The sequence below is a fragment of the Dipodomys merriami genome, unplaced genomic scaffold, assembly GCF_024711535.1.
Source record: "Dipodomys merriami isolate MVZ:Mamm:240054 unplaced genomic scaffold, mDipMer1.0.p SCAF_21, whole genome shotgun sequence".
NCBI lineage: Eukaryota > Metazoa > Chordata > Mammalia > Rodentia > Heteromyidae > Dipodomys > Dipodomys merriami.
In genome coordinates this window covers 2,314,449-2,457,267 of record NW_027203493.1, presented here as the reverse complement: position 1 = coordinate 2,457,267, position 142,819 = coordinate 2,314,449, and the positions used below count along the sequence as shown (strand labels likewise).

Sequence of the window (142,819 nt, the reverse complement as noted above, 5' to 3'; positions counted from 1 at the left end):
TCCATGCCTGTGTATAGAGATGCAAGTGCTACTAGATATCTCTCCCCTCCAACCCCTGCTTCCTTTTTCAACATCAGCCTGGTAGAGAGTTAGGCATCATTGCCTTCAGCCAGGTGTAGGTATAGACCAAATGTCTATGCAGGTCAGACCACCTAGAACAACGAATGCATGCCACATTGGCCTTTTTCTGTTCAGTTACCTTGTCTTGAAGTATATTCAGTCTACTCAGCATCAAAAGAATGAGCTTTAATCTAGAGAAAGCTTCAATACTTGCTTCTGAGATTCTATTGGAAGTATAATTCTTGTACACAAAACTAACAAGGTAAGGATCACTAGTAGTTGTATCACTGATAATACCCATAAGCTATGCTGCACAAACTAAAAGATCCTTACCTAATATCAGAATGAGTCTGGGAAAGTAGCCAAAACTTTCAAGTCTCTTTTTGAAATATTTTTATCTTCAAGTAGCCGTACAAACAAGTTTCCATCCAACAAAGCAGTTTTTGAATCAAGTTGGTCTTGATCAATAACCTCTTTCAACAACTTTACCCATCCCCTCCAAACCTATCTCTTCACTCCATTTTCTTAAATTTTGTAGGATATACATTGAATTTTTTACTGCATTCTCCCCTCTTCTTTTCATTCATTTTCCCCCTTCCCTTACCTTCCCTAACCCTTTCAAGTACCCTTTTCCTGGTGTTCATTCGTTGAACTATAATTTTTGACTTTTTAGGAAATTACACTTTTTGACTTTTTAACATGAATAATTAGAAAGGATTTAAACTTTCAGATATTAATAAGTATCATAAACATTGATAATTTATTGTTGTATAATAAGAGACATGCTTTAAAAAAGCAGGAGACATTTCAGAAATAAATTTAAGTATTGGCAATAACAAAATTTACATATGATAAAAGTAGTATTTCAAGTTAATAGGGAAAAGACAGACATTTCAATAAGTGATCTGTGTGACCATATTCACTTTGGACAAAAGAATTAGCAGGATATATATATATATATATATGCATATATATATATATATATATATATATATATATATAATTGGAATGTAAAAGGTATTTCTGAAGCATAACACCAAAACAGAGTATAAGATAAAAATATTAAAAAATAAAATAATTTAAACCTTGGTTCTGACAGAACAAAACTCCAGTTAAAACAAACCGGAACACAATTATAAAACTAGTAAAAATAGTAACAAGTCATTTTGAAAGGACAATGTAGTAATGACTTTGAAGTACAAAACATCTTACAAATAAACCACTAGGAATACAAAATGGTTATAACTTCTGGAGGAAATTTTTCTCTGCTTTATCTTTTTTTTTTTTTTTTTTTTGGTCCAGTCGTGGGGCCTGACCTCTGGGCCTGGGCGCTGTCCCTCAGCTCCTCAGCTCAAGGCTAGCACTCTACCACTTGAGCCACAGCGCCACTTCCGGCTTTTTTTTTCTGCTTATGTGGTGCTGAGGAATCGAACCCAGGGCCTCCTGCATGCAAGGCTAGCGCTCTACCACTGAGCCACCTTCCCAGCCCTTCTCTGCTTTTTCTATCTCCCACCTTGTTCTTATTCTCTCTCATCTTCCATTGCTTACACACACATATATCACAATATCATATTTTCTATGTCAAACATTAAATGTAATAGGTGATTTATTTTCTTCATATTTACCTGTGTGTCTCAATTTTCTACAGATCCCATATTTGCAATAATAAAATAATAAAATTATATATATATATATAAATCGTTAATGCTAGTATGTGAATTGATCAAGGAGACAAATGAGAGGGAGGAAGAGAGAAAGGGGGAAAGAGAGAAAAGTAAAGTATAACATTTCCTACATTTACTTACTTTATTTCTCATTTGCCCCATGTATAAATAGAAACAAAGACATTTACACCTTATAGCATTGTTTCAGGGACTAATTTACCGAAAGGGCTTAAATGAGTAGGAGCTTGATAAATGTTATAAACTGTCTTTCCAATCATCTCTTGTCACTGCAAAACTGAGGAATGGTGAGCTGGCAGTGAATTGTTAAGGTGCTCTTGATAAAAATTATTTCCTATATTAAATACCCTCAAGACTCAGGACTATTGTAATCAATCACCATACCCATCTCCATCTTTTATTGTGCTGTTGCCCCATCCTGATGAATTGCCTATTCCTGCTGCCACATCATGTCCCTGGAGCAGAGAATGCAGTCTCCTCACTGTGATGGGCTAGAGGCAAGTTTTCACTAAACAATATGGAGCAAGCCAGGCACTGGTGGCTCACGCCCATAATCCTAGCTACGCAGGAGGCTGAGATCTGAGGACCATGGTTCAAAGCCAGCCCAGGCAGGAAAGTCCGTGAGACTCTTCAGTTAATCACCAGAAAACCAGAAGTGGTACTGTGGTTCAAGTGGTAGAGCACTAGCCTTGAGCTGAAGAGCTCAAGGACAGCGCCCAGGCTCAGAGTTCAAGCCCTATAACCAGCCAAAATAAAAACCTGATCTGGAGCATATGTGCATGAACATGTACCTCATTCAAACACTAACTATATGCTAAGTGCATTCGCAAATAGCTTTGGGTGTGAAGCCAAGAATAAAATACTGCCATTAGGCTTTTATGAGTTTGAAAATCTTTCTCTTTACTCTTTTAATGTGTGTGCCTGTACTAGGATGCTTGAATTCAGGGCCTAGATATTATCCCTTCGCTTTTTATTCTAGACTGGCTTTCTACCACTTGAGTCATAGCTTCATTTCTGGCTTCTTTTCTTTTCTTTTCTTTTCTGGTGGTTAACTGGAGATGAGAGTCTCCCAGATTTATCTGAACTGTGATCCTCGGATTTCAGCCTCCTGAGTTAGCTGGGGTTCATGTCTATGAGTTAGATTTAATAAAAAGTAATTTGAAATTACAAACCCACAAACAACATACCCAAACTCCACTACCATTTGTGAGTTCAGTGAAAATAAGCTCATCAGCTGCACTAAATTTCATCACTATTTTATTACTGTTGAAACCCACAGCCATATTTAAGTATACTCTGATATTTGGCTTTCCAGCAATATAACCAGGAGCAGCAGATTATTTTTAATTGATGAAAAAAATCCTGAAACTATATCTTCTTTCAATTTGGTAAGCTCGAGGAAGAGGCGATAAATTTGATCAAAGCACATTATATGAATGTATGCTAGTACCACAATGAAACCCATGTGTAGGTTAATTTATGCTAATAAAATGTTAATTTTAAAGGAGGTATTATATGAGCTTGTTACTCCTATTAGCTTTATATTATCAGTGAAAATACTAACTTTGCTAGGTTAATCTCCTTAAAGTCACACAACCCCCAAGGGCCAGATCCAGAATTCAATGCAAACAAGTGTGATTTCAACATTCATCATTTTTTTTTGTTTTTTTTTTTTGTTTTTTGGGTCCAGTCATGGGGCCTGAACTCTGGGCCTGGGCGCTGTCCCTCAGCTCTTCAGCTCAAGGCTAGCACTCTACCACTTGAGCCACAGCGCCACTTCCGGCTTTTTATTTTCTGCTTATGTGGTGCTGAGGAATCGAACCCAGGGCCTCATGCATGCAAGGCAAGCACTCTACCACTGAGCCACCTTCCTAACCCCTCATCATTGTTTTTTAATGTATATTAATTGTTACCTTTAAGTAGTTGTACGAGGAGGTTATAACTGAGCATGTCCATTTATATGTACAAGGCATATTGATTACAGTCACTCCTTCTATCATTTCCACCCTCCCACCTACACCTTACCTCACCAGTATCAAGTTCCCTAGTTCCAATTCAAATATGTACATTTAGTCTTACAACTGTATTTTCCCACGATTCCTCTTTCCATCCAGCCCCTCCCTACAGTCAAGACAATTTCAATTTCCCGATGTTTAGTTTGTTAACCTGTTATTTGTTTAATGGGTTTAGAGCATATAATCCTGCTCTTGCCTATAGCGTATGCTTTCATCGATTCGATCATTAGATGAATGACCCTTTATGCACTTACATCTATGTTATGTTTTAGGTCTCAGATCTATATATGAGAGAAAAACATGTGTCCTTTGTTTTTCTGAGTCTGGTTTGCTTCATTCAATAAACCCTCTTCCAGATCCATTCAGCTCCCTACAAATGACCTAATAATATTCTTCCTGATGGATAAATAAAATTCCACTGTCTATCTGTACTGGATCTACTTGAAGAGTGAAGGGCACCTGGGCTGTTTCTGTAAAGGAGCTATTGTGAATAATCCTGCAATAAACACGGGTATGCAGGTGCCCTTGCTGTATCCTGGCTTACTTTTATCACTACCCATAATATCCCTCAAAGCATAACTTTGTCCTGAAAACATAAAAGCATTCATGGTTTCATCTACGTAAGTTGTAGCCATGAAAACTGACATTTAAACTATGCTCAGTGTCCTTCACCCTGTCTCAAGACATATCACTCCTGGGCAAATAAAGAATCTGACATCAAGGATTAAAGAAGCCAGGCTTTCATAGCTCTCTACCTAGCCACGAAAGGACTGCACATACTCTCCTATTGACTCTTCTTCAGCCTTCTTACAGATCATAAAGTCTGCCCGATATTATACTTTCTGAAGTAAACTTTTTTTTTGGGGGGGGGTCCGGTCGTGGGACCTGAACTCTGGGCCTGGGCACTGCCCCTCAGCTCTTCAGCTCAAGGCTAGCACTCTACTACTTGAGCCACAGCGCGACTTCCGGCTTTTTTTTTCTTTTTGCTTATGTGGTGCTGAGGAATCGAACCCAGGGCCTCAGGCATGCAAGGCAAACGCTCTACCACTGAGCCACCTTCCCAGCCCTTTGAGGTAAATTGTGGCCTCTTTCATCACCGTTTTTAGGGCTTCTTTGATCTCTGTATTCCTCAGACTGTAGGGGGGGGGTTAACCTGGGGATGAGGATGGTGGGTATAGATCACGGATAGCACTTTGTCCCGCCTTTTGGAGTGTCTAGCGCTGTGGTACATGTACTAAGAGAGGACTGTGCCCTAGAAGAGTGTCAGTCACAGTTGCCAGGTGAGAGGCACAGGAGTTTTGTTTGTTTGTTTGTCTTTGTTGTTTTGGGTTTGTTTGTTTGTGTTTTGTCGGTTGTGGATCTTGAACTCTGGGCCTGGGCGCTGTCCCTCAGCTCTTCAGCACAAGGCAAGTACTCTACCACTTGAGCCACAGCATCACTTCCAGTTTTCTGGTGATTTATTGGAGATAAGAGTTTCATGGACTTTCCTGCCCGTGCAGGCTTTGAACCCCAATCCTCAGATCTCAGCCTCCTGAGTAGCTAGGATTACAGGCGTGAGCCACCAGTGCCCGGCTGAGGCACAGGTTATCCAGAGGATAACCAGAAAAGAACCAAAGCCCAGGAAGACAGCTCCCAGGAAAAGAATCAGTCTGCTGATGAAAGGATCAGAGCAAGACAAGGAAATAGTCTGAGACTTGTCCCAGAAGAAATGCTGAATGACATGTGATCCACAGTAGTGGAGATAAAAGCAAGGAATGGTTTGAACTAAGCTACTGAGGAAACCACACCCAGAGACCCCAGCCACCATCTTCTGACAGAGACTGGGAGCCACAATGGCCAAGTACTGTAGATGGCTACCAATGGCAACGTATCTGTCATAGGCCAAGCAGCCAAGAGGCAGTACTGAAACATACCCATTCAAGCCAATACAAAATACTAGGTGGCACAGGCAATGAAGGAAATTGTTTAGTCGATATTTAAGAGATCATAAAGCATCCTTAGGCCGGTGGGGGGAAGAATAACAGATGTCTACGAATGATAGAAAACTGAGAAAAAGAATACATAGATGTTTTTAAGTGTGAGTCCATTCTGATGAGGATGATGAGACCCAGCGTCACAAGGTAAATCCACCTGGAGACCAGAAAGAGGATGAGCTGCAGGTGCTTTTCATCTGAGAGTCCCCAGAGGACAAACATGGCCACAGAGGTGTCGTTTGCATCTCCTGCTGTCATCTTCTGAGCAAGAGATTAGAGAAGCAAATGATACGACTTCCCAAAAGATCATAAATATGAATCTTCCTTCTGTTTTTCAGCCATGCAGGTGATGGCGTCGAGTTCATTTCGTGCTTTCCACTCATCAGCTCTAATAAAACCTTTCTCTTGAATAAATACTATTATTCTTCATTCCGGGACAAATAGGGATGCAATTCACCAGCTTGAAGTAGGCAGGAAGTTAAGGACTGGAGAAGACACTTGTATATTCTTTTTAAGAATTTCTCTAGAATGACAGCTTATCTCAGAGACCTTGTTGTGCGAATGGACAGGACAGTGATGACATAATTAAATATGCGGTCAATAATGAGACCACCCTATCACTGGATATAGAAACTCAGGAATGAACAAGCAACGTGGCTGGCTGCTCTCAAAGGAAGAGACAAACAGGATGGTAATGTGGTCTCTTGGAGAAAGAAGAAATGATCAGGGATGCAAATGGTTTACAAAAGCTGCAGATGTAAACGAAGAAAGGGGAAATCACAGCTTTTAAATGGCGAGCATTGCAAAATGAGTTCCTGCATCCAGATGCCTCGGAGAGACAAATCACCAAAAGAAACTCTGCAGAGAACTGTGGTAAAACAGTGACTTTGTGGTTGATCTTAGAGGCATATTTTAATTGTCACATTGCTTTCCTTGCTCACTAGATTTTACCATTTCAAATTAAGTCTTGCTTTTAGTAACCTCTTATTTAGAAGGAAGGCCTAATTTTTCCTTTTTTTACCCCAGACAAAACTTATCTTGGGGTAAAGTTTGGCTTGGGCTCAGCTTTTTCTCATACTGTTCTCCATCTAATATACTCCCCCATGCCCACTTCCTGTATGCTAAAGTACATTGAAACCATCTCTATATTTAGATGATTCTTCCACAGACTTGCTTCTCCCGCCTAAATAAATAATATAGTTCCCCTAATGGTATGTGTCAGTGGCCACATCTGTAATCTTAGTTACTTAGGAAGCTAAAATATGATAATTAAGGTTCAAAGGCAGGCTGGACAGGAAAGTCTGTCTTATCTACAAATAATCACCAAAAAAAAACAAAAGCTAGAAGTAGAGCTGTGGCTTAAGTGGTAGAGCACTTAATTTTTAGGTAAGAAAATATACCATTTGTTTGGTTTAGGTAGTGATAAATCATTACATAATCATAATAACACCTCTTGGAAATTTACTCAACAGAGTTACAATTATCAGTGTCTATACACAGTAATTTACAATAAATTTACTATTATTATTTATTATATTTCTATTTTACAATTAGGCATTGAGACTTTTCTAAGGACACAAGTGTGTGTGTGTGTGTGTGTGTGTGTGTGTGTGTGTGTGTGTGTGTGTAGCCAGTAGCAGGGTTTGAGCAAGGCTTGCTTGCTCACTTGGCAGGTGTTTTGCCACTTGAGCTGTGTCTCCAGCCTAGCTTTTAACTGGTTATTATGGACTTGGAGTATCATGGAGTTTTAGTGTCTGGGATGGCTTCAAACCACATTCCAGCTCTCAGCCTTCTGAATAACTAGAATTTACAGGTACAAGCCACTGGTGCCTGTCTCAGGTACATACTATTTAATTACTTACTAGTTATTTATGGCTGCCTAAAAAAGACCATAGTCAAATACATTTATTTCTATTCTTTACTGCCAATTCAAAGATACATACCATGTTTCAAGAGAATGTCAAGAATCGTTACTGTCTTCAGCTCTTTGTCTAAGTTCTCATCTAGGATTTATCCAACTGGATAAAAATAACATTTCATACTAAATTGAAGTGAGCTGACCCCCTGGACAAAGTCACAGATGCTGACCAGTATCTTAAAAGCTGGAGTTTATTGGCTTAATCAGATGGGACTAACTCAATTCAGGAGCGAGCAGCCTCAACCTCAAATAGCTCAGGGTTTATAAAGGCAAAAAATGCATTCTTTTAGAGCAGATGCAAGCAAGCTGGTGTACAGAAGCAGAACTTAGCAGTTATTTTGCAAACACGTAAATCACAAACGTTCCTGAAACAATGAAAACCATAAATACCCCTGTAACAATTTCTTGACCTAAAGCAACGGGCAGTTCCTGGTTTCGGGGCCAGGTGATTTGATTTTTTGAAACTAGTCATTACAGTAGAAGGGGGCAGCCAGGGGCAAATGGGCCAGTTACACCACAAGGGGCAAGGGTAAATAGACCTGGTCCTTTCCTCAGAACTAGTTGTTTCAGTTCAATCCTGCCTTGCAAGTTTGGCCCTATTCTTAAAAAACAATAATGTTGATCTGTTTCTAATTTCACATTTTATATTCTTTTGGGGGAGGGCATCACTAAATGGAGGTGTTCTCTTTTGCTCTCTAAGAACCCTTGGATATTGTTTAAAAGTTGGCACTGCTGGCCTGAGAGACAATTCTTTGGTTTTATTTAAATAACTGCAGGGACTAATTTTTTGCATAGTTAATTGAATTCCACAAGGTGGTTGTCCCATCTGTTTCATTGTTAATGCTCAATGCAGAATTCCTGAGTTCATAGCTCTAAAGAGCATTAGCACACCCCATTAGTAACAGTGGCTGGCTTATAGCCATGATTCTACAACCTGGGAATATCTTCTCTCTGGTCCCCATTTCCTCCAAAGAAAATATTTGAGAATCTCAGAATAGGGAAAGGAATCATGTTTGAAAAAAGAGTTGCCTTCTTCAGGTTATTATGAGCTACCGTGTCAAAAGAATGACCATCTTCAATGCCCGACTAACATTTTTCAATGGTTCCCCTCCTACAGATGCAAACTCTATTTGGATGTTCTATGTTGTTTTTTGTTAAAATTGTGAAGTTTCCTATTAAACAGAGCATTTGAGATCTTAGTCCGGAGCTGGAGGCACACCTCAAGTGGTAGAGTGTTTGCCTAGCAAGAGTGAGACTCTGAGTTCAATCCCCAGTACCACAAAAAAGAAATAATAATAATATAATAAAAGAAAACTTCAGCCTATGCTATGCTATTTATTCTAGAAGTGAGTAATGAACACATCATTTTCAATTGCCAATAGAGGAACTGGTTCACGAAGAGAAGAAAAAGCTTAGTCCATACCAAAGTATCAGTAGATCAACTCATCTGAAACCACATGCATGTCTACACAACGCGTTGCTTCCCTGAAGACACAGCTTGGATTCAGAAACATGAAAGTCCCTTTCCATAACTTTCCTTATGGCATTTTTAATCTCCTTATTCCTAAGACTGTAGATGACAGGATTCATCATAGGGATCACCACCGCATAGAAAATGGACACCACCTTGTCCCGGTTCAAGGAGTAGCTGGAACGAGGCCGCATGTACATGAAGAGACCAGAGCCATAGAAGAGGGTCACAGTAGTCAGATGAGAGGCACAGGTGCTGAAGGCCTTGGTCCTACCTTCAGCTGAGCTGATCTTCAGGACAGCAGCCACAATGTAACCATAAGAGATGAGGATGATAAGCACAGACACCACCCCATCGATACAACCCAGAATGAAGCACAACACCTGACTAGTGAAGGTGTCCGAACAGGACAAAGCCAAGATTGGAGGAAGATCGCAAAAGAAGTGGTTGATCACGTTGGGCCCACAGAAGTCATTCTGATAGATGGAGCAGGTTTCAACCAGAGAACTAAGGAATCCGCCCACATAGGCACCTGCCACCATCCTTAAACAAAGAGTGTGGGAAATGAGGGCAGTGTAGAGCAGCGGGTTGCAGATTGCAGCATACCGGTCGTAAGCCATGGCTGCCAAGAGAAAGCATTCAGTCAGCCCCATGCCACAGAACACAAAGTACTGCATGGCGCAGCCAAGCAAGGAAATGGTTGTCTGCTCTGTGATGATGACAGAGAGCATCTTGGGGGTGGTGGAGGAGACATAGCAAATGTCTATGAAGGACAAGTTTCTGAGGAAGAAGTACATGGGAGTGTGAAGGTGGGGGTCCATCCTGATCAAAGCGATGAGGGTCAGGTTCCAAATTAGGGTTAGGAGGTAGATCCCCAGAAATAATGCAAATAGGAAAACCTTCATTTGGGGATTATCTGTAAAACCCAGCAAGATAAACTTGGTCACAGAAGTGTTGTTCCTTCCTATAGCCACTACAGCCATAGACTTGCGTCCTGCATAAGAGAGAGAGAGACAGACAGACAGAGACAGAGACAGAGACAGAGACAGCGACAGAGAAAGTAATCCTGTGGCCAGAGAGATTGTGTGTTTATTAGTCCAACAAGGGAAACTTCCTGGAAGATCCTACAGACAGTGAGCCTCCAGTTACAATTCCAATTAATTTCTAGCAAAATCTTCTCAGAACAAATCATCAGAAATAATCCATTGGAACTATTTAAAGTTAGTGTGTTCTATATACCTTGTTCACCAAAAGAGTTTCTGTGTACTAGAATAGAAAGTGGGAGCTGAATAATTGGGTTTTTGGTTTTTGACTCCTTTCCTCATTGCCAGTGGCCGTGGAAAAGCTCCTTCGCCCTCCCAGAACTTCGCTTTATCAAGCGTAAAATGGAATGATGAAATCAGATGAATTCCATGCTCCCTTTCCAACTTTAAACATAGAAGCCAAGTTAAAGTGACAACAAACTTCGAAAGGCTAACAGAAATTATTTCCTGGCCAAAAAAATCTAGGAGGAAAAAGGGTTTGTTAAATATTTAATGACAGTAACTACTGACAGTCAACTTTGATGTCATCAGACCAGATCAGATTACTGTTCTGAAAACTTTTAGCCGTGGTGATTATGAAAGATAGGCTGAGCACTAGTGGCTCACGCCTGTAATCCTAGCAACTCAGGAAGCTGAAGATGGTGGTTCAAAGCCAGCATGGGCAGGAAAGTCTGTGAAACTCTTATCTCCAATTAACCATGAAAAAGTTGGAAGTAGAGCTGTGGCTCAGGTGGTAGAACACTAACCTTGAGCACAAAATCTGAGGAACAGTGCCCAGACCCAGAACTTAAGCCCCAAGACTGGCACACAAAATAAGTAAGAAAGACAGCCTATTGTCCCTGATGTCAAACCGGGAATAACAAGAACTACCTCTCAGTATATCCGTCAATGACACCCACCAAAAAAGGAAATGAGCTCAGCGTTTCTTATTGTAATGCCTACAATGTCTGGTATCCAATGAGGTATCCAATAAATATTTATTGAAGCAGTTAATTTTTTTCACTCCTCCTCAGAGTTCAGCAGTATTTGGCTTATGAGTTGTTACATTGGGCCTATCCCTACTATAATAGGCACATAATAATTACAAACTGCAATCATAATATAATGACACGCAGAATATACTACTATAATCAAGAATACATATTTAGCATGCTTTTTATATCAGGTACTGTTCTAACCAGTTGATTTATACACTCTCTCTTCAACAGATAAAAAGGGTAATAGACCAAAACCTGAGAGCTGTCATTTTCTGTGTGAATGAGTTGGGAGGGAAAGAGTTAGACTTACAATTATTTTAGACAAAAGGGTCCTGAGATTGTTTTTTGTGCTACAAGAGGAAAATATTGGTTGCTTTGCTCCTATAGTATCTTCTACAAACCTCATTTTATCTTCACTTCCCACTTGGCTTGTGCTTGGCCTCCAGTTCCACTGATATATTTTATTCCTGTGCATGCATATACATTGGCCTTATGTATAAAGTCATGCCTGCTTCTGGGATGGCTGATCTATTGTTACCAAGTCTCCCAAATGACCTATGGGAGCTCATTATTGTAATAGGCTGAGGTAGCCAGCCAAAAAGGCCACACTCCAACACGCACTCTAAATCATTACAGCTAAACTTGTCTGAGCACTAATTATTCTCTTGGGTGACAGGGAAATAGCCTAACTATCCCTACCAGAGTCCTTTTTTTTTCAGTCCCCTACCTCATTCATTCCCTTCTGAGTCTTCCCTGATCTGGGTCCAAGAACACTTCTATTTTTTTTAAAAGTTACAAAGGTGAGGTAGAGAGGGGTCACAGTTACATGAGTCAGGTAAAGAGTCATTTCTTTTTGGACAGTGTCACTCAAAAACACTTCTTTTTGCAATAAAATGCAACCTTCTATTTTAAAAGCCCTTTAGTGGAAGTACCCTCTCACAGAGAGAGAGAGAAAGAGAGAGAGAGAGAGAGAGAGAGAGAGAGAGAGAGAGAGCGCAAGACATAAAGAACCCAAACTAATAAACCTCATAATCTGTTTAGCTCAAATATTTCTGATTTATAGTTTACATCGTGTGTGTGTGTGTGTGTGTGTGTGTGTGTGTGTGTGTGTGTGTGCATGTGTGTGTGTGTGTCCCAGTATTGGGGCTTGAACTCAGGGTCTCATGCTCTTGGTTGGCTTTTTTGCTTAAGTTTGGGCTCAACTAGTTGACCCACAGCTCAACTTCTGGCTTTTGGTGGTTAAGTGGAGATAAGAGTCTCATTGACTTTTCTGCCCAGGCTTGTTTCGGACTCAGTTTTCAGTCTCCTGAATAATTAAAGGAGTGAACCAGTAGGGCCCAACTATAGTTTCCTCCTTTATATAGGTCTGAGAATAGAGCTCAAACTTGGTACCTGATGTTTTCCTTCATTCGCTAGCTCTCTACTAACTGAACCATGCCTCCAACCCCAATAGTTCGCTCTTTATTTTTAGGATTTTCTTTTTTTTTTTCTTTTGGTGGGTCGTGGGGCTTGAACTCTGGGCTTGGGCGCTGTCCCTGCGCTCTTCAGCTCAAGGCAAATGCTCTACCGCTTGAGCCACAGTGCTACTTCCGGTTTTCTAGTGGTTTATTGGAGATAAGAGTCTCACGGACTTTCCTTGCCGGGGCTGGCTTTGAACTGTGATCCTCAGATCTCAGCCTCCTAAGTAGCTAGGATTATAGACATGAGCTTACGGCACCCTGCATTTCTTAGGATTTTCTAAGTTACTTTGCTTATAGTTATTATGACCATAATCAGAATTGGTGTCACAGATAAAATCCATAGTTACCCTTGCTTATTATCTTTTTCTAGGACAATATATAGAATTCAATCACCAAGTTTACTGTGTGAATTTCCCAGGTCTTAATTAAGTATCAGAATTCATTCAGAGTTGGTTGGCCTCATTCAGCCTCAAGATCTCTTCGATTACTTTATTTCTTACCTGATATAAGTTTATAGTTGATTTGGGGAATTATTGACCTCTTTGTTTGCAGTGATTTCAGTCACTAAATTTCCCTAAATTAACTCTGTTATCTTGTAGCAAGAATCTCAGTTAACTGTATTCCTTCATAGAGAAGATATTTTTTCATGTATGCCCTTTTTCTTTACAGACTGGGGATTGCTAACTTAATTTCCTTGAAACATAGTAACTCTTTTTCTATATGTGAGAAAGACAAACACTGATTTAAAGCACCAGACTTTTAGAGCATCTGGAATTCTTGGACAGCGCCCAGGCCCAGAGTTCAGGCCTCATGACCAGACCCAAAAAAATTTTTAAAAAGAATATTTTTTGCAATACTACTTTTATTCACTTTGTATTATATTTAAGTAGTTGAACAAAGGAGTTGCCATATAAGAAAGCAGTTTATTAATACAGTATATCTTGATCAATGTTGCCCCTTTATAAGAAATCTGAAATGATAAGAGTTCCCTCCTATTAAATCTACCCAGATAACTATAAACTCTTCATACTTTTACCTTAAAGAATAAAGTCTGACATTAAAGGGATCCGCATAGGGAAGGAAGAAGTTAAACTATCTCTTTTCACAGATGGCATGGTACTATACCTCCATGATCCCAAAAACTCCATCCCCAGACTCAGAACTTATAAACCACTTCGGCAAAGTAGCAGGATACAAAATTAACCCACAAAAATCAGCCGCCTTCTGTATACCAACAATGTACAAGCAGAAAGGGAAATAAATGAAACAACCCCAAAAAATAAAATATTTAGGAATTAACCTAACCAAAGATGTAAAAGAACTATTTAATGAAAACTATAAAAACTGAAAGAAAGAAAATACAGAAGACTCCAGGAAATGGAAAGACCTTCCATGCTCTAGGATAGGCAGACTTAATATAGTGAAAATGGCAATAGTGCCAAAATTAATATACAAATTCAATGCAATTCCTATTAAAATCCCAATGACATACATCACTGAAATACAGAAAACAGTCCAAAATTACATATGGAACAACAAAGGACTTAGAATAGCCAAAACAATTCTCGGTAAAAAAGACAACTTGGGAGGGATCTCGATGCCGGACTTCAAACTCTACCATAGAGCCATAATAACAAAGACAGCATGGTACTGGCACAAAAACAGACCCAAAGACCAGTGGAATAGAATAGGAGATCCAGAAATAAAACCACATGCCTATAGTCAGCTGATATTTGACAAAGGAACCAAAGACGTCCAGTGGAAGAAGCACAGCCTCTTCAACCGCTGGTGCTGGGAAAACTGAGTGGCCACATGCAGAAAACTAAAAGTGGACCCCAGCCTATCACCATGCACCAACATCAACTCAAAATGGATTAAAGACCTTAACATCAAACCTGAAACTCTGAAACTACTGCAGGACAGAGTAGGAGAGACACTTGAACTTATAGGCACAGGCAGGAACTTCCTGAACAGAGTTCCAGAGTCACAACAAATTGGAGAAAGACTAGACAAATGGGACTACCTTAAAATAAAAAGCTTCTGCACAGCTAAATACATAGCAACCAAGCTTCTAGCTTGTCTTTCTAAGACAACCAACTAACTGCGAAAAAATATTTACCAGCAATATATCAGACAAGGGGTTAATATCCAGTATATACAGGGAACTCAAGAAACTAATCCCTCCCAAACCCAACAAACCAATTACTAAATGGGCAAGGGAAGGAAAGAGAGACTTCACAGAAGAAGAGATAAAAATGACAAAGAGGGGCTGGGAAGGTGGCTCAGTGGTAGAGCGTTTGCCTTGCATGCATGAGGCCCTGGGTTTGATTCCTCAGCACCACATAAGCAAAAAGAAAAAAGCCAGAAGTGGCGCTGTGGCTCAAGGTGTAGAGTGGTAGCCTTGAGCTGAAGAGCTGAGGGACAGCGCCCAGGCCCAGAGTTCAGGCCCCACGACCAGACACACACACACACACAAAAAAAAATAACAAAGAAACACAGGAAATGTTCACCATACCTGGTTGTAAAGGAAACGCACATAAAGACAACCCTGAGATAGCACCTTACCCCAGTCAGAATGGCCCACATCCTAAAGTCAGTCAACAACAAATGCTGTAGGGGATGTGGAGAAAGAGGAACCCTATTACACTGCTGGTGGGAATGTACACTTATACAACCACTTTGGAAAGCAGTCTGGAGGGTCCTCAAAAAGCTAAAGATTGACCTCCCCTATGACCCAGCCATACCACTCCTAGGCATCTTTCCTGAACAACAGGAACCAATATACAAGGACACCTGCACCTCCATGTTCACTGCAGCACTGTTCACAATAGCTAGGATATGGAAACAACCCAGATGCCCCAGCACAGATGAATTGATCCAAAAATTGTGGTATCTATACACAATGGAATATTATGCAGCTATTAGGAAGGACAAAACAATGACATTTGCAGGGAAATGGATGGAGCTAGAAGATATCATGTTGAGTGAGGTAAGCCAAGAGCAAAGAGACAAATGGCACATGGTCTCCCTGATAAGTGAATGTTAAATCTAAAACGTAAGGCGATACAACAAAGTTAACAAGACTTAAGAAACAAAGAACCTCCACTCGTCTGGTCGAATCACTACTAAATACCCCATGCTTCTGATCACATATATGGCATATATGTGCATACCAGGGGGAAACTAAGAGGAGGACACAGAACTAGAGGGAATCAGGGGTACAATGGGACCCATCAGCTGCACTGGACATTGATCAAAACAAACTAAGCTACACAATGGCAGCGATGGGAGGGAAGGAATGAGTGGGAAAGAGGGAACAGCTGTCACTATGCAAAAGGAGAAGAATGTACATATCACCTGATGTGGAAGAAATAACTGTATTGTCAAAGCCCATAGAATTCATAAACTTTATAGACTAAGATAGACAATTTGCCCTATGAAAATTAGAATGTGTTTGTGACTTTAACTAAGCATCACTATCCCATAATACTGTGAAATTATGCTTAATCACAATAAAGAACTTGAAAAAAATAAAGTCTGATTAAACAGGACACCAAAAAGTATCAAAGCAGGGTTGGGAATGGTAGTGCACGCCTGTGGTCTCCAATACCTGGAAGGCAGAAACAGAAGAATTACAAGCTCAAAGCCAGCTTGGGTTCTATTAATAAGACCCTCTTTCATAGAATAAAAGATAAAAAGTAACAAAGCATGTCAGACACCAGTGGCTCAAGCCCATAATCCTAGCTACTCAGGAGGCTGATATCTGAGAATCGAGGTTCAAAGCCAGCCCAGGCAAGAAAGTCTGTGAGACTCCTATCTCTAATAAACTACTCAGAAAACCAGAAGTAGCACTGTGGCTCAAGTGGTAGAGTGCTCGCCTTGAGCTGAAGAGCTGCGGGACAGTGCCCAGGCCCAGAGTTCAAGCCCCACAACTGACAAAAATAAAAATAAAAATAGATAAAATGTAGCAAAGCAAATCTGCAATATGACAGTGTAAGTATGCTTCACATTACTTAAATGTGACTTTAAAAATGTATAAAATAGCTGGGTGCTGGTAGCTCACACCTGTAATCCTAGCTACTCAGGAAACTGAGATCTAGGATCGTGGTTCAAAGCCAGCCCAGGCAGGAAAATCTGTGAGACTCTTATCTCCAATTAACTACCCGAGGAAGTGGCACTGTGACTCAAGTGGTAGAGCACTTGCCTTGAGCTGAAGAGCTCCAGAAAAATGTATAAAATGGTGTTGTCCTGTGTGTGTGTGTGTGTGTGTGTGTGTGTGTGTGTGTGTGTATGTCAGTCCTGGGTCTTGAACTCAGGCTTGGGTTCTGTCCCAGAGCTCTTTTGCTCAAGGCTAGCACACTACCACTTGAATCATAGCACCACTTCTGGCTTTTCTGACATAAGAGTCTCACTAGCTTTCTTTCCCCAGCTAGCTTCAAACCATGATCCTCAGATCTCAGCCACTGGAGCAGTTAGGATAACAGGCATGAGCCAACCGCGAAATGGCACTATTGTTCAGGTGTGAATTTGTGTGGTTAAAGGGTACCAGAAGAGCAAGATAATATATTGGATCGACTGGGATATATGTGCAGGAATGTCACAATCAAAAATCCCCTTCGGTACAACTAATGCATGCTAATAAAAAGTTATTTTTAAAACATATGTGAATTGGAAAAGAATTTTTTCAAGGGTAATAGATTGGAATCCAGCAACTTGTGGAAGATCTGCCCCTGTCCAGTGTGGTGGGTACCAGCCTCTACCCTCAGCCCTCAGCTGGGGCCCAAATAGAACAAAACCAGGGGGAAGTAAGTCTCCCTTTCCTCTGCAACTGGGCAGCCTTCTACTATCTTTGGGTATCATAACTCCAGGTTCTCTATGTTTACACTCCAGGAATTGCATTAGGGGGTCTCCTGGGTTTGGGGCCTTCACACCAGACTGTGCCACCATTTTCCCAGTTGTGAGGGCCTTCAGCCTTCAGCTTCCCTGGTTCTCCAGAATCTGGATGGCTTTTGTGGGTCTAGCCAGTCTCCATGATCACATGAGACAGTTCCCCCTAAATACCACCTCTCTTCCATCTGTGTATCTACACAGACATCCTGTTGATGCAGTCTGTCTAAAGAACTCTGATGAATAAATATGGTGAATTTCATTTCATGTCATATTTTATTTTTTATTGTAAAGGTGATGTACAGAGGGGATTACAGTTACATAGGTCAGGTGATATGTATATTTCTTTTTGAATAGTGTCACCTCTTCCCTCATTTTCTCCCAGGTTTTTTCCTCTGGCCTCCCTATCTCCCAGGTTCATTTCCAGCATAGGGTCTAATGAGTATCACTGCTGCTGCATTTGTTGATCCTTTGTCCCACCATTTTTGTGCTCCCCCTTACCCTCCCAAAATAGATAAACTTGCATACAAGACAAAAGACACAGAAATCAAAAACAGCAACAGAAGAAAGATAACCGAAAAATCCCTGTTTCCATTTCTTGGAGTTCATTTAGATAAACACCATTTTATATGATCATATGCCTATAGCTATTGAGCCTTTGTGATCCTCTCCTAAGAATATCCTCCTTTGGTGTCACTGCGTGAATGTTAAGAGTCTTGTTTGATTTATCATCTCCAAGTATAATTTTTTGTCTTTCACTTGTGTTTTCTTGTAGATTTATAGGCATATTCTAATTACTACAACTGAGGGAAACCATGCAACCTGTTTCTTTGGGTCTGGCTTACCTCACTTAATATAATTTTTCCACGTTTTTCCATTTCTTAATGAATGGCACAATCTCATTCTTTCTCAGGAAGAATAGAATTCCATTGTGTATACATACTACCTTTTCTTGATCCATTCAATCAATCCATATCTGGGTTGATTCTTTATCTTGCCTATGGTAAACAATACTGAAATGAACATAATTGTGCTAGTGACTTTAGTGTGGCCTGGTTTGTGGCAAATTGGATAAATGCCCAAGAGTAAGATTGCTGGGTCATAGGGAATCTCTATGTTTAATATTTTGTGGAAACTTCATACTGCTTTCCAGAGTGGTTGAACAAGTTTACATTCCCACTAACAGTGTAGTAGTATTCCCTTTTGGAAACATCACTACCAGCATCTATTATTGTTAGGTTTTCTTGATAATGGCCATTCTAACTGGATTGAGGTGGCATCTCAATGTTTTTTGATTTGGATTTATTTTGTGGCCAGATATGTTGAACATCTCTTCATGTGTCTATTGCCATTGTTACTTCTTCTAAGAAGTCTCTCTTTAAGTCTTTAGTCCATTTATTAATAGGGTTGTTTCTTTGTCATATGTTTTTTATCACAGAAAAAAAGAAAAAGAAAAATCAAAGCAAATGAGCACTAAGCTTAGATTTTTTTTCTCTGGGCTTTGCTTCAAAGGAATTCAAATAATCTCATTAAAATGACTAGACTAAAACCTTAAATGAACATAAAAGCAAATAATATTTTATACTCTTTTTTTTCTTTTGTTGGTCTTGATTCAGGGCCAAGGCGCTGTCCCTGAACTTTTTTCCCCCTGAGCTTTTTTGTAAAAGGCTAGCACTCTACCACAGCTGTACTTCTGGTTGTCTGGTGGTTAATTAGAAATAAAGACTATCACATTCTTTCCTGCCCAGGCTGGCTATGAACTGCAAATCTTTAGATCTCAGCCTCCTGAGTAGCTAGGATTATAGGAGTGAGCCACAGCACCTGACATATTTTGTACTCTTAAGAAGTAAAGAATCCCAATGAGGTAAATTTTGGAATCCATCTCAAAGCATGAACAGGGCTGAGCATGGGGGAGAGTCTCAATAAGTTTTCATCTGTTCCACATACTTCAAGATAAACAGGTTGCATGAAGGAATGGAAGAAGGTTGGTAAATTTATATTCACATGCTGGTAGTCTTGGCCATGCTTAAACAGACTGCTCACCCTGCTCTTAGATTCTACTCTCACGAGCTGCTTCCTCAAGTGTTGCCAAAAGATACCTTGATTAGCCTCCGGAGGTTGAAAGACCTGGCCGTGGAGATGGAAGCATTAATAATGGTTTGTGTTCTAGACAACCCCGGAGAGCAATTAACTACAAAGCCCTGAAGTTTAGAAAATGCATGCTTTCCTCTTTCATAAGCACCCTCTAGGGCCAATGTAAGAAAACATTTCCAAGGAGGGGAAAGAAAGGACCCTCCCCTAAGTGTACTTCCAACACCTTTTGAAAAACCTTCAAAACGGACCCCAAATGTAGATACAAGTGGACACCAGTCTTACAGCCCCTCTCCTCCCTTTGTACCTCCTTCCCTCCATTCCCTCCATCACTCTATCCACAAACACACCTTCTCTGCACCAAGTAGTCATTTTGACCCTTGAATAAACAGGCTGAAGTAACATCTCAAAGCCATTAACGCTATGGACCCAGGATGCAGCGACTGTAATCTGTTTAAACTCTTACCAAAGTAGGACAGCTCACAAAAGGCATCACATCAGTGAAGACAGAAGAGGAAGAAGGTAAGTGCCATCTCTACGTCTTGTTTTTATCATCATGCCAAGATTAATCTCGCTGGTGACGTACCTTCCTCCTGCAACCGGATGTAGAGGGCCAAGGACTGTTTGGTCTCCTTATACCTTTCAATTATATCTGCCTTTCCTTCAACATCAGCCCAATCCGGGTGGGGTTTTTTGGGAGGGTGCTTTTTGAAGAACGACTCTACTTATAGAGCAGCTTCACGTTCATAGCAACACTGAGCAGAAGCTAGAGAGATTTACCATATACCCCCTGAATATCCTCTCCACCATCAGCATCCTGGAACACGGTACTGAACCTACTTTGCTGAACCTGCTTTGCTAGAGCAGTACCACCAAAGTGTATGGCTTACGGTAGGTTCTCTCTTGGCACTGGGCATTGTACAGGTTCAAGCAAATAAAAAATGATATTTTCCCACCACTATGGTATTATACAGAAAGGTTTCAATCCTGGGTCCTCTGCCTTTATTCCCCCTCAGTTTGGGCAATCATTGCTCTTTTTATGTCTTTAGTGTTGTCATTTTCAGACTATTTTGGAATTGTATACTAATCTAGTTTTTTTTTTTACAGAAGGAAACATTTCTTTCCCCTGGTAATAAATGTTAAACATTCCTTGACATCTTCCCATGGACCAAAAACTCCTCTTTTTTTTCAGGAATATATTTTTCAGAATGCCCGCCATATAGCTTTTAGTTTTGAAGTGTTCATGATCAGCGTTTGTGTTTTTAAGTAGAATGTGTCACTGTTGAACTAACAGATTTTAGGTTTTTGCAAAATCTTCTGAAACTCTCTATATGTGAGCCTTTTTTAATCCAGTTCAAAAGTGAAATTCAATATAACAGAAATTCAAGATTCACACTAAATTCTGGTTTTTTACTTCTGATAATTCTGTGTTCTTGATTTATTGGTTGAATACTTCAATAGTTTTCCCCTTTGCATTGTTTCACTAATAACTAAATATTTAGAGACTGGACACTTCTCTATAGTTATCTCTTAAAGGAATCATATTAGTAAGAAAACTCATGTTTTCTCTAATAAGTAATTGATCATTAAAGACTCAAAAATATGAACTGACATATTAACTTTATCAATGTGTTATCAATGCATCAGAATTCTGTGAAAGGCAAACCCAGCATGTTATTGAAGACTAAGGTAAAACAGACATAAAAATATTCTCTTTTTTTTTTTTTGTCAGTCGTGGGGCTTGAACTCTGGGCCTCTCCCTAAGCTCTTCAGCTCAAGGTGAGCACTCTATATCACTTGAGCCACAGCAACACTTTTGGTTTTCTGGTGCTTAATTGGAGCTAAGAGTTTCACAGACTTTCCTGCCTGGCTTGCTTTGAACTGTGATCCTCAGATCTCAGCCTCTTGAGTAGCTAGGATTACAGGCGTGAACCACCAGTGCCCAGAGAAAAGTCTTCTTAAAAGCTAAATTCATTCTAAAGATGGACATTTTCTCATCATGATCACCTGACATTAAAGACATTAAAGACATTAAAGACATTAAAGAGCCTGATTTTAGAATTACAGCCCAATTTTGGTCTGCTGTACTGTCCTTTGATGAGCTCCGAAAATATATGTGACCCTTTGCAACCAGGAAAAGAACTAAAAGAATAAAATTCCTAAAGGAATGTCTATGCCATTAACCATAGCCCCCAGCTATTAGTTAGTGTCTGAAGAATGATTTGGGAGGTCTGTACTCTAGATAGATTTCATATTCCATATTTTCTAAACCTTGAAAAGATATTTAACCTCCCAAGCCCTCTTCTTTTTTTTTAAATTTGATAGATGCTTTGAATTTTACCATCTGAATCTCAATTGTTGGATAAAAGTCTTGCCTCCTTTTAAATTAGCTCCTCTCCTTGAGAGGGAATCCCACAGTTTCAGCAATCACTTGTGTTTGAGTAAAAGAAAGGACCTGGAAGAGCAAGAGAAACAGAGACCACACCCATCATTCATTCCATGTGCTATAAGCAGGAAAATGGGAGTTGGACCACATGGTATTTCTAGGCTCAGACCATGGAGCTGTTTTCCTGGATAGGGTACCTGCAACTTTCCCAGGACTGTGCTGCAGGCTGCCATCATCTCTGAAATTCTGAGATGCTGGGGATAGTGACCCAACTCCAGTGGGTCCACTGGGCACTGCTTTGCTAGAGCTTCTCTGTAGCAGCTCTGCTCCCATGGCAGATTTCTGCCTGAACTCCTAGACAGTTCAGTCCAGCATTTGCATTCTGCACACACTTGCAAATAGCCCCTGTGAGCATCATCAAGCTAACTGACTGTGTCCTCCAGAGCTATGGCCCGAGCTTCAACAAAGGCCACTTGAGCTATGGCTGGAGTGGCCAATGATCACTGCACTCAAATGCATGGGAGCAGAATCTCAAAGTAGTCTATTCAGTGAAAATGGGCCCTCCTTCCACCAGCCTTGAGTCTGTTCTGCTCACCTGGAGCTCTGAATCTGTGGTGACAAACACTCCCCCACTCTTACCCCAGTTTCTGTAGGGTTTGGGGGGACTTTTTCCCATGATCTTGATGATGAGCAACTTGTTGCTTTGTTTTCAAGTTTACAATATGAACTTTATTTTTTCATTCTTCACATGTCTGGCCTGCTAATTATCCAAATTACCCAAATTTTAGTATTCCACTTTTTTTAGGTTTTTTCCATTTTTTTTCTCAAGCAGATTTATTTTTTATAGCTTTTGATTTCAAGTTCTAAACAAACAAATAAAAAAAGGAATTCAGGGTTCAGTGCTTATCATCTAGTAAATGCTTCTTTTTTCCCTCAGAAGAGATACTTGTGGAGAAATATTTAATTTTGTTAATGTTCTCCTATGAAATTTCCAGTGCATATCATCAAAGGATTTTTTTAGTGGCAGTCTTAAGTGAATTTAACTTCTTCTCAATACTATGTCTGCTTCCTTTTTAATGATAAATCTTGTTTTCAGAACTCCTCAGCACAATCAATGAAAAGAAACCATTACCCTCCATGCAGCCTCTTCTATATTGCACCTAGAAATTCCTGACAGACATACAAGCCCAGACCTCTTCAGTTCCACCATCCTTAAAACCCCAGCACACAGACCCAACTCAGCTATGGTCTTTGCAACTGTATTGTGAAGAAGACCTTGACTCCTATTGCAAATAAGATATTCTTCATTTCCACCTGAGACTCTATCTGAATGACTTCTGCTGCCCATATTTCTAACTACATTCAGTTCCTGATCCCTTGAATAACTTCTCTACCACTTGAGCCAAGTGTTTTAGTGGGTACTTCGAAGAAGGAGTTAGTAAACTTTGCTGGCTAGGAGTCTCTGAGCTATCATCCTCTGAATCTCAGCCTTCTGAGTACTAACGTTACAGGCATGAGCCACCAGTGCCCAACTCACAGGTAATTCCTAGGATGTTTCAGAGTTTCTCTACTCTTCCAGTGAGCTGTGGAGACATGAGTTGATACTGAAATGTCTGAATCTCTCAGCTATAATCTGCTGCTCAAATATTCAAGGCCATGACTGTAATTGCTGAGAGACAGAGAAGAGAGGTAACAGGAAAGGGAGAGGGGAAGGAAAAGGAAAGGAGGAGGGAGGAGAGAATCCTCTGCCTTCTCTCTCATGCACTTGTAATATGGTTTTTTGTTGTTGTTTTTTTTAATGTTTGCTTTTGTCCTTCCTTTTTTGGTACTGGGGATCAAACCCAGGACATGGCACTTGCTAGGCAAGCACATTGACGCTGAGCTATGTCCCAGCATTGTAATGTGGATTGTCATTATCAACCCAGGTCTGTCTGTGGCCCTTGTGATCCATGGGAAACCTGTCTTTGTATAAGGCCTGGAATAGCTCATCAGTGACCGTGTTCATCTTCCTGGGATTTGCAGATCATCCAGAACTCCAAGCTGGACTCTTTGTGACTTTCCTGGGCATCTATCTTGTAACGCTGGCCTGGAACGTGGCTCTCATCTTTCTGATCAGAGGTGACACCCGTCTGCACACACCGATGTACTTCTTCCTCAGCAACTTAGCCTTCATTGACATCTGTTACTCTTCTTGCGTGGCTCCTAAGATGCTTATTGACTTCTTCCGAGAGAGGAAGACTATATCATTCCTAGGCTGCGCTGCCCAGTTTTTTTTCTTTGTTGGCATGGGTCTGACTGAGTGCATCCTCCTGACAGCCATGGCCTATGACCGCTATGCAGCCATCTCTAGCCCCCTTCTGTATACAGCCATCATGTCCCAGGATGTCTGTGTGCAGATGGTAGCTGGGGCATATGTCTGTGGCTTCCTGAGCTCCCTGATACAGGCCATCTCCATATTTCGACTCCACTTCTGTGGACCAAATGTCATCAACCACTTTTTCTGTGACCTCCCTCCAGTCTTGGCACTTTCTTGCTCCAACACCTTCTTTAGTCAAGTGGTGAATTTCCTCGTGGTGGTCATTGTTGGGGGAACATCATTTCTCATCCTCCTGGTCTCCTACAGCTACATAGTGTCCGCTGTCCTGAAGATCCACTCTGTGGAAGGTCGGTGGAAAGCCTTCAGCACATGTGCCTCGCACCTGATGGTAGTGACCCTGTTGTTTGGGACCGCCCTTTTCATGTACCTGCGACCCAGTTCCAGTTACTCATTCAGCAGGGACAAGGTGGTGTCTGTGTTCTATTCTCTGGTAATTCCCATGCTGAACCCTCTCATCTACAGTTTAAGGAACAAGGAAATCAAGGAGGCCCTGTGGAAAGCGATGGAGAAGAAGAAAGTGTTTTTCTAAGTGAGGTTGCGGAAATACATTGTCCACATTGCTGGAGATGCACATGTTCTACATCATCTCCACCTATGTCTTAGAGAAAGAAGACATGCAATGTTCAGGGTGGAGAATGGACGCTCCGCCCACCCAAGGCCATGTCAGTCATGTTCACTGTCCCACTGGGTCCATCCACCACATATGTCCAAAAAGAGAAAGGAATTCCTTCATTGAAAATAACCTCCTTCAAATAGCCAAGGTATGAAAACAGCCCAGAAGCCCTACAGTAGACCAATGGATCCAAAAGATGTGGTACACACACACAATGGGATTTTGCTTGTGTATTAGAAAGAATGATTGTATTATTTGCAGGGAAATGGATGGACCTGGAACAAATCATGTTAAGTGAGGTAAGCCAAGATCAAAGAGACAAATGGCATGTGTTTTCTCTCATACGTGGAAACTAGATCTGAAATAGAACTGGACATGAGAACATATACATTCTTAGGCATTCATACACCAAATAAGGATACAAGTAGGAGAGGAACCCCAAGGCATACAATGTTATTTATCAAAACAAATTCCAGGAAATGGAAACACAGGTTATTTATATTGTTGTTAGTGGTGATGGTGTGCTTTTTTTGTCTTTTCTGCTTTTTGAGTGGGGTCTAAAGAGGGCACAGAAAAGGAAGAATGAAGGATGAACAAATGAAATCATGGTAGTCAGTATACACTATGTGGAAAATGAACTATGCAACTTGTGGACAGGGTCAGGAGGGAGGGACTGAGGGAAAGCAAAGGAAGGGGTGACATTGTCTAAAAGAGAAATGCATGCCTTACCTGAACTGTGAAATCATAACACCTTGATAATAACAATAAAATGATGCTTAAAAATTAAAAAATAGCCTCCTTCGACCAAGAGCAAACATCTCATGTCTGTGATCCTAACTATTCAGGAGGCTGAGATCTGAGAATTTCAAGTTGAAGCCAGAATGGGCACACACATCCAAGACTCTTATCTCCAATTAACTAGCAAACATTGAGTTCAAGCTCTAGAACCAACACAAAAAGAAAGAAAAGACCCATTATGACCAGCTGTGTATAGTGGAGGTAAATTATCGCCATAAGATAGTAGCTACAACCTCTGTCTCAGCTATGCAAAGGGCCTAGCAAATTTAAATGCAATGGCACCACACCAATACTCTTCTCTTTCCAGTCTCAGCCACCTGTCCATCCATATCTCCTTGACTTTAACCATACTATCTCTTCACATCCCAAACTGCTCCTTACTGTATTCTGTCTGGACCTATTTCTTCTGTAAAATCCTTGTTCATGTGAATGGACTTACACTTGCAATCCCACATGGGGTATATTTCATTTGCATCATCTCAGAGAGACATATCCAAAGCTCTGACCCTCTGGTGGTCACTTATGAAAGGTTGGGGACACTTTACAGTGGATATGTCCATCACACCTATCTCTGCTGATGAACCCTTGTCATTTCTTTGTGGTTCTGGTCACTCTCAACATACTTTTCCATGAATGAAGTTCTATCGGGGGGTGCAGAGCTTTGATGTGATTTCATTGCTCATACAAGAAAAATATTTCCTCGGAACCTAGAAAAGTATAAAGAATGAATAAAGAGAAGGAGATATCTGTGATTCAGGAATCCTGGATTTTTTTGTGTGTCTTAAATTTATTCCCATCCAAAGCTTGAAATTTTAGGATTCACACGTGGTCATTCTGCAGTCACCACAGGGGATTGGATCCAGGATGGAAATACCCAAAATCTATAGGTGCTCAAGTCCCTTATATAAAATGGCATAATATCTGTATACAACGTGCACAATTCCTCTCATATACTTTAAGTCATCTCTAGATTACCTATCATACCTAATACAATATGAAGACCATATAAATATATTGTATTGGTTAGGGAATAGTGACATACATGTTCAGTAAGAACACCATTTTTTCAGAATATTTTTAATCCATGATTGGTTGAATACACATATGTGTAATATATGAATACTGTATATAAACAGAGAGAAAGAGTCTATTTTTGAGTGCTTACTATGCGTTAAGCCTTGAGTCATACAGCCAGGGAGCAAAATTTGACTTCACAATTCAAGCAATATGGCTTCTAAGGTTAAACTCTGCAACAATTACATTCTCTCCCAGCAGGGTCCATGATTAGGCTGATGGTAGATGCTTTGTGGTGGTAGCCAAATATACTATCCAAGGAAAGTATTAAAGGACTTTTCTTCCTGTCTCCTCCTCTCCATCCACAATGCTTCACTCTTCCATCCACCTATAACCCATCTACCAAGTCTTTGCCCACATTCAGCAGCCAGAGTTAGGACTAAAACTAAAGAACCATGGTTATTAAGGTCAGATGAGTTTTAAACTGAAGCAATGAAGTGAGTAAAGTGTAAGGAAATTAGAATCTGTGTATTAAGAGATACTTTTCACAGGTGTAAGCAAATGTGCCAAAAATGTACAGGTACTTTAATATAACAAGGAAATTTTGAGAAAAAATATGGGAAAGAGACATTATCTCATCTGCACTATTATTTGGTTATTTCAGTTATTTCATGAGTTTATTCAGGTATTATTGGGTTAAGCTCATGAGTTCAGGAGTCAGACAGACTACACTGAAATCCACATTTCTCTTACCCATCTGATATCTGAAATTCGACATATCTAATACAGTAATAATCAGTATTGAGGACAATGCCCAAAAGTAAGCCAGGCACTGGGTGGCTCCCACCTGTAATCCTAACTACTCAAGTTGCTGAGAACTGACATGGTTTGAAGCCAGCCCAGGCAAAAAAAAAAAGTCTGTGAGACTCTTATCTCCAATAAACTACTCAGAAAACCCCAGAAGTGGGCTGTGGCTCAAGTGGTAGAGTGCTAGCCTTGAGCCAAAGACACTGAGGTGCCCAGGCACTGAGTTCAAGCCCCAGAACTGGCAATCAAAAAAAAAGTGATTATCAGCAAAGAAACAGAACATTTATTCAGAACTAAGTTATCCTGCCTAATTTTTCTTCCTACCCTGACTAATGCTGTAAGTCAGGTCTACCTTCCTAGAAGGAAAGAGCACAAAACCAGAAATATCATTTTAGTCTAAGTATTAATCTAGAAATAGGAGGCTAGATGATGCTCCACACCTATGCTGGGATCTGCCATCCTCATTCACCAGCAAGTCCTGATCTGAAGCTCCATCCATGACCCCAAGGTCTCCAGGCCAGGGGGGCCCCAAATCTCCCCAGTATCTCCAAGCCTCAGTTTAGGCCTCTATATCATGAAATGATCACAGCCAATACCCATGTCATTCAGAATTATTATGATTGTCCTAGGAAGTGGTCATACACAATGCTTGCAGAATTATTCAGAACTATTATGAATTATTATGATCTAAGAAGAAAAGACATTCTTGGAAAACTCTTAGAGAAAAAAATGAAAGTCTGTGAGTGTCCATGATTCTTATTACCACATGCCATTTTTCCCAAGGAAGAATTCCAGGTGCCCTGGATAGAATGAAGTTCTTAGGCCATTCACTCTTCAGTCTTGAACTCACTGTACTTATAGTTCCATGTGATATAATCCATGTCTGGTTTTTGTGCCAGACAGTTCACTCCATAAAGGTAGGGATTAAATTTCCTGTTCCTTTTATACAGAGGAATCATGAGATAGATAGACACATGCATACATACATACATATACACATAGATGCATATGATCAAATAGGTATATATACATAAACATAGATTGATTTGATTGTTATATCCTTTTGAAAGAAATCAGTTACGTGACCCAATCTGGCCACTGTCACACTTGTCATATGAAATTGATGTTTGAATAGTGATTAAAAATTGAATTATAGGTGAACTCTGCATAAAATTCGAGGTGAACCAAGGTAAGTAAATGGCCTTTGGGGATTCCTCGGGCTTTCCTGTTCATTCTCAACACCTCTCCATTAAATGCCTTACCATAATAAATAAGCATGTGTGTGTGTGAGCATGCGCACGTGCACATTACAGACAGAGAGAATGTACATATACACATTGCTTAGTGACTTTTTAATAACTCCCATTGCATCTGCAACTGCCCCACTGAAATTTACATTTCCTGTGCTTATTATAATAGACTTCTAATTTAGCATCCATAAGATGGGGTTTGTGTTCAGGTAGAGAAAGAACCCTGAAGATGGAGAAACTGGCATACTTGCCTTTTTAATGCAAAGCTGGGTGAAGGCATCCTGAAGACACAATCACATTTGCATGTAAGTCTAAATGTTGATGATTTTAGTCATGTTCAATCTTACGTTCCCATTTGCTATGTAAGATTAGCTCATATTGAACTAGTTACTAAGCTATCCTGCCTCTGATATAAAATACTGAGCTCGATAAGACACATTTAAATTAAAAGATGGTTTTACATTAAAATTTAAACATCTCCTGAATACAATATATACAAAAATAATGAGCAGGGAGATTAAAAGCTAGCTGAGAGCTGGGAGGGAAACACAAAGATAAAATGATATGAGCATTTTGATGATGTTATTATCCTGCTCTGACGTTTATGGGCTGGGGATGTAGCTCAGCAGAAGAACATTTCTGGCATGTGTAAGGCCCTCAGTTTGAAGTCCTGCACTGCAAAAAAATAAAATGCTCTTTACACGTTGACAATGAACATTCATATACATTAAACATTTAAGTCAGGGACTGGTGCTGTCTCTGAGCATGTGCGCATACACACACATACACACACACACACACACACACATATAGTTTTACAGTTTGGGGCTTTTTTTTCTCCTAATGTTCCCTAGCACTGTTTTTCCTGGGGTATTGTCTTGATATAGAAGGGATATTCACTCAACACTAGACAGGAAAATCTGTTTATCCTAGTGTTTTTTAACAATTGAAGTGAGTCTATTAACCATATTCTGTTCTTTCTTGAATCTGTTTCTTGATGAGAAATCATACTGCCTTTTAAATTATGATGTTCCTCATGTTCATACCTGTCCCTGGAACATAGAGGAAAAACCTAGATGCATCAAAGGCAAGGATAGTGTAAACAAAGTTATCAATGACCCACTAGAGTCCCTTAAACTTTGTCTCAAAATAACCAGCTGTCATTCAGGGTATCTGTTCTTGGTATAAGAAAACATTTGCTCTAACTTTAGTTTTGTTTTGTTTTGTTTTGTTTTTGTCGGTCGTGGGGCTTGAACTCTGGGCCTGGGCACTGTCCTTTAGCTCTTCAGCTCAAGGCGAGCGCTCTACACTTGAGCTACAGCACCACTTCCAGTTTTCTGGTGGTTTACTGGAGATAGGAGTCTCACAGTCTCTCCTGCCCAGGCTGGCTTTGAACCGCGATCCTCAGATCTCAGCCTCCTGAGTAGCTAGGATTACAGGCGTGAGCCCCCAGCGCCCGGCTAACTTTAGTATTTTTAAATTGGATGTTTTGAGTCTTTAAAGCTTAAATTCTGTGGGTCTGTTTTAATCACAGGATGACCTTCATCATTGTTTCCATTCTGTGATTTTTGCATTCTTATTTGCATCTATTAATTAGATAGAATTAAAGTTCACGATGACATTTTAAACCTATATGTAATAAATTCTATTTCTTGTATATAATTGAGAAATGCATTTCTTTGATTATAACTTAATGGAAAACCTAATAAACTGCCATGACAAAAGTCCAAATTAAATCATTAATTGATTTATACAGCAAGATGAATGACTAAGAAATGTAGAATGAGATTGGAATGGAGTAAAAGAAAGCAAGCTCTTGTCCAAATATTCATTCATCTGTTCAAAAAAATATTTAATAAATGATATGTGTCGGGTAGAGGCTACAGATTCAAGAGTAGCAAAAGAAAATCCTGCTTTCAGGGCATTTACACTTTAAAGGGAAAAGTAGAAATAGATACATAATAATAAGCAGTGAAAAAAGTTATGGTAGACTATCACAGGCAAAGCCCTGTTCTCCCCAGGTCATGGGAAAAGATCATGAAGTTCATGGTGGTTAAATTTCTCAGAATTACAGTTAAAGTTCAAAAACTGGTGAAGCTGATTTCAAAGGTTGTGCTCTTTTGACCAAGCTGACTCTGGATTTGACACTGCCACCTTGAGGTTACAGGAAGAAACACCACCAACTTAGGAAACTGGAGAGACTAGTGTGTAACTTTATAGACCCACCCTCTCTTGCCTTCAGAGAGCGTTTCTTCCCTCTCCACCCATCTATTCTGGTTACCATAGTCCCGTTCTCTGCTCATCTCTCCAAGCCTGCTGTGTTTTCCTGGCTAATACTTCCTTCTCCTCCAAACTTCATGAACAATGCTATCTTTCACCTGCCTGATTCCCAGGTACCCATGAAAAAATGGTGTCTCCCTTAGGACCCAAGGTGTTATCTTCACATTCCATACAAGATTAAGGATATTACAGCCACAAAAGACACATGCAAAGAAACAACATGTGAACAAGAAACTGTGAACATGGCTATGTGTAAGTAGGACATGGCAAATTCTCCTTTGGAGTGTAGGGAAGGCATAGACTTCATTGCCTAAGACAAACCTTATCCATGTCCCAGGGGAGTTTCTCCCCGTACTTGAGTCTTGGATGAATATTTCTTTTGAGGTTTCATACAGGAAGAATGGAATAGATCTTGGCGTCGACGGAGTCATCAACTGAATGCTTTTCCTTATAGATATACTTGATGACAAGGAAATAGCACAGTTTCAAATGAGTTATACTACAGTGCTTTCTGCTATTTGTGGTGGCAGGAAAAATGAAATAATATAAGTAAAACACCACCAGACTACCTGTCATAGGTAATACATTACTGTAGGATTTCTGCTGAATTGCATAACTTAAGTATAAGCAAATAGAAGATTGTAAAATTTATGACTAAAAAAATAAAAAGTAGCAATTTACTTGTCCATAAGAATGAAATTATTTTAATTGCAGAAACCTCAGAAACTAGAAGTGGCGCTGTGGCTCAAGTGGTAGAGTGCTTGCCTTGAGCTGAAGAGCTGAGGGACAGCACCCAGGCCGAGTTCAAGCCCCATGACCGACCAAAAAAAGAAGAAAAAGAAAAAAAAGGAAACCTCAGAAACTTAGGAAGCTCATAGGATTTTTATTTCAGAAAACTCCTATATATTAAGCTATAAAATACACATCATTTTTGACAGAACCAGAAGTTAAAAAGGAAACATCAAGGAATCGAATATTTAGGAATCATAGAGCCTGGCTTATTTCAGGGAAAGTGCATGTGTAGCTGGGAACCACTTTAGATAAGAATCAGAAGGATCATGATGCAAAGCCAGCCTAATTTAGCACAATTTAGTGACAACCTATATCAAGAAAAAAAAGCTGGACAGGGTACATGCCTATAGTCCCAGAATCACCTAATAATCTAAACTAATCAAATAATGAATTAATCAAATAATTAATTAGTATAATCTGTTGAATGAAGAAGTTAACTCCTTCAGGGCAGAAGAGAAACCATAGTTAAATGGCCACAAAGTCTATCATCTCTCTCTAGACAAAGACCCAGGAATTGCATGGTTTTCTTCTGTAAGCCCAGACTACTTAGGTTAGAAAAGAAAACCCAGCCGGGCACTGGTGGCTCACGCCTGTAATCCTAGCTACTCAGGAGGCTGAGATCTGAGGATCATGGTTCAAAGCCAGCCTGGGCAGGAAAGTCTATGAGACTCTTGTCTCCAATAAACCACTAGAAAAACTGGAAGTGGTGCTATGGCTCAAGCGGTAGAGCACTCACCTTGAGCTGAAGAGCGCAGGGACAGCGCCCAAGCCCAGAGTTCAAACCCCATGACCCATCAAAAACAAAAAAAAAGAAAAAAGAAAAGAAAAAACAAAACCCATCAGAATAAAACATTTCCAACCACCATGGGAAGACCCTGGCTCCATTTGTCTAAGTAGCCTTAGCTCCCAGACAGTTCAGAAAGTGACTTATCTATCCTACTATAACAACAGTTGATAAATGATCTGGCCACCTCATGACCGATGCTGCTAGCCCTAACATATCTTCTTCTCCCAAAGGTGACGTGGGACAAGGCCAGACCCATCATGAGCCAGACCAACCACACTACTGTGAAAGAATTTGTCTTCTTGGCCCTGACACACTTCCGAGAGCTGGAGTTCTTCCTGTTTGTGCTCTTCCTCTCAGTGTACGTGACAACCCTGCTGGGAAATGTCCTGATCGTGGTCACCATCACCTCGGAATCCCGCCTGCACACGCCCATGTACTTCCTCCTGAGGAACAAATCAATCCTGGACATTGTGTTTTCCTCCATCACCGTCCCCAAGTTCCTGGTGGATCTTGTATCAGAGAAGAAGACCATCTCCTACAATGGCTGCATGGCACAGATATTTTTCTTCCACTTTGCTGGTGGGGCAGATATTTTTTTCCTCTCCATCATGGCCTGTGATAGATACCTGGCAATCGCCAGACCCCTGCATTACATGACCATCATGAGGAAAGAAGTGTGGCTGGCCTTGGTGGTGGCTTCCTGGGTAGGCGGTGGTTTGCATTCCATTGTCCAGATATTTCTACTGCTTCCACTCCCCTTCTGCGGCCCCAACACCCTGGATGCCTTCTACTGTGATGTGCCCCAGGTGGTGAAGCTGGCCTGCACCGAAACCTTCGAGTTAGAGCTTCTCCTGATCTCCAACAACGGGCTGGTGACGCTGCTGTGGTTCCTCCTCCTCCTGGGCTCCTACACTGTCATTCTGGTGATGCTGCGATCCCATTCTGGGGAAGGTCGGAAAAAAGCCCTCTCCACCTGTACCTCCCACATCCTGGTGGTGACTCTCCACTTCATGCCTTGTGTTTACATCTACTGTCGGCCCTTCACCACGCTGCCCATGGACACGGCCGTGTCCATCAATAACACAGTGGTCACTCCCATGCTGAACCCCATGATCTACACCCTGAGGAACCAGGAGATGAAGTCAGCCATGAGGAGACTGCACAGGAGAAGACTCGGGCTCTCTGAGAGCAGGAAGAGAGGGTGAGACACCCAATGGAGATTGGAAGGCTGAGGCCAATTGCGTTTTTCTCTGACTGCTGGCCTGGTAAGAGACCTTCGGCTCTTTTCCTTCATTTCACTGCATATCTTGTATGATTCGCCATTCAATTCTCTTAGAGGGAAGATGTGAGCAAGAAATGAACAATGCTAAGCTCTCTGGCTGATGGAGTAAGAAGTGAGATCCAAAGATAAGATTGAGACCAATCGACTAACTAGTACTTTAAGGTCATCTATTGCTCTTACCCCCATAATGAACCTACTTTTACCACTTCTACTACACAAATAGCACTAGCAGAAGGGAGGGTAAGAGAAGATGATGGAGAGGTTGATGTGATTGTACATGTGTGGAAATGTCACAGTGAAATCCCACCTGCTTGTATAGCTAATGTCTGGGGTTTGGGGGCTTAAAAAATAGCATTGGCTACTTGAAAGGTTGTATGAGAATGAAGTATGATCCATATTTTGAGGCTGACAGAGATGGAGGTTAATTATGCATTAATTGTGCATTCAGCCATTGTCACCCACTCTCTCTCTCTATTCCTAAATATGCATATAGATAGGCTAGAGACATAGCTGTTTCATAATGCTCTCTCTAGTGATATAATTTACAATTATTAAAATCTCTTGCTCATTTTATATTTTGAGTGTAGTATCTTATATGGTTTTTTTGTCAATTACTGAAAAGAAAATGAATATTTTTAAATCATGTTCAGATATATGCATGGACAAATATGTTCAAAAGCCAATTATTTCTTGTCCTCAGGTCCATTCTGCTGATTTGCTCATGGAAATTAATTTTGAAGTTAATTGTCTAGTTTGGGGATATATTTGCATGAAATCCACAGTGACAATTTCTTTGGGGTAAACCTTTTTACTCCAGGACTTTTATAACTAAGGGAGGACTATAATTTTTGTCTATGTGAGGACAATCCAAGCCATCATAATTCAAAGCAAAAGCTACCTTCAAAGAGGTTCCACTGTAATATTTCTGTAGATGCAAATGATGTACTATGATCCCATTCTCCCTGCTCCCAGGGAAGAATTTCAACAATTAAATGTGTAGCAACAATGAATCGCCCTTGTTCTTTCATGCTTGCCTCAATTTTCACCTTAATTATTATCAGCCACTTGAGATAGAGATAGAGATCATAAAGATATTTCTGGAAATGACACAAAGAATGAATTAAAGGAATATGGACTAAACAAAAAAAGAACCATTGGGCACCAGTAGCTCATGCCTGTAATCTTAGCTACTCAGAAGGCTGAGATCTGAGGATCACAGTTCAAAGCCAGCTCAGGCAGGAAAGTCCATGAGACTCTTATCTCCAATAAACCACCAAAAAACTGGAAATGGTGCTGTGGCTCAAGTGGTAGAGCATTAGCCTTGAACTGAAGAGCTGAGGGACAGTGCCCAGGCCCAGAGTTCAAGTCCCACAATGGAAGAAAGAAAGGAAGAAAGCAAGCAAGCAAGCAAGAAAGGAAGGAAGGAAGGAAGGAAGGAAGAAAGGAAGGAAGGAAAGAAGGCAGGCAGGAAGGAAGGAAGGAGAGAAAGAAAGAGAGAGAGAGAGAAACTCTAAGGAATAATATAAGGAAAGACAATACAGATTTCCATGAAGATGAAGAAGGAACAAACTGAGAAAAGTGAAGAACATAGAATATTCTAGACAGCTAACCTTGCACAGGTTCTTTGCAAAGTGGATAGGTCTGTGCAAGTCTTTTGGATGAAATGCACTTCCTGTCAGTACTGTGGAAGTGACTGGCCTCACAGATTGAATGAACTAGGGAAACAAAAGAATCAGCCACAATTTGTCTACATAAAACTTATCAAATCTCTCTATATCACCGGTCCCCTCTCCACCCCAATACATTAGCAGAAGTCCCCCAAAAAAGTACTAATGAATAGTCAACATAAAATTGAGCTGAAGTTGGAATTATTATGTAATAGAGTATATTTTCCTTAATTGCTCCCAATTAAGGAGAAGGAAAGAATATTGATAGGGCCAATATCTAATTCTGTAGAGATTATAGAGACTAACCCAAAAGGAAGACTTCAGAATCCAGTACACAGTGTCTTCAGATGAATAAATCACAACTAAGAAATATAAGAAAACTAGGAAATTCGTAACCTACAAATAATATCAATATTACAATAATGAACTAGAATGACAGACCTCAAAGATAGGCTGATGAGAAGAAATGGGGAGAAAGGCATTCTGTTGTGCTGTTTGGTGGTAAAGTAGTGCAAGCAGTATGGAAATCAAAAAAAAACTAAATAAAGAACTGCCCTCTGACCCAGATATACCACGCTGAAAAAATATGATAGGTAAATAAGATAGGTAGGTAGATAGATAGATAAATAGATAGATAGATAGACAGACAGATAGATAGACAGACAAATAGATAAATATGGAATTTTATGCAGCCATCAGGAAAAATAAAATTAGCCATTTACAGGGAAAAATATATTGAGCAAAGTAATAAAGTAATCCAGACCCAGAAAGACAAAAGGCACTTTTCCTCTGATAAGTGGATATTAAACCAACAACTTCCCATGTAAACATACACAAAGGCATGTGTGTATATATATGCATATATATAGTATGTGTATATATACACATACATATATACATATATATTGGGTTTTGCTATGTAGTTTTGATTTGCATGTCCCGAACAGCTAAGGAAGCTGGCCATTTCTTCATGTATTTATGCAATCCATACTTCTTCTTTGGGGAACTGTTTTAATTAATTTGCCCATTTATTGATTGGACTGTGTTTTTTTACATTTATTATTGAGCTATTTATAAATTCTGAAAGTTAATTCCTTGTCAGGCGAATATCTGCCAGAGCTCCCATGCTAGAAGTTGTTTCGTCAATCTGTCACCTTTGATGCAAAGAAGCCTTTTAATTTGATGCAACCCTATTTGTCAGTACTTGCTCTGATTTCCTGAGCTATTGGAGTCCTAGGAAGACAGTTGTTGCCTATGCCTATGTTTACAAGTATTTCCCCAATGTCCTCCTGTAGTGATTCAAGTTTTAGATCTTACCTTAAGGTCTTTGATCTGTTTTGCCCCTGTCACACAGGATAAGAGGCAAGGATTTAATGTCAGTTTAAAATTTAGATATCCAGTTTTCTCAGCATCATTTTGTTGGAGATGCTGTCTTTTCCCAACAAACAGACAAGGGATGCTAGGGAAAAAACAAAGGAGGGGGTAACAATGCTCGATAGGAAATGTACTCATTACCTTACTCATGAAACTGTAACCCCTCTGTACAGTATCTTTACAATAAAAATAAATATTAACAAATAAGAAACAGACAGACATATGATTCAAAGAATCAAATAGAAAAATGAAATTGAATTATAGAATAGAAAGCATAAGGTGGAATAATACCAGTAAAGAGCTTACATAACTAGAACCATCTGATTTTTTTTGTCAGTTATAGGGCTTGAACGCAGGGCCCAGGTACAAGGCTAGCACTCTACCATCTTGAGCCACAACTCCACTTCCAGTTTTTGAGTGATTAATTGGAGATAAGTCTCACAGGGACTTTTCTTCCTGGGCTGGTTTTGAACCATGATCCTCAGATCTCAGCCTCCTGAGTAGCTAGGATTACAAACATTAGCCACCAGTTTCCAGCCTGCCATCTGATCTTTGTCACCGTTTTTTCTAGTACCTACTTACAGTGGTACCATTGCTGTTTCCTGTACTTTCTGGGCACATCTCTGAGTTGTAAACTAAGATTTATACCTCAACAGAAACAGTTCGTTTTAACAAATTTGGAATCTAGGATCTACCATTATAAATGGGAAAAGCACTACCATAATAAACACACCATATAAATAGCATGAATAAGTAAAAGCTCAAGGTGACACATTAGGTGAAGTAGTTCACTTTATTGCAGCATTCAAGCAAACGGATGAATAGTCAGAAGCAGTTTCATAGATTTCTGTTACTTTAGAAAGCCCTGCTCTTGGAGAATAAAAATAAATGTCAGCTGGGCACTGGTGGCTCACGCCTGTAATCCAAGCTACTTAGGAGGCTGAGATCTGAGGATCGCGGTTCAAAGCCAGCCTGGGCAGGAAAGACTGTGAGACTCCTATCTCCAATAAACCACCAGAAAATTGGAAGTGGCGCTATAGCTCAAGTAGTAGAGCGTGCACCTTGACCTGAAGAGCTGAGGGACAGCGCTCAGGCCCAGAGTTCAAGCCCCACGACTGACAAAAAAAAAAAAAAAAAAAAAAAAAAAGTCTTCATTTCTTCTGCCTATTTCTTTTTTCTTCTTTCTGTTTTGCCTTTTTTGAGATGATTGCTTACTATGTTTTCCAAGCCTGTCTTGGACTCATGAGCTCAAGAAGTCATCCTGCATTGGGCACCTGAGTAGCAGGGACTATCAGTGTGTCTTACTGCACACAGCTCTTCTCCAGAACATACCCTTATTTGAAGAACAGAAGTCAGCGAGAGGAAATATACACTCACTGAGCATTTCAATTTAAAAAGTTTTAGTAGTATTTACAATATTGCACTTGTGTCAGGGGCTATGAATAGGATAACAAATAAAACACGATTCTTCTCAAGAATGCAGGAGAAAAGGAAAACTTAAACAAGGCCCAAAGTACTTGTTAGATCTAAGCACAGAGGAGTGCTAATGGAAGATACTAGAAGGGTGGCCAAGAGGCCTGGATTTCACAGGAAACTCAGGGAAAGATCTTCTTACTCAAGGTGACAAAGTTCATACCGTGGGGTCCATGTCCCACCAAAGCAATCCTAACCCAAGGCCAAGTTCACAACCAACAGAGTCGGGGATTGAGCTTCACTGTCCTCAGGGGACAGTTATTTAATTTACTCATATTGTGGAATCAGAAGAGGAACTTAATTTGTGTGTGATTCTTTCATGAAAGATAAATTATTAAAGACACTACAGAGTCTAAAGTTTAAATGATGTTATGTTTCTAATAAAACCTAGTACCCTTTCTCTTCACTGTGCAGCAATGTAGCAGGATTTCTATTCAGTTTCTTTCATTTCCCTTTTAGGCTAGAATGCAAAAGTAATGTAAATTGCTCCCTCAAATAACTCTAGTTCCTTTCTTTACTCTCCGACATAACACTTAGCTTTTCACTTTGATAACATGCTGATTTCATGACATTAAAGTCCTGTGTATTTTATTAGAAGCAGATCAAACCATTGCAAATCAGTTACGACTTACTTAACGGTTACTAAATGTGCAAATCTTTCCAAAGGTGGCAATAAAAGGGAGCTACTGAGCTCTTCCATCAGAAGGTCCAAGTCTTCTCCTGAGCCTCTTCATGGCTGATTTCATCTCCTGGTTCCTTAGAGTGTAGATCAAGGGATTCAGCAGAGGGGAGATGACAGTGAAGGTGACAGAGATGGCCTTGTCGGTGGGGAGGGCGGTGAAGGGCCGGGCATACACATAGATGCAGGGCACAAAATGCAGGGTCACCACGGTGATGTGGGAGGTGCAGGTAGAGATGGCTTTCCTCCTCCCCTCTCCTGAGTGAGACCTAAACATCGTCAAGATGACGGTGTAGGACACCAGCAGGAAGATAAACCACAGGGTGGTGACAAGGCCATTGTTGGAGATCATCAGGATCTCCAGAAGAAAGGTATCCGTGCAGGCAAGTTTGAGCACCTGGGGGACATCACAGTAGAAAGTGTCCAGAACGTTGGGCCCACAGAAGGGCAGTGGGAGCAGGAGGGAGATCTGCACGATGGAGTGGACAAAGCCCCCCACCCAGGAGGCCGCGATGAGGGCCGTGCAGCGCCCCCTGCTCATGATGCTCACGTAGTGCAGCGGCTTGGAGATGGCGATGTAGCGATCCAAGGCCATCACCGACAGAGAGAAAATGTCTGCCCCACCAAGCAGGTGGAAGAAGAACATCTGAGTCATGCAGTTTGCATAGGAGATGGTCTTTCTCTTTGACATAAGGTCCACTAAGACCTTCGGAGCAGTGATGGAGGAGAAGCAGATATCGAGGACCGCTAGGTTCCGGAGCAAGAAGTACATGGGGGTGTGAAGGCGAGAGTCCCAGGTCACCGTGACCATGATGAGCAGGTTTCCCAGGAGAGTTGTCACGTACACACAACCCAAAAAAAGAAATAAGACCAAGCTCAGGTCTTGGGATTGAGTAAGTCCTAGAAATATAAACTCTTTTATTCTGGTTTCATTTCCCAACTCCATTGAGTCTTGTTTCCCCTTTCTGGTGCATCTTAGGGAAGAAATTAAGAATGTTATTGTTTAAATGTTACGCTTCCTGTATTTGTAGAGTCAAGGGTTAGGTCTGAAAACTCCTGCGATACCGTCACCACGTGGGTTGCTCTTCCAAATTCATTACAAATGTATCTCAAGTTCTATCTTGATTTTGGATGGGTATTTTATTTTTGTTTTTTGTTTCTTGAAGCCAAAGAGGACCAGGTTTCTATCAGCAATTGATCACTAATCATTTACTTTTGAGTTCTGGATAAATACAATTATTCTAAAGGATGATGTTAACTATTTTACATATGAACTGATTTTGTCTGATACAGATGCTCTCGCTAGAGGCATTAAGGTACAGAAACTAGGGACTCTAATATCAGAGTTTGTAATAAATTTTTATCAAAAAACTGCTCATGGGGCTGGGAAGGTGGCTCAGTGGTAGAGTGTTTGCCTCGCATGCATGAGGCCCTGGGTTCGATTCCTCAGCACCACATAAGCAGAAAAGGCCAGAAGTGGTGCTGTGGCTCAAGTGTGGGGTGCTAGCCTTGAGCTGAAGAGCTGAGGGACAGCGCCCAGGCCCAGAGTTCAGGTCCCACAACCAACCCCTCCCCCAAAAAAACTGCTCATGCACAAAGGCAATTGATTTTCAAAAAGAAAACTTCAACATTACAAATAAGAAAACGCATGTCATCTCTTACAAATTAAAACAAAACAAAGGCAAAATGTCATCTTATTACTCATTCATCCATTTAATTATTCCGTTCTCTGGAAATTGCAAATGTTTTAGAAAATGTATAAAATGAGGATCTAAGTTTTAAGTATATGAGATGAACAGAGGTGGATGATAATATTCAGAGATGCATTTTTTAAAGCACAACAATAAAAAAGGGGGGTTGTTTTCATGTGACTACAACAGTGTCTATCTGGTATAATGAGAACACTTTGTACTTCATAGAGATTTTTTTAATGCCAGTACTGGGGCTTGAACTCAGGACCTACGTGCTGTCCTTTAGCTTTCTGCTCAAGGCTAGTACCCTATGACTCGAGCCACAACTCCATTTCTGGCTTTTGGTGGTTAATTGGTGCTAATAGCTTTCAGCCACCTGAGTAGCTGGGATTGTATGTGAGAGCTCATGTATGCTTTCTGAAATGCTTTTTGTCATTAAATAATAGTTTGTATTTTCTAGAATTTTCTATAGGTGGAACCCAGATTTATTCACTGTCTTCTTGTCTGACTTCTCTGATTCATGAAATTCATTCATGGTTTTTATGTATTGTTGTCTTTCTCCTTTAAGTCATGTGACTATAGCATAGTTCGCTCATTCCCTTGTTGAACATCTGGATTATTTCTAGTTTTTTGACTACTACATATAAAGCTACTATGAAAATCCACAAATAGATCCTTATGAGGACATCTTCATTTTATCTTGGGTAAATTATCTATGAGTGCATGGCTATAACTCTTACAGTTTATTAAGAAAAAAATCTAATTTCTAAAAGGAACAAATATTCTGACAGATGCTTCAACCAAAAGAATCAACATAGAAAATAAGCATATCAAAAGATCCTCAATGCTGTTTAAGTAAAACCATGGTATAAATTAAGAGCAAAATGGTAGAATTTACCAGAATGGCTAATATAAGAAGCTAATACGGCAGGACTTGGCAAAGAGAGGAAATGGAACACTGGCAGGCATGTAAAATGGCCAAACAGTTGGGCGATTCCCTAAAATGTCAAAATTGTACTTTACCTCGCAACAGCGTTTCCTGTCAGCTCCTTCCTTTTCGTCATGAACTTGAGAACTTGGTCTGCATTTCTTTCTTCTTTATTGATTTGCCTTTTCTTCTCCTGATTAGAAACCCAAGGACAAAAATCGCTTTATTCCTATTTTGGGGATTTGCCTTTTCTGTTCCTCATTTTTTCCCTATTCATCCAAAATATACTCAACATAAAGACCAAAAAACAAGGTATCAAGAGGTGTCTTTCCTTACGGACAGTAAGAGTCCTGGTGAATGCTGGCACCGTGTTGCCAGAATGAGCATTTGCTGGTCATGCTCATTTAATCTAATTATTTCACCCCTTTGGTCTCGGTCTCTGAATTTACCATTTGGAGAAAATAGCATCTTCATATACTTATTTTGTTAGGATTCAACTGCTATACTGTGTAAAGTATTAGTCCTTGAAGCATGGCTTTATTTGTAATGTGTGGGTGAACAGGTGCTGTCTTTAAAGGAAAACTCTGGATCACACACACACACACACACACACACACACACACACACACACACACACACACACACACACACAGCTTCTTCAACTGCACAGACACTATTTTAGAGGAACTGCCTACTTCCCAGAATAGGTATTCTAAAACAAGCTCATAACAACCTACTGTTTTGAGGAAAATAAGGATTTTTTTTTTTTTAGCAACAGCGATCAAGAGGGTGGGACCCAGATGAGCAAGGATGAAAGCACATGTTGACTCTCGCTTCCTGTCTGCCATTCTCTGAGCAGACTAGAGAACCTGCTCAGTGTCACGTCTGCGCATCAACAGCCATCCAGGTTCAAAGCCTGGATTTGCCTGTTTGCCAATGGGTGATTCAAACAAGTGTGTGCCCTCTTCACGTCTGTACTAATACCCAACTCATAGGGAAGTTATAAAAATCAGATGAATTAGCATAGACAATAGTCGCTGCCTGCAGGCTAGTTGGCTGTGATGAGGATAGCCCTGTTGAATGACCTTAACAGTGGAGGGAACTGAATGGGAGCTGAGCCATCAACCCCGACTGACTTAAAGACAGAGGAAATTATCACCAAAAACCACCATCTCAGGATCATTACTGGACATTTTGAAGAGAATAGGCTTAGTTAGGAAAATGGCTTTGGTTTCATGTACACAGCACCCTGAGGTTTGTACAGCAGGGTAGAATGTGAGCAGTATCGCAGATCCTGTGCTCATAAAACACTCTTTTAAAACATATCATCAGGGCTGGGAAGGTGGCTCAGTGGTAGAGTGCTTGCCTTGCATGCATGAGGCCCTGGGTTTGATTCCTCAGCACCACATAAGCAGAAAAAACAAAAGCCGGAAGTGGTGCTGTGGCTCAAATGGTAGAGTGCTAGCCTTGAGCTGAAGAGCTGAGGGACAGCGCCCAGGCCCAGAGTTCAGGCCCCATGACCGGACCCCCCCCAAAAAAAAACAAACATATCATCAGTTAGCAGGTGTAGATGGTGCTTCAGTCTGGTTCTAGGTTACTTGAGAAAAAGAAAAGAAAAAAATCTAAACACAGTGGGAAATTTTTTTAATAAAATAGTTACACATCACTCTCAAGAAAATGAAAATCTGAGTGATCATTCACTAAGAAGCTCAGAAAAGCAGCACACAGGAAGCCCTATGCATGTTCAGGCCACACAAGAATGGGAAGAAAGGATGCTCTGGTTCTAGCAGACCACTTGAATGTGTAAAAGTTCCTCCCATATGGGAAGAAGTTTGGCACAAAAGCAAATTTGAACATGAGCACCTTGGATGATACAGGGAAGAAAATAATCATTACATATTTTTACTTTCTGGCAAATCTTAAAGAAGGGTATGTAGGCATTCGTCATTCAACTTTTCTGAGAGTTTGCAATATTGCAGTTTTTTTCCTCTCTAGGATTAAATTTAGGGTATGAATTACTTCTGTAGATTTAAGTCTGAGGAGATCCATCTGGATAGAGGAAAAAAATGAGTCAGGCAAAAAAAAAATCTCTTCTTTGGCATTGTATGCTCTATCATGTTGACCAATTTTTTAGTCCCAGAACAAGTATGAAGATAATCAGGGAGAACAGAGTGGAAATAGAGCAACAACCCTCAACCCATATTATAAATGTATACTAATTCAAAATAAAATAACAGATTGAAAGAAAAGAAAAGCTCTTTTTGTACAATATAAGTGTAAGACAGTGGCTCACACCTATAATCCTAGCTACTCAGGAAACTGAGATCTGATGATTGCAACTGAAGTCAGCCTGGGCAGGAAACTCCATGAGACTCTTATCTCCAATTGACCACAGAAGGCCAGAAGGAAAGCTGTGGCTCAAGTGGTAGAGGGCTGGTCTTGAACACAAAAGCTCAGAGACAGTGCCCAGATCCAGAGATCAAGCCCCAGGACCAGAAAAAAAAATGTTTTTTAAATCCCAGAAAAGCAAAACTGCCTTTTCCCTCAATTCTAGACTGCCTCGTGTAAGTATCTCATCTCACAGACTGCTCTGTGTTAGTATTTCTAACCTGTGCTGTCTGTCACAGAAATCCTCTCTGGAATGTAGAGGTGTACATGATGACATTACTGTAGTCAAAAGTGAAACACCACATGCAGCTTTCAAAATATCTCTAATTGTTCTCTCTTGTGCATAGACAACAGACACCAGAGGCACACACACACACACACACACACACACACACACACACACACACACACACACACACACACACACACACACACACTTGCAGCCCTAAAACCCTCACCTAAATCGCTCCCTGCATTCAGTGCTCTCACATCCTGGCCTGTACCTGAACCTGGCCAATCACTTGGCGTCACCACGTTCAGTTTGCACCTGCTGACTTCAGTGGCTTCTCTTCTTTCTTGCTCTGACTAGAGGCAGACTCCAGGAATAATCTTTTCTTGACTCTTCCACATGGATTCAAGGTGTCTTATCACATTTCCCATTTTTTTTTCTTAGTCCCTGGACAAGTGTGCAAATCATCAGAGAGATGGTAATGGGTATGACCGTGGAAAAGTTCTGCTGAGGGCGATGTTGTTTCAGTGGGAGCAATCAAGAAGAAACCCAGGCAGGAACACCTAGGAATTCATGTTCTGTCTAGTGTCCAGAATATTCTAGAAGGACCTGAAAAAGGGAGGGCCTCTCATTCTCTGGATTCAGTAGGAAGAGAGGTTTTGTTAAAATACGTCCAGTTGTACTCCTTGGAGTCCTGTATTCTAGTTCCATGTCTTGTCAGCTGACACATAGAGAACTGAACCTGTTAAGGGCTATGAAAGTTTCCAAGAAGGTCCATTCCTCCCCATAGCTCAACACTGTACGTGCAAGATCATCTCCTATTTGGGAAGAAGTTGAAGGGAAAAGAAGAAAAAGGACAGCTTACACTAACACACTAAGGAACAGGAAGCAAGATGTCAAGATGGTTGCACTTGATTTTAAGCCACCATGCCTGACCCTCTTTTAAGAACTGCAGTTTTAAGGCCCTGAAAACTGAATATCATTGGCAATGGTAGCTCTCTGCTTCTATCTGAGATGGTCCAACCAGAAAAAGAGTGTGTATTTTCTTCTCCTTCCTGTCATCTCAGCCTTGAGACAGCATGGTTCTACTTCCTTCTGCAAGCAGAAATCTCCTCCAGTTTCATGACAACTCCTGTCTCAATGGCTTCCCTCCAGCTGCAGCTAGTGTGTTCCGCTGCAATTTCGTGTATCCAATTCTGTCCCTATCAAAGATTATGAAACACAACAGGCTTCGTTTGCAGCACTAGTCTTATGACTGTTACCATTCAGAACCACTCAGCTGCGCTACGTAAGGATTGACTTCATCCTGGCTCAACTCAATAAATGACAGACACTCTTTTCAAAATGACAGACAATGCTGGACTCCAGTGGCTCACCCCTGTAATCCTAGCTACCCAGGAGGTTGAGATCTGAGGATTATGGTTTGAAGGCAACCCGGTACATGAGACTCCTATTGCCAATGAACCATCCAAAACAGCCGCAGTTGGAGCTGTGGCTCAAGTGGTAGAGTGCCATCCTCCAACCACAAAAAAAAGCTAAGAGATAGTTCCTGAACCCTAAGTTCAAACCCTAATGTCGATACAAAAGAATGATGAACAAAATGTTTCTTAAAAAACATCTTTTTACAAAACTAAGAACAATATTTATTGAGATTTCCCCAGGTACTTTTAACAAGGTGAACTTTTATTTGTTTTAATTCTTTTTTAATGTTTTTTATTGTGAAAATACCATACAGAGGGGTTACAATTACATGAGCAAGGTAATTAGTACATTTCTTATCCAGCATTGTTGCCTCCTGCTTTGTTTTTCCTCTACCATCCCTGCCCTTCCAGCTCAAACTCAGGGCAACCGACTCACTAGGCAAGAGTTCTACCACTGAAGCCACACCACCAGCCCTTTGGCTCTTACTTGTATTGCAGAAAGGATCTTGTGGGTTTTGCCTGGGTTGGCATCAGACTCAGATCTTCCCACCTCCACCTCTTGAGCAACTGTGGTTACAGTCATGTACTACTGTACTTACCTACTTTAATGTCTTTATTGAGGTAAATTGATCATACAAAGCAAAGGGGTTTTGTTGTAACATCTCCAAACATGGATAAAATTCGCTTTGATAATATTCACCTTTTCTAACTCCCTTTCTTCTTCCCTTTCCCCTTTGCCCTTCCCCTTGATGGCCCTGGCAGCAGCCCCTCTTTTCTTGCTCTTTCTTATCTCTCTGTTCACATCTTTTTGTTTTTGTTTTGGGTTTTTTTTTTTTTTTTTTTTTTTGTCAGTCATGGGGCTTGAACTCTGGGCCCAGGTGCTGTCCCTGAGCTCTTCAGTTCAAGGCTAAAGCTTGAGCCACAGCGCCACTTCCGGTTTTCTGGTCATTTATTGGAAATAAGGGTCTCATGGACTTCCTGCCCAGGCTGGCTTTGAACCTCCATCCTCAGCTCTCAGCCATCTAAGTAGCTAGGATTACAGGCATGAGCAACAGGCACCCAGCTGGGGTTTTTTTGTGGTTTTTTTTTATAAATCTGTTGGTGAGAGTGGGATATTGAAGTTACTTTTATTGTGTTGGGTCTATCTGTTCCTTTGTGCCCATTATGTTGTACTGATAAGTTGTGTGTGCTGACCCTTGATGCATCTATAATTGTTATACCCCCTTGATAACTACTCCCTTTATCAATAGGAAGTGACCTTGATTGTCTGTTCTGATTAATTTTGAAGTCTGCTTTGTCAGATACAAGTAGTTAGTCTTCTCCATTACTTTCAGGTTCTATTTGCTTGGTGTTCAGGAGACTTGGGGCTGGGGGGATGGTTCTCTGAAGTGGAACAGGAACTTGAACTCAGGATCTTGTGCCTGCAAGCCAAGCCTGTTCCCACTTGAGTCACACTCCAGCCCTTTTTGCTTTTCTTTTTCAGTGAGGGTCTTGGGATTTTTGCTTGCATCTGATCTTGGACCACGACTCACTTTACTACCCAATAACCTGGGATTATAGACATGTGCCAAATACCAGATTGCTCTTTTGAGATAAGAACTCACTTTTGGCTTGAGCTGGCCTCAAACCGTAATCCTTCTCTCTGTTTCCAAGGAAGCTAGGATACAGGCATGCACTACCATGCCTGTCCAAGCTCATATATTAGCCCATCCTGGCTTACTCTTCTTGTGTAGGATTCCTTTAAGTATCTTCTGAAGTACTAATTTAGTGGACAGGAATTTCTTTTGCTTGTATTTATCATGGATTTTTTTTATTTCTCCTTTAAAGCCCATACTTTGGATTTACTTAGTTTTTAACTTAGTGTCCTTTCCCATCTAAGATGCCACATTACACTTGTCATGTCTCCTTGAATTCCTCTAAATTTGCTTTAGATGATATTGGCACCTGCTCAGGTGTTACAAAACACCTATAAGGAATTTTTTAAAGGGGCTGGGAAGATGGCTCAGTGGTAGAGCGCTTGCCTTGCATGCATGAGGCCCTGGGTCTGATTCCTCAACACCACATAAGCAAAAAGAAAAAAGCCGGAAGTGGCGCTGTGGCTCAAGTGGTAGAGCACTAGCCTTGAGCTGAAGAGCTGAGGGACAGCACCCAGGCCCAGAGTTCAGGCCCCACGACCGGACCCAAAAAAAAAAGAATTTTATGAAGAATTCTATAAAGAATGTTTCTCAACTATTCTCAGGACTTTTCTCAGGGTCAGACAGGTTGCAGGTCTTTAGGAGAAGGGATGCAGAGCAAAAGTGTCATTTGCACCACATCATCTCAAAGAGCATATTCCATGAATGCCACTATCAATGATACAAATTAGCTTTGAACACCAGCCTGGAGTAGTATTGTTCTTCAGGTTCATCCTTTCTTCATTTTTGTATGTAAACTTCAGGCCGGGGTCGAGATTACTGTTCATAACTTTCTCATAAGTAGTTGGGACTTGATGGTAGAGAATCTACAAAAATTATTTGGAATCCCTCTATGTGTGAGACTCCATTATGCTCTAGTTATTTATATGCTCAACCATTTATTTGTATCAGTATGGACACATGGGTATTATATACATTAGGTAATGATCTGACACTGAATAATATTCTTTGAGGCTTGGGTTGTGTCTGCTTATGCCATTGGGAGGCATTTTAGCCATCTCTTGAGACCCATTGTTTTGTTTATTTGTTACTTCCTTGAAAGCAAGGAAGTAACAAGATGCTCCAGGTTTATGTTCTATATATTCCCTGACCTAGACCTGCTATTAGTCACTTCTCCAAGGAACTCTGGTTCTTTTCTAATCGCTTTTATTTATTTACATTAATAATCTTTAGTAGCTTTTATTTGTTATTTATTGTCTATTTGGGATGGTCCATCCAGCTAGACATAGTAAATGATAAAAAATGAAAACAAAATAATTTACTCCCTTACCACTTCGATCAATCACTTCTAGGCATGCCACTTATTAATAAGTAGAAAAAGTAAACTTTATTATTTTCTTCAATGAAAATTGTTTTTGAAAAATAAAAAAACAAAAAAAAGAAAATTGTTTTTGAAAGAGGGTCTTTTATGTGATTTCCATTTGACTCCATTCTCTTTTTTATTTTAATTTCATTGTCAAGGTGACGTACAGAAGGGTTACAGTTATGTAAGTAGTGAGTACATTTCTTGTCGAACTTGTTACCCCCCTCCATAATTTTTCTCCTTCTTTCCCTCCTCCTCCAATCCCCCCCCCAAGTTAAACAGATCATTTCTAACATATTGTCTTGTGAGTTTTGCTGTTATATTAGATCCCCTTTGTCACTGGTCTCACCATTTGAGACAGGGTCTTTCTATATAGCTCAACTGACCCACAACATACAAACCTTCTGTAACAAACAGCCTCTTAAATGCTGGAATTAAAGGGGTAAAGCACAAATTTTACTGGGTTTTTTTTTTTTATCTGTTCCTTCCCCGTTTTGATTACATGATTGCTTTCTAGGAAGTCTGAGTTCTTAAGGAAATTCTACAGCCATAAATTTCTACAATATGATCAAGTAAGGTTAACATCTGACTTTCTTGGGAAATAACATTGCTACGTTGAAGGAAATTGCCAACAACTGCCTCAGGCAATGGCAGTTTCAATTTAATTCAATGTCAAGAATCAATAGACGGTAAGACCCCAAAACCACTGATAAACTGGGGTTTATCAGAATTTTATCTGAGCGAAAGAACAAAGCGCTGATGGGATCTTGGAGCACCGCCCCAGATATCAGCCAGTGCCATCTTTTAAGCAGTTTTGACCCGCACGGTGGAGGCGGGAAGGCTTGAGCATGCGCAGTTGGGCTCCTTGTGCATTTTGACCAATGGTCACTCCAGAAGTTTTTTTTACAATTTCCGCCAGGGCCTTTAGCCTAAGGGCTGTCGACGGGAAGCTTGGAGATTGGAACACAAGATGGGAATGATGCATTTAGTTAGTAGCAGGAGCGATGTTACAGTTTGACTTTATAACCACAAAAACAAAGCTACAAAATCATCCACTATTGAAAAGCAGAGGTTTCTAACTTTTACATGGCCTAAATACCTCAATCAAATATTACCTTTTATTTTCAGACCACAACACCTATGACTTCGAAGATTTCCCCACTTTCAAAGTTTCAGGTCCTACCTTAAGGCCTTTGTTGTTTTTTCAAATTGATTTCATTTCTTCTTTTGTTGTTTTTGTTTTGTTTTATTTTGTTTTGTTTTGGGGGGGTGGAGTTTGCCAGTCATGGGGCCAGAACTTTGAGCCTGGGCGATGTCCCTCAGCTCTTCAACTTAATTAAGCCTAGTGCTCTACCACTTGAGCAACAGCGCCACTTCTGGCTTTTTCTGCTTATGTGGTGCTGAGGAATCAAATCCAGGGCCTCATGCATGCAAGGCAAGCACTCTACCACCGAGCCACCTTCCCAGCCCACTTCTTTTTTTAAACAAGATGAGAAGCAGGGATTTAGATATCCAGTTTTCTCAGCACCATTTGTTGATGAGACTCTTTTCCAAAACACACACACACACACACACACACACACACACACACACACACACACACACTGGCAACTTTGTCAAAGATCTGATGGTTGTAGTTGTGGACACTCATTTCTAGGTATGATTCTTCCTATCTTATCCTAGCCTGTCCTTCTATTCTATTAGATTTGGAATATAGCTCAGGTGAGAGTAATTTATTTAGGAGAATTAAGGGGGGAACTTATTGCCTATGATGACTTCATTAGGCTGTGACTACATCGTGGCAGACATCCTAGAGTCCCCAAACACAAGCTGTATGCAATATGAACGCATGGCTTAGTCCCTCTCTCCTAAGGATGCAAGAACATGGTAGAAATGTCTCTGGATTTTTTATTCAATTTTCTTTATTTCAACCAAGTTTGTAATGCAAAGACAGACCATAAACATCGCTACTGGTAAAAATCTATTCCTTTATAGTCTTCTCTGACATGACACTTTTACTTTTATGATATGCTGGACTGGAATCTTTCAGGATATCTTTTCAGTTATATTCCAAAAGAAGCAGGTCATCGGTTGCAAATCCACTAATAAATAGCATCAACTTGATGTGCCAGCATTTTCAAAGATGGCGATAAGAGGGAGCTACTGATCTCTTCCATCAGAAGGCCCAAGTCTTCTCCTGAGCCTCTTCATGGCTGACTTCATCTCCTGGTTCCTCAGAGTGTAGATCAAGGGGTTCAGCAGAGGGGAGATGACAGTGAAGGTGACAGAGATGGCCTTGTCAGTGGGGAGGGCAGTGAAGGGCCGGGCATACACATAGATGCAGGGCACAAAATGCAGGGTCACCACGGTGATGTGGGAGGTGCAGGTGGAGATGGCTTTCCTCCTCCCCTCTCCAGTGTGAGACCTCAACATCATCAAGATGACGGTGTAGGACACCAGCAGGAAGATAAACCACAGAGTAGTGAGCAAGCCATTGTTGGAGATCATCAGGATCTCCAGAAGAAAGGTATCCGTGCAGGCAAGTTTGAGCACCTGGGGGACATCACAGTAGAAAGTGTCCAGAACGTTGGGCCCACAGAAGGGCAGTGGGAGCAGGAGGGAGATCTGCACGATGGAGTGGACAAAGCCCCCCACCCAGGAGGCCGCGATGAGGGCCGTGCAGCGCCCCCTGCTCATGATGCTCACGTAGTGCAGCGGCTTGGAGATGGCGATGTAGCGATCCAAGGCCATCACCGACAGAGAGAACACATCCACTCCCCCGATCAGGTGGAAGAAGAACATCTGAGCGAGGCAGCCGTCGAAGGAGATGGTCTTCCTCACCGAGAGGAGGTCTCTCAGCACCTTGGGGGCCGTGATGGAGGAGAAGCAGATGTCGGCAACAGACAAGTTGCGGAGCAAGAAGTACATGGGGGTGTGAAGGCGAGAGTCCCAGGTCACGGTGACCATGATGAGCAGGTTTCCCAGGAGAGTTGTCACGTACACCAGCAGGAGGAAAAGGAATAAGAGCAAGCTCACCTCTTGACTCTGGCTCAGGCCAAGGAAAACAAGCTCTTTGACCCTGGTGCAGTTATCCATGGCCATGGGCGCATCCTCCTGCTTGCTGGTGGATTTCAGGGTATGTCTTATGAAGGAACTCTTATTTCCCTTGTTCTCCTGAGCACCTAGAACCCTTGTAAGATGCTTTCCTGAGTGGATGTAGTGTTTGCAATTTGTTGAGTGGTCCAAGCAAAATAGCATCACAAGCAGTTTTGTAATTAAATCAAGTTGTCACATGGGAAAACATTCCATAGTTCTTTTCCTTTCTTGTTGTCTTGTTTGTGATTTATCTTTCTTTGGGAGGGAAAGGGAAGGTCACAGAAATGGAGGGACAGAGAGTAAACAAATGCAGCAGTGCTACTCACTACACAATACAATGAACATCAACTATACAACTTGGAGGATGAGAGGAAAACAACTGGGAGAGTGGGAGGAAAGGGTGGACATTGACTAGAAAGAAATGTACTCCTTACCTGACTTATGTAACTAACTTATGACTTTTATAATAACAATAAAAATAAATAATTTTCTAAAACAATAGTTCTTTTCCTATAAAATTCTTCTGGAAAGGAAAACTTAGTATGTTTTCCTAAGTTGTAAGAGTTACATAGCATATTTTTAAAAGGTCAGTATACCAGGGGGAGGGGAGTTGGGAAGGGAAAAATTGGGAGAAAATAAGGGAAGAGGTGACACTGTTCAAAAAGAAACATGCTTCTTATCTGACCTATGTACATCAACTTTACAATAAAAATTAATTTTAAAAATCAGGGCTGGGAAGGTGGCTCAGTGGTAAAGCGCTTGCCTTGCATGCATGAGGCCCTGGGTTGGATTCTCCAGCACCACATAAGCAAAAAGAAAAAAAGTCAGAAGTGGCACTGTGGCTCAAGTGGTAGAGCGCTAGCCTTGAGCTGAAGGGCGCAGGGACAGTGCTCAAGCCCAGAGTTCAAGCCCCAGGACCTACCAAAAAAAAAGAAAGAAAAAAAATACATATATATATAATATATACATATATACAGAATTGGATAAATTGGATGCTTTTGGTACAAAAATGTCCAAGTTACTAAAACTTTTGTTTGTATTCCCTTGATTAAGATTTCTTCATCATCTTTTTAGTTATGCTGTTTTGTGGGGAAATGATTCTGGCTTTGATAAAAGCATAGAGTGGAAACACCATCTGCAGCTTCTTATTTCTGCTATAACTGTCCCTGGTTTGCTATTATTGTTGTTGTTGTTATTTTCAATTTTTTTACACTTAATAAAAACACACTTGAATAAGTACCTATGGACTTTCAGAAATTAGAAAGATAATATTGTTTTCAAAATGGAGAACTTCTCTACATGCCAGGAGGCAGCAGGATGTAGAACAGAGCTGACTATACTGGGCATTTGGGGTCACAGCTCTATATCCCCCATGTTTTGCCATCATCTAGCTTATCAGTGGAGGCCTAGACTCAGTTCCGCATGATGTGGATAGTGCATGTTTGAACCAGCAAGGAGAAAGAAGAGCCTGACCTAAGGCTGATATAAACTTGGGAAACTATAGGACTGAAGAAGGGCATAGTTCTCCATGTCAGAACTAACTGGAGATCTGCTTTTTCCCCCTTTCCTGACTCTCTTTTCTGCTCCTGTCTCCACCATCAGTAGATCCATTTGGAGGTGAGCTTCCCGATGCCCTCTGGAGTCTTCACCTCTTAAGACACAAAGAGTCTTATGATTGGTTCTCCTCTCCTCACAGGGAAAAATGGTTTTCAGCTCTTTCCTACGAATGAAGAACAATGATCAACAAAGAGATCTCATTTCTCCAGACTCACAACATCTGTAAACTGAACATGTAACTCTATTCCATCCCAAAGCCCACATTCCATCTCCTTCAACATATAGTCATTGTTTAAGCATTGAATAATCAGAATGCTTTCTTTATCTCAGTAAGAGGATAAAGGTAGCAGAAACCAAGAAAAGGCTATGTTTAGAAAAAGCTACACACTTTCTTCTTCACTTTAAGCATACAAGCATGAAGCAGAATATAATTTCTCTAAAAAGAATTCAAAGCCGGGAGCCTATAATCCTGGCTACTCAGGAGGCTGACATCTGAGGGTCACAGTTCCAAGCCAGCCAGGGCAGGAAAGTCCCTGAAACTCTTATCTCCAATAAACCACCAGAAAACTGGAAGAGGCGTTGTGGCTCAAGTGGTCCAGCGCTAGCCTTGAGCTGAAGAGCTGAGGGACAGCACTCAGACCCAGAGTTCAAGCCCCACGACTGACAAAAAAAAAAAAAAAAAAAAAGAACTCAAAGCAACGTAGGTGATCGGCATTTCATAGTGAACCTCTCAATATTGTCAAGTACATTACTACTTATAAAGCACTTTGTGCTTCAACCAAACAAGCTTCGATTTGTCTGGTGAGATGAATAACATACAATTCACAGGACTTTATACGTGTTTTTATATGTTCATAATGACAAGGGGGAAGGAATGTAGTTAAGAATCCAATGTGTTTCCTACAAAATCAAGAAAGGTAAGGTAAGGGAGCAATGAGTGAGAATGTTGAAAGGGCATTGGCCAAGATGCGTTGTATTCATAAACTGCCTTGTTAAATGGCAACTCCTTTGTACAACTACTTGAAGATAATTTAAAAAAATAAACAACAACAAAAAAGCAGTCAGGAAGTTTCCAGATAAAACAGGAGCCAGCATAGATCAGCCCACACTCCCTTAGATCTGCGGTGAGCTTGTGCAGCAAAAATTGATGCTGAGAAAATGAAAGTCAATTCCTTGACATTAGAATCCAATGACATGTTGGACCTTGCATGTATCAGAAAGTGGAACTGCATTCATTTAGCTACAGCGCCGCTTCCGGTTTTCTGGTGGTTTATTGGAGATAGGAGTCTCACGGTCTCTCCTGCCCAGGCTGGCTTTGAACCGCAATCCTCAGATCTCAGCCTCCTGAGTAGCTAGGATTACAGGCGTGAGCCACCAGCGCCCGGCGTCAACGAATCTTCTTATCCTGTAATGCACACTTCCTAACCCTTATGGCATGGTTGGTATTGCACTAGCACTAGCAATATACACACACGTTCAGCAAAGTTCTAGTCTCCAGCAGTTTTCAGTCTGAGGCACGGTACAAACGTCCAAGTGTATAAACACAAGTGAAGTATAGCGCTAATACCAACGTCAGAGCTAGAGCTAGGGTTAGTCTGGGCAAGTTTCTTATAGAGGTTAAAGTTTCATTCCATTTCATCAATTTCCCAGAAGCAGGAAAATGTAAAAAGGAAAGAATTCACACATGGCCATCCATGATGAAAATAGCATAACCATATGGAGAACACTGGAAAATGCACCATGGTTGCCACAATGTGAGAAGATGTTTATTTCCCCTCAACTCTGATTCATGTACTTAGTAGCATACATTAAAGGGTTTTCTAAAATGGAATGGTGAAATTTTATGGTCTTCCTCGACATTCTCTCTCTCTCTCTTTCTCTCTCTCTCTTCTCCCTCTTCCTGTCCCTCCCTCCCTCTCTCACTCTCCCTCCCTCCATCCCTCCTTCCCTCCCCACTTCTCTCTCTGCTGGTCCTGAGTCTTAAGGCTTGAATTCAGGGCCTGAACATTTTTACTAAAGGCTAATACTCTACTACTTTAACCATAGCTCCATTCCTGGATTTTTGGTGGTTAATTGGAGATAAGAGTCTCACAGACTCTCCTACATGGACTGTCTTTGAACTGTGATTCTCAACTCTCAGTCTCCTGAGTAGCTAGGATTCGGGGTGTGAGCCATCTGCACCCAGATCCTCTTTCTCTCTTTGAATGATACAACAATGGGAGACACTGGTTTCACAAGAATAAGGCATGTTTATATAAGATGTGTTGAATCATTTTAAGTAACTTTTGTAATTATGATTATTTGTTCCATCTTGTGCATAGACAATGAACCTTTATTACAATGCTTACATATCTACGGACAAATCAAGTCAATGGAAGTTCAGGATACTATATTAAATAAAAGAATACAGACAGAGCCAGGCACTGGTGGCTCATGCCTATACTCCTAGCTACTCAGGAGGCTGAGATCTGAGGACTGCAGTTTAGAGCCAGCCTGGGCAAGGAAAGTCTGTAAGACTCTTATCTCCAATTAACCACCAGAAAACCAGAAGTGGCACTGTGGGCCCAGAGTTCAATCCCCACAACTGACCAAAAAAAAAAAAAAAAAAAAAAAGAATACAGATAGAGAAAGAGTAAATATTGTATTCTCATATTTGGAAAATTTTTAAAAATAACCTGATGGCAAAATAGTGATTTAAAGATTTGAAAAGGCTTGTGTGTATGTGTGGGTGTGTGGGTGCGTGCATGTTGCATCAGTAAAGGAAGAGTATATCTGATAACTGCACGCTGTATGCATATGGGGAAATATTGTGTTGGAACCCCATTAAAATGTAGAATGTATATATGCTAATAAAAATTTAAAATGATAAAGTAAAATGTCTACTATAAACTAGACTATGTTGTAAAATGCTTATAGTCTAAAAAAGTAAATGATTTGAGAAATTAACCAACCCAGATGCCCCTCAGTAGATGAATGGATCAAGAAAATGTGGTATATATACACAACGGAATTCTATGCCTCCATCAGAAAGAATGACATTGACCCATTTGTTAGGAAATGGAAAGGCTTGGATAAAATTGTATTAAGTGAAGTAAGCCAAGCCCAAAGAAATATCGGTCCCATGGTTTCCCTTATTTGCAATATTTAGTATATGTATGAGTCAAGCAGAAAAGGTCAGATAAGGTGATGTTAGGAAAATGAATCCTAAGATATGTATTTTAAATGTTTTTTTTCTTTCATGCATTTGTTTCTAATGCAATTATAAGATTATTTTTTGTTGCTTTGTATGTCCCTCCCCCACAGTATAACCCCTGCTTTCACTGTATTTGATGTCGGTATAATTTGTGGAGGGGAAGGGGAAAAACAAGTCGTTAAGTAAGGATACAGGTGGACCCGTTGCAACAATGAGAAGTACAAGTTGTCATGTCGAAAACAAACTTTACAACTTGCGGGAGGGAAGGGATAGGAAGGGATGGGAAGGGTAAACAAAGGAGGAGGCTACAATGCTTGATAAGAAATGTACTCATTATCTTGCCCATCTAATTGTAACCCCTCTGTACAGTATGTTCACAATAAAAAATAAAAATAAAAATAAAAAAGAAATTAAAAGATATACTACATGATGAAAACTGAGATATTTTTGCAGAAAAGCACAGATAAATTTGAATAGTATAAGAACTATAATACAATGCCCATGATCATTTTTGACAATAATAAAAGCTAGGATTTGTACTGTTCTTTGTATATATAACATGCTCAAAGTTAATTTGTTTCATTCTTATGTCCACTCATTAGATACATGGTAGTGGTAATCCTATTTTTCACAAATACCTCACGCAGCTCTGGAGTGGAAGAGATGGGAACAGAAGGAAAGAGTTGTCTTTTTACCCTACATCATCATAGATGGTCACGGTGCGTGCTGTAAGGCCATTTGAAAAAGTCTGTCTGCAGAAAAGCATTTTCCAGAAACCCTCTTTACAGTGATTTTAGTGTGCAACTGCTTCCACCAATACACAACCCACAGGGACTTGGTAAATTCATGAGCAGCTCTTTTACAACCAAGCCATCATTTTATCATTTAAAAATGATTAACACAGCTTCCCCTCCCCCAGTATTTTACACTTACCTTTCCTGTGCTTGTCTGTGGAGTGGCCATCTTTGGACTAAAGCACTTGCTAGACCTGGGAATAATAGTGAAAGCCAAATCGTTTACACAGAACCACAGAAACATCTCATCCCCATTGTACCATGCATAGCCTTAACCCGGGCTTGTGCTTAGAGTTCTTACTTATTTCCTGAAACTCCATCTAAAACTCATTTCCTAAGAGGCACTGTGCATATCAACTGGCATTATTAATTCCTGAAAATTTTATTTCTTGGGGGGTATTAAATATCTTTTCTTTCCTCCATCGGTCATGGGTTTGAACTCAGGGCCTGGGTACTATCCCTGAGCTCTTTTTGCTTACAACAAGCACTCTACCACTTGGAGCCATAGCTCTACTTTCTGGTGGTTAATTGGAGATAGTCTCATTAACTTTCCTGCCTGGGCTTAACTGTGATCCTCAGATCTCAGACTCTTGAGTAGCTAGGATTATAGGCATGAGCCACCAGCTCCTGTTTTAAATATCTTAATATCCTCCATTTTCAGAAGGCAAAAAATAGTCAGGAATTCCATCTGTAAGGTTCCTCCACTTGCGTCTCAGTCTAATGTTCAATTATTTTATCTCCAGGCTAAATGTGAGAATGGCCAAGGAAATATTCTTGTTCAAGAAAGTGAAAGTATGTGTCTGATTCCAGTTTGGGTGATGCAATTTTAGTGGGAATTATTAAATTAATAGAAGCCAAACAGCACAAACACACATAAGACATACACACACAGATATCAGTAGGTGTCTAAATTCTTTAGAGGCAATAGACAAAATCTATCCAATTTCTGCATTCAACAATTCTCCACTGGGTACCTGACGCCATGTTCTAGTCCCTTAGTCCCAGGCTGATTACAAGAGTTGGCTGAAAGATTATTTTTGGACATGGAAGTAGAAATCAAGTGGCTAGTTTCCCTGGTAGTCATGGAGTTTCAGTGGGACTTATTAAATAGATTGTTGCTAATATATATGCAAATGTGTAAACACAAGGAGTCATTATGGAGAGCAGCCACATTTTGGGTTGTGTCCAGATTATCTAACGTCTGAGAAAAAAGTAAATCCTATTATCCCTAACTTAATCAGCTCTTTGTTTAAAAAAAAACATGCCATGTATCATTTCTGAAAAACCTACAGGGTCTATATTCATTTTTTGAAACTACATATTAGCTACTTAAACCATATAATGGTATATATTGCACACATATGCATCCTATATACATATATATTATTATCTATGTGTGTGTGTGTATTGCAAGCTCTCAAAAAGCTAGAACAAGAGAATATGCCCCTAAACACTTTCTTTCATTTTCTTTTCAAGCAGACAATAATTATGTCTCCAGTAACCCGCATGTCCATCTATACAACACATCACAGGTGAGGTGAACCTTAGAAATGAACACCTGTAACTTGTTAATCTCTACCTTCTATGTATGTTATATAAAACCTTTACCCTCAGGAGAGCTGTACAGAATTAAGGTCACAGACAGGTAGAGGTAATCTGTCAAAACTGTTCACCCAGCATTTTGGGCTATATATAAATTTACCTTATTGATCCATAGGAAAAAAAAATGTTTGAAGCAAGGTCCTGGTAGTTGACAGAGCTGTCCTGGGGCTTGTATTCAGGGCCTGGCATTGCCCCTTGAGTTAGTATTTTCTGCTTGAGCCACAGCTCCACTTCCAGCTCTTTTTGTAGTTTATTGGAGATAAGAGTTTCAGACTTGCCTGGCTCACCTAGACTGACTTCTAACTGTGATCCTCAGATCTCAGCCTCCTGAGTAGTTAGGATTACAGGGGTGAGCTACTGGAGCCAGGCATTTGTTGCTATTTCGAATGCCATGAAATCTGAGTCTAGGATTCCAAGATTAAGTGAATCCTTAGGTCTGCTTTTTATTTCTCAGCCATCCTATTCCATCTTCAATGAAAAGCACCAGATACAAAGAGAGGAATACAGCCAACAAATGGAAGGGACAAACACGCACAGGATTAAAAAGAGACAGAGTTGATGAATAGTTTCACCAACTATACAAGCTCTCAATATTGACATGAAATATAAAAAGGAATGCAGAAGGACCATTGGAGTACACATTGAATTTTGCTTAGGAGAAATCAAAATCTACATTGCAGCATATTTTTTTAGATGAGAATGTGATTTAAAGAGTAAAGTTCCATCAGATCTGTTGAATAGGCCAGATTCACATTCACCGAGAAAGGAAATTAGTAATGTCATAGAAGCATGGACATTTCTAACATATTTCAAACACAGAAAAGACAAACTCTAGTATTTACTCAAAAATGTTATGGTACCAAGTATGAAATAGTGAAACAGACATACCTATAACTTCATGGAATGCACTTTCTAGTGGGAAGAGACCATGCATTTAATTAGAGGAAAACAATATGGAGGAAAGCAAAGCAGGGTATAGGACAGAGAGTAATTGGCAAAAGTCTACAATTTATGAAATGATGGTGAGAGAGTGGTGAGTTAACAAAACCTTTTTATTAGCCTATATTAGTTATACAAGAAGGGTTTTCACAATGTTCCCTACAAGATCTCCAGTAGGGAGAGTAACCGTAAGAAAAGAATTACAATACACAGACTTCAAATTATACTACAAAGCCATACTAGCAAAAACAGCAAGGTACTGGGGGGACAAGGGGCAAAGACAGACATAAAGAGATGAATGATATAGAAGACCCAGGAATAAGCCACACAACTACAACCAGCTCTTTTGACAAAAGAGCCAAAAGTACATACTGGAGACAAGACAACCATTTCATAATTTGTGGTGGTAGGAGACTGGAACTTGGCCAAGATCACCTCCATAGAACTCAATGAATGGCCTGAAACTTGAATCTAATGTAGAAAACATATGAAGCATGTGGAAGTTACAGGCACAGGTCATTTTTTTTCAGGTCATGGGGCCTGAACTCTGGGCCTGGGCACTGTCCCTCAGCTCTTCAGCTCAAGATTAGCGCTCTACCACTTTGAGCCACAACACCACTTCTGGCTCTTTCTGCTTATGTGGTGCTGAGGAATAGAACCCAGGGCCTCGTGCATGCAAGGCAAGCACTCTACCATTGAGCCACCTTCCCAGTCCAGTAATTATTTTTGAATAGTGCTTGCCCATAAAAAGAGTAAAATTTGATAAATGGGACTAGATCAAATTTTTAAAAGCTTCTGAATGCAAAGAAACAATTACCAAGACCAAAAGCAACCCACAGAATGGGAGAAAAATCTTCACCAGCTATTCAATGGACAAAAAAATTAATATCCAGAATATACAAAACAGCTTAAGAATGAAACAGTGAAAGAATAAATGAGCAAATTAATAAGTGGGCAAGTGAATTGGCCAGTTCTCCCAGGACACATGAAAACCTATTCAACATCCTTATCCATCCAGAAAGGAAATGCAAGTTAAAACTACACTAATATTCTATCTTAGCCCAATCAGAATAGCAAAAACAAAAAAAAAAAAAAAAAACAAACAAAAAACAGCAAACGCTGATGAGGATGACAGGAGAAAGGAATTTCCATACCCTGTTGGTGGGAATGTAAATTCGTTTATTATGATGATTATGAAAATCAGTATTGAGATTTCTCAAAACCTTAACAATAGATCTACATGCTGACCCTGCTTACCATTATTGGGATATATCTGAGAGAGTGTAAGTTGATATGCAAGGAAAATGTCTGCCTGCCTGCTTATTACAATACTGCTCACATTAACCATATAAATGGTGGAATCAACAGAGGTGATCCACAAAGATGAATAACTTAAAAAATGTTACATATATATAGACCATTGATTATTAGTTTAGCTACAAAACTCAGATTCATGGACACACACACACACACACACACACACACACACACACACACGATTTTTTTTTTTTTTTTTTTTTTTTTTTGTCAGTCATGGGGCTTGAAGTCTGGGACTAAGCTCTATCCCTCAACTCTTCAGCTCAAGGCAAGGGCTCTACCACTTGAGTCACAATGCCACTTCCGGTTTTCTGGTGGTTAGTTGAAGAACTCATGAGCCCACAGAACCCACAGAATGGGAGAAAAATCCTTACCAGCTATTCAATGTGGGTTCTCATGAACTTTCCTGCTGGGGCTGGCTTTGAACCTCGATCCTCAGATCTCAGTTTCCTGAGTAGCTAGGATTATAGGTGTGAGCCACCAGCGCCTGGCACTGATTTTTAAACATGTGATTGTTTAGGGGAATAAAGAGGGAAAAAGAGAGAAAAAATAAGTGATGGAGACTAATATCAAAATTTAACACAGCCATGTACAAAGTAAGTAAAGGAATTTCAGTGAATGCTGTTGTCCAAGGGAAGAATAAGAGGACAAGGAAAGAGAAAGCAACAAAGAATTATCTGATTAAAATCAAATATATGCACATCCGAAATACCATGGTGAAACCCTGTTGGCACAATTAATACACACTGAAAACATAGATGACAAGAGAGTAGAACAGGTCTGGTTGAGGAGTGGGTATCAGCAGAGCTGAGAAGGTAGATGGAAAAGGGGCAGGAGGGATGATCTGTATGGTAAAAGTAGTTTATTCACATATATGATAAAAAAAAAAAAAAGAGCCTGGCACTGGTGGTTCATGCCTGTAATCCTAGCTGCTCAGGAGGCTGAGATCTGAGGATCTCAGTTCAAAGCCAGCCGGGGCAGGAAAGTCCATGAGAGTCTTATCTCCAATAAACCACCAGAAAACTGGAAGTGGCGCTGTGGCTCAAGTGGAAGAGCACTTGCCTTGAGCTGAAGAGCTCAGGAACAGTAACCAGGCCTAGAGTTCAAGCCCCACGACACACACACACACACACACACACACACACACACATACATACACACACACACAGAATAACAAAACCTGCCAAAGTTGTTTTAAATGGGGAGTAGGGAAAGGGAGAGGGGTAGAGGGAATGTGCTTGATTGATACACATTATACACTTGTATAAAAAGATCACAGTGAAAACTCTTCTTGTGTAACTAATTTATGCTGATAAAGTTTTATTTCAACTCACCATGCCCTCATCATCATCCTTTCAGAAACTGTAGACTTTCACTAATTACTTTCTGTCCTTTGCCCTGCTTTGTTTTCCTCCATATTTCTTTTCCCATTCTAATAGTCTCTGTAGTTATTTTTCTTAGTAAACGCACAGTATCTTCCCACTAGAAAGTGCATTCCACGAGGGTATAGGTATGTCTGTTTCACTATTTCATACCTGGTACCCTAACATTTTTGAGTCAATACTGGGGTTTTTTCTTCTGTGTTTGAAATATGTTAGAAATGTCAGTGCTCCTATGACATTATTAATTTCCTTTCTCAGTGAATGTGAGTTCTGGCCTTCTATTCACAGATCTGATGGGACTCTACTCTTTCAATTCCGTTCTCATCTAAAAAACATGTTGCAGTATAGATTCCTACATGACTATTCGCCACTTGTTTCCCATCTCCATGCCCCAAAATAATCCTTTAGCTAACTCTCATAATTGGCCTGGGACTAAGAGACTAAATCATGGTGCAGGGACCCAGTGGAGAAATACTAAAGACATAATTTGGTTAGATTTCTTATATTACTTCTAAAGAGTCTATTGCATCAAGCAAAACTTGTCCCTATGTGTGTGTGCCTGTGTGGGTGCATATTTTGGTGACATTAATTTAATAATTCTACTGAAATTGCATCACCAAAACTGGAATCATCTACCTACTTCCACTTTCTCAAACAATAAGAGTCTCTTAGCCATCAATCCACAAGTAGAAAAACCTTAAAGATGTGAATGCTTGAGACACAGTTCCTTTGTCTCCTGAAAATGGAGCAAGGACAAGAAGATATTGAATTCCTCAAAATATTTTACTGTTCAGAAACAAAAATTTTCAGGACTTAATGATGCCAGTTGATATGCACAGTACCTCCTAGCATATGAGTTTTAGCTGGAGTTTCAGGAAGAACTCTAAGCACTATGCATGGTACAATGGAGACGAGATGTTTTTGCGGTTCTATATAACCAATTTTGACTTTCACTATGATTCTCAGGTCTAGCAAATGCTTCAGTCCAAAGATGGCCACCCCAAGGACCAACACAGGGAAGGTAAGTGCCAAATATTGGAGAGGAAAAGTCATATTAATCCTATTTTTTAATCATAAAATGGTGCCTGGGTTGTGGGAGAGGTGCTCATGCATTTATCAAGTCCCTGTGGGTTGTGCATTGGTGAAAGCGCTGCACACTAAAAGCACTGTAAAGAGGCCTTCTGGAAAATGCTTTTCTGCAGACAGACTTTTTCAAATGGCCTTACAGCACGCACCGTGACCATCTATGATGATGTAGGGTAAAAAGACAACTCTCTTTCCTTCTGTTCCCATCTCTTCCACTCCAGAGCTGCGTGAGGTATTTGTGAAAAATAGGATTACCACTACCATGTATCTAATGAGTGGACATAAGAATGAAACAAATTAACTTTAAATCGCATGTTACATATATAGAAAACTCAAAAAATACTAGTTTTTATTATTGTCGGACATAATCATATACCTTATCATAGCCTTTATGCCACTCAAAGTTATCTGTATTTCTTTACCAAAATATCTGAGGCATTATACCCTTTAATTTGCACATATCAATTACTTTTTAAAAGACTACAAGCACAATACAGTCTCATTTATGCATATATGCATTATAATTTTCATTTTATTAACATATGCTAATTCTACCTATCAAGGGAATTTCACATGATATGGCCACATATGAATACAATATGCACTTGTCAAACTCAATATCCCTTTACCTATGTACGCACACTAGACAAACATTTACCTCCATGCACCTACACATTCATTCACACACACACAGCCTCCCAAACCTCTGTTACTCACTATTATACATTCAGGTCAACTTGTATTAGTTTCCAAATATTAGAACATGGTCCTCTTAGCTTTCTCTGTCTGGTTCAATTTATTTATTATAATGTTCTCAACTTCAATCTAGTTATTCATACATCTGTAGATATTACAATAAACGTTCATTGTCTATGTTATACATAGATAGAACAGGTAATTATAATCATAGAACTTTCTTGAAACAAATGTAGTATCATATAGAAAGATAGATAGATAGATAGATAGATAGATAGACAGACAGACAGACAGACAGACAGACAGACAGACAGACAGACAGATAGATCTATATATAAACCAAACAGGCATTGTTCTCAGGAAAGCAGAGCCTCACTGCAGTGGTCGTTCACAGTGGGAAAGAGCATGACCGATTCTCAAAAGAAAGCCACTGTGCCTTTCTATTCCTCATGAGTGTGAGGATCCCAAAATCCCCCACACCACTTCTCAGAGCATTCCTCAACCTCTAGTACTAAATACTCAGATGAGAATGGAAGGTAAAGAAATCAAAGGAAGCCAGGCATCCATGGCTCACACCTGTAATCCTAGCTACTCAGGAGACTGAGATCTGAGGATCACAGTTCAAAGCCTGCCTGGGCAGGAAAGTCCGTGAGACTCTTATCTCCAATAAACCACCAGAAAACTAGAAGTGGTGCTGTGGCTCAAGTGGTAGAGCTCTAGCCTTGAGCTGAAGAGCTCAGGGACAGTGCCCACGCCCAGAGTTCAAGCCCCACGACTGACAAAAAAAAAGAAAGGAAGGAAGGGAGGAAGGAAGGGAGGGGGGAAGGAAGGAAGGAAGGAAGGAAGGAAGGAAGGAAGGAAGGAAGGAAGGAAGGAAGGAAGGAAGAAATCAAAGGACATTGTCCTGGCCCACAGTGGTGGAATATTTAGGTCTCACAGATAGGAGATAGACAGGAGGAAATAGATCGCAGATAGGAGGAAAATTGGGGTCATACTCTTATATCAATCCCTAACTGACCAAACAAAGCATAAGCACTACTGAATGTAATAATCCAATATTTGTTAAGGTTTTGAGGCAAGAAATGACCTGTTAGTAATTTTTTACTTCCCTTTTCTACACATGCCTACAGAGTGCCAGACCTGCTGCATTTTCCAACATGCTCTACACACTCACGCCACTTTCACCACTGAATGATTATTGGGTTCTCCCCTGTGTATAGTTTCCTGCCTGTGTTTCCTGGAAATCGATCAAAACTAAGGAAAATTTACACCTCTTTTAGGAAATGTTTCCAGACAAACTCTAGGTTCTAGCTCCACTGTTTGTATCAACACTCCATCTCACATGTGTTTACACACTCGAATGTGTGTACTTTCCCTCAGCCTGTGGGAACATATTGTTGTACTTGTGTGATATTGCTAGTAATACCCCAATCCCAACCATGCCATAAGTGTTACAACGTGTGTGTTACAAGACTAAAGGATTTGCCGACTAAATGAATGCATTTCCACTTTTAGTATATGCAGAGTGCTGGATGCAATCTGATCTAACTTTACACCTTCTAGTTCCATTTTCCTAGCATCAATTTCTGATGCACAATCCATCGCTGCAGGGGCTGCTGATGTGAGTGAGATTGGGCCTATCCTAGGCTGACTGCAAATACATTCTGTATAACTTATGGCTATTCAAATAACAGGTCACCTTTATGCTAGATTTGAGGTGAAGAAGTGTTGTATTAACATTCGTTAAATGTTAATTACTACAATATTAAATAACGTATATAGGTTAGGAAGGATGGTATGTTTGAGCAAATGGCATGTAGAGTTTGGAATAAAATAGAATCACCTCTGATGTTTGATCCCCTTCCAGACTATGGTGAGTTTGGAGAGATGAGTCTCCCTTCCTGTCCAACATTTCTTCATCGGTAGGGAATAACTATAATCACTGTTCCCTAGGAGTGCATGTGAGAACCATTCACAAGAAACCTAAACTCCAGTGAAGTGAGAACTCCAGGGGAAATCATGATTCTCCCACTCGCCAGCTACAAATGGATCTTCTGATGGCAGAAACAAGAAAGGAAAAACAAGAACAGAAGGAAATGGTAGATGGCCAGTTACTTCAGCCTCAGCAAGCTGTACACTAGCTTCAGTCCTGTAGCTTCTCCAGGTAATGGCCCCCTCCACTCCTCCTCCCCGAGGGCTTGAAATGGTGCCAAACACACCCTCCAGAATGGAGTCTGAGCTGCGCACTGATGAGCTAGTTGATGGCAAATTGTGGAGGAAGTAAAGCCAGGATTCCAAACTCCCGTACAGTCATCTCTGCTCTACACCCTCAGTAGAGAAAGTTCTCAGTAGAGAGCTTTCCTCAGTAGAGAAATTTGTCACTTTTGATGAAATAATCTATCATCTTTCCAGTCTCAAAATTCCATGGGTTCCTATCGAACTGTGCTCCTCTTTGGTGGAGAAAAATCTCTGATAATAATAATAAATAAATAATAGTATTGGGTCTGGGAAGGTGGCTCAGTGGTAGAGCACTTGCCTTGCATGTATGAGGCCCTGGGTTCGATTCCTCAGCACCACATAAGTAAAAAGAAAAAAGCCAGAAGTGACGCTGTGGCTCAAGTGGTAGAGCGCTAGCCTTGAGCTGAAGAGCTGAGGGACAGCGCCCAGGCCCAGAGTTCAGGCCCCACAATGGACAAAAAAATAAATAAATAAATAAATAAACAAATAAATAAATAATAGTATTGATTATAGCAAAGCCAGAGCACTCAAATGCAGATATAATAAGGTGATATTTTCACCCTGGGCTTTTATCTAAGGCAGAATCATTTTCCCTCAGAACAGTGTAAGTAAGAAGATGAGATAAAAAGGTTTTATTCATGAAACGAGACACAAGTGTAGTCCATTGGAGGTTTTATAGCAGAGGCATCAAATGGAACCTTGGTAATTTTATCTTTTTAAAACCATCGCTTTTAGGTAACAATATTTTCCTTCCCCGAATAGTTCTACAGGAAAAGAACGATTGAATGATTTCACATGCGACACTCGATTTGATTTTAAGATGTAGACCACGCATCCCTACGTCCATGCGGGCAAGATTCTAACCTGCGTTCTTGGTGCTGAGGAGAACAAAGAAAACAGCACCCTGCTTAGGACACCTGCTTGAAATCCACCAGCAAGCAGGAGGATGCGCCCCTGGCCATGGATAACTGCACCAGGGTCAAAGAGCTTGTTTTCCTTGGCCTGAGCCAGAGTCAAGAGGTGAGCTTGCTCTTATTCCTTTTCCTCCTGCTGGTGTACGTGACAACTCTCCTGGGAAACTTGCTCATCATGGTCACCGTGACCTGGGACTCTCGCCTTCACACCCCCATGTACTTCTTGCTCCGCAACTTGTCTGTTGCCGACATCTGCTTCTCCTCCATCACGGCCCCCAAGGTGCTGAGAGACCTCCTCTCGGTGAGGAAGACCATCTCCTTCGACGGCTGCCTCGCTCAGATGTTCTTCTTCCACCTGATCGGGGGAGTGGATGTGTTCTCTCTGTCGGTGATGGCCTTGGATCGCTACATCGCCATCTCCAAGCCGCTGCACTACGTGAGCATCATGAGCAGGGGGCGCTGCACGGCCCTCATCGCGGCCTCCTGGGTGGGGGGCTTTGTCCACTCCATCGTGCAGATCTCCCTCCTGCTCCCACTGCCCTTCTGTGGGCCCAACGTTCTGGACACTTTCTACTGTGATGTCCCCCAGGTGCTCAAACTTGCCTGCACGGATACCTTTCTTCTGGAGATCCTGATGATCTCCAACAATGGCTTGGTTGCTACCCTGTGGTTCACCTTCCTGTTTGTGTCCTATACGGTCATCTTGATGATGCTGAGGTCTCACACTGGAGAGGGGAGGAGGAAAGCCATCTCCACCTGCACCTCCCACATCACCGTGGTGACCCTGCATTTTGTGCCCTGCATCTATGTGTATGCCCGGCCCTTCACCGCCCTCCCCACCGACAAGGCCATCTCTGTCACCTTCACTGTCATCTCCCCTCTGCTGAATCCCTTGATCTACACTCTGAGGAACCAGGAGATGAAATCAGCCATGAAGAGGCTCAGGAGAAGACTTGGACCTTCCCAAAGGCAGTAAAAAAGAAATCCCCGACTCTCCCCAGTAAATGAGTCTCCTTTGATTGTGTTTTTCATAGATCTATATACAGAAACCCATTATCAACTAACCAACTAGGTGTTCTAGAGAACTACTTTTATTTATTTTTTCTATTTAAAACATATGTACCAAATAACACTAACTTCTCTTCAGCATAAAGTAACTCTTGCTATGAGATTGAGCACACTGACGTATTTTCAAAGACCGAAGTAACAACCTGTCAATTAAGACAATATATGATTAAATCTAACTTACTGAAGAAAAATAATTTTTAAAAAAACCAAGAAAGGATTATTTTTGTGGCTTTTTTTTGGGGGGGGGTCAGTTATGGGGCTTGAACTCAGGTTCTAGGTGCTGTCACTGCGCTCTTTTGCTCAGGGCTAGCACTTGAGCCAAAGCACCATTTCCAGCTTTTTCTGAGTACTTTATTGGCGATTTTAGTCTCATGGACTTTCCTGCCCAGGCTGGCTTCGAACCAGGATCCTCATATCTCAGGCTCCTGAGAAGCTAGGATTACAGGCATGAGCCACTGGCACCCAGCTACATTCTATCTTAATTATAGTAAAAGTCTACTAGTTAAATAGATTATATATTAATGATAAATGATAAAGAAAGATGACAGAAGAGATAAGTAGATGATGAATATCTTAATTATAGTAAAAGTTTAATAATATATAGGTATGAACATATATGGTTATCAAAACCCACCGAAGTGTACCCTTTAAATATGACAATTTATTGCATTTAAGTTCCACCTCAAAAAAAAAAAAAGCTGATTTTTAAATAAGGTAAGGTCTGGGAATGGTGGTACATACCTGTAATCCCAACTATTTAGGAGGCAGAAATAGGAGGATCATAGTACAAGGCCAGCTTCAGGCAAAAGCATAAGACCCTATCAGAAAATTAAACTAAAAGCAAAAAGGGTCGGGTAGAGCACTTGTCTAGTAAATGCAAGGCTCTGAATTCAATCCCCTGTACTGCCAAGAAAAGACAAAAAGAAAACAGAAAGGAACAATATCATGTTTAAAGAACTGACAAAACCACTGTATCTAGATGTGTGTCAACACCCAAAGTAGCACTTGTTTTACATGCTCTTTTTTGAAATGGAGTGAAAATACAGGAGGAAAGAATCTAATTTTATTTTATTTTGTCAGTCAGAGGCTTGAACTTAGGGCCTATGTGCCTTGTAAAAGCTTCTTCACTATAGGCCAGTGCTCTACCACTTCGAGTCACAGCACCACTTCTGGTTTTCTGGCAGTTGATTGGAGATAAAGAGTCTCATCAACTTTCCTGCCAGGATTCTGCACATCACTCTACAAGGGTGGAGAGGTGGGGACATTTTTTTTTTTCTTTCACTTTTAAATTTCCCATTAGCAGAGAAAGAGAACTCCTTGCCCTCGCCGAAATAGCTCAGTTGGGAGAGCGTTAGACTGAAGATCTAAAGGTCCCTGGTTCGATCCCGGGTTTCGGCAGTAGTTTTATTCGTGCTGGAGATGCTGGACGTTTTCTTACACACACACTCCACTCGGAAAGAGCATCCAGAGTTCAACCCCTCCTAGATCCTAGGATTACCATCACTTGCACACCACGAGATGCAGCAGTGTGCAGGCTGCGGGACCCCCGCTCCCCTCCGGTCACCTCGCGGGGGCTGCAGATTTTCTCCTAAGGAGACTCTTCAACCTGTGCATCTCACCGCAGGACCCCGGGTCTGGGCTGCCCGGCGCAGGAGCAGCGCGGCCGAGGGCGATCGCGAGCCCGAGGCGGATTCCTCGCCTTCGCCTCGCCTCGCGCTCCGCCCAGGGCGCAGGCCCGCCTGGCCCAGGGCGCAGCCCCGCCACCTAGGGCGCAGGCCCGCCTGGCCCAGGGCGCAGTCCCGCCTGGCCCAGGGCGCAGTACCGCCTGGCCCAGGGCGCAGACCCACCACCCAGGGCGCAGTCCCGCCTGGCTCGGCCCAGACCTGCACCCCTCCGGCCGAGACCACCGTTACCGTTCCTGCTGTGGTTCTGATGGCGAGACGGGGGCCAGATCTCTGGCTTTACGCCTTTCTTGAGGTTCAGGTTCGTTTTGGGGAAAATCCTTGAAGAAAAGGCAACAGTTCAGTGGGAAGAGAAATCTGCTTTAGCGTGGGTTTCTTCTGGAGTTGTGCTGAGGCTCAGCAGAGCCCCGGACAGAGAAGCCTAAAATAACCTCCGCCCGAACAGGGACTTGAACCCTGGACCCTCAGATTAAAAGTCTGATGCTCTACCGACTGAGCTATCCGGGCTCCTGGAGGTCTGCGCTCCCTTCGGTGATCCACGGTGGAACAGGCACGCGTTCTTTCGCCAGCAGATTTAAATGTCATCCCTTTGGTTATCTCCTTGGGTGGAGGAAGAGCTGCGGTCCTCAGATCTCAGCCTCCTGAGTAGCTAGGATGACAGGCCTGAGCCACTGGCGCCCCGCCCAAATTAAGGTTTATCAGAAGTAAATTGGCAATAAAGTTAGAAGATGTTTTACGATGCCTTTAGGATGTCAAATGCTTTATCCTTTGGCATATGTTTTTCACAGATGCTTCTTTCTTGCAACAGTTTTAATAGAAAAATGAAACCTCCGCAGAGTTCCCACAAACACTCTCTCCGTGTTCCCCTATCATTAACATCCTGTAGTATACTGTATTGGTTAGCAATTGGTGAATTAATATCGATATATTATTGTTGACTAATGTCCATAGTTTCCATCTGAATCCATTCTGCACTGTACATTTCTACAGCTTTGGATACATGTATAAGGTTGTGTATCTATGATTCTGGGATCATTGAGAATCATAGCACTGTCCCCCAAAGTCCCCTGCATTCTGCTGATTGACCCCTCCTCTCCCCCAAGCCCTGGAAAGCACTTCGCGTATTCCTGTTCCAGCATATCCTATGGTTCGAATCATACAGCCTGTAGCTCTGCGGAACAACTCATTTGTTTTCCGTATTCTTTTTTCTGTCTTTCTCTTAGTCCAAGATCAACACTTGAACTCAATACCTTAATCCTTCCACTCCTTGGCTAGCGCTTTATGAACTGAGCCACGCCTCCAACCTCCACTCATTACTTTGTAATCACCCACTTGGAACACACCGACTTTTAAAATGCTCGCAGCATAGCTGCAATTGTTTCAGAGAATTCTACTTTACAGGAAAAAAAAATATATGTAATGCATTTTTTCAATGTTTCCCAAATCTTTTATGAAAAAGTAGAACTGTTCAATATTAACTGGCGCTGTGCGGAGGGGGGGGGATCGGTCTGTGGTAAAGGCTGATGAGATAAAGTCTGCTTGCAGAGAATGTAGCAACTCTTTCGAGAGATGTAGAATATATAATACCTTGCATCTACAGCTTTTGGAGGGAGAACTTTATGAACATACCAATGCCTGAGCTTCAATGAATGACACCATTAGAAACACACTTTCTAAGTTGTGCTCTGAGAGTCTGGGAAAGCCCAATAATCCACTGAGAGCAGCCTGCTGCAGGCAATTCCATTCTAGTCAGAAAAAAACACTCAATATACACAACTCCCGTTCTTTGTCTCAGATGACATACCTGCTCATTTGTTTAAAAAAAAAAAAGTGTTTTCTCAGCCAGGTGCTGGTGGCGCACACCTATAATCCTAGCTACTCAGCAGGCTCAGATCTGAAGATCACCATTCAAAGACAGCCCTGGCAGGAAAGTTCTTGAGACTTGTATATCCAATTAACCACTCAGAGAAAGCCAGGAGAGGAGTTGTGGCTCAAATGGTGGAGTACCAGCCTTGGGCACAAAGAGTTTCAGGGACAGCATCCTGGCCCTGAGTTCAAGACCCACAACTGACAAAAAAGAAAAAAGGAAAAGAAAGGAAGGAAGGAAGGAAGGAGAGAGATACTAGAAAGTATTTTTTCATAACCCAAGGGAAGATCCCATTCAATGGATCACTCTGAAACCAAAGTTTATCTTTGTCCTAGAGTGCAGCCCTCCTAAATAAAACTGTCCTCACATGATGAGTTATACAGGATGCTAGGCACTCACACACAGTGATTCCACAGGAAGTCACGCCTAGGAGAGGAGGGAAGGTGCAATGCATGTGCATCTGAGCATGTAGAATAATATTTATGGAAATGAACTACAGGAAATGGAGACAAGGTTTTTCTTTGTTGTTTTTTTGTTTTCTTTTTATCTGTGTGTTCATTTATCTATCTTTGGGGGTGGTGTAAAGGGGGGCACAGAAATGGTGGGGCAAACTAGATACTATGTTATAAATGAACTATACAACTGGTGGGTAGGGATGGGAGGGGGAAACTGAGACCCGGGAAGGGGTGACATTGTCCAAAAAGAAACATACTATCGGACCTGTGTAACTATAACCCATCTGTATATCACCTTTATCATAACAATCTTTATTGTTTTTTGTTGTTGTTGTTATTGTTGGTCGCGGGGCTTGAACTCTAGGCCTGGGCGCTGTCCCTCAGCTCTTCAGCTCAAGGCTAGCACTCTACCACTCGAGCCACAGCACCACTTCCAGCTTTTTCTGCTTAAGTAGTGCTGAGGAATCGAACTAGGACCTCACGCATGCAAAGCAAACACTCTACCACTGAGCCACCTGCTCAGCCCCAATAACGATTTTTAAATAATATAGTTTTTAAAAACCCTGTCTGGAGACTATCAGCCCTATAGGTTTTTGTCATGCTGAGGTTGTTGGCGACATAAATTGTAGGATATACAAGCTGTCAGCTCTTAAAGGAACTTGAACGCTTCCATCACCCAAACACCTGTCATTTCACAGAGGAAGAAATGGAGTCTAAGAGGAAGTTATCCAACTTGATTCTTTTTGTTGTTGTTGTTTTGTCGGTCATGGGGCTTGAACTCTGGGCCTCAGTTTCAACTTGTTTATTCTAATGCAGACTCATATAAATCTTTGTTAAATTGTTCAACATCTCCCATAGAGTGAAGCTGATTTTTCTTTTTTCGGTGGCCCTGGAGTTTGAACTCAGGTTCTTGAGCTGGCTCAACATATATCTACAACTTGGGCTACAAGAAGCCCCCTGGGGCTGGGAAGGTGGCTCAGTGGTAGAGTGCTTGCCTTGCATTCATGAGGCCCTGGGTTCGATTCCCCAGCAGCACCACATAAGCAGAATAAAGCCAGAAGTGGCGCTGTGGCTCAAGTGGTAAAGTGCTCGCCTTGAGCTGAAGAGCTGAGCTGAGGGTCAGTGCCCAGGCCCAGAGTTCAAGCCCCACGACTGACCAAGAAAAAAAAAAAAAAAAAGAAGCCCGCTCTCCTCCCACTCTTTTTTTTTCTTTTATTTTTCAAATAGACTCTCGTGGTTTTGAGTAGGCAAAGTCTACAGCCTCCATGTAGCTGGTAACACAGCTGTCTACCATGATGTCTGGTCTTTTGATTGAAATGAGGTTTCCCTAACTTTGTGTCCTTGCTGGCTTCTACCATGATCCTCTCAATCTGCACCTCTCAATATAGATATGAATTATAGATATGAACCCTAAGAAGAGAAACTGAGTTTCTAAAATATAAATAAAAATTTTTAAAAAGAAAAGCTTTCCTAAGAACAGCACTTAGTAAAATGCTTTGTAACATCTCCTTACCACTAGAGGGAGCCATTCCCTTTTCCATTGTTTCTTGGGAGATTGTTTTTTTCCCCAAGATGGAGCTTCAAAACCTGTTATCACAGGCCAGGTGCTGGTGCTTCACACCTGTATCCAGAGGCTGAGCTCTGAGAACCACAATTTGAAGCCAGTCTGGGCAGGAAAATCCCTGAGACTCTTAGCTCCAATTAACTACCAAAAAGCCAGAAGCTGGAGCTGTGGTTCAAGTGGTGATAGCCTTGATCTAAAAAAAAGCCAAATGAGAACTTGGGGGCCCTGAGTTTAAGCCACCAGTACAAGTACACACACACACACACACACACACACACACACACACACACTGAGTTTAAGCCACCAGTACAAGTACACACACACACACACACACACACACACACACACACAGGGGGCCCTGAGTTTAAGCCACCAGTACAGGTACACACACACACACACACACACACACACACACACACACACACACACCCCAAATCCTATCAGCTGGAAGATATTACTCTTTGAATCTGTAGACGCAGTAATCATCTTCACCTGTTTGGGTGAAAGTCACTCAATATATTAAGGAGAGACAGAGGAAAGGCGAATTTTCCATCTGCTTGAGCTGGGCTGTGCATCTCGTGTGCTGCTAGTCTGGACCTTCCCCCTTAGACTAGGACTTAAGACCATTGGATCCTGTCTCCCACATCACCGGTTGGTTGAATGCTTATGCCCCTCTCCCAAATTTGTACAAAAACATAATCCTAGCCACCCATTGGTGGCTCACACCTGTAATCCTACTACTCAGGAAGCCGAAATCTGAGGATGGTAGTTCAAAGACAGCCCTGATAGTAACGTTCATGAGACTCTTATCTCCAATAAACCGTCCCCCCACCCCCCAAAAAAGAACTGTATCTTAAGTTGTAGAGTGCTAGCCTTGAGTATAAATGCTGAGAGAGAGAGAGAGAGAGAGAGAGAGAGAGAGAGAGAGAGAGAGCCTTTGCTCCTTTGGTCACATATAGTGAAGAACGTACAGAGTGTTTCCAGTTTTGTAGCAATCATGAACTGAACTGTTAACAAGCATTTGTTTGTAGGTCTTTGTGTAACTATATGCTTTAAGGTCTCCCCAGTAAATAAATACCTGGGCATGGAATAACTGGGTTCTATGTTGTTTTCAGATTGACAGGAGAACTTCTGGACTCTTCCAAAGAGGCAGTGTGATTTTATATTCCCGAAGCTATGTTCTAATTCCTCTCTTGCCAACACTGAAGAGTTAGATTTGAGGGTCTTGTTTTCATGCTTTAGATCTCCTCACATGAGTAACGATATTTGTTTTGTGTTTTAGCACGTGATGACTAAGAAAGTTGAGAATCTCTTTATGCTCTGACTTATGTTCAGTGATGATGTCTCTGTTCTCAGATCTGTGCCTGTGTTTTGAGTTGTGTTGTCCATTTTCTTAGGTTTGAATGATGAGTTTTTAAATAAAGTCAATACAAAACTTTTATCAAAGAAGGCTTTTGCAAAACATTGATGGCTTCTCTTTTCTTTAATAATGTCTTTGGGAAGCAGACATTCTTATGATATCAAGTGACTTCATTTTTTTACCATGGATCATGGTTTCTGTATCCTAGTTAAGAAATTTTCACCTGGGCTAGGAAGGTAGCTCAGTGGTAGAGCGCTTGCCTTGCATGCCTCAGGCCCTGGGTTCGATTCCTCAGCATCACATAAGCAGAAAAAGCTGGAAGTGGCACTATGGTTCAAGTGGTAGAGCGCTAGCCTTGAGCTGAAGAGCTGAGGGACAGCGCCCAGATCCAGAGTTCAGGCCCCATGACCGGACCAAAAAAAAAAAAGAAATTTTCACCTCCCTACCCAATGATCCAAAAGTTTCTCTCCTCTCTATTCTTCTAGAAGAGATATACAATGGGTTTTGGCTTTGCATCTTAGTCTGTAATCGATCCTGCCTTCTTGAAGCTTTAAATACAATGATCTCTGATAAGACATTTATTTGCTAAGGATGAGCCCTGTTTGAAGACCTTCAAAGACAAAATGGTTCTTCCTCTTCTTTCTTTTGAGGAATACATTTCAATTATAAAAGAGCCTAAACTAAACCTACTTCAAAGAAGATCAGACTTCTAAAGTACCACAGCTAAAATGTCTTTTTCTCAGAACCATGATTAAATCAACATACTTGAGGCTGCAGTTTACTGACAGACACTGACTCCTGGGCCAAACCTCAGTCAGGCTCCTTGGAGCTCCATCTCCACTAGGCCCAGGGTGTGGCCTCCCCAGGGAGCTCACATAATCTAGTTCTAGAGTCTGGCAAAAATCACTTTATGAAGAATCCCCCACCCTTGATATCTGATCAATCTCACCTGCCTCCTCTGTGAGAATTTTTTTCCCCTCCCTCCACGAAGACCCAGGAGTAGTGATGCATGCCTGTAATCCCAACTCTTGGGAGGCCAAGGTAGGAAGGGAAGGAAAGAAAATCTTCCCAAGTCCGCTTAGCAAGAATTTCTCATCCATCCCCCCCCCCCATTTAAGAATTGTATGTCTTAATCATTTACTATGGCCAAACCCTGGAGCAGACAAGAATGTCTCATTCTTGATGTCTCCTCTGAAGACATCCCACCACACACACACACACACACACACACACACACACACACACACACATTCTGAATCTAAATCTACAAGGAAAAATTAAAGACCTAAAGAGAAAACACAATATAAAAAATAAAAATAAAGCTGGCACCAGTAGCTCACCCCTGTGATCCTAACTACTCAGGCAGCTGCAATCTGAGGTTGATGGTTCAAAGCCAGCCAATTAATCACTCAAAAACAAACACAAACACAGAATTGGCACAAGAGTGGTAAAGAACTGGCCTTGGCCTTGAACAAAAGAGCTCAGGGACAGCACCCAGGCCCTGAGTTCAAGCCCCAAGATGGACAGGAAAGAAACGACGTGCATGGCAAACACTCAAGAGTAGAATAAAATACATAAACCAGCCCTTACACCTGTGAAAGGAACCGTCCGGTGTTTGGGGGGGGGGGGGGGGGGGAGGGCCTCCCTGGATGGGAATTTAACCTGGCACGCGCTTTGCGGGAAGTCTGCGCGCGCAGCGCCTCCTCCCACAGGGCCTGGAGCCTCGGGAGCTGGCCGGCGAGCTGGAGTTGGACTTGGGAAGGATCCGTGCTGGCCACCGCTCAAGATGGGGCGGGGAGGACCGTGTTGGCAAACCTGCAGGAAAACCTGGGAGCTGAGGGCCCTGCCCGGCCCTGCGGGGGCGCATGCGCAGGACCAGGAGCTAGCCCTCACCAAGGCCACGGTCAGAGATGCGCCCTCTCCACTGAGTTACTCAGATGGGCAAAATCTGCCTGGCAAAACTCAGAGCGCACAACCTGGTTCCACTGGGGCTCGAACCCAGGACCTTCTGCGTGTAAAGCAGACGTGATAACCGCTACACTATGAAACCACGTGCAAGCACGGCTTGCCGGAGCGCAGGAAATCAAGAAAGAAATGGTATTTTGTTGTTTGTTGATAAAGTAGGGCCCGCTTGAAAGCAGATAAACGCTGGTGAACAGGAATCGAGAAAACGATCTTAGACTTCCCTGGGCTGAGACGGAAGCACTCAATTGTGGCATCAGAACCCGCCGCGCTGATGCCGCTGAACCCGGGGTGTCCTCGGTTATGCCAAGGCTGGGGGGGGGGGGGGGGGACGACGGGGAGGGGGCGGGGAGAATCCAAGATCCCGGACTTCGGCAAAAAGGAACAAGAAAAACTCGAGTGGTTCCACTGGGGCTCGAACCCAGGACCTTCTGCGTGTAAAGCAGACGTGATAACCGCTACACTATGGAACCGGGCGCTGCCAGCCCTGGCTTCGGTGCCTTAACTAGGCAGGAGGATTTGGGCGATGGCGCGCAAGGAGGTTCCGCGTCGGCGCCGGGCGGTCGGCGACGGCGCCGCGGGGCTTCGGAGAGGCTCTCGGACCGTGTCCCCCGCCGCGCCTCCGGCTCGGGGCTCTCCCGCCCCGCCCCGCACGGCTCCGGGAGGAGGAGAGGGCGGCGCGCGCCGCCGCGGCCCGGATGTAGGCAGCGCAGAGGAAAAAAAACGGCAGCTGGCTCTGTGGCGCAATGGATAGCGCATTGGACTTCTAGACAGACGGAGGCATTCAAAGGTTGTGGGTTCGAGTCCCACCAGAGTCGCTTTTCTTGTTTTGAAACCGCGGGTGAGCGAAGAGCCGGAAAGCAAGAAGCGCGGCCTGGGCTGGTCCGGGAAGTGAGTTCCCGCGCCTCCGGGCCACGTGGCGCCGCGTCGGGGCTGAGCTGCGGGGGGGGGGGGGGGATCGCGCTTTCCGAGGGTCCCCCCCACACCCGGGTCCTGCTTTTATAACTGACAACCAGAACGGAGACCGTCAGATCGCTTGGAAACGTTCATTGCTGGAATCAAGCGTTCAGTTCTTCCTACTTTCTGTCTGTCTGTGGGTAGGTACTGTGACTGCTGCTGCTGCTGCTGTTTAGTTACCAGTCCCCGGGTCAGGCTATGAGTGCAACCCTTCCTTCCGCCTCCCTGCCCGGCCCCCCTGACACCCCCCCCCCCCCCGCATTCCGTCCGCCCGTGTGCAAAGGCCCTGGGCCCGGTGCCCCCCCCCCCCGCCCGTGTGCAAAGGCCCTGAGCCCGGTGCCCCCCCCCCCCGCCCGTATGCAAAGGCCCTGAGCCCGGTGTCCCCCCGCACGCAGCTGCGTTTCAGATCCCGCCTTCTTGCCTGGGACCTTTCCAGTTGCCCCGGTTACCCGACTGCAGCGCTCTGCCCGCCGCTCACCAGAATGGCCGAGTGGTTAAGGCGTTGGACTTAAGATCCAATGGATTCACATCCGCGTGGGTTCGAACCCCACTTCTGGTAGACGCGCGCTCGCTTTTCCTCACTTCCCGTTCCTTTTGCCGACCCGGAGGCGTTCAGACCACAGCCAGGAAAGTGGCAAGGGGCTTTCGGCCTGAGCATGTCTGTCTATTCCCGAGTCCGCTTTCAGCATGGATGGTTAACGTGGAGCCTGCCATGGGCACCGCACACTGGTATTTGGGGCAGGGAGCAAGGCGGGGGGTGCTGTGAAATGTTCACTCTACACCAACGCTGATCTCTTTAATCCTGCTACAGACCACATACTCTTAAAGGCAGGCAGGTTTGGGGGGCAAAACACAAATCAACAGAAAAGGACAAAACAGAAAAACAGGAAGAGAGAAACCAGAGAATTTCGGAAAGAAAGAAAATAAGCACCAGGGAGGGCACTTGTGGCTCCCGCCTGTAATCCCAGCTACTTCAAGAAACTGAGGCTGGAAAGAAGTGTATGCCCTTAACTTCTCTCTGCCTCCCGAATGTTCTCATCTGAAAAGCCAACTAAGAGATTTCGAGAACATGGAATCATTGAACAGATCACGGTTTTTTTTTTTTCCATACTTGAAAAGAAGAATGGGAGAATGATGGGAAAGGGGTGGCATTGATCAAGATGTCACGATAAGCAAGATGATCAAGTAATGTGTGCTGGTCTTTTAAATGTCAATAGTACAGATTGATGGTCATAAAGAAACACCAAGAGCCCAGTTGCCACTCTCTGAAAGGTGGCTAATTCTCCATCTTAGAGATTTCCACTGGTTCACAACAACATACATACAATTGCACATGAGGTTAGTACATTCATATGCACAGATATACATATATCCTTTATTTTTCCTCTTTTTAAAGGAGTCTGTATTAGCACACATCCGTTGTACAGGGAGAGAGGTTCACGATGACACTACCATACATACAGAGGAAACCCATGAACCTTCTAGCTCTCTTCCTTACCCCTCACCCCTTCTTTAAAAAAAAGTTCCACTTTTCTCTTTGCCCGACTTATGTAACTGTAATCCCTCTGTACATCACCTTTATAATAACAGTGGAAAAAAGTTAAAGAACTTCAATCCAGTGGAAAAATTAAAATAAGTAGATAATCCAGTTTTGTCTATTTTCCCACAAGCATAGAAGCACTTTAACCACCTTCACCCTTCACCCCTCCCTCCCCTCCTGAACCACTGAGACCCCTCCCCAGCACAGTTTTCCCCACCAGTCATCATTTGATTTTATGTAAGTGGACACTAAGTATGTCAAGACAGTTCGCCCCTGTTTCATTTTGCAGGGGCCCAGATGAGATTTTCGTCACCCCTTAATTTTCTTTCACACGCTTTATTCCACACATTCTCTTTGGCACACTGTGGTCTTTCTATGTGCCATAACCTTGCTATCTTGCCACAACTGATTCTTTCTTTCTTTTTTTTTTTTAAATCTTTGCCCACCATTCTTATTTATTTTTGCATAAAAGAATCTTTTTTAAAAAAATGTCCTCACATAGGATCCCAAATCTCTCTTCAAGGGACTAGTATTAGGAGGCCACGTGATAAATGGTTAACTGACCCATTGGATTCCCCGGGGAGACTGCTCCCCAGGTAACCGTCACCCCATAAGAGATCAAATCCAGCCCTTACACGAGTGATCGGAATCTGGATTCCACTTGGGCGGTCGGGTGGGGGTGTGAAGATGCTCAGGTTCCGCCTTTCCCCCGCCGCAGGGGGTTTCCTTGCAACATTTCCACTCATGTATGCAATGTACTCCATTCCATTCCATCTCAGCCCCCCTATCTATCCTTCTCCCTTCCCCCCCCCCCAACTCCCACCGGCGTTACTCGTCTATGCTGACACAGGCGACCCCTCCACTTGGACCACCAGATCCTGAATCTTGTCTGCCCGGAGAGCCTAACTCTGGGCATCGCCTCATGGGGAAAAGAAGAAAATAATTAATTGGCTTAATTAATTGATTGATTGGTTAAAATCCCTTTTCAGGGAGCCCCGCCGGGAGCAAGCCGACGCCTCAAAGGGGCAGGGGTATAATCCACTGGTGAAAGAACGCGTGCCTGTCCCACCGTGGATCACCGAGGAGAGCACAGGCCCCGGGAGCCCGGATAGCTCAGTCGGTAGAGCATCAGACTTTTAATCTGAGGGTCCAGGGTTCAAGTCCCTGTTCGGGCGGAAGCTTATTTTAAGCCTTGTTTGTCCGGGGCTCTGCTAAGCCGCAGCACAACTCCAGAAGGAAACCATGCCAAAGCAGATTTCCACTGTTGCCTTTTCTTCAAGGATTTCCTCCAAAACGAACCTGAACCTCAAGAAAGACGTAAAGCCAGAGATCTGGCCCCCGTCTCGCCATCAGAACCACAACAGGAACGGTGGTCTCGGCCGAGCCAGGCGGGGCTGCGCCCTGGGCCAAGCGGGACTGCGCCCTGGGCCGGACTGAGTCCTGGGAGGGTGGCGGGCCTGCGCCCTGGGCCAGGCGGGGCTGCGCCCTAGGCGGGCGGCGGGACTGCGCCCTGGGCGGGTGGTGGGCCTGCGCCCTGGGTGGCGGGGCTGCGCCCTGCGTGGGTGATGGGCCTGCGCCCTGGGCCAGGCGGGGCTGCGCCCTAGGCGGGCGGCGGGACTGCGCCCTGGGTGGTGGGCCTGCGCCCTGGGCCAGGCGGGGCTGCGCCCTAGGCGGGCGGCGGGACTGCGCCCTGGGTGGCGGGGCTGCGCCCTGGGCGGGTGGCGGGGCTGCGCCCTGGGCGGGTGGCGGGGCTGCGCCCTGGGCCAGGCGGGACTGCGCCCTGGGCGGAGCGCGAGGCGAGGCGAAGGCGAGGAATCCGCCTCGGGCTCGCGATCGCCCTCGGCCGCGCTGCTCCTGCGCCGGGCAGCCCAGACCCGGGGTCCTGCGGTGAGATGCACAGGTTGAAGAGTCTCCTTAGGAGAAAATCTGCAGCGAGGTGACCCGAGGCCCCGCAGCCTGCACACTGCTGCATCTCGTGGTGTGCAGGTGATGGTAATCCTAGGATCTAGGAGGGGTTGAACTCTGGATGCTCTTTCCGAGGGAGTGGAGTGTGTGTGTAAGAAAACGTCCAGCATCTCCAGCACGAATAAAACCACTGCCGAAACCCGGGATCGAACCAGGGACCTTTAGATCTTCAGTCTAACGCTCTCCCAACTGAGCTATTTCGGCGAGGGCAACAAGCTCTCTTTCTCTGCTAATGGGAAATTTAAAAGTGGAAGAAGGAAAAAGACGTCCCTTTATCTCCAACCTTTTAATTTTCAGTCCTATTACCTCATTCAGTTCAGTGGGTTTCAGAATAAGGAGCAGTTGTCCGTAGGGACCATTCTCTTCCTTGCTGCTCTGCCTTGTCTCCGGTGACCTTTCAATGTCTTCCTGGTCACTTTTCCTCCTCCTACCGGTGGCCCCAATAAGAATGAAAATAGCTACGACTGTGCCTGTCCGGCCTCAGAGACTCTGGGTTCGTTTTCATTTAATCAATAAATAAAACCAGCACCGCGTGGGTTACACAAAGCACCTGATTCCCCCTCAGTCCTCCAGGACTGAGCCAAATCTGTCTCCTCTGAAGCCCCCCTCCCCCACCCCACCCCACCCCCTTTTTGTTTTTGGAAATTAGGATGGAGACAGACTCCAGTTTTCAGTCTGCCAAACCCCAACAAGGATGGCTGAAAGGAGGGATTCCACCCCTGGTCTGGGACTGCCAGAAGAATGGGTGGGGGCCTGGAGACTCCACCTTCCAAAGGTGCCAAAACTTAACTTGATTGATCACTTCCGGGGGGGGAGCGGGGGAGGAAATGTTTGGAAGACTCTCTGCCACAGCTGCTTGCCTTACCTGTTTCTTCTGCAATGTCTCTGAGCCCCATCATTCAGCACCCTAAAAAAAAAAAAAAGAAGGCCATCTTGATCAATTACTCTCCCCCCTTCTTTGAATCACTGACTTATATTTTATGATGTCGGGCATCGATTTCTTTGAAATGACTCTTTCCCTGTTTCTATGCGAATCTCTTATGGGCTAGCCAGAAATCGCTTTAATTCTAAGAATGGCGACGACGTCTGACTTACTGGCTTTTAAGCAAAGACGCTTCTTAGTGGTTTGTGCTATCTCGTTTAGTTATCACAGGTTTAGGAAATGGAAACTGTGGCCACGGCCATCATCATCATCATCATCATCATCATCATCATCATCATCATCATCATCATCATCATCCTTTCTCCTGAGGAGGCTGAGCTTTAATGGGGAGGAAGAGATTCACTTTCTAGAGGTGTGTGTGCGTGTGTGCGCGTGCTGTGTGCGTGTGTGCGCGTGTGCCAGTCCTGGGATTTGAATTGTTGTTCATGGCTAGAGCATTACCACTTAAGCTGCAGCTCCACTTCAGGTGGGTTTGAACCGCTCTCTTTAGATCTCAGTCTCCTGAGTGGCTGTGTTGTTGTTGTTGTTGATGATGATGATGATGATGATGATGATGATGATGATGATGATGATGATGATGATGATTTGCTCCCTCCAGCAGTCCAGCAGCTACCGTAAGACCTCAACCCCGAGCGGAGTCCCCGTCGAGCGCGGAGGGATCTGATCTCCCTGGAGGAACTCGTTCTTTTCCGGGGTCGGGGGGAGGCGAGGGTCCAGGCCGTATTCGCAGGCACCTAACCCCGAGCCAGCAGCGCCGCGGAGGGGGAGGAGACAGGGGCTGCGATGGCTGGATCTTGTTGAAACCTGGGTTCCCCACCGGGAAACAGCGGCTGATCAAATACGGAGGTGCATATTGTGCACGGGGTTTTAGTACGGTTTTCTCTGCACAGCCACGGGGGTCTTAACACCCTTAAATGTAGTTCTCATGAGGCATGGAGGGGAGAAAAAAAAAACAAGCTTCCGCCCGAACAGGGACTTGAACCCTGGACCCTCAGATTAAAAGTCTGATGCTCTACCGACTGAGCTATCCGGGCTCACGCTGCGCAGCCTCACTTCGGTCACAGAAGACCGTCCCATGTTCCGCGGCAGCCTCCGCCGGTGACGTCAGCCCGCCTGGGGGCTGCGATTCGCGGACGTTCCAACGCCCGCAGGCCCGCGGGCGCGGGGAGCGAGCGGGGTGGGGGTCGGGGTCGCGCCCGCGCGAGGCAGATTCGCTGCAAAGAGAGGGTCGGAAGCGATGGGCGGCCCTGGCAAGCCTGCCGGGGTCTTCACGGCACGGGCACCACCCCCCCCCCCCCAGCCGCTTCTGCGCGTGCGCAGTGCCAGCCGTGGCCCCACCTCCCCTCCCCACCCCGACCCCCGACCCCCAAGGTCTCCCCACCCTTCACCTCCACGCGACCCTCCACGTTCCCTGGGCAGATCTATGTGTGGGGACATGGCCGGGTAAAGAGGAGATGGTGGCTTCCTCTCTAACACAAAGGACAAGGGAGTTTGTGAAGTGACAAGACAAAGGGAAAGAACCGTGGGCCTCTGCTCGGAAGTAACTACAAGGGAGCATATCAACAGCGGATGAAGGTAGTCAGGAAGTGTGTGGTCTGGAGGTAACATCATCTGGAGATGGTGCCCTCTCCACAGTTGATAGGTAAGGGTGATTCCCCTTTGTCCTTCCTGCTAGAGGAGAGAGAAGGACACCTGTGCACAGGTGGTCAGCCCACGGGGGGGCCGGGAGGAGGGGGAAGGTAGAACGCGTTTGCATCTGCTTCCTGATTGTCTTCACCTGTGAAGAATCCTCAGGCCACAGTGAAGTGTGGGCTGCGATCTACTCTGCCACCTTTCCACACCTTGGGAGGGTGACGTTTACTGGGCATTCTCTCTGGGGAGCTTCCTGTGTGTCCAGCAAGCAGAGTGGCCCCTGAGTGGGCGAGGGAGGCATTATGTACACACCAAGGAAGTCTATACCTCTCCAGGATGCCTTCACAGGTGAGCTGCAGGGGGCGGGAATGGGATGCAGGAAGTTGACTCAGCCTTACACACACTGTCTTCGCTGAGCTTGTTCAGATTCCAAGTGCTACACAAAAATGTCTCCCCTATCGTCTTTAGATTTCATCTTTAGATTTAAAAAAATGGACAGGCTTTGTCCTGCAAGGGGAATCCCGGGGGAGTATCAAGCATTTCCTAGGAATTTGAATCTCACCTGTATTATCCATCTCTGCCTTCCCCCTTACCTGTGAGGAAGGTAACACTTGTACACATGCTGTCAGGTTTCTCCAGAGCCACAGAACATAAGACCAAAATACAGGTAGATCTTGGAAGTGCTGCACATGCATGTATAGAAACAGAACGATAAAGCCTTCTGAAAAGCGTTTTAAAAGGGTGGAAGGGATGAGAGAATAAAAGAGGGACAGAGTGAGATCAAAGTACATTATACGAATAGGTGGAAATATCACAATGGAAGCCCTCTATACAATTGATATAGTCTAATTTAAAAAAAAAAAAAAAGGAGAGAGGGAAAGAAGCAGAGATGAAAATAGGAGTAAAGATCACGTTAAGAACTTGGCCCAAACAATTGTGGAGGATGTTAAGCTCAAAACCTGCAAGGCAGGTTGACGGTCTGAAAATTCAGGTAAGAGTTGACTTTGCAGTTTTTACTCAACACAGCCCTAACCAGGAAACTCTCAGACAGGTGTCTGCGTTGAAGTCATGATTCCTTCCTGATCAGAAAGCCATCTTTGCTCTTAAGGGCTTCAAATGACTGCCTGGGACACAACCACATTCTAGATGGTAACTGGCTTGACTCAAAGCCTACTGATGCAATATGAATGACGACTAAAAGACAATGACCTACCTTGACAATCAGATCTAGAACAGTATTTAACCAAACCATGAGACACCATAACCTGGTCAAGTCAACACATAAAATTACTCATCCTACGTTCCGATGCACAGCATATATCATGTGGAGGAACTACCTGGTTTATTAGCCTACACATGGGGTTCTTGCCTTTTGATTTTCACAGCAGTTTTTTTTTTTTTAGTACCTTACCAAAACACACACACACATACACACACACACACCTTTCTACTAACAACCCAGTGTCTTCAGTGGATGGAAGCAGGCAACCTGGCAGACTAAAAAAAAAGTATACATAGGTCTGCAGGACATATGTCTGCATTTTGTCTTTTACCACACTTAGAATATGACAACCGAAATTCATTGGAGTGGAGTGTGTGTGTGTATATGTGTGTATATGTATGTGTGTGTGTGTGTGTGTGTGTGTGTGTGTGTGTGTGTGTGTGTGTGGTGATAATATGATTTCACATTGTATTCCCTCAAGTGCAAGTCCGCTTGGTTATTATTCAGTTAGGATCCAGTCCAAAGCTTCTAGTGGGACCGGGTGGGGACGGGGGGAGGTGGGAGGGGGGGACAGATGGCCAATCGCAGTGGGTTCCCAAGTCCTGGATGCCAAGGCACCCGTGACCCGCGACCCGCGAGGGGCTCAGACACGGCCTGGCGTCTGCTCTGGAGCGCGGAAGCACGGACACACTCCCCACTCCCCCCCCCCTCCGTCCTCCCGACCCCCATCCAGGCCCGCCGGCCCAGGCCTGTGCTCCGGGGCCCCGCAGGCTGTGGATCCAGGGCGGCCAAACCGCAGGCGCCGCGGGGAAGCCGCCGCCCGCCTCCGGCCGGAGGAGAACGGAGGCCGCCCGGGCGGGGAGGGCGCAAACAAAGCGAGGATGCAGGGGCAAAACGGGGGATCATCACCACCATTCGCCCCGAGTCTCCTCAGGAGCGCATTTCACCAGCAAGCTGCGCTTCCATGGTGGTGCAGACGGACAAAAGCCACTGCCGAAACCCGGGATCGAACCAGGGACCTTTAGATCTTCAGTCTAACGCTCTCCCAACTGAGCTATTTCGGCAAGCCCGGCCGCCCTGCTTTCCCCCCTGTCCCATATAATTGTGGCCCGCGGGGCCCCTGGGCCGCGGAGCCCGACCCAGCCCGCTGGGGAGACGCGACGGGGCGCGGCCCTGCGGACGGACGGACGGACGGACGGCAGCTGCGGGACCCCCCCCCCCGCCCCCGCTGTAATTGCTCTGCAACCCGCGTCTGACGTGGGTGACTCCACGGTGTCCTCGTGCGTAAACTGATCGGATGCGCTGTACACATGTCTGTAGTCAGACGCCTTTAAAACGAGAGGGAAAGGGAGAGGTCCCAAAGGTCCAAGTGCCGCGGACGCCTCCCTGGTGCGGTTCACACGCACACTGAAAGTTCAGTTTAAAAGCGCACACACCCTTTTTGAACCAACGCACCGGGCAGGCTTGGAGGGGAGCCCGAGCCCGTGGCCAGGGCCGCCCCCCAGGAACGCAGAGGCGGCCTGAGCCCTTGAAACCCCTCGGCCAAGAGAGCCTGGCTCACCCACCGCGCCCCCACTGCCACCCCACCCTTCCCAGCCTTCCCTCCGGGGCGCAGGGAACCTCAGCCCCGCTGAAGGACACTGGGTCGCCCTGGGTCGCCCTTCCCAAGCTGCACTCCGGAATAAAGCACGTCGGCGGCTTTCTCGATTCTGATGCCCTCGTGACTCAGTTTCCCGACACAGTCTGCCTGAGTTTGATCTGCAGCCCTGAAAAGAGAAAAAAACAAAATGGGCATGTGGCTGGAATGCCAGGGACTTCAGTGGATGGCACCCCAGTTCCACCGAAGAAAAATCAGCACAAGAAGACCATTCGTCAAGTCTTCTGCCATTTTGTTCTGTTGTTGTGAATCTGAGATGGGTACCTGATGCTTTCTCATTCCTTGGCTGGTGTTCTACCAACTGAGCCATGCCTCCAACCCCTGGGATTGGCCATTTCTTTTTGTTCTTTTATTTGTCACGTCTTCACATGTAGACTTTTGATATTATCCCCTTTGTCTATGTGAATATACCATCTTTACTAAAAACATTCATTTGCTAAGCATAAAATTCCAAATATACCTTAGTTGTCTCTTTTCTTTTTCGTTTTTAACGGTGTACAGTTGAGAAGGAGGCCTGCCTAATATACAAAGGCCTCTTTCAAACTCTAAGAAGCCACCTGTGGTTTCATAATACCCTTAGCAGGCTGATTCTATTCCACCTCTGCCTCTCATTGCATAACTATGCATTTGTTCAAGTAAAAAAAAAAGTCTTAAAAATTCCATAAGACAGAATAATTCAGCATTCACTCGATTCATACATAGGGAGAGAACATAGACGTAACTTGCAAAGAATCTATTCAGAACATATTGGTTCAGAACTATAAAACAATGGACGTAAAGTGGAGAATCATTCCAACTTGTACTTCTTGAGAGGTTAAGGAAAGAGTGTATCTGAGGTGAGCAGTACAGGGCTGCTGGCCTAAACTCACTTGTTTAGCTCAGATTTCACTTTTTTTTTTCTTTTCCCAGGTAGTAGGAAAAATCCTACACTGCCCCCCTCCCTGACAGGACACCCTCCCAGCCCATCCAGTGGACACTGCTTAATCCCTGGAACTGTGGTTAATATGATGGGTTTCACTAGGTTATATAATATAGCATGGCTGTTTCTATGATATGTAATTAATCTAGGTGGGCCTGACCTAGTTCAGGCGCCTGGTTAAAGCTGGGGAGTTGTGGTAGTGAAGACAGACAGATGACACTTAAAACACACACTCCTGGTGTTTCTGTGAAGGGATTTCTAGAGTTGATTGGATCACAAGGACTCTGCCCCAAACAGTGGTTGTAATGGTGGATGGGTAGGTGGAAAGGCTGTGAGACTGTGGGAGGTGAGGTCTAACTGGAAGAAATGGGTCCCAGGGGGCGAGCCTTTGAATGGCTGCTTCCTGTGACCCCTCTCTTCTTTGTGAGCAGCTCTGCCTCACCTCCAGCCCAAAGCAACGGAGCCAGCCTAGCATGGATGGAGGCCAAACTAAGCTGTGTCTCTCAGGAATTTGTCCCAGTGAGCAAAAATCTGGCTAAAACAGGGTTTTCTCCAACTGGTGGTACAAAGGATTCAAAGATTCAAAAATATAAGGATGTGATGTAAACTCACTGGCTTGAAAATGGCACTCACATAACAAGAGATAGTGAGAGCCTCTAGAGTTGATTGAGAGTGGCTACTTTAGCCCACAGCCACCATCAAAACCAGTCCTCAGTCCTACAATTACAAGAGAGTGAAGGATACCAGTGGCTCCAGGTGAGCGAGCAATCATCCTGGGTGACTCTTAGATACCCTGAGCAGAGAGAACCCTGCCACACCGTGTAGGATTCTCACACTGTGAGCTAATAAACAGGAGTTTGAAACCACAAAGGTCGTGCGTGGTAATGAAGTTGTAGCAATGGAAAACGAATTGAGAAGTGCAGACTTGTCACAGGTTTGTATAGATAGATGATAAAGAGTACATTTTAATCCTAGCCTGGTCACTTACTTGCATATAATTTTGCACAAGTCAGTTCCTTCTTAGACATATTGCACCAAATAGTGCAGTTATTGCATATGTAATTATACTAGGTCTTGCTCTAGTGAAATCAGAATCTTAGCATATAAGGTGGAGAGAGAGAGAGAGAGAGAGAGAGAGAGAGAGAGAGAGAGAGAGAGAGAGAGAGAGAGAGAATAATTGAATAATTGTGTGTGTGTGTGTGTGTGTGTGTGTGTGTGTGTGCGTGCGTGTGCCAATCCTGAGGCTTGAACTCAGGGCCTGGGCACTATCCTTCAGCTACTTTTGTTCAAGGCTAATACTCTCCCACTTGAGTCACAGCTCCACTTCCAGTTTTTTGGTAACTAATTGGAGATAAGTCTCATGGACTCTTCTGTACCCACGCTGGCTTTAAACTATGACCCTCAGATCTCAGCCTCCTGAGTAGCTAGGATTACAGGCGTGAGCCACCAGCACCTGGCTAGAATAATTTTCTAATATTGGCCAGATTATAATCTAATTTCATTCAGTCTCCCATTCTCAGTGTTTACACAAATAAGACCCATTTTTTTAGGCTGTGTATTTATATTTTCTACAGACCCTTCCAACCCAGCATGTACAAAATTGAACTTATTTTTCCCCTCTAAATTTGTTTATCTTCCTACTACCTTCCATCTGTTTCCCAAGCCAGAAAACAGACAAATGTCTTCCTTTCTCCCTCTGCTCTCCATTCATAATCATACCCAAGTGCTCTTTGTTCTACTTCAGTGGTTCTGGAATTCTGAAAACATCTCAAATCTTCTCATCTGATGTCCTTATGTAAAAATCCATTTCCACATATCTAAAAATCAATTCCCACTGGCGCCCACCATCCTACTTTAAAACCCTTCACAGATTAAAAAAAAACAAACAAACAAGGTATTGCCAGGTGCCAGTGGCCTATAATTCTAGCTCCTATTCTATTCTGGAGGCTGAGATCTGAGGATCACAGTTGGAAGCCAGCCCTGGCAGAAAAATCCCTTTGAGACTCTTTTTTTGTTGGTCATGGGGCTTGAACTTGGCCTGGGTGCTGCCCCTCAGCTCTTCAGCTCAAGGCAAGCGCTCTACCACTTGAGGCACAGTTTTCTAGTGATTTATTGGAGATAGGAGTCTCAAGGTCTTTCCTGCCCAGGCTGGCTTTGAATTGAGATCCTCAGATCTCAGCCTCCTGAGTAGCTAGAATTACAGGCATGAGCCACCAGCACCCAGCTCCGAGAGACTCTTTTTTTTTTTTTTAATATTAGTTATTTTATTTTTATTTTTTGGGGGGGGCCCGGTCGTGGGGCCTGAACTCTGGGCCTGGGTGCTGTCCCTCAGCTCTTCAGCTCAAGGCTAGCACTATACCACTTGAGCCACAGCGCCACTTCCGGCTTTTTTCTTTTGCTTATGTGGTGCTGAGGAATCAAACCCAGGGCCTCATGCATGCAAGCCAAGCGCTCTACCACTGAGCCAACTTCCCAGCCCCTCCGAGAGACTTATCTCCATTTGACCACTCAAAAATAGAAGAGTGGAGCTGAGGCTCAAAATGATAGAGTGCTAGCCTTGAGCAAAAGTTCTCAGGGACAGCTCCCAGGCACTGAATTCTAGCCCCAGGACTGACAAAAACAAACCAAACAAGGCATCTCTAAATGGAATGTAAAACCTTCAATAGCTTGCTCTATCCTTCACAAGCATACAAAATCTCAGTGTTCTTTTCTTTTTTTTTTTTTTTTTTTAAATTGTATTTTATTTTATTTGAGAACATACTGTACAGAGGGGCTACAATTACATGGGCAGGATAATGCATACATTTCTTACCAAGCATTGCAGCCTCCTCCTTTGTTTACCCTTCACTTCCCTTCCCCGCCTCCCCCCTCCCCCCACCCAATTTTACCCCCCTCCCCCCACCCAATTATACCCCCCTCCCCCCCCACACCGAAATTGTAAAGCTGGTTTTGACATGACATTTTGTACTTCTCATTGTTGCAACAGGTCCACCTGAATCCTTAAACGACTTGTTTGTCCCCATCTCCTCCACATGTTATACTGACATCAAATATAGTGAAAGCGGGGGTTACACTGTGGGGGAGGGACATACAAAGCAACAAAGAAATAATCTTATAAATGCATTAGAAACACATGCATGAAAGAAACGAAAACATTAAAATACATATTTAAGGGTTCATTTTCCTAACATCACATTATCTGGCCTTTTCCGCTTGACTCATACCCTTATATATCACCCTGCACCAGAATCAACTCCAAATGGATCAAAGACCTTGAACTCAAAGCAGACACTCTGAAAACATTACAGGATGGAATAGGAGAAACCCTAGGTCTCCTTGGCTCAGGTCGAAATTTTCTGAATAGAGACCCGGAAGCACAACAAATCAAAGAAAGGTTGGACAAATGGGATTGCATAAGATTGCAGAGCTTCTGCAGGGCAAATGACATAGCTGGCAAGATCAATAGAAAGCCCACCGATTGGGAGAAGATCTTTACTAGCCATACAACGGACAAGGGTCTCATATCTAAAATATACTTGGAACTCAAAAAATTAAACCACCCAACAACAAATCCTCAAAGAAACAACTGCCCAATAAATAAGTGGGCGAAAGACTTAAAGAGAAGCTTCTCTGAAGAAGAAAGAAGGATGGCCAATAGACACATGAAGAAATGTTCAACATCCCTAGTCAGTGTTCTTTTCTTGACCGGCATCCAAATCCAAAGTGTGCCCCGCTTGGACCAGTTTTGTTTTTAATGAGTATACATTAGCTCAACAAGGAAGAAGAGTTTGTTGTGACATTTTCTAGGAGCAATTTTTTAGTAACCTTAAAAGTCAGAGAATGGAATCTCTGCAACCTTTGCAAGGCTCTTTATAGAAGATTCTGAACCCCATTACTCTCAAACCCAGGGCCTTTGCATATACAGTACACAGCACTCTCTCACTGAGCTGTGTATTGTGAGCCCTTGAGGTCTCTACCTTGCTTTTAACAATACCTTGCCTGCTGCTGGGTGTAGGGGATCTGTGGGAGTAGGGAAGATGAATACGTAAGGAGTATTTCATAAGCAATTATGAAAATAGAACCGTGGAGCTTGCTGAAATTGCTTAAGAGGGAGAGTGGCAGAGAGCTGACGCTGGTATGCATGTGTGGAAATGTCATTAGGAGCACTTCCTTGTGCGACTAATATATACTAATAAAAAAGATACTTCAAGCCAGTCATCTGTGGCTCACACCTGTAATCCTAGCTACTCAGGAGGCTGAGATCTGAGGATCATGGTTTGAAGCCAGCTTGGACAGCAAAGTCTTTGAGACTCTTATCTTGAATTAACCACTAAAAAACCAGAAGTGGAGGTATGACTCACCTGGTAGTGTTAGCCCTCAGCAAAACAAACAAACAAACAAAAAACCAACCAAACAAGGACAGCATCCAGGTTTAGAGTTGGAGCCCTAGGACAAGCACAAAAAATAAAATACAAAGTTATTTCAACTGGCAAATGCCTTTTTCCCCCTGAAAGATCCATAAGAACCAAAACAAAACAACAACAACAACAAAAAGAAGCACTTGAAACAGACAGAAGAGAAGAAAGCCTCAGGAGAGTTTAATGATAGCTTATTCTGTGAGCTTCAGAAGTACTCTGCCCTAGGGCAAAAACTCTATGAACTTTCAGGGAAAAAAAGCTCTATATTCTTGTAATAATCTTTCGAAGTTCCCTTGGTATACATGGACAGTAAACAAAGTCTAAAAAGAGTTTTCTACACTTCCTTTGGGATTATGCTGTCAGTAAGTGTTCTACAGTTTTGAATGTAAAGCAGACCTTTGAAATGTAGATGCTCAGCATTTTTGTGAAAGTGTAAAGAGTTTTGAGTCATAATTTTGAATCATGGCCAAGGATGGTAGACCCCTCTCCAGATCCATAATCCTACCCACCAGACAACATTGGAGGACTGAAGGAAGGGTGACTACTGTTTTAGTTGCCTTCATTTAATTTATTTGTCAGTTGGGAGCTAGAACTTTGGGCATGGGCACTGTCTTTCAGCAGTTCAGCTCAAGGCAAGTACTACCACTAGAGCTACAGTACCACGTCTGGTTTTCTGGTGGTTGATTGAAGATAAGAATGTCACAGACTTTCCTACTTGGGCTGGCTTTGAACCGTGATCCTCAGATCTCAGCCTCCTGAGTAGGTAGGATTATAGGTGTGAGCCACTGGCACCTGGCTGTTTTCGTTGCCTTTAATACTCAAGACTGCAGGATGGAGAGGAGAGAAGACAGAGGACTGTGGTCCCTGGAGGGAAGCTGGCCCCTGGGCTCAGGGGTAGGTTGAGCCAGCCCTGGGGAGGCCAAATGAAGCAGCTGGATGGGGCGAGAGGACCAAGAAGACTGTGAACCCAAGAGCGATCAAATGGAAACACCACCCAGAAGAACATGTTCCTGACCATAGATGCTTGTCTGTGCTCAGAACATCACCCTGCACAGAAATTGTGATGGTTTAGTCACATTCAAAATCAACCTTGGTATTCTCTTTATGCTTCTTTAACACATCAAATGTTTTAACTGTAAAACCTTTGTTCTTGTGCAGACGATATATGCCATATATCTACGTCATAGGATAAGCCAAGATTTAGAAATGTGTCACTTTATAGCACCTTTTTCTTTCTCTTTCTTTATTCCTTCCTTCCTTCCTTCGTCAGTTGTAGGGCTTAAACTCAGGGCTTTGGCACTGTCCCTGAGCCTCTTTGTGCTCAAGACTAGTACTCTTATTACTTGAGCCACAGTTCCATTTCCAGTTTTTGAGTGGTTAATTGGAGATAAGAGTCTCCTGGGGCCGGGCGCAGGTGACTTATGCCTGTAATCCTAGCTACTCAGGAGGCTGAGATCTGAGGATCGTGGTTCAAAGCCAGCTGAGGCAGGAAAGTCTGGGAGACTCTTATGTCCAATAAACCACTAGAAAACTAGAAGTGGCGCTGTGGCTCAAGCAGTAGAGCACTCATCTTAAGCTGAAGAGTTGAGGGACCGTGCCCAAGTCCAGAGTTCAAGTCCCACAACTGACCAAAAAAAAAAAAAAAAAAGTCTCATGGGGACTACTCTGCTCCATCTGGCTTCAAACAGTGACCTCAGATTTCAGCCTCCCGAGTAGCTACTAGGATTACGGGCATGAGTACCTTTCTTTTTGGACAATATCACTTCTTTCCTCCCTCTCTCCCAGCTTTGCTTCTTTTTATTAGGAGAGTGGACTTATATATTTATATGGAAAGTTTCTCACTCTCCCTGGTTATACTATACAATCTGTGACCTCTCTCTACCTCAGAGCTTTTATTTTCATGTCTGGCTGGCACTCTATTTCCAGTTGACCCTTGGATCTCAGTCTCCTGAGTGGCTTAGAGTTATAGGCTTGGGCTACTGGTGCCCAGCACATTCTTTTTAACTGAAAACCACATATATCATTTTTCTTTTAGCCTTAGCCACACAATAAAGGTTGAACTATACATATAGGTTCATATATATGTACATATATATACACATATATATGTATATAGATATGTATATAGATCTATATATGTATATATCTTCACAAAAAAGGATTTTTATGATACAGAAGCCTCTCAGGGAGATGAACTGGGTCCCACCATTGGACCCAAAACTACATGTGTTTTTTAAAAATAATTTTAATTTTAAAAAAATTTTTTTTTTTTTTTGCCAGTCATGGGGCCTGAACTCTGGGCCTGGGTGCTGTCCCACAGTTCTTCAGCTCAAGGCTAGCACTCTACCACTTGAGCCACAGCGTCATTTCCAGCTTTTTTCTGCTTATATGGTACTGAGGAATCAAATCCAGGGCCTCATGCATGCAAGGCAAGCACTCTACCACTGAGCTACCTTCCTAGCCCTAATTTTAATTTTTTAAAAAATTAATCTTATATGGTACTAAGGAATTGAACATAGGGCCTTATGCATGATAGGCAAACACTTTACCACTCAGCCACATTCCCTGTCCAAAACTATGATATTTTTGTGATTGTTGGTCGTGGGGCTTGAACTCTGGGTCTCAGCGCTGTCTCTCAGCTTTTCAGCTCAAGGCTAGCATGCTACACTTGAGCCACAGTGCCACTTCTGGCTTTTTCTGCTTATGTGGTGCTGAGGAATCGAACCCAGGGCCATCATGCATGCAAAGCAAGCACTCTACCACTGAGCCACCTTCCCAGACCCAAAACTGTGATTTTTTTTTAAAATTTAATTTTATTTTATTTGTGAACATACTGACAGAGGAGTTACAATTACATGGGCAGGATAATGCGTACATTTCTTACCAAGCATTGCAGCCTCCTCCTTTGTTTACCCTTCACATTCCTTCCCAGCCTTCCCCCAAAACTGTGATTTCTTACTTCTTTTTTTTGTGTTTGTGGGGCTTGAACTCAGGGCACTGTCCCTGAGCTTCTTTTGCTCAAGGCTAGCACTCTTCCATTTGAGCCACAGCGCCACTATTTGTTGTTGTTTTTTTTTAATAATTTTTAATTGAAATTGATTACATAAATTTCACAGTATTGTGGGATAGTGCTGAAGTCACATACACATTTTAACTTTCACAAGGCAAATTGTCATTATCATGGTTCATAAAGTTTGTGAATTCTAAGCTTTGAAAATACATTTATTTCTTCCACATCAGGTGATATGAGAGGTCGAATTGAAAGTCATTATTAGAAGGCCAACGACCACAAGCAGACTCATCACAAATACCTGCAACCCTGCTAATACACTTAACACTGTCAGAAAAGTGAGCCATGAAAGCGGTAAAGAGCAAGCAGAAAAACACTACCAACAAACCAGCTCAACTCCAAGGGAGAGCTGAAATGGGACACCATATTGACCAGGAGGAGGGCCTGGAGACATGAAGACATGGAGACAGGAGGCACGGCGTTGTCCCTGAGCTCTTGTGCTCAAGGCTGAACCATTTGAGCTACAGCTTCTTATGGCTTTTTGGTGATTCATTGGAGGTAAGAGTCTCATGGACTTTCCAGCCTGCGCTGGCTTTGAACTATGACCCTCAGATCTCAGCCTCCTGAGTAGTTAGGATTATAGGCCTGGCTTTAAGTTCCTACTTGTAATGGGAGAATGGAAGAAGCAAGTAGGGAGTTAATGTCCTGTCCCACACACCTCTCACAGACTGGCATTATGCTTGCTCTCATCTGAGGGCTCTCCTACTTTATTTTGCCTATCCCCCTCCAGAATGCTGAGAAAAAGCAAGCATAGCCACTGTCATTACTTTTGTCAAAAACTCTAGTGATTTTTAAAACTTTGAGACAGCGTCTGTGAGACTCAGGCTGGTCCTAACTCTCTTGCTTCACTGTCCTGTGGCCTAGGACTGGCTGTTTTTTTCCTTTTATTTGAGATGGGGGCTTCACTGTTGTCCAGGCTGTTTTTGAATTCCTGGGTTTAAGCAATCATCCTGACTGAGGCTAGATATATATACTGTGAGTAATTTTCAAAGATCTTCAAATCAATTTGCTTGTTTCCAAAAGCAGAATTTGATGGTGCCAGTGGCTCACACCTGTAATCCTAGTTACTCAGGAGGCTGAGATCTGAGGATCATGGTTCAAAGCCAGCCTGGGCAGGAAAGTTTGTGAGACTCCTATCTCCAATAAAACCACCAGAAAACCAGGAGTGGTGCTGTGGCTCAAGTGGTAGAGCGCTTGCCTTGAGCTGAAGAGCTGAGGGACAGCGCCCAGGCCAAGTTCAGGCCCAACTAACCCCCTCAAAAAAGAAAAATAGCAGAATTTGAGCTGGGTGTCAGAAGCGTATGCCTGTAATCCTAGCTATTCAGGAGACTGAAATCTTAAGGTCGTGGCTCAAAGCCAGTCTGGGCAGAAAAGTCCCCATGAGACTCTTACCTTCAACTAACCACTCAAAAACAAAGTGTGCTGTGGCTCAAGTTGTGGAGCGCTATAGCCTTTGGCACAAAGAAGCTCAACGGACAGTGCCCAGGCCCTGAGTTCAAGCCCCACAATGGACCAAAAAGAAAAAAAAATGGAACCCCTCCATAAATTAGGTAACAGTAAGAATTTTGTTTTTAGTATTATTTGCAGTGCTAGTTTTGAACTTAGGACCTGGTGCATCCTAGGCCCCTAATTTTTCACTTTTTTTTTTTTTTTTTGAGGTGAAGCAGGCCCAGAGTTCACAAAACCAAACCAAACGACCATTAGCAATTATTCCTGCCAAGGTCAAGATGAAGCAAAGTGCAACACATTGAAGTGGTAGGGCTTTTAAATCTAATTTTCTGCTCACAGGCCCTCTGGAGCCTTGCTCAATAGTGTTCTGTGCCCTCTCCCAGTTTCTCACAAGGATGAGGGCTCCTGGGCTCCCACATTCCCAAGCAGAACAAAACCACTGGACCAGTTCTCCTCCCCCTCCCTGCCAATGCTTCTGGCCTAGAAGAACTGACTCAGACAAATATGGCTTTTTAAAAATTATTTAATTTAGTAGTTTTTTTTTTTTGAAAAAAAAAGCAATAAGGCAAAAAAACTGAAAATATATATAGTTTTGTTTTGATGTGACTTTATTCCACCTTTAGGACTCGTAAGCTTCTTTCCATTAGCAGGTATCTGGGGATTGAGCCAGAAATGTAGTGCAGATTGTAGAGGAAGAAAAGGGAGAGAAAGCAGGGAAGTTCAGTTTAGTTAGGGAATTCTCACTCCATCCAAAGTCCCTGAAGAAGGTCCCAGCTTTTCTGGGTCTCCTGGAACAAGCCCTGGCATAACCCCCGGCTTGGGATGGAAAAGGGTTCTTAGGAAGAAATTCCCAACGTGTTCCTCTCAGCTAGGGAGGAAGGGATGGGGGAGAAGGATAAAAGCACTGATTTACCCAGTAAAACCCAATTTCCCTGGAGGGATGGCTTCCTCTGGAATGATATTTTCCCCCAGGACCCACACTGGCTGAGGCTCAGCAGTTAAGGAACAGAAACAGAAAACACGAACAGAAAGCATACAAGGAAGGCACCTCGATTTGTGATCCTCAACCAAGGGCAGGTGGCATAGGGGTTAGATTTCTGAATAAGACAAAGAGAACAAATAGAGAACAAAGGAGGAAGCCAGCCCAAGAGGAGGAGTTCTCTCATTCACCCGACATGATGGCGCTACCAGCCCCCCATTATGGCAAGAACATTCTTTTGGGATTTAGTCTGTGTGCTGAACAGAGGCTGAAGTAAACTGGAAGGTACTCTCCTCTTTCTACCCATATTCTTCCAACAAAGTAAGCAAAGAGGCAGGAAAGAGACTAGGATTTCATCTTCAAAGGAGAGGAGAGCTTAACACAGCACTGAGCACCCCAGGATACAAATCCTGGACCCGTCTCAGTTCAATAACTACCAGATGTGATCCAGCTTGGGCTCCAAATCTGCCCCTGAAAGATGGGAAGTAGAAGAGTGCCCATCCTCATGAACGTATGTCTAAGACAGAGTCCCAGGGAGACAAATGATATACAAAAACCAAGATTCTTAATGGGAGGAAGGAAAATCAAACAAAAAAATTAGATTTTTCTCTACATATATATAATATACAGATATTTAACACATTATTCCAGAGGTGGCTCCAGTCCCTGGGGTTTGAGAGATGGTGAAAACTTAGTTCCAGATTAACTGCTCTCAAATTCTGAAATATATCAGAATGGACAGGTGGCTCCAGACTGGGGCACAAACCCATACAGGTATAAGCTGGGAAAGAGGGGTGAGAAAGGCAATGAAGGATGGGGGTGAGGACTGGGGAAGGTCAAGTGGCTAGCAGTCTTTTTCCATCCTGCCTGGTTTCTCAGCTCTCCGCCTGAGGAGTCCATACAATCTTTCTATGAGGACAACATGCCCCTCGTACAAACCACCAACGTGGTTTCCAGCTGCTGTCAAAGGCAGACAACGGCAGAGGGGTACTTTATGCAAGTGAAGATAGAAACTTCCAAGAATGTAACAATTTTCCAGCCCCACAGAGCCGTCTCTCTTGCAGCCGTTCCAGTACCTTGGTTTTCTGCACATGGATGGCCCACACGACAGACCCCACGTGAGCACGCATTTCCTTTAGACCTAAGCTCCACCGCAATCATGCACAGTGCCTCTGCTGGTTAAAGTCTTATGTGTTTCTTTTTAAAGGAACTTTAAAATCAGTTCTTGCTCTGAACAGCACCAAAAATGCTCATGAATCACAATCTTATGCAGATCTTGGCTGAGCAGGATACTACAAGGGAAGGGCAAATGACATCATCTTAAATGGGTGCAGAAGGAGAAAGAAGAGCCAAGAATTCTTGACTTCGCAGATGGAGAGTAACACTAACTTTCAGCCACTAATCCTCTCCCTTACAAACATAGTTATCTAGTATGTTGATTTCAGTGTCAATCAGCTAAGGCAACCAGCCAATCACCACCACTGGTGTCTGCTTCTGGTGATTGATTTGGAAAAAGTGATTGGTTAAGACAGACAAACTTGAGGAAAGCACTTGGTAAGAGTCACAATTGCCAGCTTTCCCACACATCCTCTGTCCTCTTCTCCGATCAATCCTCTTCCTCTGTGTTACTGCTCCTTCAGAAAATGTCTGGACACGAGTTCCAGTCCTGCTTTTCTTTACACTCCCAGTATTCACCCCTATAAATATGAGTTAACTCCTTGGTAACAGGGTCCTTCTTCCGCTCAAACCACAGTGCCTTATAAGGATCATAGGGTGTGCCTAAAAGGGAAAGAGGGAAAAGAGGCAAAATTAAAAGAGCCAGCTCTCTCCACCTGCCAAGACGCAGGAATAGAAAGCAAGTTCATTACCATCTTCTGTGGCCTTCATAGCTTCAGCTTCTCTCTTCTTCCTGGAAAGTCTTTGTTTTTCCTCCAGGCGCTGCTTCTCAGCGTTTGCTTCATCCCAGCGTCCATTTTCCATCAGTCTCTGGTCAGGCCGTAACCGGCTGTCTGTGGGTGCAGTGCCACCTTCCCAGGCATTCAGAGTAAGAGCCAGCTCTGAGAAGTAGTACATGTTTTCCGCATTCTTCCTAAAAGAAAAGGTAACAGAAGAGCTCAGACTGAGTTAAGGAGCAGTAATTTGGTACACGGCCAAGCCAACATTACCAAGGTTGCTCTACAAGTGGAAAAAAAAAAAGTCTAGGGCCATGTCAGGTACTCCTAATTAAAAGAGCCAACCTGGATCACTCTTAACCCCTCCCAGTGTGATTCCATTTAAGTGTCATCTGGGGTTTCATACTACTCAGCCAGAATTATCTGTATCCATCTGGATGAATACAACAAACACTCTACTTAATCAAAATTAGTCATTTCTATTGCCTTCTACTGCATTTATTTTTTTTTTTTTGTCATTCGTGGGGCTTGAACTCTGGGCCTGAACGCTGTCCCTTAGCTCTTCAGCTCAAGGCTAGCACTGTTCCACTTGGACCACTGCGCTACTTACGTTTTCTGAGTGGTTTATTGGAGATAAGTCTCACAGCCTTTCCTGCCCAGGGCTGGCTTTGAACCGTGATCCTGAGATCTCAGCTTCCTGAGTAGCTAGGATTACAGGCTTGAGTCACCAGCACCCGGCTTGCCTTTACTTCTTTTCAAACTTTTTTTCCTTTTTCCTCCTGGGACAGTCTTGGCTACTGCTATCAATGGAATCTATTAGATGAGGTCAGAGTCCTGGACACTTGCTCAGGACTTTCCTGCTGCCTCTGGGCTTTTGGGCACCTTGCTTCTCTGGCTGTTTGTGAATAGCTTTGCTCTAAACTACAGAAAGATATTCTTCTGAATCCCAATCCAATAGAATAAAAATTAGAAAATGTTTTTGTTTTTTTTTTTTTTTTTTTTGTCGGTCGTGGGGCTTGAACTCTGGGCCTGGGCGCTGTCCCTCAGCTCTTCAGCTCAAGGCGAGTGCTCTACCACTTGAGCTACAGCGCCACTTCCGGTTTTCTGGTGGTTTATTGGAGATAGGAGTCTCATGGTCTTTCTTGCCCGGGCTGGCTTTGAACCGCGATCCTCAGATCTCAGCCTCCTGAGTAGCTAGGATTACAGGCGTGAGCCACCAGCGCCCGGCTTAGAAAATGTTTTTGAATGGTGGGTGTTAGGACTTTCTTGGGACAAGGTCTGCTACAATTCAAATCATCTTGTGACCACCTTCTGGTAACCTCTCCAAAAGGCCCGATTTCCCTGGTTGGCCCTTCATATAACTAAGTAGGAAGGCAGGCAGACTTATTTTCACTGTTCCACAGGTAAGGGCAAAGTGGCCTCCAGGCAGCAGTTCACAAACAGATACTCACGGTAAAGGATTCCTTTTCCACAGCATGACCCTGCTTTCCTCTGCTTCGTGGCCTCTCTGACGAGCATCACCCCCATTCTCCCCAGCAGCTGGCTGCACTTTGAAGCAATCCATTTTCTCATCCCATGTCCCCAGAAGGGCAAAGTGAACTTTTCCTGATGGATCTGTCACTTCCCCTGTCACCTGTAAGAGTTCAGAGCAGGGCTTTGGAGCAGAGGATGCAGTGTGGAGTGGTCTACTTGACTAATCCAGAAACCAAGGTCCTAGGGTAAACACTGCTTAGATCCTGTCACAGCAAGGATTATGGAGTCATCTGAATTATTCTGTTGTCCTGATTGTGGAACTTTATTCAAAATACTAAGTCATGACTTGGAGGTCACTCTGTTGCACAGGGATTTTCCATGCAATGAAAAGCATCTGACTGGTACTCAGCATTGCGTTCTCTTCTCTCTAAAAACAGAGACCCACTGTGGTAGTAACACAACTCTTTCCTGAATGTCACAGATGTCCCGCTGGTCCCACCTTCTTCTTACAGTCCTTTTACTAATCCTCCCTTTGTGTTCCCTTCAGTCTCTAATTGTTCTCGACTTTTACTTCCTCACTTGTGGTCTAAGAAAAGAAAGGGGTCCTGTATGCAATTCAGTCCCTTTTTGCTGAATTTTTCCAGTCTACCTGCTTTTTTCTCTTTTGCCAGTTCTGGGGCTTGAACTCAGGACCTGGGTGCTGTCCTGGAACCTTTTTGTGTTCAAGGTTAGTGCTCTACCATGTGAACCACAGCACCACTTTTGGCTTTTTCTGCATGGTTTAATGGAGATAGAATCTCACAGACTTTACTGCCCCAGCTAGTTCTGAACCATGATCCTCAGATCTCAGCCTCCTGAGCAGCTAGGATTACAGTTGTGGGCCACTAGCGCCTGTTACTGTCTACTTGTTTTTTTTTTTTTTTTTTTTTTTTTTTTGTCGGTCGTGGGGCTTGAACTCTGGGCCTGGGCGTTGTCCCTCAGCTCTTCAGCTCAAGGTGAGCGCTCTACCACTTGAGCTACAGCGCCACTTCCGGTTTTCTGGTGGTTTATTGGAGATAGGAGTCTCACGGTCTTTCTTGCCCGGGCTGGCTTTGAACCGTGATCCTCAGATCTCAGCCTCCTGAGTAGCTAGGATTACAGGCGTGAGCCACCAGCGCCCGGCTGTCTACTTGTTTTGAATCACCACATATCTTTCTACATACCTATCAACCTATATGCATGTGTATCTGGCACAAATGTGTATACATAAACACCAGCCTTAGAGGGCCAGGTTTTCTTAGAAATGTACACTTAAGAAAAAAAACATGTAAATTCCAATTTTTCTTACCTTTCTTGCTACATCTCGAGAGAAGTAGCTATAAGGAACAAATTTAAGATTACACTTGTCTCCTGTCTTGTGATTTATAATATCAATTTCACCAGACTGGAAAGTGAAAAGAATCATGGATTAGTTTTATGAAGACTATATGACTTGAATATCTGCCAACACCCACACCTTCTAATTCTTGATCGTTTACTCTTACATTCTAGCACTCCCTTGCTTAAGCCTGGTTCTCTGCCAGCCTTAGGGATGCTGTGGAATCTTTTTTTTTTTTTTTTTTTTTTTTTTGGGTCCGGTCGTGGGGCCTGAACTCTGGGCCTGGGCGCTGTCCCTCAGCTCTTCAGCTCAAGGCTAGCACTCTACCACTTGAGCCACAGTGCTACTTCTGGCTTTTTTCTTTTGTTTATGTGGTGCTGAGGAATTGAACCCAGGACCTCAGGCATGCAAGGCAAGCGCTCTACCATTGAGCCAACTTCCCAGCCCCATGCTGTAGACTCTTCTATAACTTTTGTCATTTCAGGTTGGAATTAATACCACTTGCTTTATGTGTCATATGGTAGGTGGCAGGATTTGACCTGAATATATAATGGAATTCACATAATAATTTACCTTCCCATGCAATCCCTCAAAAGAGCACCCTTCCTGAACTCCTCTGCTTAAATCAAAGTACACACAGTTTCAAGGTTATATATGACACGATTTTCTAGATTTTATTCATTTTTTTTTTTTGCCTCCTTTCTATCCTCTGAATTCCAGACTGCTCTTGAAACATCCAGCTTAATTCCTCCATCTAGTATGAAGCTCTTCCTGACTGCTCAGAAGATAGCACTCTCTTTTTCTGAATTTACTACAATGATTGTCTTAAAGGCAATCTTAACAGTTACAAGTCTTAGAGTGAGGACGAGCAGAAATGCCCCAATGAAAGCATTCTTGTACATGCTAATGAAATTCTTTTAAAAAAAACCTTAGTACTTCCCTTATTCTAGTTTATTTTGTCACATACTTTAACCCTGGTACCTAGTGCACCATCTGGCAATAGATGCTTCATGAACAAGGAAGGATTAAGAGTGGAAGTCATGCCAAGGGTGAAAGGAGGCTCAAGCAGAGTGCCATGTTCATTTATTTAGTTAAATTAGCTAAATAATTAAAAACATTTTTTTTCCTGGTACCAAGGCTTGAACTCATTCTTCTACTTCCTCAGCTTTCTTGCTCATGCTGGTGCTCTACCACTGAACTTTGCCTCCAGCCCTACTTTTTGCTGGTTAATTGGAGAAGTTTTCTGTTTGGGTTGGTTTCAAATCATGACCTTCTAGACCTCAGCTTCCTGAGTAGCTACAATTACAGGTGCCCAGCTAAGTGCTGTTTATTAAGTCTTTATTCTTTGTACTGCCTAATATAGTCCTAGTTGTCATTGATGAATGTTAATTTTGGCCACTTATAAGTAATTATTTGTGATACAGAAGCTTGGGGACGTGAAGGTAGGGCTATAAGTGAAGCAGTAGCAACATTCTGAGGCCAGTTCCTCTGTCTTAAAAGCAAACATTATATGAAGAAGTGTTCTGAATTTCAGAAGCACTATGGGTAACTTTGCTCACCTGATCTATCCACAACTTGCCCACGATAATGTTATGCACTGTTGTGGTCACTTTTTTCCAAGTGTAGTGGTGCCCAGTTGCATGGAAAATACAGTGGATGGTACCTAAAAACCGAGAGGTATACAAATTAGGCCATACCAGAAAAACAGAGCTATACAGACTAGAATTAAGAATGGAAAAAAAAATGTACATGTCTTTAAATGTTGGAAGCATTGAATTTTTTTCTTCTCTTAATTTTTTTTTTTTTTTTTTTTGGCAGTTTTAGGTTTTGAACTCAGGGTCTGGGCACTGTTCCTGAGCTTTTTTTTGCTCAAGGCTAGTGCTCTACCACTTGAGCCACAGAGCCTCTCCTGGCCTGTTCTGTTTACATGGTACTAAGGAATGGAACCCGGGGCTTTATGCATAATGGGCAAACACTTTACCACAGAGCCACATTCCCAGCCCCTCTTGATTTTTAAATGTATTAATAACATATAGCTGAATAATGATAAACACTAACAGCTGATATATCTTAGCTAGGGAGCTAGATCTCCCAAAACCAATTGCAAAATATATGTATAGGAACAAGTCAAACATGTCCCAATGTGAAAAAAAATGAAACTCCATTATAAAAAGGGCACATACTGGTTAATCATTATGGGGGCCAGGACTTGCTATTAATAACTAACTAGCTGTGTGACCTTAAAGAAATCACTTATCCACAGCCTTTAGTAGTTAAAATAGAGGCGTGGACAAACCAAAGCTTTGGAATTATAGCTGGATTCAGTCCTGGCACTATCACTTGTTAATATGTTGTATATTAAGGAATTTTGTCCAGTCTTTGTTCATATCTTCCACAAGAGAACCTTTAAACCCCTATCATTCTCAAGGAATAGGAAGCATCTGTTATCCAGTGGGCCTGATACTCTATATTGGTAAGATCGATGACTCCAGGCAAGCCTCTGATAGCTACACCAATGAGGAAACTCAGGTAGAAGGCAGTCCAGGCCAAAAACATGAACCATGTGATAAGAAAGTTAGGGCTAGGAGTCATTTGGTATCAGCCCAATTCCCTAACTTCCAAAAGGAAGACTGGATATTGAATTTAATCATATGGAAAATAATTCGGTCAATGAACCCCCAATAAAAGCCCTGGAAACCAAACCTGTAGACATGTCAGCGTGAAGAGAGGGTGATGTGCCCTGCTCATAGGGAGAAGACAAGTAAGCTCTATGAACAGGACCCTCCCAGACAACACCGTATGGCTCTCTTCATTTAAGTAACTTTGATTTGGTAAAACCGTAAGTATAGCACTTTCCAGAGTCCTATGAGTCATTCTAATAAGTTATCAAATATGAAGGAGTTGTGGGAGCTCCCGAACTAGTTGGTCCAAAGCATGAGTGGCCTAGGTAACCCCAAATTTGTGGTCTGTATCTGAAGCAAGGACAGTTTTGTTGGAGACTGTGTGCTTCATGTATACAGTGTGCAGAAACTCTGGTTGTTAGCATCAGAATTGCATTACAGTATTCAACCCTATTTTAAATTCCCAAGGCCTTGGTTTTATCATCTGTAGACTTGGGTAATGTTGATTTGCCCAGTAAAATGCTCGAAATATAATATGTGCTCATTGATATAGGTTCCTGATCCTATGATTTGATGTCAAATAAATACCAAACCCAAATCAGTACTTTGACCATAGGTAACTGAGGATTCAAAATAATGTGTGTATGTGTCTATATTTACAAATAAATAGTAGGTAATCTGATCAACTGTATTTTTTTTTTTTTTTTTAATTTTGTTGGTTGTAGGGCTTGAACTCTGGGCCTGGACGCTGTCCCTCAGCTCTTCAGCTCAAGGCTGGTGCTCTACCAGTTGAGCCACAGTGCCACTTGATCAACTGTATTAACAAAATAAGTTTCCTCTGTAAGCACTAGTGAAAAGAACACAGACTTGCTGTAGATTAGGAGAGTGAGTCTTTACTTTCTTGTAGAAAAGATTCAAATAACTCTGGTAGATTGGCTGGTGACAACAATGATGGCAATAACATTAGTGATAAGTGCAACTCTGCCATAAACCAGGCTCTGTGCTACATTTTCCTCACTCATTATCTCAGTTAGTCATCACAAACACCTTCAAAATATTTGCCTAAATACATCGTTAATCTCTTATCAATAGCTCTTCCTCTACCCCCACCTCTCAGATCTATGAGCTCAGTATTATTCTGACACCAAAGCCAGACAACTGCAAGAAAAGACATTTCAAGAAAATAAAACCACAGGATCAATATTCCTTATGAAAAGTTACACATGAATCCCCAACAAAGCGTTAGGAAACAAAACTGATAGCTGAGAAATTCAACCACCTCCCCAAAGCTGGATAGTGAGGTGTAAGGTTTAGTGCCCCAATCAGAACTGACCCAGCAACTTCCTCTACCATGACAGAAAACCTCTCACTCCTCCTTCCTAGGGATGGTGGTCTTACCAAGGGGCATAATGGAGAGATATTTGCCCCGAAACTTGCTGGTGATTTTGATTTCCTGACGTAATGTCCAGCCATTTCTGGATTCCGCATGGTGCGCAGCAGCAGGGGGGTGATGACTCACCTGGAAGGCATCAGGTTCAAAGTGAGCAGGCAGACAGGACAGGGAAAAGACATTACCTATTAACTAGTGATAAACACCCAACGTTTCCTTTGAAATTATACCGGCAATAGGAGGTAAATAGCAGGACCTGCAGTATAGACTCTGAGGGAAAAAAATCAGATAGGGATGACAGGACTGACATATCCTTCAATTCCCTCTGGAGGATCAACCAAAACCTCATTCCTGTCCTCAGAAAGGAAACGTGTTACGGTGGTGGTGCTCTGGTACCTGCTCACAAAGGGATCGGTACCCATTCTCCTCTAGCCGGTCCAGCTCAAAGGTCTCCCCGAGGAGTGGGTTGAATGGCTTGCTGGTTCGGAAGACAGTAGTAGAGTAGGAGGACACGGTGAAAGCCGCCACATAGCAGAGCTGCTCCAGAGAGTTCTCACATTTTGCGGCTCGGTCTAACAACTCATGGTACTCCAGGTCTTCAGTAAGGCGCTGAAGCATGGATAAGGGCTCATTAAAGTTCACCTGGAAGGGAAAGAAGAGATGTCAAACATTTTTCCAGACATTTATATCAGACAGTTCACGTACTTTGCAGGTAGAGAAACAGCTACTGAGAGCTGAGTTGATAAAAACAATTCACTGGCCTCTCTCAGAGGCTAAATAAGGAAACAAATGAATGAGTATTTAAATGGAAGGAAGCAGCAACTCGTTATATAGCTTAGTGGAGAGCTGAGCAGCCACAAGAAAACCCAGAAATGAAGAACAGCAGGAGGCCATAGGGAAGAATAAAGAAATGGAGAAGCACTGCCACAGCCAGAGGCTGAGGAGATCTGGACAAAACTCAAATCATGTGAAAGAGGAAGACAGTCCACTGAAAACTAGATCCACTCAGATGCTGCCAGAAAACTGCCCAAGGGTAGAAATACTCTTCCTCCCAGCTCTGATCTTCTACCAGTGTCTTGTACTGATGGAGCCCAGCCAGACTCCAACAGACACACAAACCTGAAAAACAGCCCAGAGAGATCAGCTTTCCAGTGATGCAGACAAGGCCAGGGAAGGGTGAGTACTTGATTTGCAGATGAAAAGTATAGGACTGTACAATCCTTTTTTTCTTTTTTGTCAGTCGTAGGGCTTGAACTCTGGGCCTGAGTGCTGTCCTTCAGCTCTTACAGCTCAAGGCTAGCACTCTACCACCTGAGCTACAGCGCCACTTCCTGTTTTCTGGTGGTTTATTGGAGGTAAGAGTTTCACGGACTTTCCTGCCCAGGCTGGCTTTGAACCGCAATCCTCAGATCTCAGCCTCCTGAGTAGCTAGTATTACAGGCATGAGCCACAGGCGCCCGACTAGAACTGTACAATCTTAATGGCAGTATCATTAAGGAAATAAAGCAGGATGGAAAGGTCCCTAGGCCCAGAAGAGCCATGTCTAATTGGAAACTGCATTTCCCAAGACTGTGAAGACCTGCTCACCTACCTGCCCACTACTTCCTTGAAGGCATCTAATGCTCCAGGCAAGTGGGTCTTATGCACAGCCTTTTCTTGTCAGTAGTTTAACACACACACACACACACACACACACACACACACACACACACACACACACACACACACACACACACACACACACACACACACACACACACACACACACTCTCTCTCTCTCTCTCTCTCTCTCTCTCTCTCTCTCCTTTGCTGTACTGAAGGCCCTAAACACAATAGGCAAACACTGTACTACTGAGCTATAATCCCAACCCAGGTCAAACATTAAAAAAAAAAAAAACCCCACAAATCCCACATACCTTAATTGTTCTCCATGAGCAATAAGATACAAATCCTATCCATGAGGAATGAAGTCTATGAAGAGGCAGAAATCATATACTGGTCCTTATGCCCCAAGAAGATAGGGAAAATATTTTTGTACTTCTGCCTGTCAAATAATGGCTATTGACAGAACCTTATGGGGAAAGGATACCCCTTCCCCATTTTCCTTCAGCTAGCTATGTCCATATATAAATTCTAGCACAGAGATTTAAGAGATTAATGGATTATGCAATTTCCAGGAAGCAGCCTTAAAAGACAGCCTGCTCGGCTTCTTTCTCCATCTTGCAGCTGACTGCAATGTGACCTTGATGGCTCACACTGCAGCAATCAGGGATGCACCTAAGAATGGAGGCCACCTAGCAGCAGAGTGACAGGGCAGAAGGAAGCCTGATCCTGACTCTGTGGACAACTGACTTCTGGAGTTTAACAGAAGAATGAGTTAAGTCAGGATCTGTGTAAGGCCAGGCTTCACCAGCTTTTCTGCAAAGGGCTTTCAGAGCGCGTGGTCTGTCACACCACACAACACTTGTTGTAACATGGCAGCAGCCACAAACAAGATCTAAATGAGGGCGCTGGGAAGGTGGCTCAGTGGTAGAGCACTTGCCTTGCATGCATAAGGCCCTGGGTTTGATTCTTCAGTACCACATAAACAGAAAAAGCTGGAAATGGTGCTGTGGCTCAAGTGGTAGAGCACTAGCCCTGAGCTGAAGATCTGAGGGACAGCACGTAGACCCAGAGTTCAAGCCCCATAACTGACAAAACAAAATATCTAAATGAATGAGTATTTGTGTTCCAATGAAACTTTATGGACTTTAATCTCATGAAGTATCTTACTCGCTTTCCTCCATTTCAACCATTTAAAAGAAAACATTCTTGGCTTGTGGACTGCATAGTCTGCTGCCAGATTTGGCTTAAGGGCTTTAGTTTGCTACGTTGGTCCAAAGCAATATATTTTAGACTTACAAGTTGAACCTGTATCCACTGGTACCTTGGGCAAAGAGGAGACACCTAATTTACACTTGTAGAATGAATAAGCAAATTAAAAACACTGTGCAGTCTAACATGATAGAGCACAAAGGAGAAATAGCTCATCCTGTATTGGACAGGTTTACTGGAAAGCAACATTGTACATTAATTCAGAAGAAAAGGGTTTTAGCCACAGCAAAAGAAGTCATAAGGGCTGACAGGAAACAGACAGAAGGAAAAAGGGGAGGAAAAAAAGAGGGAAGGAGAAAGGGAGGGAAGGAGGGAAACAGAAAGCAGGCAGGAAAGAAGGAAGGGATTCAAGCAGAAAGAGCACAGTATGTAAATGCTCTTAAGGAAAAGACAAGATATCTCTTAGTACCTGACAACAGTCCTACTGAGCAGAACACTGGATATATATGGCATGTGGAAGAAGTACCACACCAAACCCACAAAGGAATCTGGACTATGTTCAAAGCAATAAGGATCCAGCAAAGGGATGACTTAAATTGAGGAATGACATGACCACACCTCTAATTTTAAATAGGTCATTCTGGCAGCAGTGTGGACAGAATGAAGAAAACAGGACTGGAAGCAAAGAGATCAGCCTAAACTCCATCTTCATTCACAATGGAGACAGTCCTTATCTTCCTGGTTGGAATGCACTGTTTTTGCTTCTCTGTTCTCTAAACATTTGTATGTATAGCACTTCCCACAACACTAATACTAAAATAGTGTTGGCTGTCTGTGTTCATGGCTCTTTTAAATTGTATGCTTCTTGAAAATGGGACAATGATGTATTTATTTGGCATGCCTCAGCCCTTGCTGAGCCCTTGCTCATAAATGTTACTGAACATATGCATCTGATTCCATGTGATATGGAAGTAATACTGAATCCACAGCCAAAACTAAACCAGCTCGTTTAAAGGAAGAGTTTATGACTATAAAAATAATTAAAGACCATGATCAAAACTGCCACTTAAGCGGGCCAGGCTCTCACAATGGTACTCTTCTCACAGAGGCTGAGAGGATCTCACCGGCATGGGGATCTTGGAGAGTTCTTTTCCGATGCAATTCTTCATGATGCTCCATAAGTTGAGACTATAGTTCGGCTTATATGGTATTCTCGTTCTCTTTTCCTTTTTGGTCTCCTCCAGCTGATGCTTGTACTGAGAGCAAACACAAAGCTATTCAATCAGCCACAAAGAACAGAAAATCCACTATTTACCACCTTCCCTTCCCCCATGCTAAAAATGCTGTTTGTCTTAGCATTTCACAAACAAACCTTGGGAATCCCACCCAATGCCCAGATTTCTATAACTTCCACAGAATAGATACCTGTTCATCAAGGCTGATGTCACTACTGGCCCCGCTGATGTTGCTGCCAGTACGTCTGTGTGGATGGGAAGCACAAGAGAATTAGAACATAGGCCAAAATTACAGTTTTGCCCTCAATGGTTATTTACAAGGCAGAATATCAAAGCATATTTTTTTCTCTTTCTCTTTTTGGTCTGTCCGGGGTCTTCAACTCAGAGCCTGGCACTGTGACTGAGCTCTTTGCTCAAGACTAGCACTTTACCTCTACTTCTAGCTTTTTGGTGGCTAAATGGAGGTACAAATCTCATAGACTTTGCTACCTCGGCTGGTTTAGAATGACAATCCTCAGATCTTGGCCTCCTGAGTAGCTAGGATTACAGGCGTGAGCCATAGGTACCCAGCTAGTTTCTAAACTTTTGATGACCTGTGATGTTCATTTCCTTCAACATACTAGGACAACTTACTTGTGGCCCAAATTTTCAGGCATGGTGATGATCTCAGGTGCATCAAAAAATTCATTCTCATCATCTTCATCACTCATGTCCCCCTTACCAGAGCAGCACTGATCTACAACAAGAAAAATGGTTTTTGTTTTCTCTGGTTATATTTACCAAAGCCTGGTACAGATGGTTCTTTTAAATACTAATCACAAGGTACCAAATGGTCCAAAGCAGTGGTAAGCCGGAAGAAATAAATGGTTCAAACTGCACTTCACATTAGTCATTGGTTGTGGAGAATTTGGAGTTCTAGCAACTAGCTGGTTACTATCAGAATGAGCTATGCAAGAATCCATCTCTTACCTTTCACAGACCCAGCACTGCCAGGAGTGTTTGCTGGCAGCACCGTGGCTCCCCGAAAGGCCCTCTCCAGGTGATTGTGCTGCTTTGCCAGCTGCTCCAGGGTCTCTTCCAATCGGATACGCTGGTCTCTTTCATACTGCAATGACTTCTGCCACTTTTTACTATGGGTCTGGGCTAACATGAGAAAATCCCTGCAGGCCTACAGAGACAAAGTGTTAACTGTATCACTCCAACTAGGCAGAGATTCCTCTCTGGCCTCCATAAGCTCATTAAGTAACTTTATTCTAGAAAGTTCTGTGGGCACATGACAGTGAAGCCTTTTCCTATTACTCCACAGCATCAGGGAAAAGTCATTTTGTGCTGCAATCAAGGTCAAACAGAGTAAACATAGTTGTCAGAGTTCTCATATATTTTCCTGGTCATGAGGACCAAACAAATGCCAAGTGAGCAGTAAACCCAGGCAAGGTACTTGTGGTAAAATCACAAAGGGCAGGTATCTGAACACCAGAAGTGATCTGACTGAGACAAAAATGAGAAAAAGTACAGGATAACTGCTTTTGATAAACTCTTGACTAAACTCAAAGCAGAGGAATTTAGACAGCAAGAGTAGAGAATCTGCACTGAATTAGACTCAGGAAAACATTTTTCTTTTATTTTGATCACTAAGAGAAACATCTGACCTTAAAAATTTGAAGCTTACTTGAGGGACCAAAGAAGGGATCTGGAGACAAAACAAATCTTATCATCTCAATCACAATCCCTTTTCTAGCTCTCCCCTAAGATTAGAACCAAGTTCTGCTTACTGGTTATGAATACACGGAGCTCTTCCTGGTATGCACACCACCTGCCCTGTATCCCCCCTCTCCAGGCAGATATACTGGACCCCGACCCTGCAACGAAGGCATTGGCAAAGAAGCTTACTGTTTTGGGGACACACAGATTTCTTCAAGGACTACTACTTCAGCATATGCTCCTCACTCGGCCTATAGCGCATGTCCCTATCCACTTTCTCTAAGAAAAATCTACAGTTAATGTTATTTCTTCTGTGACACTAGCCCTTAGTCTTAAAAACGGCAGTCTCTTTTCTACTTTACTTTTTGCGCTTCAGTTTGTGACGGTCTGTCCAGATGGATCATGAGCAACATTACAGCCACATTTTATATAGCTTATTCAGATCTCTACCTCCTAACACATAATAGATCTTGATAAAGTTTACAAAATAAATATGTGAAAGGAAGTGACATAAGATTGAGTCAATTTCCCATTATAGAGAAACGAAAAGGTACACAGAATGCCTACTACCATGGTGCTAACAATTGCCCACAGGTCAATGGCTAAACCAGGAATTCTAACACGTCACTCACTGAGGTTTAGACTCTCTAAATGCCTACTCAATGGCTGAAAGTAATCTCAAAAGCAATGGGCTCCAATCTGAATGTACCATGTTGTCTTGATACCTCTGCCTCTTCTATTTATTCTCCCTATGCTAAAACCAGCTCCTGGGATCTCCCAGCTGCCCAATCTAGTAATCTAAGGGGTGTCCTTTTGGTTTTGTTTCCTTCCTCACATTCAATGACCAAGATCTACTGATTACTATATTATTATTATTATTATTATTTTAGTTGGTCATAGGGCCTGAACTCTGGGGCTAGGCTCTGTCCCTCAGCTCTTCAGTTCAAGGCTAGCACTCTACCACTTGAATCACAATGCCACTTTCGACTTTTTCTGCTTATGTGGTGCTGAGGAATCGAACCCAGGGAACACTGTTTTAAACTTGTACATTTCTTTCTGTTCTCCATTTCACATATCCACATTAAGAACTGAGCCACTGGGGCTCCACTCCATCCTCACCTTCATAATCTATATACAAAGCTTACATTTGGAACTACCTTCAAGAGTAGCTGCTTTCCATGTAAAGCAATTAGAATCACTTGGGCTAAGAGTAAGCATTCAATTAGCTACTACAATTATGCCTGCATCAAAACCAATCTCATCTTCTTTTAATTTATTACCAAGCCCAGGCAGCAGGATCTGCATTCCTTCCTCCTTCCCTTGCCTTACCTCAATCCACTTCCTTGTTCTACTAAGTCAATTATAGCAGTTCCCAGACTGTGGAAGAGGGGGGCGGAGAATGTTGTCCACATACATACCACATCACCACTCCACAAACTCGTCTCTCATTTCCTTTAACAATACTGATTGTAATTAAATTTTAGACAATTATATGCCAGGTGCTTTGCTGAGTAATTCACATCAATTATCTAATAAAAGCCTTTCAACAATACTGTGAAATGTCTACTAGTATCAAAGTCATTTACAGATAACAAACTGGGTCACATAACCCAGGCTGCCCTGGGTTATGCAGAAGATGAAGGAGGCAGTTGGGATCTAGGCCCTGACCTCTATGCTGTATTTTTTTCATGGAAGCCTTTCATTGTTCCTTCAGGACTTACTTGAAGTATTATCTTCTCTGGCCCTTGTAGTCTGATTTAAATACCTCCAATGTGCTATGCTATAGCAGCCAGTGCCCATGCTATTACGGTCCTTAAGAGTATACCAGCAAGATCCATTCAAAATCGGTCCTTCATCAGATATTAAATTCTGTGAGGCCAGGGACCACAATTGCCCTCAGGGACTTCACTTGGCAGAGAGTAGAACACCTAGGTACTCATTTAGCCAGTAAATATACTTACAGCATCCATTTTATTTTGCTAAATTCAATCTGGTAGAGAGAAAAGCTATCTCATAAGCAATCACAAAATTGAGTGATATGTATTCTTTCATAAAACTTTGCCAATTTATACAGGACTCTAGGCATTTACACACAATCAGACCAAAGGAAGAAACTCTTAAGAGAGAACTACAAAGGCATAACACCTATATGTAGCTGATTATATAAAATAATATTTATCCGAATGAACTGCAAGAAATGGAAACAAGAGGTTTTTTTCTTTGTTATTGTTTTCGTTTCTTTCCATCTTATTTATCTGTCTTTGAGAGGGTGGGGAGCACAGAAATAGAGGAAGAAAGGGTGAACAAATGCAGCAGTAGTATTCACTAGACATTATATTGAACTATACAACTTGTGGATGGGGATGGGAAGGAATGATTGTCCAAAAAGAAACATGTGCTTTACCCAAGTTATGTAACTGTAGCCCAATTGTAAGTCACCTTTATAATAACAATGATTAAAAAAAAAAAAAAAAGAGCCAGGCACTGGTGGCTCACGCCTATAATCCTAGCTACTCCAGAGGCTGAGATCTGAGGATCACAGTTCAAAGCCAGCCCAGGCAGGAATGTCCATGAGGCTCGTATCTCCAATTGACCACCAGAAAACTGAAAGTGGTGCTGTGGCTCAAGTGGTAGAGTGTTCACCTTGAGCTGAAGAGCTCAGGGACATCGTCTAGGTCCAGAGTTCAAGCCCTATGACTGACCAAAACGAAAGAAGAAGAAGAAAAAAAGAATTCCAGGACAGCGCCCAGGCCTTGAGTTCAAGCCCCAAGACCAACACAAAACATATTGTATATATCTGTAATAAAATGCTTTGAGAACTTAAAAAAAAAACTTTGCCCATTTAGAGCTGTGATGCATGAGCAGGCTATTTCTTTATCTATCTATCTATCTATCTATCTATCTATCTATCTATCTATCTATCTATCTATCTATCTATCTATCTATCGATCTATCACCAGTCTCATTAAATTACCCCACTAGCCTCAAACTCAAAGTCCTCTTGCTCAGCTTACCAAGTGCTAATATTACAGGTGTGGGCTCCTAACCACAGCAGACTTAGTTTTTATTCATACCATACTTAAGGGAGAACAGAGGAAGAAAACAGGAAAACAGAGCTTATCTCTGTTATGGTGTGTGTGGGGTGTGTGTGTGTGTGTGTGTGTATTTTCATTTTTTAGTGCTGAGAAATAAACCTGGGATTATGTGCATGCTAGGCAAGGAATCTACCACTGAGCAACACCCCCAGCCCCAGAACACATCTCTGACTTCCAAGGGATCATTCTATTTAACACAAACTCTAAAACTCAGGACACATAAAACTTAGGGAAGAATTTCCCCAAGGAACAAAGATGAGTACATTTTCAAGAGATAGGGCCCAAATAGTTTCAGTTTTATGAATCTGATATTTTCTTTAGAAAAATTTCATGTTATTATAGGAAATAAAAGCTGTTATGGAATGAGGTGTTCACCTATCATTTATTACAAAGTAGCCTTCACTCTCAGTAGATCACTGTGCCCTTACCATTCTATTTGAAAAGTATACAGTAAGATTGTTCTATTTAAAATATTTATTATTTGGGTTAGAGGTATAGCTCAGGTTGTAGAATGCCAGCCAATGAACAAAAGCAAGCATCAGATACCCAGTTCAAGTCCCAGGAAAGAAAAGAAAAAGAAAAAGAAAGTAACCAAAAATGTATTAGGATTTTTTTTTTTTTGTATTAGGATTTCTGAAGTTATGAGGTTTTCTTAATCACAAGGGGAACAGAAAAGAAAGCAGTTATTACTACAAAGTTGAACAATTTGGAGAAAAAAAACAGCTGACTAAGCCCTGAAAAGTATAGGCATCAGAACTGACTAGGGCTGGGTGCTGGATGCTCACACCTGTAATCCTGCCTACTCAGAAGGCTGAGATCTGAGGATTGAGGTTCAAAGCCAGCCAAGGCAGGTAGGTGCAGTAGATTGTTTCTTTTTTTTTTTTTTGGGTGTGGGGCTTGAACTTTGGGCCTGAACACTGTCCTTCAGTTCTTCAGCTCAAGGCCAGCACTCTACCACTTAAGCTACAGCACCACTTCTGGTTTCTGATGGTTAATTGGAGGTAAGAATCTCAGACTTGGGGGCTGGGAAGGTGGCTCAGTGGTAGAGCTCTTGCCTTGCATGCTCGAGGCCCTGGGTTTGATTCCTCAGCACCACATAAGCAGAGAAAAGCTGGAAGTGGAGCTATGGCTCAAGTGGTAGAGCACTAGCCTTGAGCTGAAGAGCTGAGGGACAGCGCCCAGGCCCAGAGTTCAGGCCCCATGACTGGACCCAAAAAAAAAAAAAAAAAGATTCTCAGACTTTCCTGCCCAGGCTGGCTTTGAACCATGATCCTCAGATCTCAGCCTCCTGAGTAGCTAGGATTACAGGCATGAGCCACTGGTGTCTAGCTTATGAGATTCTTATCTCCAATGAACAACCAGAAAACTGGAAGCTGAGCTGTGGCTGAAAGTGGTAGAGTACTAGGCCTTGAGCAAAAGAATTCAGGGATAGCACTTAGGCCCTGAGTTCAAGCTCCACAACTAACAAAAAAGAAAAGAAAAGAAAAGAACCAAGTGTTCAGCATGTCAGAATGTGGTATTGAAATGAAGGTATCACAACTCCAAGCAAATAACAAAAGGGCAGAGTAAGAAAATTCTAAATCTTGGTTACAGGAAAAGTTCTTTGATCTTTTAGAGCCATGTAAAGTAAACTAGCTCTAAGCAAACATCTTACTGTCTTTCCTTAAGCAAGGGAAAATCTGGCACTAGTGAGGTAATTTCATCCCACTTAATTAGGCAAAGGGGCCTGAAAACTTTTTCTCACAGGATACTCTTCTTACTTATGAAATGTCTTTGAGTGTTTTTATACGAAGGGAACTACAATAACCTGCCTACTGAGAATAAATTACCAGTAGAAGTAAAAACAGCATTGTTAAAACCATGTATTCATTTCATCCTGTCAATACATCAGTAATACCAGCAATGCTTTATGTTTACCTGGAATCTGGCACGCAAGCAGCTAAAATATCCTGCAAACAAATGACAGCCACCCAAGATAGCAATCGTGAAGAGGCAGAAATACTGTTGCTCCTTCTTTTTAAAGGAAAGGTGTCCAAAGTTGAGTATTTTGTCTTAGTAACATAATTGCTTGTGAGATTAAGGACTAATGATGGGACTAACTAGTTCTGTGTTATCTCTAGTTCTTAATCCTTCAGTTACTATCTTGCATGCCAGAATCTATTAGCCAAGTAGGAGGAGGACCCTAACATGAAGCTAAAGAACATGACACTGAAAAGGACCTACAGTGATCTTTTGCTGAAAGATTAAACTAGGTAAAAGTAAGCAAATGAAGAAGACATCCTAAAGAGGTTCATGGACTCAACAATTATGATCAGCAGATACCCTGTTGGTGAGAAGCAGGGCTGGACCCCTGGACTCCTAACAAACTTCCAGGCTATAAACGATGTCCTCCTGATCAATTGAGCAGAGCACTAAAGTCATTCCATCTTCACAAGCCTTTTCTATTTCATGAAACAAACAATGTAACTTAAAGCCCTTGAGCATTGAAGCAGGACCTAATGTTCTGGGCTTTATCAATTACAATCCAGCTTTGGGGTAAGAACTATGTTTCACAGAGGGAAAGAATCAAAAAGAACAGAGACACCATCTGCACTCACATTGATCATGGCATTGGATGTTATCCTAAAGAGTGTGGCTCTTTCGTTGACCTGTTTGATCTTTTCATTGCTCTCAGCAGGCAACTTCAGGGATTCCAGCTCACTGAGGGAACGCTGCAGGGCCGTGCCATGCTTAGCTATCAAGTCATTGCAGGTGCTCAGGTCTTCTACTTTGCTGGAGAGGGTTCGAAGGGTATTCTGCAGCTCAGTCTTGTCAGTTTGTGAGACAGACTCTTCATCTCCTGATTCATCTGCAGGAATACAAAGGGTAAGTTATAGGACGACTTCAGGGCCAGGACTCAAGAGTTGGAACCCTACCTACTCTGTCCACAAGCAAACTGACACTGTTCTTGCTAGGCCTTCTGATTGACTGCAGGCCTGTCATTACCACACAATTTCCCTACAATGTGGTACATTGACTACCTGCACCATAAATATCTGGAGTGCTTCTTAAAGGTGCAAAGTTGCTGTTTCTACTCCCAGAGACATTGGTTCAGCTGGTATGAGAAAGGGCCTGGGAATCTGTATTTCTAATAAGCCGCTCGGGTGTTCCAAAAGTTGAAGTTTAAGAACTACTGGCTTGGTAGGTATGATGAAGAAGCTAAATGGCTCTTGGAATTAGGAATTGTATGATTGAGACTTTAAACGTTACCTTGAGGGTTCCAGATAGTTCAAATAATTACTATGAAAATCTGCCATTCTCTGTCCGGTGATAAGTGAGCCCTCTGAAAAATGGGTTGTGAATAAGAATCTATTTCTGTAACCAAGTCCATGTCATTAAAAGTTTAATCAATTTTTTTTGGTCCGGTCGTGGGGCCTGAACTCTGGGCCTGGGCGCTGTCCCTCAGCTCTTCAGCCACAGTACCACTTGAGGAATCGAACCCAGGGCCTCATGGATGCAAGGCAAGCGCTCTACCACTGAGCCACCTTCCCAGCCCCAATGAGTACACATGACTTATCAAGCATTGTTGCCTTCTCCTTTGTTTTTCCCCTACCATCCCTTCCCTCCCACCTCCACAACTATACTCCCCCCGCCCACCTAAATTGTAAAGTTCGTTTTTCAACATAGTGTCTTGTACATCTTATTGTTACAATGGGTATCCCTATTTAAACATTTTGTTTTTTCCCTTTCCCTCCCCCAATTATACTGACCTCAAATACAGTGAAAACACGTGGGAGAGAAACATACAAAGCAAAAAAAAAAAAAAAATCACATGGTACCCTATAAATACGTTAGAACAATACAAGAATGAAAAAACCACTTGTGGCCCTATCTTGGGGTTCATTTCACTTAACTTCATCTTATCTAGTCATATACAGCTTTTGACCTTTTCTGCTTGTCCCAGACATAAACTAGTTATTGCAGATAAGGGAAACCATGGGACCTATGTTTTTTTGGGCCTGGCTTACTTCACTTAATATAATTTTTTCCAAGTCTTTCCATTTCCTAACAAATGGGGGAATGCCATTCTTTCTGATGGCAGCATAGAATTCCACTGTATGTATGTGTATGTATATGTATATATATAACATTTTCATTTTTTTGGGGGGGGGGTCCAGTCGTGGGGCCTTAACTCTGGGCCTGGGCACTGTCCCTCAGCTTTTCAGCTCAAGGCTAGCACTCTACCACTTGAGCCACAGCGCCACTTCTGGCTTTTTTCTTTTTGCTTATGTGGTGCTGAGAAATCGAACCCAGGGCCTCAGGCATGCAAGGCAAGTGCTCTACCACTGAGCCACCTTCCCAGCCCCTATACCACATTTTCTTGACCCATTCATCTACTGAGGGGCATCTGGGTTGATTCCATATCTTAGCTATGGTAAATAATGCTGCAATATATACAGTGGTGCTGGTAGTTTTAGTATGGTCTTGTTTGAGATCATTTGGGTAAATGCCCAAAAGTAGGACTACTGGGTCAAAGGGGAGCTCTATGTGGAGTCTTTTGAGGAACCTCCATACTGCTTTCCAAAGTGGTTGAACAAGTTTACATTCCCACCAACAATGCAGTAGGGTTCCCTTCTGGCCACATCCCCTCCAGCATCTGTTGTTATTAGAGTTCTTGATTATAGCCATTCTAACTGGGGTGAGATGGAATCTCAGTGTTGTTTTGATTTGCATTTCTTTTTTGTTTTTGGGTCCGGTCATGGGGCCTGAGCTCTGAGCCTGGGCGCTGTCCCTCAGCTCTTCAGCTGGAGCCACAGGGCCACTTCCGGCTTTTTCTGCTTATGTGGTGCTGAGGAATCGAACCCAGGGCCTCATGCATGCAAGGCAAGCGCTCTACCACTGAGCCACCTTCCCAGCCCTGATTTGCATTTCTTTTATGGCTAGAGAGGTTGAGCATTTCTTCATGTGTCTATTGGCCATTCTTATTTCCTCTTCAGAGAAGTAAGTTTAATCAATTTATCTTCTCAAGGACAGCTCAAGAATTTCATGACGAAGAACTCATTTGACACTAGCACCAGTATAAAAGCAATACAAAGTCTTATATAAACTACTACTCCAATAGCAAGTGGGAAGCTATGCTGTGAGAGCTATGCTCTATCACATTATACTCAACACTTTCTAAAAGTGCTCTACAAAGTGCTTTCCTAGCAGTGCCATGGAGCTAACACCAGCACCAAAATTAAAACAAAAGAAGTAAGAAAAGATATGCCCTATCTGTGAAAGAGAGAGACAGGATCAGGGTCAAAATATAACCTGTTACTGAAAAGTTCACAAAACAGAGAATTTTCTTTTCATTGCTTAATAGACATTAAATACAATATGGGGAATCACAAGAAGAAAAGAGACAGCAAAGTCAATCAGTGACCTTAGCCCACTCTAAAAGAAAAAAGCTAGTATGAAGACACTATGGGCAAATCTTACCATTTTTCTTGAAGAAAAAAAATCAAAACCATTAACTGTTCTTTTGCCAGGCACTTGTGGTGCATATCTATAATCTTAGTTACTCAAAAAGATGAAATTACAGTTGAAGGCCAGAGGGTAGAAATGTTTGCTAGATCCCATCTCTAAAATAAGAAAACAGCAGAGCTGGAGGAGTGGCTCAGCAATAGAGTGCCTGGCCAAGCAGGTGCAAGACCCTGAGTTCAAGGCCTGGCAATCTCCCACCCCCCAATAATAAAATAAACTATTCTTTTTAGTGTAACATACAAAAATGACTTTTCACAGAAATATTGCATATATAGGGTTTTTTTGGGGGAAGGTTCTGGTGCTTGAACTCAGGGCCTGGGCTCTGTCCATGAGCTTCTCTGTGCTCAAGGTTGGAGCTCTACCACCTGAACCACAGCACCACTTCTAGCCTTTTCTGTGTATGTGGTACTGAGGAATCAAACCCAGGGCTTCATGCATGCTAGGCAAGCACTCTACCACTAAGCCACATTCCCAGCCCCTAAATACATAGTTTTTTTTTTGGTGTACATTAAGAGTTCAACTTAACTAACAAATAAGCTATCAGGAGAAAAGAGAAAAGTTGGGGTAGATCTAAATTGTTAAGTTGTTTAACAACTCACTATTTGATTTAGAAACTGATTTGATACTTGATTTAGACATAAAGTAATTATGTCTCAAAATTTTAAGGTAGTTGGATTGGTATTAAACAAACAAATGAAAAAAATGTTATGGATCTCCAGTGTTTTTTTTTTTTTCAATCTTGGCTAGATTATTTCTTTGTGGGCAGTACTATCCTATGCTTTGGAGGGAGATTAGCAGTATTGTTCATCTCTATTCTCTAGTTGACAATAACATCTCCACTCTTCGAAAGTAAAAACTAAACATATTTCCAGACATCGCCAATTGTCCTTGGCGTATGTACACATATGCACACCTGTGCGTACACAAAATTGGCCCTAGCTCCAGGAGAAATACTGTATAAGAATGAGTCATCTAACAGACAGATGACACAGCACAGAGAGGTCAACAGAGACTCCCAGGAATAGTATGCTTTGCTCCCCACCTGATTCTGCCAGCATCTTAACGGCCTTGGCCTTGGCCAGCTCCAGAGCTGTCACCCAGCGTTGCCTCTCTACTTCTGAGCTTGCCTTCAGATGGTAGGTTTGGGCGCCCCCATTGGAAATGATGAAGTTGCAAGAATCCTCGACAGTGATATTCGCAGTGGCGAGGTTGATGGTACCACGGCAGGTATGTCTCATTTCTGCCTTTGACCTGTAATAATGAGATAAAAATAAACTAAAAAGAAAGGTGATAGTTTATCCTTCATCATGTTCCACTTTTCTCCATAACTCTCAGCTCTTTGTAAATTCAGTGGGCTTGAGAATCAACAAATTCTAGATATATTTCCTAGAAGTCTCTGAATCAGGTTTTACTGCCTTATTGTTCCTCTCACCATTAGCTTTTAAAAATAGGCTTTACTAAAGTTTAAGGACATATTATTAATTCAGCAATTTTAAATGTTCGGACAAATATATCCAGACAGAATACTCTGACCTCAAAGGTCTCCTCATGCTCTTCTGCAGTCCATAATTACTACTTAGCAAGTTAGAAAGTACTTAATAACCTCATGCAACACAATTTTGTATGGCAATTTGATTCCTTGGGAATAGCTCCATTTTACAGACAGTAGAGCAATCCCCTCACTATAAATCACCACAAAATAAGAACTGTCACACCATGCTTAGAATCATATTTCAGAAGTGTTTAAAAAGGCAAACCACAAATGTTTAGACTATTACACATTGGCTATGGCTCAAATAACTTGAAATAAGAACATCTAGCTAGCTATCAGAGACAGTAAAGGAAAAAATCATCACAAATGGATCACCAGACATTTTAACCTTTCTGGAAAACATTCTTGCCTACTAAGGCCAACAGACTTCTTTTGGTGGGAACTCCTAAGCCATCCTATTAATAGCCAGGAAAGATTCAGCAGATCCTCACCCAGAGGACTGGGTGTAAAAATTTTCCCAATGTCTACTGACTGACAGCTCTATTAATAGATTGACTTTAACTTCACAGCGCTACTTGGTGACAAGGAGCTACAAGAAACTTCACATAAAATGAGCTTCCAGCTACTAGCACAATTGAGTATACAGTATAAACTGTGCTAATTACTTCACCACCTGCTGGTCATCCTCAGGGACCTGTACGTTGACTGTAGTTTACTCTGTCCAACTTGGAACATAAAGAGGTCAAAGTCCTTTGCCAACTGCCACATTACAGAGCAGAACCATTTCCCTTTCAATAGAGCCAAGTGGCCAAACACACCCGGCACATCCAGAATTCCTACATGCCAGACGTGGCACACACAACACCCTATCTCCAAAAACAAAGATTTGGTATGTTTGTAAAGGTTGTTAACTGGGCTTAGGAAGACAGATTTGGTATTTGGTTTGTCACATAAGACTGTTTTTGGTTCCTCAAATTCAAAAATGACAGCCTGGGATCAACATGGGGGTCTCAATGGACTGGGCTATGTTCCATCCCCTGCATCTGCCACACTGTAACATGAATCCCTGTGTTGTTTTTTCTCCTTTTTTTCTATTCTTACCTTCCCATTCCTAAGCTTTAGTTACATTATGAATAATGCAGGCTGAATTACAGATGCACAGCTGACAGGTCTGTCACCCTTCCCTTCTATTTGAAGGGTGGTACTTGGACCTTCTATCATATTCCTACTTATAAGCACTTTCCACTAACTAATTCCTAGGAATTTCTTCTGCCTGGGTCATCATGCACTAAAGAAGTTTCTTTTTTTTTGGGGGGGGGGTGGGGGGTCCAGTCATGGGGCCTGAACTCTGGGCCTGGGTGCTGTCCCTCAGCTCTTCAGCTCAAGGCTAGTGCTCTACCACTTGAGCCACGCATCACTTCAGCTTTTTTCTTTTTGCTTATGTGGTGCTGAGGAATCGAACCCAGGGCCTCATGCATGCAAGGCAAGCACTCTACCACTGAGCCACCTTCTCAGCGCAAGAAGTTTCTTTTTTTTTTTTTTTTCTTTTTTTTTTTTTGGGTCCGGTCGTGGGCCTGAACTCTGGGCCTGGGCGCTGTCCCTCAGCTCTTCAGCTCAAGGCTAGCGCTCTACCACTTGAGCCACAGTGCCACTTTGGCTTTTTTCCTTTTTGCTTATGTGGTGCTGGGGAATCGAACCCGGGGCCTTATGCATGCAAGGCAAGCGCTCTACCACTGAGCCACCTTCCCAGCCCCAAGAAGTTTCTTAAATAAGAAAGTGTACAGCAGTTTCACAAATAGCAAGATTTTAGGAGAAAGACAGGCTTGATTACAATGCTCTTGGAGTTAGGTAGATGTGCCTATGCTTATAAATGATTAGTTCAGAAGCCAGAAAAACATGATTCTCAGAGTACAAGGAGAGTTCTTAAGGTCCTATAGCATGATGTGGTATTTTCTGGCTAGAAAGTTCTTGCCTGAAAAAGACCAGCCAAAATAGTAATTCAATCTCCTGAAGCTAGCTAGGAAAACAAATATGATAGCCTGTTATGATGTCTGAGAGCAATGATTATATGTAAGATTTTAGGTAGCGAGGTGTCTAAGTAATTGGGTATGTACAAATACATAAACAGAAGGAAGTGGCTTGCTAAATTCTATTAGGATAGTTTGTAAGGGTCTAGGAAGCACATGATCTCAGTTAAAAGGAAAATGGTATTTTGGAAATAGTCTATATACAGACTGCAGTTTCTGAAGGCATGAAAAGCAGGAGGGATGACAAATAGGCCAATTAATTCCAAGAGGGCAACAGGGACCAGAGGAAGAATAAACTGTGAATACAGTTGGAAGGCAGTACTTTACTGCAATTTTGAGGGTAGTTTAGACATGATTTGATATTGTAGATCCTCTGTTGCTTGGTTGTGGATAGGACCATCCTAGTTAGCAAGGATAAGACAATGGCATAATTCCTAAAATACGGGTTAGTATGTTTTAGAAAGAGTAGTAGTCAGGGCCAGGTGCTGGTGGCTCACGCCTGTAATCCTAGCTACTCAGGAGGCTGAGATCTGAGGATCGAGGTTCAAAGCCAGCCCAGGCAGGAAAGACCGTGAGACTCCTATCTCCAATAAACCACCAGAAAACCGGAAGTGGCGCTGTAGCTCAAGTGGTAGAGCGCTCGCCTTGAGCTGAAGAACTGAGGGACAGCGCCCAGGCCCAGAGTTCAAGCCCCATGACCGACAAAAAAAAAAAAAAAGAGTAGTAGTCAGACAGTACCACCACTGGCTCTTGTTACAGAGACATTAAAAGTGGGTACAACTACTTGAAAAAAACCCAGCAATACATAAGTCATTACTATCCAAAATTAATACTGGTACTGAATAAGAATCAACTAGCCTAGACAGTGGATAAATAAAAAACTGGGATGAACTGAAAACAAACAGAAGCCTCAAATTACGTACAGTTGGAGAATTAGTGCAAATAGTGATTTATGAGCTAACTTAGGGTTTGAATCTGAATATTGGGGTGATAGGAAAACATAAATTTGAGTAGGGGTAAAAATTTCAGGGCAAACTAAACATCTTAGGTTTGCAACCTAATCTTAGTTAGAAAAACTGAGATTAAAATAAATTCTAAATAGAATAATGCCAATGATAACATACAACTGTTCACAATTAATGCCACTTGAGCAATGAGGAAGGACTATCTACTGAATCTTATCTACTGAGGACAAGTAATGTTTTCATGCCAACAACCACCAACTCTCAATTTCTCCCCAAAATTCTGAAGGGCCAATACAATGGAGCTTGGAAAGGAGTTGGTCACATTAGCTCCTGCTAGCAAAGTGGCTGCCAGTGGTGGGGAGGGGGAGAAGAAATACAAAGTGAGCTACTGATAGACATCAGTGTTTGGGGTACCAAATAGGATTGTCTTTAGAAAGAGATTTCAATTAGAAATGTCATTATTCTAAGCAAAATTACCCTTTAAATATAATTTTAGTATAAAACACACATTGTAGTCATGATCTATACTTACTTGGGATAGATAAGTAATCATTTCTTTCCCTGAGATGATGTGAAGGAAGTAGTTTGGAATCCTGGCTCCTCCATGCTAAGTCTCAGTTTCCACATCAGGAAGATGGGACTCTCTCTTAACTACCAAGGCTGTGGCTAGGAGCCAAATACTCAATGTGAAATCTCCAGCCCTTGGGAAATGATTATGTCCTGTCCCTGGATCACCCATTTTAGCACCTCTATCTAGAATAATATAAGCCCCAAACCGTGTTATGATAAAACCAGGTTGTGAGTCACTTTAAGTGTACATTAACCATTCCAAAACAAACACTGAGCAGTATAAGTAATCATACCAAAGATACAGGCTCCTCTTTTAATACCACTTAACACTAACTAGAAGAAGAAGAAAAAAAAAAAGGTAAGAGAAACATTGGAAAGACAACCAACCATTCCTAAGGAAGATGAGACAAACAAAAATAAAAGCAGCAACAGAGCGCCCATCTCCCATTCTAGACTCTGCAGAATGCAAAAGTTAGGTGCCAGTGTCCGGGAGCTAGTGGGACGTAGGGGGCAGAATCCCGAGGCCACCCAGTGTGCGGTGTCTTCACGCAGGGGCCGGTCCATCAAGGGCTACGAATAACCTTGAATTTGGGGAAAGTAGGGTGTAGCTATCTGTAGGGCGCTACGCCTCGGGACAAGCTTTTGGGGGGGTAACAGTGCTCAGCCTCTGCTCTCCGGCCCGAGCCCCCTGAGCACCTCCACCAGTGGGTGCCCAGATTGCAGAATCGATCACTTGCACCCACGTGGTGGCGGAAGTACAATGGAAGAAGACACAGATGCTTCTTCCCCTCCCACCTCCCGAAAGAAGAAGAAGAAGAAAAAAGAATCAGAAGAAAACACCCAAACAAACCAAACAATCCCCGTCGGAAGGGTGGAGGTGGCGGTGGGGAGGGAGGGAGGGGCGGGAGGTGGGCGCGGGTGTTCAGTCCTTTCGTGACAGTGGGCTGTCCATCAGGGCAGGTGGCCCCGGGGGGGGGGGCGACCTTGGCGGCGATGCCCGCCGGAGGCCCCGGGCGCGGGACGGAGGGGCTGCGGCGGGGGGTGGGGGGTGGGAGCAGCAGGTGAGTGACAGCGCCCCGGAAGTGCTTACCTGTAGTAGCTCAGGAGTCCGTTGCTCAGCACGAACCACCGCCGCTGGTAGCCTTTGATGTAATTGGTCCATTTGAAGAGCCAGCCCTCTCGAGCCGACCCCGAACCCCCGGCCCCCGAGCCGCCCGAACCCCCGGTCGCGGGCGCAGGAGTCGGGCCCGCCGCCGCCACTCCTCCGGCTCCGGAGCCCGCGCCGCTCGCAGCCGCGGCGGCCACCGTCCCCGACGCGATCCCGGAGCCGGGCCCAGCGTCCCCGCGGCCGCCACCGCCGCCGCCGCCGCCGCCTCCGCCGCCGCCGCCTCCCACCACCGGAGGACCGGCGCCGCCGCCGCCGCCGCCGGGAGCTGCGATGGCTGCCGGCCCCGGCCCCACCACTCCTCTCAGCTCCGTCGCCGCCATGAACCGTCGCCGCCCTGAGATACAGGACCGGAATCGCCTACGAGAACCGCCGCCGCCGCCACCGCCGCCGCCGCCGCCGCCGCCTCCCGGAGCGCCCCACACGGCTAGCGCATCAGCCGCCGCCGCGCAGCGTCCCCGCCCCGCCAGGCCCGCCGGGGAAAGGAGGGCTCGACCGCCGGGAAGGAGCACGTCGATTGGTGCCGCCGAGTGTCACTTGCGGGAGACCCCGCGGACATTGGCATTTCTCTCGGGCCTGTCATTCTACTCCGCCCAGTGAGAGCCTGGGGGGGTGGGACGCGTCCACCAACTCTGACGTTCATTGGCTGGGACGAAGGCCAATCAGAAGCACAGACCAGCTCATTGGTGATTTCTTGAAGTCCCTAGCGCTCCGGGAGGACGGGGCGAGGCCGAGTGCCTGGCCACTTTGATCGTCGATTGGCTAGGCTTTCCGTCACTCATTTCAGTTTATGCTGCTGTCACTGCCACGTCACCTCCTCCCATCACTCTTCGCGTCATCCTCTTCCGCCTAGACTGATTGGAGGTTGGTATCAGCTGCTCAACCTTTTCTACCACTTACTGAACGCGTCGAGGCAAAAGGGGAGGAGTCTCGCCTTGACATCCTCACGCTCATTTCTTATTGGTTACTACGCGAATCGCTCATACGATGGAGAGGCGGGCGGGCGATGACTGGTGATGATTGGTTCTGGGAATGGACTATGAGCGCTAGAGCTCGGTAACACTGACCAATGAAAAGGCCTACTGAGAGAAGGACCGGTCACGGTAACCAGTAAAATTTAGGCTTGGGGGTGCATACCCGCCTGTTTTCAGCGTGGGGAAATTGGTTGGAGGCGGGCGCTCGTAGGCCTCTCTGAAGCATTGTTATTGGTTGTGGGCGCGATATCCAATTTCCTCTTTCTGAATTGAGGCCTTCTAGAGTGTGCTTATGGGAAGGAATGAGCTGGTGACTCTTTCAGGCCCCTCCAGAGCCCGTCTTTAGGGCCTCTTCTCGAGGCCTGGTTTCTGGAGGATTCAGAAAGCTTCCCCAGTCCCTGCCCGGATCCCTCATTCCCTGGTGGGCCCCGTCATCACCCCACCACCTTTAGCTCTTGATTGTAGAGGGTCATAGCACCAGCTGATAATGTCCCACATTTGCTGGCCTAGCTTCCGGAGCAAATAGATTTGCCCGGACCTGATTTGATTTGTGTCTAGTAAATCTAAAGCCTCTTGTTGGGTTCAGCATAAAAACTGCATATGTAATCTAAAATATTTTAAGTAAGCATGCAGGGTTTTACACACCCATTATGCACAATCGGACTAAAATATATGCAAGTGTGAGGTACTGTGGTGAAACTTTTGAACAGTTGGCATGCATTTTAACAACGTTAAAACGTGTCCAAGGTGTTTGAGCTAGTGGGAGGGGGCAGACAACAAATATAGTAAAAAATATTTTGTATACAATATACATACATAGAAATGGAAGTGGTTTGGGAAAGGTTGAGAGAAAGACAGAATGATGGAGGAGGTAGTTATGATTAAGATGCATTATATGCATACATGGACTTGTTAAAGCCCCTAGTACAATTAATTGATGCTAATAACTCGTACACACATATACACAACACCTATAACACAGGTGTGTGTGTGTGTAAAACTTTAGACAGAAAAAAAGGAAGAAAGAAAATAACCAACTCTTTAGAGGTTGGAGGTGTGGCTTAGTGGGTAGAGAGCTAATCAATGCAAGAAAATGTCAGGTACCAAATTCAAGCCCTGATTTAGGATCTAAAAAAGGAATAGAAATTTGTCATTTTTTATCAGTTGAATTTGTGTGTGTGTGTGTGTGTGTGTGTGTGTGTGCGCGTGCGCGCGTGTGTGCTCACGGGCACATATCAGGTCCTAGACACTGTCCTTAAGCTTTTTTTTTTTTTTTCCCCTCAAGGCTCTATTTGAGTTACAGCTTCACTTCCAGCTTTTTTGGTGCTTAGTTGGAGAGTCTCAGGGACTTTCCTGCCTGGGCTGGCTTTGAACTGGGATCCTCACATCTCAGCATCCTGAGTAGTCAGGATTACAGGTGTGAGTTACCAGTGCCTATGTTATCAGCTGAATTTGTTAATACCACCGTTGTGAATCCAAATTCAGCAACTAATGTCCCATTTAGATGTTCCAAGCTAATGTTAAGGAATGTGACGAAAAGCAGGATCGTTGAGGAAACAAGCATAGGTTACATCTTACCAGATTGAATAGCTAACACAAATAGGTTTGAGACTATGAAACAAGTTAATTTTCCTTGGTAATTTCAAAAAAAGTAAAGAAAAATATACCACCACCACCACACCCCTCTTTTTAAGATGGTTCCACATGTTTATTGAATTCTGGAGAAAAAAAACACACTAAAAACATCCCTTTGTTTTAGGTTATTACAGATTAACAATTTTAAAGTGAAGTAAAATTAATAAACACATGCTTGTGTTCTGCTTTTTCTACTTATTGGCTCTGACTTTGACAACATCATTTAAGCACGTGGAATAAACAACCTCAGTTTTCATTTTTATTGAAAAGGAATAATTTTGAAAGAAAGGAATAAAAACATACAGGTGTGAAATAAGGTTTGTAAGTGCACTTGAATGTGTTTGATAACTGTAAACATCACAGAAATGCGAGTTATAAAAGAGAAACGTACTACCAGGAGGTCTGGCTGTGCCCATCTAAACCCAGAATCTGGCTTAGCATCACTAACCCCAAGACAATCGGATGAGGCCCTTGTGATGAGGTCCCTCCTCTGCTGCAGGACACAGGACCATGCACATCATGAGTTCATAGGGGCTGGAGAAACCAGTTAAATGATATTCCCAAAGGAGATAGTCAAGTCATGAATGTGAAACATTCAATAAGACAACTGACAAAAAAAGCAAAACATGGATTATGGAAATCAATGTCATATAAAAGTCAGCGGTGATAGTTCTAAATTAAAAAAAAAAAGACTTGGAAGGTGACTCAGTGGTAGAGTGCTTGCCTTATATGCATGAAGCCCTGGGTTCGATTCCTCAGCACTACATAAACAGAAAAAGCCGGAAGTGGTGCTGTGGCTGAACTGGTAGAGCACTAGCCTTGAGCTGAAGAGCTGAGGGACAGTGCCCAGGCCCAGAGTTCAAGCCCCACCCATATCTGACAATAAAATCCAAAAATCAAAAACAACCCCCCCCCCAGCATACTTCTAGGTAGGTTAAACACATTTAAAAACCTAGAAGGATATAAAATCACTCAGAAATCAGTAGCTTTTCCAAATACTAGTAATGAAGAACTGAAAAAAAAATCAAGAAAACAATTCAATTCATAATAGTCTCAAAAAATGAAAATATCTAGGTATTGGCTTAATGAAGTGATAGCCTTCTCCAGTGAAATCTATAAAACCTTAAAGAAATTAAAGAAACTAAAAGAAATAATTGCTATGCACGTGGATTGGCAGAAATAGTGTGAAATGAATCCATCGCCAAAAGAAATCTCCAGACTCAATGCAATGCTCATCAAAATCCCACTGCTGTTCTTTACAGAAATAGAAATAAACAATTCATATATATGTCTGAATGCCTGTGTTTCATGCCTGTAATCCTAGCATTTAGGAGATTAAGTGTTGGGAGATTGAGGTTTGAAGCCAACCCAGGCAGAAAAGTAGATGCAGTCTCTAAAATAACCAACAAAAAGCCAATTTGGAGGCATAGCTCAAGTAGTAGAGCACCAGACAATCAAATGAAGGCCCTTAGTTCAAACTCCAGTACTGAAATCACATGGAAACTTAAAAGACCCCAAACAGCCAAAACAATGTTGGGAGTTACTAGCATAGAAACAATCCCAGAGTCCAAAGGAAAATACAGGAGAAAACACAGCTACAGCCATTTAATATTTGACACATTGGAGAAAAGACAACCTCTAGCAGCTGCCAAGACTACTTGCAGGTGACTGAAACTTGAATCGACCTTTCATCCTGTGCAAAAATCAACCATGGATCAAAAATCAACTATGAGCTTTAAATCTACTATAGGGAAACATAGGAAAAAATCTAGAAGCTCTGGGCTCAGACATCATTTTCTGAATAGAACTCCAACTGCCCAGGAAACAAGAACAAGAACTGGCAAAAGGAACTATATTAAATCAGAAAGTTTCTGCATTGCAAAAGGAAGAATTACTCAAACCAAGAGTCAACCCATAGAAAATCTTTGCTATCTGTTCAGCAGAGAAAGGGTTAATAGCCATGATAGATATACAAAGAGCTTAAAAGCTTAAACTACAAAAGAACAAAAATCCAATTAGTAAACAGTCAAGAGAGTTGAACAGATAGTTCTCAGAAAAAGTTCAAATGGCTAATGGGTACACGAAGAAATGGCCAATATCTTCAGCCATAAAGGAAATACAAATCAAAACCATTCAAAGATTCTATCTCACCCCAGTCAGAATACGCAGTCTTCAGGAAAATATATGCTGGCAAGGATGTGGGGCAAAAGGAACCCTTAGACACTGTTGGTGGCAATGTAAACTAGTGCAACCGCTAAGGATAGCAGAATACAGTTTCCTCAAAAACCTAAATACAGATCAGACCCCACGATACCACTCTTGGGTATATACCCACAGGAGCGTAGATCAATACACAAGGAATACCCTTGTATACCCATACATATTGCTGTGATGTTCACAACAGCCAAACAGTGGAATCAGCCAACATATTCAACAACAGATGAATGGATATAGAAAATATGGTACGTCTATACCTCATGGAAAGAAAAATGAAATCAGTCACTTGCAGGAAAATGGGTAGAATTGGAGAACATCATGTTGAGCAAGGTAAGCCATGTTCAAAACGCCAAATGTTGTATGCATTCACTTGCAGGAAGCTAGAACTAACACACACACAAATATTCATTACATATTTATATGTATATATACAGAAGGTGGCATGATTTAACTATGGGACTGTTTAGGAGAATGAGAAGGAAAGGGAAAAAGAAAGAAGGTGAATAGTTTTTAAAAACATTGTATGAAAACAATATAAGGAATCTCAGTGAAAGCTGTTGATCAATAGAGGATTAGGGTGGGAAAGGAAGCAATAAGTTTCTGGACAAAACAGAATACATGCACATCACATCTATTTAGTGAAACTGTACAAATATGTATAGATAATAAAAAATTAAGAAGTTGAAAAAGGCCAGGCACCCATGGTTCATATCTGTAATCCTAGCTACTCAGGAGGCTGAGATCTAAGGATTGTGGTTCAGAGCCAACCCAGGCAGGAAAGCCTGGCAGACTCTGATCTTCAATCAACTATCAAAAAAACTAAACTAAACTAAACTAGGGACTGAGAAGGTGGCTCAGTGGTAGAGTGCTTTCCTTGCATGCATGAGGCCCTGGGTTCAATTCCTCCGCAGCACATAAGCAGGAAAAGCTGGAAGTGGTGCTATGGCTCAAGTGGTAGAGTGCTAACCTTGAACTGAAGAGCTGAGGGACAGCATCATGCCCAGAGTTCAAGCCCCACGACCGGCCAAAAAAATAAACCTAGAGCTGTGGCTATGGCCTGAGAAAAAAATGCTCAGCAACAGTGCTTAGGGCTTGAGTTCAAGCTCAGGAGTGGCACAAAAAAAAAAAAAAAAAAAAAAAAAGGAAGAAAGAAAAGGAAAGGAAAAAATATCATGGTGAAGCCTTTTTTTTTTTGTACAAAAAAAAAAAATGAGTGAGGAGTGGTTACCAGGAGGAGGGCTAACAAGGTAAGATCAAATATATTTGAATAAGTTTACTTTATATCGATGTGTGTAAATAGAGCAGTGAAACCTGTGGAAATTATTTTAAAAAGGGGCTATGAAATAAGTTATAACAATAGAGAGGGTTGATCAGGATACATTGGATACGTGTGTGAAAGTATCACACACGTATATGTTGTTTTATACTGATGAAACAACCAACAGCAAGAAAAGGAAGGGGCATGATGGACTGAAGCCTATATTCCCAGCCTGAGCAAGCAGAGGCAAAGGATGATGAGTTCCTGGGCATTCTGGTCTACATCCACAGACTATCTAAATCTATCATCTATCCATCCATCCATCTATCCCAGTCTGTCTGCCTATCAAGATTCAATTGAATGCTTGATTAGATTCTGCTTCTGCAAAAAAAAAAAAAGACATTTTTGGGACAGTCAGGGCAAGTTGAAAGTGGATGTATAGTGAGCAGTTACTGCATTTGCTTTGTATGGGAAATATAAAGGAAAACATCTTTAAAACTTGGAGAAATGGGCTACAGTACTTAGAATGAAGAGTGCTATTGTCTATTATTTCTTTTGAAATGATTCATAAAAAAAAGAGAGGGAAAAGGAAGTAAGCATTCAATGTATCAGTCAATTTTTGCTACTGTGACAAAAATACTTGGGAAAACAATTTAAGGAAGTGTGTGTGTGTGTGTGTGTGTGTGTGTGTGTGTGTGTGTGTGTGTGTGTGTGTGTGTGTGTGTGTGTGTGTGTGTGTGTGTGTGTGTGTGCTTATACACTGGAACTTAGGGCCTGGGAACTGTCCCTTAGCTTTTTCACTCAAGACTGGCTCTCTACTATGTGAGCAACAATTCTACTTCCTAATTTTTGGTGGTGGCTCATTGGAGCTGAGAGTCTCATCAATTGTCCTGCCTAGGCTGGCTTTACACTGAGATCCTTAAGATCTCAGCCTCCTAAGTAGCTAGAATTACGGGCCTGAGCCACAGGCATCCAGCTGAAGGATTTATTTTGCCAGTGACCTAGTTAGTGTCTCTACCAAGCCACCTTCCAGTTTCCACCACCACCTAGTACTCTCTTGAAATTGGAATCCATTGAATGGCTTAATCCATGGGTTAAATTGGTCCAATCACCTTTCAGTTAATTGAACCTACCAGCTGGGGATCAAGCCTTCAACACAGGAGCCTTGTGGGGGACATTTCATATCCAGACCATAATAGTAATCCCTGTGTACTTTCTGTGCGGGAAGCCTCATGACCCCTTTGGTCTATAGGACAGAGTTGATAAAGAACTCATTTTGCTTTCTGAGACTCTTTACTACCAGGGCCTTGGCCTTCTGTTATTGACCCATTTTTTCATTCCTCCATTCAATCCAACTGATCTGCCTGCCAAATGCATTCATGATTTTTTTTGGCTTTTTTTTTTTTTTTTTTTTGGTGGTACTGGGGTTTGAACTCAGGGCCTATGTGCTTGGTAGGCAGATGTCCAATCACTTGAGCCATACCCTATTCCTTCCTGCTTTAGCTGTTTTTCAAATAGGGCTCACATTTATGCAGAGTCAAGACTGGACTCTCATGTTTCCCTTCCCACCTCACTAGGATGAGGAGTGTACACTTCCAGCTTTTATTGCTTGAGATGAGGAGAGAGGGTCTTATGGAAATTTTTTTCCTAGGCTAGTCTCCGAAAACCTCCAACTTCAAGGCCCTTGGCTCTGCCTCCTGAGTAGCTAGGATTAGAGGTGTGAGTCACCACATTTAACTTGGTTACTTTTTTCTTTTTCTATGTTTTTACAGCTAGAGCTTTAACCCAGGGCCCCATGCTCATTATGTAAGCAAGTTCTTTCTTTTTGAAAGAGTAGCTTTAGATTCATAGAAAAAGCAAACTGAAAGTATTGGCTAAAGGCTTCAGTCTCCACACATGTACAGCCTCCCACAATAGTACACATGTTAGCATTGATGAATCTATTCCCAAAACCCCACTTATCACTTAAAGCCCACAGACCATCGGACATTAGGGTCCAATTGTTATGGCACAGTCCATGGGTTTTAACAAGTATGATATGTAGATCATTATAGTAGTATACACATTCTCTGTCTCTATTAATCCCTATGATCTAATCATCTAATCAACTGATTCTTGGCAACTGTTCATGCTTTTACTCCTTCTGGTTGCTGCATTTTCTTTCTTTCTTGTTTTTGTTTTTGTTCTTTTTCTCTTTTTTGTTGGTTGTAAGACTTGAACTCTGAGCCTGGGTGCTATCCCTCAGCTCTTCAGGTCAAGGAGAGCATTCCACCACTTGAGCCACAGCGCCACTTCCTGTTTTCTGAGTGGTTTATTGGAGATAAGAGTCTCACCGACTTTCCTTGCCCGGGCTGGCTTTGCATCGCAATCCTCAGATCTCAGCCTCCTGCGTACCTAAGATTACAGGCGTGAGCCACCTACCCCTGGCCCAGTTGCTGCATTTTCTAAAAATAAAATAAAATAAAATAAAATGTAAGTACCCCAGGGCAAATAGCCTTTCAGATTTGGCTTTGTTAGCTTCTTGTGTGTAAAGTTTCTTCAGTGTCTTTTCATGGCTCAGATACTTTGTTTCTTTTCAGGGCTAATACTTCATGATCTGGATGTCCTATAATTTTTTCCATTTTCCATCTGCGGAAGGAAGACATCCTGGTTATAGCTTTCCAGTTTTACCAATTATGAATAAAGCTGATAAAAACACTCTTGTCCTGTTTTCTGTGTGGATAGGATTCCAGCTGTTTACTCAATTGGGCAAACTTTGAGACTTCATATTCTTTGTGTGTGGTGCTAGCCCAGTATTTTTCAAGTGACTGATAGGTGTCCATAGTGCAGATCTTGGCATTTTATTGGAATGTAGGCTTTTGGCGTTGTGGTTTTTATCTCCTTTCATTCATACAATTATCAACAACATCCTGACTGGAAGAGGTCCTTTGTTGTTTTGAAAGACAGAATGGAGAAGAAGCCCAAGCATGTCTCAGGTTCATTTCTCCAGCAGCTACACTGGGAAGCTTTCCTCTCTTGGAAGGAAGGCCATGGGATAACCAAATGCCAGTGGTCCTGGCCTTTCAGGGATGGGGGAGGGGTTGTGGGGGAGTTTGCTGTCTAGGTGACTGTTCATACTTTCCACCACGACTGCCAAATATGTCTTCAATTGAGGATATATATATATATATATGTATATATATGTGTATATATATATGTGTGTATATATATATATAATTATATAATTCTAATCACAAAAGGGGTTATTCTAAAAAAAAAAATGCCCCCAAAATAGCAGCTTCCTATCTTTAGTGGGAGGATAAATATTTTGCAAGGAAAACTGTTTAGAGGTGCTTGGCTTCAGGGCCCATTACACCTGACTGAAGAGCAGCTGATAAAGACAGCAGCTGAGGAGAAGATCAAAAGAGCCACTTCAATAAGTCCAAGCTGTATCTCCAAGTAAGCTCTCCCCACCCCCCGGACAGTTGCTACTGAATAGCTACCACTGTCTTAACTTCAGGAAAGCCGTGGCATGACTTGTGAATTACATAATGTTTTACTTTTGGAGCACAGAGAAGTTCACGGTGTGGGAAAGCCTGCAGGGATCTTTTGCATTTCCTCTCTCCAGCTGGCTCCAGTAGATTAGTTTAATGTTTAAATCTCTAACAAATATATATGAATTAAAAAAAAAGTCTTGCAATCTGAGGGTTCAGTGTCTTAAGATGACCGGCTGGCATTACATTAGGTCTTGACCTCAGGGCTACTGTCCCTTAGCTTTTTCACTCAAGGCTGGTGCTTTATCACTTGAGCCACAACTCCCACTTTCTGCTTTTTTGATGGTGGTTAGTTGGAAATAAGAGTATCATGGACTTGTCTTTTTTTTTTTTTTGGTCGTGTGTTGGGCTTGAACTCAGGGTGTGGGCGCTGTCCCTGAGCCTCTTTGTGCTCAAGGCTAGTGCTCTATTACTTGAGCCACGGAGCCAAGTCTGGTTTTTGACTGTTTCATTGGAGATAAGAGTCTCATGGGGATTCTTCTGCCAGAGCTGCCTTCGAACTGCAATCCTTAGATTCTCAGCTTTCTGAGTAGCTAGGATTATAGGCATGCGCCATAGGCATTGAGGCTTGACCTTCTTTTTTGCATTAGAGGCACAGTTATGAATAAATTGCAGTCTCATGACAGTCTGCCTTGCTTTTTAGTTTGCAAATTTTGCACAGAAGGTTGTTTTGAGGAGCGTGTTCATCATTCAGCGTGACTCTCCCAGCTCCCAGTTTAGCCAAGTTCATTCTCCTAAGCAATGTTAACCAAAAATCACACTTGTGGTCCAGAACATAAGTAGAAGGGAATCAGTGATATGCTTGCTAGCTGTTCATGTAAAATCTCTTAAAACGGCTTATGTTATACCAATCTAAATAATGAGGAAAACTTCCACACCCAACAAAGGAAAGCAACTCAAATTCCACCCCATCCAGAAAAACTGCTAACAGTTTTAGTGCATTGTTCTCCAAGTGATTTGTCTCTGTATATGCATGCAGAGATAAAATGACAGATGTTTCTACTTTGCTTTTATTTTCTCTTAATACATCATGACATCTTTTTTACATCTGTGTATGGACAGCTATTCTGTTGTTTTTTTATGGTAGTGTAGTGTTACAATGTTTCTCACTGTACTATAAATCCCCCTCTCTCCCAGTTAAAGGATCTTTAAATACTTCTTGTCAACTCATTGTTTATCTAACTGCAAACAAAAATAAGCCCACAATATTTTATATTTATACAACTTTTATAATGTAAAAAAGACGTTTATCTCCTACTCTTCTCAAAGTACCCCCTTCTCCCCCCACCCCCCTCTGGTCTGGGGCTTAAACTCAGGGTCTGGGCTCAAGTGTTTGAGCTTCTCTGTGCTAAAGGCTAGTGCTCTATCATTTGAGTCACAGTACCACTTACAGCTTTTTCTGAGTAGTTTATTGGAGATAAGAGTCTCACAGACTTTCCTGGGCTGGCATTGAACCATGATCCTCAGATCTCAGTTTCCTGAATAGCTAGGATTACAGGTGTGAGCCACCAGTGCCTGCCTAGGTTTGTGAAACAGGATGGCCAACCACAATTGTTCTGTACCAAAACTGACCAGCTAGGCATCTAGCTGGTAAGGACTAAAACTGGGCTTTGTGTCCTGGCTGTAAGAGGTCTCCTATTCCAGACTATGTTTCAAATAGAAGCAGCTAAAATCTGTTATATCCTAGGTGGATCTTACTGTCTTCACTTTTAGAAAGCAGATTTAACAATTGCCTTTTGAGAATGTAAAAAAAAAAAGGAGGAAGGGGATTCAGGTTGTGATTATTAAGACCAATTGCAACAGATAAGATCAAGAGGAAGAGAATGCCACTGCCAGGCTTCTGATCTTTTAGTTTAAATATTTTGAAACAAATGACACACCTTCCTTCTGCACTTCTTCCCTTCCAATGTTTTGAAAGGTGTTTTAGGTCAGTGAAAGATAGAAAGTGTCATGTCCCCCCAAATTTACCACCTTGCAGGCAATCCACAAGCATCTGATTGTGAAGTAGTTATTAAGAAACCAAATATATTGCTGGGTGCTGGTGGCTCATGCCTGTAATCCTAGCTACTCAGGAGGCTGAGATCTGAGGATCACGGTTCAAAGCCAGCCCGGGCAGGAAAATCTGCGAAACTCTTTTTTTTTTTTTTTTTGGGTCCGGTTGTGGGGCCTGAACTCTGGGCCTGGGCACTGTCCCTCAGCTCTTCAGCTCAAGGCTAGCGCTCTACCACTTGAGCCACAGTGCCACTTCCAGCTTTTTTCTTTTTGCTTATGTGGTGCTGAGGAATTGAACCCAGGGCCTCAGGCATGCAAGGCAAGCATTCTACCACTGAGCCATCTTCCCAGCCCAAATCCATGAAACTCTTATCTCCAATAAACACAAGAAAACCGGAAGTGGTGCTATGGCTCAAGCGGTAGAACACTTGCCCTAAGCCCAGAGTTCAAGCCCCACGACTGACCAAAAAATAAATAAATAAAAAGACGCCAAATATAAAAGGCTATCCAGATTGAGAGTTCATTACTGAAGGCCCATTTTAAAATACATTGTCTCGCGCTTTATCACAGTAGCCTTGAAGTCAGCAATATATGATTAAGTCAGACAGGCCCTTGCTTACAGCAGTGGTAAACAAGCTAAGCCATGAGCCACTGTTGTGGTACATCTAACCTTCTGAAGGGACATGTACAGTGGTGAAGATGAAAGAGAGCAAAGCGGGGGGCATTGCGAGGATCAGAGTGAGGGGAGGAATTGTGCTTTAGAGAGTAGCCACAGGAAGCCTTGATCCCAGGTGACATTTAAGCAGACATGGGAATAATAACACGGACAGCCATTCAGGAGAAACTTCTTGAGACAAGAGCAAGTTTGAGGCCAGGTGTTGGAGGCTCAAGTGGTAGAGCACTAGCCTTGAGTGAAAAAGCTTAGGGACAGTACACACACAGGTCCTAAGTTCAAGCCCCAAGACTGGCACACTGAGACTCAATGTTACTGGAGGGAAGAGGTTAGAAGGGGAATGACACGATCAACATTAGAAAAGTAGCAGAGCCCAAGCCACACAGAACCTGGAGGAGATCTAGTCTCATGGGAGTGGCAAGTTTTTGTAGAATTTTTAATACAAAAAACATGTAATTCACCCCTTTAGAAGGGATTGGATGCTATATGATGACAGATGAAAGGTCTTACTAAACTACCAGAGGTTGGGGATTCCTAAAGAAAAGGTTTATTGGGCTGGGAACGTGGCTCGGTGGTAGAATGCTTGCCTCACATGCATGAAACCCGAGGTTTGATTCCTCAGTACCACATAAGCAGAAAAGGCCAGAAGTGGCACTGTGGCTCAAGTGCTAGCCTTGAGTAAAAGAAGCTCAGGGACAGTGCCCAGGCTCTGAGTTCAAACCCCATAACTAGCAAAAAATAAAAATAAAAAAAGAAATCTTGGGGCTGGGAAGGAAGCTCAGTGGTAGAGCGCTTGCCTCTCATGCTCGAGGCCCTGGGTTCAATTCCTCAGTATCACATAAACAGAAAAGGCCGGAAGTGGCACTATGGCTCAAGTGGTAGAGGCACTAGCCTTGAGCTGAAGAGCTGAGAGACAGCGCCCAGGCCTAGAGTTCAAGCCCCACAACAAACAACAACAAAAAGATAGAAATCTTAAAAAAAAAAAAAAAAGGTTTATTTTGGCCCACTGTTTTGAGAGGTGAAGAGCAAAAGGCCAGCATGTGATCAGCTTTTGGCAAGGGCTATGTGCCAGGAGCTTGGTGGAGAAGTATTAAAGGAGCTTTCTTTATAGAGACCTAGTATCACATAACTCACTTGCATGTGAATTTTTCCCATGAAAGGGAAAAACCACCTCTTAAAAGACCCTACCACCTTTTTTTTTTTGCCAGTCCTGGGGCTTAAACTCAAGGCCTGGGCACTGTCTCTGAGCTTCTTTTCCTCAAGGCTAGCACTCTACCACTTGAGCCACAGCACCACTTTCAGCTTTTTCTGTTTACATAGTACTGAGAAATCAAACCCAGGGCTTCACTCATGTTAGGCGAGCACCCTGCCACCAAGCCACATTCCTAGCTCCTACCATCTTTTATTATTATTTTTTGGGGTCCGGTCATGGGGCCTGAACTCTGGGCCTGGCGCTGTCCCTCAGCTCTTCAGCTCAAGGCTAGCTCTCTACCACTTGGGCCATAGCACCACGTCCGGCTTTTTTTCCTGCTTATGTAGTGCTGAGGAATCGAACCCAGGGCCACATGCATGCAAGGCAAGCACTCTACCACTGAGCCACCTTCTCAGACCCCTACCATCTTTTAATATCATTCTATTAGCAATTAAACTCCAACATGAGTTTGGTGGTCACTTATCAGAGAACCTCTCGGAGTATGGGGACTGAGCTTTTAAGAGGCAAAGTGAAACTGAGTTCCAGTGGCTCATGCCTGTACTTGTACTCAGGTGGCTGAGATCTGAGGATCATAGTTTGAAGCCAGCTCCAGGAAGAAAGTCTGTGAGACTCTTTTACCTCCAATTAAATCACCAGAAAGCCAGATATGGAACAGTGGGTCAAGTGGTAAAGCACTAGCCTTGAGCAAAAAAAATTCCCAGGCTCTGAGTTCAAGCCCCAGGACAGGCACAAAGAAACAAAATGAACAGTAACAGGAGAACTGACCCAGGAAATAAACTCTGGTGTTCACATGAGACTCAGATCAGGATGTAGGAAAAGACTCATGTGTCTTGTAGGAAAATGCTCATTTGTCTTATATTGAGTGGATTGACTATTACTAGTTTTACCATTGTGCTTAGCTTTAATATTATCATCTGCCTTCTGTCATGTTATCTCCCCAAACCTACATGTTAGTCCTAATCCCAAGTACTTAAGAGGATTTTACTATATTTGAAGATGGGGTCTTCAAAGAGGTACTAAATTGAAGCAATGTGAGAAGGGTGGCTTCTAATCCTAAGACTGGTGTCCCTGCAAGAAACTAGGACTCAGAGGGAGGGAAGATCATGTGAAGACCATCCAAAAGCCAGAGAGAGACCACACAGTAAGTCAATGGTGCTGGCATCTTGATCTTGGATTTCTAATTTCCAGAACTCTTAGAAAATAAGTTTCTATGTAAGCCACCCCTAATGTAGCTCTACCAAATAAATAGCCTAACTGCCAAATAGTTCTTTAAAATGATACGTATAACCAGGCACCGGTGGCTCACGCCTGTCATCCTAGCTACTCAGGAGGCTGAGATCTGAGGATCACGGTTCAAAGCCAGGCTGGGTAGGAAAGGCCTTGACACTCTTATCTTCAATAAACCACCAGAAAACCAGAAGTGGTGCTGGGGCTCAAGTGGTAGAGTGCTAGCCTTGAGCTTAAGAGCTCAGAGACAGCGCCCAGGCCCAGAGTTCAAGCCCCATGACCAAGAAACAAAACAAAAAAAACCCAATGTATAATTTGTTAGTAGTGTAGCATACACAACATCTGGAATGTATGAAGAATTCTTTTCATCTCTGAGCACTTGTATAACATCTTTTTAAATGGTATGTTTAAAGGAAGGAGTTTGTGTTTAAAGGAAGAACAGGACATGAACTTGACACACTT

General features: G+C 42.8%; 7 protein-coding genes, 10 non-coding genes and 1 pseudogene across 17 annotated transcripts; 7 read left to right on the top strand and 11 right to left on the bottom strand.

Annotated features, from left to right (window-relative positions):
- Positions 1-4,138: 4,138 nt before the first annotated feature.
- On the bottom strand, positions 4,139-5,988 carry LOC138834111 (olfactory receptor 5A1-like; annotated as a pseudogene).
- Positions 5,989-9,091: 3,103 nt separating this feature from the next.
- On the bottom strand, positions 9,092-22,296 carry LOC138834110 (olfactory receptor 5A2-like). Its single transcript, XM_070032878.1, has 3 exons — positions 22,161-22,296; positions 20,164-20,238; positions 9,092-10,113 (listed from the first exon to the last, which is right to left on the bottom strand). The coding sequence occupies exons 1-3, from the start codon at positions 22,294-22,296 to the stop codon at positions 9,092-9,094; spliced, it is 1,233 nt and encodes a 410-aa protein (XP_069888979.1).
- Positions 22,297-23,912: 1,616 nt separating this feature from the next.
- Or5a1 (olfactory receptor family 5 subfamily A member 1) lies at positions 23,913-25,320 on the top strand. The gene is made up of 2 exons (XM_070032877.1): positions 23,913-24,857; positions 25,270-25,320. The coding sequence occupies exons 1-2, from the start codon at positions 23,913-23,915 to the stop codon at positions 25,318-25,320; spliced, it is 996 nt and encodes a 331-aa protein (XP_069888978.1).
- Positions 25,321-32,938: 7,618 nt separating this feature from the next.
- On the top strand, positions 32,939-33,886 carry Or4d6 (olfactory receptor family 4 subfamily D member 6). Its single transcript, XM_070031818.1, has one exon. The coding sequence runs from the start codon at positions 32,939-32,941 to the stop codon at positions 33,884-33,886; it is 948 nt and encodes a 315-aa protein (XP_069887919.1).
- A 5,274-nt stretch (positions 33,887-39,160) lies between these two features.
- On the bottom strand, positions 39,161-40,102 carry LOC138833539 (olfactory receptor 4D11). The gene has a single exon (XM_070031816.1). It carries the CDS (start codon positions 40,100-40,102, stop codon positions 39,161-39,163), a length of 942 nt encoding a protein of 313 aa, XP_069887917.1.
- A 10,868-nt stretch (positions 40,103-50,970) lies between these two features.
- Positions 50,971-51,912, bottom strand: LOC138833538 (olfactory receptor 4D11-like). Its single transcript, XM_070031815.1, has one exon. It carries the CDS (start codon positions 51,910-51,912, stop codon positions 50,971-50,973), a length of 942 nt encoding a protein of 313 aa, XP_069887916.1.
- A 15,758-nt stretch (positions 51,913-67,670) lies between these two features.
- Positions 67,671-68,600, top strand: LOC138833537 (olfactory receptor 4D11-like). Its single transcript, XM_070031814.1, has one exon. The coding sequence runs from the start codon at positions 67,671-67,673 to the stop codon at positions 68,598-68,600; it is 930 nt and encodes a 309-aa protein (XP_069887915.1).
- A 1,417-nt stretch (positions 68,601-70,017) lies between these two features.
- On the top strand, positions 70,018-70,090 carry Trnaf-gaa (transfer RNA phenylalanine (anticodon GAA)). The gene has a single exon. It is a non-coding gene; the product is annotated as a tRNA-Phe (tRNA).
- Positions 70,091-70,808: 718 nt separating this feature from the next.
- On the bottom strand, positions 70,809-70,881 carry Trnak-uuu (transfer RNA lysine (anticodon UUU)). The gene has a single exon. It is a non-coding gene; the product is annotated as a tRNA-Lys (tRNA).
- Positions 70,882-77,597: 6,716 nt separating this feature from the next.
- Trnav-uac (transfer RNA valine (anticodon UAC)) lies at positions 77,598-77,670 on the bottom strand. Its single transcript has one exon. It is a non-coding gene; the product is annotated as a tRNA-Val (tRNA).
- A 312-nt stretch (positions 77,671-77,982) lies between these two features.
- Positions 77,983-78,055, bottom strand: Trnav-uac (transfer RNA valine (anticodon UAC)). The gene has a single exon. It is a non-coding gene; the product is annotated as a tRNA-Val (tRNA).
- A 259-nt stretch (positions 78,056-78,314) lies between these two features.
- Positions 78,315-78,400, top strand: Trnar-ucu (transfer RNA arginine (anticodon UCU)). The gene is given in 2 exon segments: positions 78,315-78,351; positions 78,365-78,400. It is a non-coding gene; the product is annotated as a tRNA-Arg (tRNA).
- A 615-nt stretch (positions 78,401-79,015) lies between these two features.
- On the top strand, positions 79,016-79,098 carry Trnal-uaa (transfer RNA leucine (anticodon UAA)). The gene has a single exon. It is a non-coding gene; the product is annotated as a tRNA-Leu (tRNA).
- Positions 79,099-81,181: 2,083 nt separating this feature from the next.
- Positions 81,182-81,254, top strand: Trnak-uuu (transfer RNA lysine (anticodon UUU)). Its single transcript has one exon. It is a non-coding gene; the product is annotated as a tRNA-Lys (tRNA).
- A 921-nt stretch (positions 81,255-82,175) lies between these two features.
- Positions 82,176-82,248, bottom strand: Trnaf-gaa (transfer RNA phenylalanine (anticodon GAA)). Its single transcript has one exon. It is a non-coding gene; the product is annotated as a tRNA-Phe (tRNA).
- A 1,700-nt stretch (positions 82,249-83,948) lies between these two features.
- On the bottom strand, positions 83,949-84,021 carry Trnak-uuu (transfer RNA lysine (anticodon UUU)). The gene has a single exon. It is a non-coding gene; the product is annotated as a tRNA-Lys (tRNA).
- A 2,811-nt stretch (positions 84,022-86,832) lies between these two features.
- On the bottom strand, positions 86,833-86,905 carry Trnaf-gaa (transfer RNA phenylalanine (anticodon GAA)). The gene has a single exon. It is a non-coding gene; the product is annotated as a tRNA-Phe (tRNA).
- A 10,958-nt stretch (positions 86,906-97,863) lies between these two features.
- Positions 97,864-127,978, bottom strand: Osbp (oxysterol binding protein). Its single transcript, XM_070032251.1, has 14 exons — positions 127,561-127,978; positions 122,459-122,667; positions 118,509-118,759; positions 112,085-112,283; positions 111,749-111,851; positions 111,306-111,360; positions 111,005-111,136; positions 107,463-107,708; positions 107,075-107,195; positions 104,615-104,718; positions 103,026-103,121; positions 101,677-101,858; positions 100,202-100,422; positions 97,864-100,112 (listed from the first exon to the last, which is right to left on the bottom strand). Exons 1-14 carry the CDS (start codon positions 127,956-127,958, stop codon positions 99,970-99,972), a joined length of 2,460 nt encoding a protein of 819 aa, XP_069888352.1. The 5' UTR covers positions 127,959-127,978; the 3' UTR covers positions 97,864-99,969.
- Between the last annotated feature and the right edge of the window lie 14,841 nt (positions 127,979-142,819).

Bases quoted from the DNA above. Each gene is read 5' to 3' on its own strand.
- LOC138834110 (XM_070032878.1), bottom strand. From the start codon at position 22,296: ATGGGAGCAGAGCTGCTACAGAGAAGCTCTAGCAAAGCAGTGCCCAGT. The intron at 20,239-22,160 runs GTACCCTATCCA...CTGATGTTGAAG, and splicing joins CAGTCCTGGGAAAGTTGCAG to GAAAGGCAGATATAATTGAA. The intron at 10,114-20,163 runs GTACGTCACCAG...TCTCTTATGCAG, and splicing joins CATCCGGTTGCAGGAGGAAG to GACGCAAGTCTATGGCTGTA.
- Or5a1 (XM_070032877.1), top strand. From the start codon at position 23,913: ATGGGAAACCTGTCTTTGTATAAGGCCTGGAATAGCTCATCAGTGACC. The intron at 24,858-25,269 runs GTGTTTTTCTAA...CCAAGATCAAAG, and splicing joins AAGCGATGGAGAAGAAGAAA to AGACAAATGGCATGTGTTTT.
- Or4d6 (XM_070031818.1), top strand. From the start codon at position 32,939: ATGAGCCAGACCAACCACACTACTGTGAAAGAATTTGTCTTCTTGGCC.
- LOC138833539 (XM_070031816.1), bottom strand. From the start codon at position 40,102: ATGGAGTTGGGAAATGAAACCAGAATAAAAGAGTTTATATTTCTAGGA.
- LOC138833538 (XM_070031815.1), bottom strand. From the start codon at position 51,912: ATGGCCATGGATAACTGCACCAGGGTCAAAGAGCTTGTTTTCCTTGGC.
- LOC138833537 (XM_070031814.1), top strand. From the start codon at position 67,671: ATGGATAACTGCACCAGGGTCAAAGAGCTTGTTTTCCTTGGCCTGAGC.
- Osbp (XM_070032251.1), bottom strand. From the start codon at position 127,958: ATGGCGGCGACGGAGCTGAGAGGAGTGGTGGGGCCGGGGCCGGCAGCC. The intron at 122,668-127,560 runs GTAAGCACTTCC...TCATTATTACAG, and splicing joins GGACTCCTGAGCTACTACAG to GTCAAAGGCAGAAATGAGAC. The intron at 100,423-101,676 runs GTGAGTATCTGT...CTTTTCTTTTAG, and splicing joins TGGAAAAGGAATCCTTTACC to GAAGAATGCGGAAAACATGT.